Source organism: Papaver somniferum, chromosome 6, assembly GCF_003573695.1.
Source record: "Papaver somniferum cultivar HN1 chromosome 6, ASM357369v1, whole genome shotgun sequence".
Lineage (NCBI taxonomy): Eukaryota > Viridiplantae > Streptophyta > Magnoliopsida > Ranunculales > Papaveraceae > Papaver > Papaver somniferum.
This window is the reverse complement of record NC_039363.1, coordinates 123,332,909-123,477,087: the sequence shown is the minus strand read 5'-3', so window position 1 is coordinate 123,477,087 and position 144,179 is coordinate 123,332,909. Positions and strand designations below refer to the sequence as shown.

Sequence of the window (144,179 nt, the reverse complement as noted above, 5' to 3'; positions counted from 1 at the left end):
GAACACCAAGGAATTTCCAAAACCGAAAATATTCTCAAGATATACAATGAATAGAAAAAATTGGTTTTCATAATTCCAATAAATGTTGGTCCAGTATTTCCAAAATCTAATCAATAGAAAATTTCCAATTATAAATGCACGTTGCTAATTTTTATTCTCTAGAACTATGCATTAATTACTGGTAATTAAAGCATATAAAATCAAAAACCTTAATTAAAAGATTCTTAATTTATTTTGGCACAGAATCACCTTGAGTACCAAGGAATATATTTGAACAATAAATGATAAGAGTTACTACTCGTGTTCAAAGTATGTTGGTTAGCCAGTATTCCAAGACTACAATGTGATTGGTTATACCAAATCACAATGGTTAGTTGTGATCGGTCCTTCCAAGTCACATACATGGGTTTGGATCGGTTATACCAATCACTAGGATCAGTTATACCTAAATGTGGTATCTGCTCGTGATTGGTCACACCAGTCACTAGGATCGGTTACACCAATTACAAGGATCGGTCACACAACACTTATAATCGGTCTCACCAATTACAAGGATCGTTCATACCATCTCATGGTGATTACTTAGGATCGGTTACACCAATTACCAGGACCGGTCATACCAAATCATAAGTCTAGGCATTGTGATCGGTTATACCAAGATACATAATTTGAGTTAAGATTGGTTCTACCAACTCACACATATTGGTGATCCAAAGATATGCAATGAATAACAAGACCAATAATCCTATTGATTTCCCTTTCGATTCACAAAACAAGTTCATGAGTGTACTTCCTTTGAGAAAATGTAAAACATTGTTTCCTAGGATGAAATCTTCACAATAACCCATACACATAATCATAAAACTATATACAAGATTATGTCGATGTCATATCTACGAAGTTCAAAAGATAAGCGTTATACGTCGTAGTCTAATTCCTTAATACTATGATCATACTATTATGATCATGTCACATCACTAAAGTATAATATACAATATATACAGCTTCACAGTTATGTTTTCAATAACACGACTTGAAAGATATGTTAGGAATGAAACAAGTTCAAGTAAGTATTATTAACCTCAAGTGGAAGGATGATGTCGTCGTTGTAGCTCGTTACTTCTTCACATTCTTCAGGTCTTCAGAATAATACTTGTATGGCTCAACATTCCTATACTTTCTATTCTAACCTAAACGAAGAGCGACTCTAAATGATTTTGATACTAAAATATGACAGAAACTTGGCATACCAACGCTTGGTGAGTTCAACCAAGCTATGCTCTAACAATATCCCCTTTTGTAAATTTTAGTGACAAAACTCTTATTACATATGGAGCTAAACAATCCTTAACGCTTGATTCCAAGTTTCAACAACACGATAACATGCATGTATTCAATCAATAAATGTCGTTGTTGACATTTGAATAACAAAAGCTTTTACTCCACATAAAGGCAAGCTGGGTAAATATTCAATCCCAACATCTTTGTTATTCCCCTTTTGTAGTCTTAATACTGCACAACAATATGATATATTTCTCCACCTTAGTCAATGCTTCACTCTTTCGTTAGATATAACGCTTAAGCACAATTTTCCTTTTCTAATGATTAAAAAACACTTGTTTACTCCATATATTTCTCTCCCTTTTCGTCACAAAATGACAAAGGTTTGAGCAAATAAAGGACAAACAGAAAGGATCTTAAAAATCTAAAAGACTTGTATTCAACTTATAAGAGTCAAGCACGAAGGTTTCACATATTCAATCTAAAAGACTTGTTAAGCAAAATCAAAATTTATGCAATATAAACAGGCTTTTCTTAAACAGGAAAATGGTTAACGAACAAATTCGTTACCTCAATTTCCGCAGCCACTTCTCCCCAGAAAGATATATCATAAAGCGCAAGTTCAAATAAGAACTCTCCCCCAGTGTGTTGTCATCCTCTAGCAAGAACAAAAGAACAACAAAAAAATCAACCTTTACCAGAGAAAGGTTGAATCGGTTTTAACTAATGCGTGCCAATAGCAGAAGTTGAAAACCCGAAACACATATGTTATGCTAAACACAACTCATGTAAACACAAATTGATTTAACATATTGTGACTTTTCACATATGAGTTTCAATCGGAACACCTTATGATCCTTTGATATAACCTACCAACATGGCTAGAACTTAATACCTCTAAATCAAAAGGCCACACAAATCATAAGGGTTTCACCATATGAGATTGAATATTAAGGTTAATGAATACCGAAATCAGATATCTCATAAACCAAAAACATTAGCAAAAATATTGACATTCATTCACATGCTATGTAATCGGAAACTGTCACACAAAAATTATAAAATAATAATTTCATTCATAAAAAATAATTGATAGTTTTATTCAAAATAGACCTTATACAAAGATATCGAGATAAATCAATACATTGATGTCTGTTTTCGAAATAGAGACTGAATTGAAAACCAAATCTCTTCATGATGTTGAGATCTCATTTGCTTGATAGGAATTATTCTCCGAATTCCTTGAAAAAGATCCTTGATAAAAGAATAATTCCTCAACCTTGAGTAAGTTAGGTTCTCCTTCGTTTAATCTTTTCAGAAGTAATTCTTGTTGCTTGACAAGACGAGCTTGAACAAGTAGAGATTTCTCAAGAGAACGCTTCAACATCATAACCTCTAATTTTGTTTCTGCACAAGTTCCTGCCATTTTGTGAAACTCTTTCTCATAATCGGTCATGGAATATCAAAGATTGATATGATTTTAAGAGGTGGTTCTGTTTCCATTGGAGTTATAGAACCCGAAAGGATCACATGTCATTTTTTCAGCATACCTTTCTGTAACCCTTGCAGAGAGCTTTGCATAGTAATCTGTATTGAAAAAGCGGGGGTCTAACAACACCACCCAATATTTCGCTTAGCATTCTTTATGGACAAACTCGAATATACTTTTAAGAGAATCAACAAGACTCAATCAATTAAAAGTACATCAACGAGTTTATATCTCTCTCTCTCTTTATTTTATTTCCTCAAACAGAAACTGCGAGTACTAATCAAATACAAGGAATAACTTGGATGGTACCAAAGACCAATATCCAAGGACCAATTAATGATAATCAACAACCAAGGGTTGGATTACTCTAATTGATGATCTAACGCACAACCTGTATTATTTCAATTATAAAGATAAAACAATATAATGCGGAAACTGAAATAACACAGACACCAGAAATTTTGTTAACGAGGAAACCGCAAATGCAGAAAAACCCCGGGACCTAGTCCAGATTGAACACACACTGTATTAATCCGCTACAGACACTAGCCCACTCCAAGCTAACTTCATACTGGACTGTAGTTGAACCATAATCAGTCTCCCACTGATCCAAGGTACAGTTGTACTCCCTACGCCTATGATCCTAGCAGGATACTGCGCACTTGATTCCCTTAGATGATCTCACCCACAACTAAGAGTTGCTACAACCCAAAATCGCAGGCTTTGATAATAAACAAATCTGTCTCACACAAACAAGTCTATCAAAGGATCAATCTGTCTCCCACAGAAAAACCCTAAAGTTTTTGTTCCGTCTTTTGATAATAATCAAGGTGAACAGGAACCAATTGATAATCCGGTTTTATATTCCCGAAGAACAACCTAGATAAATCAATCACCTCACAACAATCTTAATCGTATGGTAGCGAAACAATATGTTTCGGAATCACAAACAATGAGAGGAAGATGTTTGTGACTACTATTTATATCTTTCCTATCGGAGATATTAATCTCAAGCCAATCAATCTTATTATACTCGCACGATAGAAGATGCAAGATCAGATCACACAACTACGATAAAAGTAGTATCGGTCTGGCTTCATAATCCCAATGAAGTCTTTAAGTCGTTAACCTGGTTTTAGAAGAAGAAAACCAAAGGTTAAAGGATAAATGACTCTAGCACGCAAACTAGTATCACACGTGAGGTGCTGGGATTAGTTTTGCAGAGTTGCTATATGTCCCCTTATATAGTCTTTCAAATCAGGGTTTCGCCTTGGTCACAAAGCAAATAATATCCACCATTAGATGAAAACATGATTTAGATTCAATCTAATATTTCTCAACCGTTAGATCTAAAACTTAGCTTGTTATACAAAAATGAAATGCACGCTTCTAGGTTAACCATACCCAAACGTGTACATTATTGGTTCAACAATAGTTAATCAAAAGGTTAGCCATATGAGCATTTTATACCAACCATATTCTTCTTCACCATAACTAGTTCAAATGACTCAAATGAACTAGTTAGAGAGTTGTTCAATTGCAAGAAAATATTATGTACTACACAAGACAAAATTGAAGCAAAGATGATTTGATTCACTCGAATCGGTTCATGAACTTTATAGCCACAGTTTGCAAATTGCATTCCTTAGTCTTTATAAGTTTAAGTTCAGAAATCATCTTCAGATATATAAACTTCTAGGTTCGCGGACTTAATCAACCGGGAAGAGTTTACAAACTCTAGCATAAAATCTCGGCAAAGACTTTCTGCCGGTTCGCGGACTGGTACTCACGCAACTAGTTTGTCAACTCCAGCAGAATTTCTCGGGATGAGAAGTTCGGCAGTTTGCGGACTTGGCAACAAGCCATTCTTCAGGTTTATCTTGATCAACAAAGTTCACAAACTTTGGTTCAAGGGATATGACTTATGCACATATGTGTCTCCACAACAATACTGATGTCCATCATTGGTTATGTAATTTAAACTGTCATTCCAACCATGGAAACATTCTTAGAGGACGTTATATAGTTGTTACACCATTTCTCGTCAAAGCAATTTTCAAAGTGATTGAAACATATCATGACTTTCATCACTAGATAAAGATAAACATGATCGAAGCGAAACGCTTAACAACACATATTTCGAGATATAGATAGGCGAAGTATACTCGGCTCGAAATACCAAATGTGTATAATCTAAGTTTATATACAACATACGACTTTTTGTTTCAAGAAGTAGGAGATAGAGTAGATAGACTTTTGAGTGACAGATAAGTTCAAGTCTTCACATACCTTTTGGTCGAGGAGTTCCACCGGTTCCTCGAATAGTTCTTTTTCTTGTATGATGAATCGCCATGAAGTCCTTGAGCTCAACTACACTTTCTATCCTAGTCCGAGACTTGGCTATAGTAGACTAGAAATCAATACTTATAGTTTTGATCACTAACATTGAGAAACATGCTTGAGATAGCAACGCATGCGAGTTCGACCGATCAATGCTCTAACATGTATTGTACATAATTCTTGTTATGAAAGGAAGAGACAAAGATTACCGAAACTTATATACCAATAGTTTCCAAAGACTTGGCCACCGACCATGGAAATAAAAAAAATATTCTCCTTTAATATAGAAGAAACGAAATTTTTAAATACTAAAGATTTAAGAAAGTGCCTTCCTGTGAAAATTTCCATAAATCCCGCAAGTTTTAGACTATTGTGCTATATACACTGAACTCATAAAACAACATTTTGAGCACTCCATGAGTCAGTTTATGTAATCAATATACTAAGTATCTATTCGAGACAGACTATTCACTTCAACAGTTGTAGAGAATCTTCCTTTATCCATTCTTTTAGAAATCTTATTCCTCTCATAAGACAGACCAAACTTATCATAGAAATGACTATCATCAAGATATGTAGGTATTACCTTATGTATTGATGAACTGGAGAATTTTCCATATTCCTTTTTGTTTGGTTCCACTGCCTTCTTTGGTACCCATTTCCATGAGTTGCTAGTCTTTAGTTCCTCTTTCCTCTTATGATGTACTACTCTTTAAGATCTCTTTTGAGCATTCTTGTGAGAACTCTTTGATCTGAGAAAATCAACTTTCGAAAAAGGTCTCATGTTACATCCTTGACTAGAAGTTGTATTCTCAGAGCTTGAACAAGGTGATTTTTGACAAATTCTTATAACATGACCTTTAATTCCACAATGAAAACATCTTCTGTAATGACGTTTATGATGTTGTGAAAAACTCTGATATGAGTAGTTCATCTTAGGATTACCAGAGAATACCGACGCTCTTTTAGAAGATGAAAATTTCTTTCGAGAGCCTTCGATGTCATCATTCTTTATTTTCGAGGGAAAGATAAAATCAAATTTTATGGATTTATCCGCGGAGGATATAACCAGTTGATTTTTTGACATCAAGGAATGCTTTTCATCTTTTAGCCTTTGACACGTTCAGAAACTGTATTTATCTCAAAATCATATGAGATTTTTAAGGCATTGTATTTGTCTGTTGTTGTGTTTCTTAAGATCCCAGTCCTCTTTTCTTGATCTATTATTTTACTTAGTTTCTCTTCCAAGGATTGGATCTAAATCAGCTTTCAGGGTAGTTAGATCAAGAACAAGTTGATCATTTTCAGCTTTTATGCGACACAAGTCTTCTAGAAGCTTTCCTTCTCTTCCTAATGCAAGAGTGAGTTCAGTTGCACATGAGAGAAATTGTTCACTTAGTTCATTTAGATGAGATGTTTTTATATTCACACAATTAAGATCTTCTTTATTATTATGAAGAGATTTTTCAGAATCTGAATCATTGATTGTGAATACAGGGCTTAACTTAACCTCTTCTTGAGAACATACAAACATATTTTCAGAAGAGCAAGTAGAACTTGTGGAAGAAGCCCCTTTTAAACATTTTCTAAAATTCAACCCATATAGAGACTTGCTCAAATCTTGTGATACGTTAACTGAGTCTTTTTTTGGTTTTATCTTACCTCTCCGTAGACTCATATCTTATAGGTTGGATCGCACCAAACACAGATTGTTAGATCTTTTCGTGTTTGTCTGCTCTGATACCAATTGAAAAGACGAGGGTACCCAAATACACCACAATATTTTTGTTTCAACTTATAAGTTCTATACCGAATGTGATCGTCTATGGACAAAGTCAAGACAATACGATAATTCGGTTCACACTTCGTGTGATCGTCTATGGATACGAGATCGAGACAATACGGCAACAAGATCGAGACAATATAACAACAAAGTGTGTTACTTGATAATATGTTCGGTAATAACCACTCTATAGGATCACTATCAAGTATTAAAGAGTTAACATACTTGTGTATTTTATTTAATTATAATAACAATTATAATTAAGGCTGCACATGGTACGGTACGGCCCAGTTTTCTTATGAAACTGGTCCCTGTACTTGGTGTTGACCGGTACCTCATTCTGAGGATCGGTAAAAAACCGGTACCGGGTTTTTACCTGAAATTTTGATATAGAAGTAATACAATTGCTCTCCAAAAAAAAAAATATCGCAGAAGTTCAAAACTAAAGTCCTAGGATTCCTTCACTCAAATACATCCCATTCTAACCTTAACCCTAATTTCTTCTTCATCTTTGTGCATCAATCATCCATCCCTTCTTTAAAACGCCACCATGTCATGTTCTTGTTCCTCACAGAACCCTCAAATTCTCTACCACCTCCTTGCTCAACTCAGCAGAAACCTCCATGTAATTCTTCAACAACAAATCCCGTCCTCAGCCCATTTGATCACCACCAGTTTCATTTCTCAGCAACGAGTCCATCGGCAATTTATCAAACCCTAATATCAAACCCGAAATTAATAAAAAAATCCTAAGTCAATTTATAGCTATACAAATTAATCTGATGAATAAATTAATCTGCATTTAAAATCAAATCCATCTCAAATAAAACCCTAGCTCAGATTCAATCATGCAATTAAAAAATAAACGAAACATGCAATTAATTATGAATAATCCATAGTTCATCAAACAAATTACCAAAATTCAGATGAGTGATTTACTGATTTACCTTGATTGAATTACACCTATATCGTTACTTTCATAACCATCTTGATGAATCTTCAATTGAAACAGTACTAGCAGAAGTAAAAGATGAAGAAGATGATGAATTAATGTCTGCTAATGGGTTTCTAGGATTGGGTTTCTTATTCTTCTTTGACGAAGATAGAGATTCAATCTTCATGGGTTGATTTTATATCCTCTCTTCATTTCAAGATTGTAAAATTGATGAAAGTGAAAGTAGACTTCAATTGAGAAAAGAACAAAAAGAGGCAGGAAAGGAAGAACGAGTGAATTGAAGAGTTCTGTTCGATGGATGAGATGCTATAAATACCTAGCATCGGTGGATAGAAATGACTTATATGGATGGTTATTATACACCGGGTTTTTGGGTCCGGTGCTATCGGGAATAGGGTTAGAACCGGTACATGTACTCGTACCCAACCGGTTCTGAAATCCATTCTCGGTCCCTGTACCGGCTATACCGGTTCCGTTTTTTTTCCCCGGTTCGGGTCCATTACACCGGGTTATTTGTGCATCCTTAATTATAATGCGAAAATAAAAGTAAAAGACAAAACATGACTTTGTTAACGAGGAAACCCAAATGCAGAAAAACCCCGGGACCTAGTCCAGTTTTGAATACTCTCAGAATTAAGCCGCTATACAAAATCTAATATCAACTTCGTATAGTTTGGACCAAGCAGACTACCCCTAGCTACTTAGTTCCCCCAGTATCCATGCGCCTTCGACTTCGAGAGTCACGCACGTGAATAACAAGTCCTTTGGATCGTATTCCAAACAGCAAAGGAAGAATCTGTTTGGTAATCACTCTAATCAGTCTTGCTACAAGATATAAATGAGTCGTTTACAAAGGCTCTTCTGATTAATCTAATAAACCCCTTTTCTGGTTATAATAATCTAACTTTAACTACCGAAATAGTCAAGTATATATTCGCACTCAATCAATATAGATCTCAAAGAGAAATATAGAGAATGTTGATCTCACGCAACTAATCAAATAGATCTATCAAAGATAAACTGATTCTAGTTGGATCCCAGACGATCAAGGTTTGTGCACTAAATACGCAAGATACGAAAACTAATAAGAATTCTTCTTCGTCTTCAAATCTTATTTTATCTTCAAAACCCGCACAACACCACTTGAATCTATTTTGATCAATCACGCACAGAACGGAGTCTGTTAACAATAGGTTATCACAAGATGTCTTTAGTGAAAATGCAGGGGTCTAACAACCACACCCAACAATTCGTTTGGCAATCTGAGAGGACTTACTCTAATATACTTTCTAGAGAATCAACTAGACAATCAGACTCAATCTTAAGAAAAGTACATCCAAGAGTTATATCTCAAATAGAAATCTGCGAGTCCGATTGAATATAAGAAGAGTAACTTGAACGGTACCAAAGACCAATATTCAAGGATCAATCAATTTCAATCAACAACCAAACGCTGGAGTTCCCAATTGATCGATTCAACGCACAACCTGTGATATTTCAATTATATAACAAAATATAATGCGGAAAAGAAATAACACAGACACCAGAAGTTTCGTTAACGAGGAAATCGCAAATGTAGAAACCCACCCACAACTAAAAGTTGCTACGACCCAAAGTCGAATACTTGATAAACAAATCTGTCTCACACTGAAAAGTCTATTGGAATAGATAAATTTGTCTCCCATAGAAATACCTATGAGTTTTTGTTCTGTCTTTTGATAAATCAAGGTGAACAGGAACCAATTGATAAACCGGACTTATATTCCCGAAGAACATCCAAGTATTATCAATCACCTCACAATAATAGAAATCGTATGATGGCGAAACTAGATATTGTGGAATCACAAACGATGAGACAAAGATGTTTGTGATTACTTTTTATCTTGCCTATCGGAGAAATTAATCTCGAGCAAATCTTAGAGAAGATAGTACTCAAACGATAGAATCGGGCAAGATCAGAAAACACAACTACAAGAGAAATAGTTGGGTCTGGCTTCACAATCCCAATGAAGTCTTTCAAGTCATTGACCTACAGGGTCTCGATAGAAACCTAAGGTTAAAGGAGAATCGACTCTAGCTTATGCAACTAGTAACACACATGAGGTGTGGGGATTAAGTTTCCCAGTTGATAGAGTCCTTCTTTATATAGTTTTCCAATCAGGGTTTACAATCCAAGTTACCTTGGTAACAAAGCATTCAACATTAGCCGTGAGATGGAAAACCTGATTCAACCAAGCTAATATCTTTCAACTGTTAGATCGAACTTATCTTGTTACACACAAATGAAATGTACCTCAGTTAGGTTTATGTAACCGTACCTAAACGTGTACACCATGTTGGCTCAACAATAGTTAACCGAAGTTATCCATATGATTAACTCTCATATCAACCTTATTCATCTTAACCATAACTAGTTCAAATGACTCAAATGAAACTAGTTAAAGATTCGTTCATTTTCTATATTCTCATAGAAATACACAAGAACACAATTGAAGCAAAATCAGTTTGATTCACTTGAATCTATTCATGAATATTATAGCCACGGGTTGCAAAGATTGCATTCCTTATTATATAAATGTTTAAGTTCATGTACACAACCGATTTTAGAAAGTAACTCACTCAAGTATGCAAACGGGTACGCATGCTTAAGTATCCGGACCGAGTTGGTTACGCCAATACGCGTACGGGTGCACATACCACTTCACACTTCCAAACTCCAACAGAAATTCACGGGCGTGAACTTTCCACCAGTATGCGTACGGGTACGCATACTTGCCCAGACATCAGCAACGCCAGTACGCGTACGGGTACGTATAATCCAGGCTCCCGGTTTTGGACTTACACACAAATGTGATTAACACACTATATTTATATCCAAACATGGTTACTTGATTCTAAGCTCTTTATTTCAATCATTGAAATTTTCTTAGAGGATGACAATAGTCGTTTTCACATACTATTAGCATCAAAGCGATTTTCAAGTTATTGAAATATCATAATGAAACATTCCAAGTCTTCACCAAATGATTGGATGTTACTCGGTAATTTTCATATGATCATATTCTGACTTTCGTCAAGAATGTAAGATGAACTTGGTCGAAGCGAAAGCTTGCCAACACATATTCCGAGAAATATGTAAACGAGTTAAACTCAGCTCGAAATCTCAAATGTGTATAATAGAAAACTATATCGTAACACGACTTATGTCTCAATATAGGAGATAGAGTAGAAATAGACTTTCCAAGTGATAGATGAGTTTCAGTCTCCACATACCTTTTGCTGATGAAGTTCCACAAGCTCCCCTTAGTAGTTCTTTGTCTTCAAATGATAAATGCCGTGAAGTCTAAGGCTCAACTACATAATTTATGTCCTAGTCCGAGACATCTATAAATAGGCTAGAAATTAGGACTTATAGTTTTGATCACTAACATTGACAAACACGCTTGAGATAGAAACGCATGCGAGTTCGACCGAGCAATGCTCCAACGATCTCCCCCTTTGTCAATTTTAGTGAGAAAACTATCAATACATATGGATTACAAAATAAATAAAACTTTGTAGCTTCTCATCCAAATGCTTGATCTCCTTGGCATCTTCAGCACGACTCGAAATCTTCGTCACTTCCAAGTACTCCGTGATTCTAAACGTGTTCAACTCAGCATCATAGTTGTTGAAGATCCGTAGCTATAACAATGAGAAAACAAGTGCTCTCGATCATTGTTACACAGTGTCATAGTATTATTACAAAGCATCAAAGTTCAATTGTATCACATCTTTGACAATAATACTATGGTGATATGTATCACTCCCCCTTAGTCAATACATCATCTCAATATGAAAACCACTTCCCATTACATAATGATCCGTAAACCATATGTATTTTTAGTATGAAACTACACATTAATTCTCCCCCTTTTTGTCAATATAAATTGGCAAAGGTACGAAAACTAGTGGGATCCTTATGAAATTTCCATAAAGATTCTTCATGACCAAAAGAGAACAACATACCAACAAATTTAGATGCAATCATAAAGCCGAAGATAAATGCATTCATCAAGGAGTTTATAAAGATACAAGATAACCTTTATAATATTCCACAACTGCACTCCCCACAAATATATGGCGATTAGTCACAAGTTCAAAAACGAACTCTCCCCCATAAAATGTCATTCCCGAAAGAACAACAAAGGCGACCATGCTTTTACAAGAAAAGAAGGATTTCTTTGGATATAACCAAATCACATGAAAACATGAATTTGTATCCAAGAATGTCAATTGAGTCAACCACAAAAATGATCAATTCAATTGGCCATGCTCGACATAAGAGAACTTACGGAGCAACACATTACATACACAAAGATGTGGATCAGGGAAGATCAATATTGTGGAATAAACAAGGATTCATTCTATTTTTCATCACTATTTTCACAATGACATATAATAGACTTAATCCTTGTAAACAAAAGTTCGTCCTTTCTTCCATCAATATTTGCATAATGACATAAAAGACTTAACTTTTGTTAGTCAAAAGTTCATTCTATCTTTTATCAACACTTTCATATTGACATATAATAGAGATAACTTTTGAACAAGTATGGGACAGTCAAGGTTCACGAACGCAAACAACATATCCCATAAAAAATTGTAATATACGAAACCATAAAGATTAAAATTGCAAAAATCATCTTCCAAAAGATTAGAATTTAAACAAATAAATCTAAAAACAATGAAGATGAAAACGTTGGAAATAGCTATGTGTACTCACAATAATGGCTATCCCAAACCCTAGTAATCCTTCTAAACAAAAACAAGAATAAAAATTCTCATAAGAAGTTTCCTAGATAATAAGACCTCTGAAAAATTCTTTATCGTCCCCGAACTCCTTGTCGTCAACAACCATGGGAACATATGGTTCGTGAAGATATGAGTTAATTCCAACAAACCTTCTTGGATGATGATGTCGAACCAGGGCTTTCTGAATTTCAAGAGTTCTCATAACAATAGCCTTTATTTGCTGAATCTCCTTTCTTATTTCCTTCAACTCTTCAAGAACACCAGAAAACTTCTGAGAATTTGAAGGAACAACTCTTGGCTTCCTCACATTCCTTCTTTTTCTTTTCAGTTGGAGGTAAAGGAGATCTTTTTATTTCCTTCATGATTGATGTCTTAACAATCATATTAACATCTTTTCCATCAGAAGACATGATGCTTGGAGTATCCATAAGTATACGGGTTTGTGAGAGGAAATAACAATTTAAACTCAACAAGCAGTCTTGAGATAAAAAGAGTTTTAGAGAAGGAAAAAGGAATGCAGGGTTACGCAACCTTTAAACAGGTTCACGCACGCACAATTCACGACCCTAAAGAGAGTAGAATTATCGATAATAACCCTCTTTTATTGATTAAATAGGGAAGTCCATTCCAATCAATTAGATATGAAATAATTCCAAATTTTGCAAAACACAACAAAGCTAAGATAGAAGATAAATTAAAACAAAATTTTCTTTTCCTAAAGCCTGAGGTGTGCACAATCTTGTCTCTTTTGATCAGGCACATGAGACAAGATGCAACAACAATCTGTCCACCATAACCATTTTGAATGGAATTTATAGAACCTTGTCTATCAAAATGTTTAGACCATAATTTCTTTTCAAATGGTCTTGTCTTATCTTTGGAAACTAACTTCTTCGAAGACGATAAAATCTTACATACCTCAGTAGTTTTTTGGACAAGTTTGAGATTGTTTGTTAATCGATTCGCTCTTCGTTGAAGTTTGTTGACATATCTCATCTTGTGTTTGTATTTGAAACACTTTTAAAGTTCATGACCCTTGAGTGAACAATAAGAGCATGTAAACACATGAGATGATTTAGACACCCGAGATGTGCAAGCTGCTAGACACATGGTGGAACCTGAAAAATCAGACAGAGAGTTTCCAACAGAAAGGTCAATTTTTTCTTCCAGATTGGTTGAGTCTTCTTATGAAAGAATATCAAGATTGATATGTGTATTGCTACAATTATCAAAATCAATATTTTCACAAAGAAGTGCAACACTTGATTTTTTGTCTTCATTGGAATCATAGTGAACAGACATTTCATCAAGAGTTGCAGTTAGACCTTTGTTCCTAGTGTATCTTCTGCGGTTAGGACACTCATTTGCAAAATGACCAAAACCTTTACACTTAAATCACTGAGGCATATCCTTGTCATCAGTCTCGTCAACATCCCTGTTTTTAGGAGGAACGCGATTGTGAGGTTTAACTGGTGATCTGGGTTTATCTCTGGAAAATCGTTTACTTCTCTTCAATAGAAGATCTCTAAACTGTCTTGTGATCAAAGAGACCGACTTATCAAGATCTTCATCTGATTAATCAGCCTCAGAAAGATCATCCTCAGAGACACAAACACCTTTACTTTTGTCAAGTAATTTAGTGTTATTTTGTGCTTTAAAGGCAACATCCTTTCCGGCTTTGGATGTATGCTCATGATCAAAGATCGTTAGCTTTACAACCATTGTATTTCTATAGAGAACATCAAGGTTATTTCCTTCAACGATGACATGCTTATTAGAATCGTATCTAGATGGCAGCGATCTGAGAATTTTCATCACAATATCCTTTTCAGGAATAGTATCACCCAATACAAACGATGCATTAACAATTTCAGACACTTTGTGATTAAACTCATCAAATGAATCTTCATCTGTCATACGAAGGTTTTCCCAATCAGAATTTAGGTTTTGAAGCCTGACGTCCTTCTCACTGGTATTACCTTTAAATACGGTTTCTAAGATATCCCAAGCATCTTTAGACCGAGTGCACGTAGTCACATGGTGCTGAAGATCTGGGGTAATGACATGTATGATAGCATTCAAACCGTCGGAATTTTGCTTTGCAGCAAGTATCTCAACATCGTCATATGCACCAATATCCTATGGAACGGTCACATCTCCTACTGAAACAACAGGAGCATCATAGCAATTAACAACATAAACCCATGATTGAAAATCACGCGCTTGAAGAAAGGCACCCATAACAATTTTCCACCAAAAGTAATTTGAGTCATCGAATACTGTTGGTACATTTATAGAGATAGCACTTCTGTCCATATCATATCGTTACAAACACAGACTTATAAGGTCTTTAACGTGTTTTCCTGCTCTGATACCAATTGAAAATACGGGGGTCTAGCAACCACACCCAACAATTCATTTGGCAATATGAGAGGACTTACTCTAATATACTTTCTAGAGAATCAACTAGACAGTCAGACTCAATCTAGAGAAAAGTATATAAAAGAGTTTTATATCTCTAACTCTTAATTCAATCCGCAATCAGCAAATAGAAATCTGCGAGCCCGATGGAATATAAGAGGAGTAACTTGAATGGTACCAAAGACCAATGTTCAAGGATCAATCAATTTCAATCAACAACCAATGGCTGGATTTCCCAATTGATCGATTCAATGCACAACCTGTGATATTTCAATTATATAACAAAATATAATGCAGAAAAAAAATAACACGGACACTAGAAATTTTGTTAACGAGGAAACCGCAAATGCAGAAAAATCCCGGGACCTAGTCCAGTTTGAACACCACACTGTATTAAGGCGCTACAGACACCATCAGGATACTATGCACTTGATTCCCTTTGATGATCTCACCCACAACTAAGAGTTGCTACGACCCAAAGTAGAAGACTTGATAAACAAATCTGTCTCACACAGAAAAGTCTATTGGAATAGATAAATCTGTCTCCCACAGAAATACCTATGAATTTTTGTTCTGTCTTTTGATAAATCAAGGTGAACAGGAACCAATTGATAAACCGAACTTATATTCCCGAAGAACAACCAAGTATTATCAATCACCTCACAATAATATATATCGTATGATGACGAAACTAGATATTGTGGAATCACAAAGTATGAGACGAAGATGCTTGTGATTACTTTTTATCTTGCCTATCAGAGAAATTAATCTCGAGCAAATCTTAGAGAAGATAGTACTCAAACGATAGAATCGGTCAATATCATAACACACAACTACAAGAGAAATAGTTGGGTCTGGCTTCACAATCCCAATGAAGTCTTTCAAGTTGTTAACCTACATGGTCTCGATAGAAACCTAAGATTAAAGGAGAATCGACTCTAGCTTATGCAACTAGTAATACACATGAGGTGTAGGGATTAGGTTTCCCAGTTGCTAGAGTTCTTCTTTATATAGTTTTCAAATCAGGGTTTGTAATCCAAGTTACCTTGGTAACAAAGCATTCAATATTCGTCGTTAGATGAAAAACCTGATTCAACCAAGCTAATATCTTTCAACTGTTAGATCGAACTTATCTTGTTACACACAAATGAAATGTACCCTCATTTAGGTTTATATAACCGTACCTAAACGTGTACACCATGTTGGCTCAACAATAGTTAACCGAAGTTAGCCATATGATTAACTCTCATATCAAACTTATTCATCTTAACCATAACTAGTTCAAATGACTCAAATGAAACTAGTTAAAGAGTCATTCAATTGCTATATTCTCATAGAAGTATACAAGAACACAATTGAAGCAAAATCGGTTTGATTCACTCGAATCAATTCATGAACATTATAGCCACGGTTTTCAAAGATTGCATTCCTTATTATATAAATGTTTAAGTTCATGTACACAACCGATTTTAGAAAGTAACTCACTCAAGTATGCAAACGGGTACGCATACTTAAGTAGCCGGACCGAGTTTGGTTACGCCAGTACGTGTACGGGTGCGCATACCACTTTACACTTCCAAACTCTAGCAAAAATTCACGGACGTGAATTTTCCACCAGTATGCGTACGGGTACGCATACTTGCCCAGACATCAGCAACCGCCAGTACTCGTATGAGTACGCATACTTCAATCTCCCGATTTTGGACTTACACACATATGTGATTAACGCACTATGTTTATATCCAAACATGGTTACTTGATTCTAAACTCTTTATTTCAATCACTGAAACTTTCTTAGAGGATGACAATAGTCGTTTTCACATACTACTAGCATCAAAGCGATTTTCAAGTTATTGAAATTATTATAATGAAACATTCCAAGTCTTCACCAAATGATTGGATGTTACTCGACAATTTTCATATGATCATATTCTGACTTTCGTCAAGAATGTAAAATGAACTTGGTCGAAGCGAAATCTTGCCAACACATATTCCGAGAAATAAGTAAGCGAGTTAAACTCAGCTCGAAATCTCAAATGTGTATAATAGAAAACTATATCGTAACACGATTTATGTCTCAATATAGGAGATAAAGTAGAAATAGACTTTCCAAGTGATAGATGAGTTTCAGTCTCCACATATCTTTTGTTGATGAAGTTCCACAAGATCCCCTTAGTAGTTATTCGTCTTCAAATGATGAACGTCGTGAAGTCTAAGGCTCAACTACACAATCTATGTCCTAGTCCGAGACATCTATAAATAGGCTAGAAATCAAGACTTATAGTTTTGATCACTAACACTGACAAACATGCTTGAGATAGCAACGCATGCGAGTTCGACCGAGCAATATTTTAACATTAGATCTAACAACAGTTTTAAAAATTCCCTCGATACTTTGATCTAGTCTGAGTGAATCTTATATCATAAGAGAAGATTCTAAAGAATAAACAAACTAGGTGCAATCAAAGTTTCAACAACCGTTAGTCAATCAAATCAAATTGTAAACTAATAACACTGCAATTATCTAGTTTCCCACCAACGGTACTCGTAGAGCTTCTTCATCCCATAGAAGTCTTTAAACGAGCGGTCGTAAGAGATTTCACTTAATTAAGATACTTTCCTCTCTGAATAAACGTCTCCACCATGAACAATAAGAAAATGAAGATTGTCTGGCTCTTAGGATAGTTTGCTAGAAATGCAAACTTAGGTATTTGTAGACCAAGGATGTTTGGACACCAAGGAATTTCCAACACCGAAAATATTCTCAATATATGCAATGAATGTCAAAATTCGGTTTTCATAATTCCAATAAATGTTGGTCCAATATTTCCGAGATCTCTCAATAGAAAATCTCCAATTAGTAAATGCACATTACTAGTTTTTATTCTCTATAGCTATGCATTGATTGCTGGTAATTAAAGCATATAAAATCAAAAACCTTAATTAAAAGATTTTTAATTTATTTCGGCACAGGATCACCTTGAGTACCAAGGAATATCTTTGAACAATAAATGATAAGAGTTACTGCCCGTGTTCAAAGTATGTTGACATGTTTTCACTGCAAATCCTTATTTCATATTTACATGGATTTGCTTCTTGGAATCGGTAATACCACACTTCCAAACAAGTTTAAAATTGATTTGCCAGTATTCCAAGACTACTATATGATTGGTTATACCAAATCACAATGGTTAGTTGTGATCGGTCCTTCCAATTCATATACATGGGTTCAGATCGGTTATACCAATCACTAGGATCGGTTATACCTAAATATGGTATCTGCTTGTGGTCGGTCACACCAGTCACTAGGATCGATTACACCAATTACAAGGATCGGTCACACAACATTTATAATCGGTCACACCAATTAGAAGGATAGATCATACCATCTCATGGTGATTACTTAGGATCAGTTACACCAATTACCAGGACCGGTCATACCAAATCATAAGTGTAGGCATTGTGATTGGTTATACCATACATAACCTAAGTTAAGATTGGTTCTACCAACTCACACATATTGGTCATCCAAAGACATGCAATGAATAATAAGACCAATAATCCTATTGATTTCCCTTTCAATTCACAAAACAAGTTCATGAATGTACTTCCTTTAAACAAATGTAAAACATCGTTTGCTAGGATGAAATCTTCACCATAACCTATACACATAATCATAGCACTATATACAAAATTATGTCGATGTCATATCTACGAAGTTCTCGTAATTTAATTCCTTAATAATATGATCATACTATTATGATCATGTCACATCACTAGAGTATAATATACAATATATACAACTTCGTAGTTATGTTTTCAATATAGCACGACTTAGAAGATTCCTTAAGAATGAACCAAGTTCAAGTCAGTATTGCTAATCTCGAGTGGAAGGATGATTTCGTTGTTGTAGTTTGTTACTTCTTCACATTCTTCAGGTCTTCAGAGTAATACTTGTATGTCTCAACATTCCTAGACTTTCAAGTCTAACCTAAACGATGTTGGCTCTAGTATATAATCAAGCGACTCTAAATGAGTTTTGATACTAAAATATGACAACCAAACTCGACATACCAATTCTTGGTGAGTTCAAACGAGCTATGCTCTAACAATCATACTCCAAATTTTATCCCAGCGAGAGTTTGTAATAGTCTCAAAATTTTTGATGCTATGATAGAGAGAGGTTGTAGTGAATTTTCCATTCGGTTTTAGTTTCTACTTGATGGTATCATTTCTATTAAGACGAACGGGAATTTGAAAGATAGTATAAACAGTACTTTATTCAAATATGGAGTGAAGAACGTTAATATTTCAAGACTGGTTTGCTACGTCTATAAGGTGACTAACCAGGAAAATGTTATTCGACAGCTGAGTATTTCTAAATTTGTAGAGTTCCAGGGTAACATTGGTCCTATGTTATGTGTAAAGATTTTCCATTGCCTATTTCCCAGATGCAGTGGGGTTTAATTATCTCAAGCCCCTGTTGAATTCAAAACCAAATCCAAGGTCCTGTGGTGCTGATGTTTTGGTCAAGAGGATGTCTACATTTATTATAGTGGATGGATTTCAGAGTTTGAGCCCAGACCGGGTTGTCTAGAATATTCCAAGCAAGCCTTCTTAGTTGCGCTAAATTTTTTGCTTCTAAGTCTCTAAATCCTAACCCTATTAGGGATGTCGAGATATTAACGTCTATTCAGGCTTTTAAAAACAACATTTTTTACCATTATTCTTTCCCCGCCAGAAATTTCATTGTAGGGAAACGAGTTGGTTGGTAATATTTTTCGGAATCTTCTAACAACCCATCTTGTAGACGGGTAAAGATTCAAGAATTGACTTAACTATCACAGTTCTGGTGAACCTAAATAGCTATCAGTAATGTTAACTTTCTGCACCTTCAGACTTTTTATTATCATTTTTCCAAATTTTCTTGGAAATTTATTACTAAAGAAAATTCGTGACTTATGAAAATTTATCATTTGACTCATAGCTAGAAAATTCGTGACTTATTACTAAAGGTATTGATGATATTTATAACATTTTGAGCATTAGCAAGAGATGCTTTCAACCAACTGGCATTTGCCCAGTTGGCCAAGGATTGGGCTCCCAACCTGTAGGTTGCGGGTTCAAATTCCCGCGCTGATCGTGTCAAAAAGAAAAAAAGAGAGATGCTTTCGAATAAATGGTGCAGTCATCGGCAAAAACTAAATGGGTGATATGAATGTTGTTTTGAGCTACTTTGATTCCTTGGATTCGTCACTCTGCCGCTCTATGCCTTAGAGCCTAGTTAATCCTTTTATACGTAGGCGAAAAAGGTAAGGAGATATTGGGTCTCCTTGTCTAATACCCCTAGTGGGATTAAAGAATTTCTATGGGGATCCATTACAAAGAACTGCAATAGAGGGGGTACTGATGCATTGATGAATTAGTGAGCACCAAGACTCACTGAATCCAAGCCTCTGCATAAGTTCCATCAGATACTCCTAACTAACCTTATAAAAATCTTTAATCATATCTAGTTTTATTCCCATTAGACCCCCTTACCTTTATATTTTTCATTTTATAAACAACTACCTAAGCTATTACTATGTTATCGGTGATTGTACGATTCTACATAAAAACAGATTGAAAAAAGGAGATAACTCTGGAAAGGGTTGGTTTGAGTTTATTTTCCAAGATGTTGGAGATTATTTTGTAGGTTTTATTGCACAGGCTGATAGGTCAAAAGTCAGTTGGAGAAGAGGGATTAGAAATTTTAATGATAAGGGCTAAGAAAGTGGAATTTATCTCCTTGAGGAGATAACCAGTATGAAAAAAGTGTTGCACCATAACAATAACATCCTCTTTCACAGTGGACCATTGGTAAACAAAAGAATTTAACGTTTAACCCATTCATGCCAGGAGATTTTTCAGTTGCTAGATGTGACAACCCGGATTTTCGGACTTCCAGCGGATACAGATTCGACCTTGTGGATCGGGTCCGATCCAGCTAGCAAGTCCAAATTTCCGGACCGCCACTCGTGTAGGACCATATTTTTCGTTTTAAAAGATTTTAATAAACTACAAAACTCAATTCAAATGAAATTTATTAAATGAAATATAATATTACTTTTAAAATTACAAAACTGTAAAATACTAATTATAAAATCGAAAGTACACAATCGAAGCAGACCAACACGTCGATTGAATTAAAAACGCAATGCCTAATCCCCGTGATACATAATAATTTCTTTTAGGACTGGTCTTTCTTCATTCTCTGTGGAAAGGGAGAAAAAAGGGGTGAGCAAACCACAGCCCAATAGGAAGTTTCAAAAAATAATAGAGTGCATCGAAAAACAAACAAATGCAGTAGGTACAATAATAAAATTCATGCACAAAAATCCACAACAACACTTACGCCAATCTCAACCATGAATACTTAACATTTCTTACTCAAAATTTTCAACCTCAAATTCTAGATCATTAATCTAGTTGTCATAGTTATTCCGGTAAACAAACCACAATTATTCACGAACAATCTTATTTTTCTTTCTTCAAATGATTCTTAATATAATTGTCAGAGTTATTCCGGTAAACAAACCAATATTGTTCCCCGAACAGTCTTCCCATGGTAGCCACCAGTGGTGGGATGCCATAAAGGCCTGACATTTCAGCAGCGGAGAGATTGTATATTCATTATTCATTTCTAAACATTAAACCCGCGTACAAGCACCAAAACATTTTCAATAACTAATAATCTAATTCGATAAATTCACTTTCACAAATCAAAACTCAATTAATATTCATTAATATAATTTCCTTAATAAATAGAAAAAAACATTACTACCTAGATCAATTGTTAAAATAAAAATCTGGAATAATCTAATAATAATAGTTAGTAATCAATATAGAAAATTTCATAAATAAATCAATTTATATGAAGAAAACAACTTAATAAATTCAAAACAACCATCATGGTTATTATCATAAAAATGAAAAGGAAATCAGTATAATTATAATGCTAAAATAGGTTTTGATTTTTGTATTAGGTAGAAACCCCTACCTCAAAATAGCAAATTCAAGACCTTGATGAGATCAACACGCTTCCCAAGAAATCAATGGAGTAATATATATATATATATATATATATATATATATATATATATATATATATATATATATATATATATATATATATATATATATATATTGTAGAAACTTATAGAAAATAAGAGAGGAAGAGAGATAAACAAGAAAATGATGACTAGAGAAAATAAGAGAGGAAGAGAGATAAAGAAGAAAAGGATGACTAGATTTCTAACTAGGCTTCCAAAAAAAGTTTTCTTTATATATGAAGCCAAACCAAAAAGGAATAACATGCTTCAAAAAAAAATATGGAGAGAGAATAAATCTTGGTCAAACCTTAAATTTTGTTTCACACGTTTTAATCCTCTAGGAAAATAGCTCATATCCTAATTACCATTCTAAAATCGATAAGGGACTATTAAAAGACAATTCTTATTCCCAACCAATCCACAAAGTTAAGAGCTAGCCTTTTTATTTATTAGTAAATTTTAATTTAGTTATAAATACTCAAAATTAGGAATATGCTCCCAACGCTACACGAGTTGGGTTTTACCGATTTTAAGTTTGAAAACCACGATCCGAAAAAACACGAGATCTCACACTAGAGCCTTGACTACTCCAGCAATTTCAGAGTGTGATGGGATGACTGTTAAAGTTTGGTTCTTAGCAGCCGAAACTTCAGACTCAAATAAATCAGTAACTGGATGGAAATTAAGGCTTGGGGTTCCCGTAACAATATTTTTAAAATGTTGGGTAAGAATTGCAGACATTTCCTTGTGGGTATTTTGGATGGAACCATCCAAATCAGAGAGAGTTGAGATTCTATTCTTCCTATTTCTATTGAGAGTACAAGAGCGAAAAATTTGGTGTCCCTATCTCCAAACTTGAGATTGTTTTCCTTATATTTTTCTTTCCAAAGTTGGTCCTCCTGGTTAAACAGAATTTCTAGGTCTTTCATTTTCCTTTGGATGAGATCATCTTTGGTCCTATTAAGATTGGAGTTGTGAATCAAATTTATTGTATCTTAATAATTTCTTATATTTGTTTGAATTTTTCTAAAAACTTCCCTTTTCCATTTCGAAAGGTCTTTCTTAACTAGTTTAAGCTTAGCGAAGATTTTAAAAGATGGAGATCCAACCATTGGCTGGTTCCAACAACTTTGAATGATTTCTAGAGCTTCAAAAATTTCCAACCAAAGGCTAAAGAATTTATAGGGGATAGGGTTGGAAGTTAAAATATGTTCGCAGTCAAGGAAAATAGGGGAATGGTCCGAGCCTACTGGAGGAATGTGGGTAAGAGTAGCATTGTGGTTTTCTGCCAAGAAACCAGAGTTAGCAAGTGCTCTATCTAGCCTAGCCTGAACCCTAGAAGGAGAATCCTATTTTTTAGACCAGGTAAAAATTGGTTCAGTAAAACCAAGATCCACCAGTCCACAACTTTCTATAATGGAAGTGACGTTCATAATAGAATCTTGATGGAAAGGATTCCCACTAGATTTCTGCGCAGCTGACAAGGTAACATTTAGGTCCTCAATGATGAGCCATGAAGCATCAATCTGATCAGCTAATTCTTCTATGCTAATCCAGTCGTTTACCCCCTCATGTTTTTGGGGATACCATACAAGAAACTGATGAAGGTCTCACTATGAGAAGCATCAATAGTATTAACAGAAATGTGTATCATCTTAGAAGTTTTGAGGAGAACATGGACAATTATATTTTCATTCCAAGCTAATCCTAACCACCCGAGAGACCATAGGTGGAACTAAGGTAAAGTTACTGAAACCACAAACTTCCAGAGTTTTAAATTTTTTATCATCCTTGCAACGAGTTTCAGAGAGGAAAAGGAAGTCCGGTTTTGTCGAACTGCATATTTTTTTTAGATGGGAGGAGGTCGTGGGATTGCCAATTCCTTGGGGATTTCAAGAAAGAATATTCATAGGAATAGAGCGAGAAAAGAAAAGAAAAAAGAATAAACTACCTTGTCAAAAAAAAAAAAAAAAACTAGTCTTACTAAGTCTTTAATATACACCGAAACCAAAGAAAAAATCTTCTAAATTCTAAGGCTAAACAGTAACTAGAGCAAACCTCTTAAAATCTAAGGAAGGACAGAGGTGAAACAAAACAAAAAAAAAGCAAAGGAAAGAGTTGAAGGAAAACTCCCAGAAGATAAATATAGAGATCAGACATACTATAGTGAAAAGCTAGAGGAAGGATTCAACCTAAGAGTACTACTAAAGATATACAACTAACTTCTATCCATCCAGTTGAAAGTGCGCAAACTATTAAAATGCAAAAGAAAGAACTGGAACAGTATCCTAAGTATTCTAAACAAAATTAGCATTCAAATTATTAAAGTTAAAACAGAAGAACTGCAAGCCTAAGTATTCTATATCATGTATCCTAAGCATCCAAAACTAGTTGTCTTAGAAGGCTAGGTTTACGTAACAAACAACAAAATCTACGGAAAGAGAAAAGTTAGAAATTTATCTTTATGTTTTGAAAATTTTAGAAATCCAATTGAAATTAGGAGTAGTCTGAGGAATTAGGTCATTGCAGTTTTATACCTTTATAATCCAATTTTACCCTAATTTCAAGGTTTTCCTAAATTTTATATTTGTTATCTAATATCTCTAAATTTCCCTAATCTAAGGCTTAACCTAGCTAAAGTTCTAGAATGTATAAATCCAAGTCTAATACCCAGTTGAAATATGCAAGAGATTGTTTGATCGTGAAGATGCAATTTAAATAGGTAGAACGATAGATTGATAAAAAACTAATTGTAAGAAGAGAGAAATTAAATTTCGTAAAGTTAACAGAGGCGCACCAAAGAATCCATCTCCTGTTTTGATTGGTTTTCTTCAGTGATGCAGAGGTCGGTTCCATCCCTGTCTTTTCTAAGAAAATATTCTTCACCCTCTTTTAGATTTGACCCATACTGATCAAGATAGGCAGAAGCAGAAGGAGGAGGCTTTGGGGATAGCGGCTCGGGTCGGAATACGGGCCAGATCCAACTTAGGGAAAGGGACTTTCCCAATAACAAGCCCACCAGACCGGATATTTGAGGATGAATTTTCACCAAGCTCACAACATTGTTTTTATAACGGTGAGAAAGAGGGGCTAGAAATATCACCCGAATCAAATACTCTTTTGCCTAGCACGGAGGGAAAAATGGAAGCATCAAAGAAGGAAGAAACACTAGAGAAGGACATAAAGATCTATCCATCTAGGACAAGATTTGAAGAGATCTCAGTGCTTGATATAATTACAGTATTGCGGTCAGAGACACTCTCGAAGAATTCCACTACCTGACTAGGTTCTACATGACCATCGTACCAACTACCTGAAGCTTCCTCAGACACAAGTGACTCAAGCCTACGATCATAAATATCATCAAGCTCACCGTTGTGCAGAATAGAAAAATGATCAATCTGGTGAGCAAAGCGGAAACACAAAATGCAAAAACGATAGCGAGGTTGTCAAACCCAAAGTTAATAGTAGTTTTAAGTGAACCTCCAACTGAGACGATAACCTGCTTAACAAGGGGTTTTTCTATATTGATTATTTCTTTTATTCTTACTGTACCATCCTCAAGGGTGATACGGTTTTCTGGTATCTTACATAAAATTGTCCCTACCTTAGAAGCTATTTGGGATGGTACTGTGTCATTTTGCATATCATACAAAAAACCATGAATAGAGAACCAAGTAGTAATATAACAGAGTACACAACAATGGATAGGAATAGAAGGGAACCAGGATGTGACACAGACTACATCACCATAAATGACCCAATAATTAATCATAGTTACCTACGATTTAGAATCATGTTTCTCAAAACTAATCTTGAAGTGATTAAGACAGATGCATGAGATGATGAACCTATTTTTATTCCCAAAAAAACTGTAGAGCATTACTAACATCTTGAAAAGAGTGGGATGAAGTTGTAAAAAGCCTATCTAAGATACAATATTTACCTTCCACAATAAAGAGTGGTTGTGACTTTGAAAGATTATATGGATGAGGTCCAAGAATAGATTTGGTGGAGTTAATGCTCTTTTTTGCAAATTCGGTAAGCATACTAAGAAACCAGAGTAAAGACAAGACATATGAGGAAGGAATGAGAATGAGGATATGCAGAGAATAAAGGAACAGAGGAAAGAACTTCTTACAAATTAAATGCAGTGAGAGTTAATCTAAAATAAGCTAGACAGGTCTCACAGAGAGGCCAAGAATATATAAGACAAATGAAGAGGAGATAGGGTTCAAAAAAATTCAATTGTCGGAGGTTTTAACGATGAATGCAATAAATATTGATTAAACAAGAGCAAAAGAACACAAAGTCTATTTATAGACTTAGTTGTGCTAATAGATATAGAGGCAGAGTCATTAAATGGGAGGTGACCCTAAAAGTTTAGTTAATTATGCTCCCTCACTAAAATCAAAATTAGCCAGTAGCAGAGAGAAATAAATAAAAAGAAAAGTTTTATGCATGTACTAATTCATTTAAGAAGGGAAGAAGTAGCTTCAAAAAACTAGCCCTGTGAGAGAAGATGAGACAGTAAATGTGATGCCATATCTAATTTGTGAGTAAAGAAAGATCCAAATATTACACAAACCAAGGGAAATCAAAGCATCCAGAACTTAAAAAGATTGGCAATTAAGGCCAAAGATACGAATTTGGAAAAGAAATCCAGAATACAGTCTCTCATTAGAGAAAAATCCATAGATAAAGTAGGAGAAAGACTGGGTTCGTGAGGACTTTAAATGGTGCAAAGGCAGTTTATATCTATATACACTCTCCTATTAGTAACGATGAAGATAAAAATTCAGGGAGTGGACAATCACAGAGAAAATTACCAACCAGAGCATTTTGACCTTAACCTAAAAAATGGCTTGTAACCACCAAATAGTTCCTAGAGATTCTCTAGTTACTTTAACTATAACAATGCGTTGTAGAGAAAGGCCAACTTCATCCCATTTTATCTCACAATTACGTAGGTTGCGCCATTCATTTGGTTATGCAACCAGCAGAGGTACAAAGGTTAGTGTATTGTAATGAAGGTCTCCTTCATCCATTCCGACCATCCGGAGTAGAAGATCCAGGAGTAGCTAATCATATTGGAGGGTATTAAATTCCTCCAGGGTTTGAAGAAAACTATGTGGAGCATGTCAAAGTGGAGTATCAGGAACTCCGCCAAACTTGAGCAGAAGAAAGTAAAATCTCTATGTTTTGTAAAGGTAGGATTAGTCATGTAATGTGGTGTTATGCTTGTATGAAAAGAATGTACGAACTATAAATAAATAAATGAAGCTGGTGAATTTTTAAAAGATAGTAAAAACTAATTTGGATTAAAGTTTTTTTTCCTAATGAAATTCATGCATAGCATAGACTTTCTCCCATCCAAGCAGATCCAAACACTTAAGGAGAAGAAAAAGGAGATCAATAAATATTCTAGTTCTAAAAATGGCAATTGAGTTTTAGTAACTAGATCCAATTTACTTCCACACACCTGAAAGGATAAGATATTATCCAAAAAGCTACTATATGTAAATCGAAAGTCTCCAAATACTCTAGTTTACTACAAATTGTCATTAAAAGTATTTTGGTTTTTAATCTAATTTCTATATACTCAAGAATTGAGATCCAAAAAAACTAAAACAAAGGAGATAAGGTTATCCAAGCAAATTGGAAAACTCGATGCAATCAATTAAAACCAGATCAGGGTAGTATAACCAAACCATTTATCACAAAAGCTAACACCGCTAAGAATTTGTGTTCTTTACTTACCATTAATTCAGCAACTCACTAACTATTGAAATATTAAATACCAAACATTCAGAGAAAATAAGCAGAACAAGAAAGCAAACATATTTACTAGAATCAGAGATATCCCATTCAAGAAATTGAAGATAAAAGAAGAGAAGGTCAGAATTTCAAGAGTACAATTTCTAGAGATTGATGTTTGGGTCTAAGAGAATCATTAGATCTTTGAACGTGATAGACCGAGCTATTGTAGAATACCAATCAGTAGCAGGATCGGGATTCCATAGATGGATATTACTCCATTTTTGAGTTTGTAACGACTAGTTTTTTAGGAGAGGGAGAAGCTGCTTTTTCCCAGTAAGAAACAGATTGGATGAGCAATTTTGTAAAATTATATCTTTAAGAATTTAATTTAACGATCTTTTTAATCGAAGTAAAACAGAATTTATTGTATTTAGCATAATGACAGTTATTAAAATAACAAATTTACACATTTGTTAATGTTATTTTTTATTTTTATCCAACAAATTTTTCGTTAATTAATTACGTAAGCCACTTTTATTAGAGGGAAAGGTGACTTTAGTCTAGATTATTTGACTTTGGATGAATCTAAAAATAAATTTCTTGGTATTGATGAAAATTTTTGGATTTGGACTCTCTCTCGAGTTCTTGATTTGAATAATCCAAAATGTTCTAAACTAGAATAACGCATGTTTTAAGATAAAGAAATGCTGATGACAAAAAAAGATGTGTCAATAAGGAACCAACTGCAGAAAGGTGTTCACGCCAGATTTTTCCACAATAGAAGAATGATTTATGGAGTTAACAAAATTGTGATGACTGATTAAGGCTTTTGAGGCACTAATTTATGATTCAATCGACCAACCAAGAGTTTATACAAGATAATCTAATAAAATTAAGTAAAATAAAGATGATTTTTCAATTTTGATCAACCTACATCTTGGTGAAAAATACCTAGGAGCACCAATCAATAAACTGTCATCTTTCTCTGCTCACTGTTGTCATTTGAAAAGAGTGAGTAGTTGGTTTGGTCATTTTTTGTCCCAGGCAGGAAGAAAAACCTTGGTTAAACATGCTGAGCAAGCTATGATAATATATCAGACGACTAATTTTCTAATTCTTAAGAATCTGTCAAAAAATAGGAAGACACATCTTCTAGCTTTATACAATATCTGCAAAACAAAGAAAGTAGGCGGGTTATATTTCTGAAATATGAAATAAATAATCTAGAAATGATGACAAAGAGTGTTTGGAGACTTATGGAGAATCCCAACTCTCTATGAGCAACTGCCATAATCAAAGTCTTATCCTAAAACTGATATCTTACATAGTAAATGCCATACTACAACCTCTTGGGCATGGGAATGTATTTACAAAATTATTGAGGAGATAAAGCCATTTGATTCATTTGTTTGGAATCCTTGGGCATGGAAATGTATCTACAAAACTTCACAGATCCTTGGTGTCACAACTAGATCCCAAAAAAAGGAGTTTCCACCCCAAGGACAATACAATTCCTGATACTAATCTCAAAGTGGCTGATCTAATTGACCACCAGACTAGAACTTGGGACTCATCTAAGCTAAACTCTGTCTTGGATTAATCTTTTGCTGAAAAGATTGAAGATATCCCCTTGACTCTTCTTCTTTCTAGAGATAGAAGGATATAAGAGAATGCTAAAGATGGTAAATTTTCTACTAATATTACATATCATTGTCTCTCCACAAGGGGAGACACTGTCAATTTTGATATATTGACTAAATTATGGGTAGAAAACTACCTGCAAGGTGATAGACGCATTTATGTGTCTATTTGATCTCAATTACATGTATTGTTAATGCTCGATTTTGTATTTATTATGGTGTTTTGTGTATTTGTAGGTATTTTTGGGAAATATACATTTTTGGAAAATTCGGCTCGAAAAGTTGCTAAAGGCATCTCCATAGGATATCTGCTAAAGGGACTCTCATTTTGGATAAGGGACAGCCAAATTATTAAGGGCCGCCCACCTTCTATTCGCACCCCAACAGAGGATAGGGGGCGGCCATCTTCTTCATCATTTGAATTCAGAGAAAGGCGGGAAAATTTACTACAGTGAAAAACAGATTAGGGTTCGATTTTTTGAAGCTGTTCTGGAGAGATTCAATTGCAGAATTAAGTTGGGATGAACGTGATTAAGATAAACAGGCCTGGTAAAGAGTTTATATTCATATAAATTGGGCTTGATGATTGGGAAATCGATGAAACAGGGATGAAGAATATCACGGGTTAAAATTAAAGAGTTTCAGTCGGATTCCGTTGTTGTTATGGATTGCAAACAGTCCGTTACGAATACATAGGGATTGTGATGTGTTTTGGGAGGTTAAAAAGGTATCAAATCCTTGTATTCTCGGTGATTTTCTAAAACAGGGAACGAGATATTTAACGACAGCTGATTTCAAAAATACGGAAAGATATCATGTAAATAAGGGAAGTTATCTACTCGCAAGATATTTATACTAAATGTAAGTTTCAGCTGAAGAGGAAAACGCGTACGAAAGAGATAAGAAAAGAAATTTCTCGCGACTTGAAGAGAAAAGTTCGAAACTTCCTGTCGAAGAAAAAGAGAAGATTTCTACGAGATTTTAGTGGCATGTTGTGTATATATAAGTTGGTTCGAGTCCCAGGAATGGTTATTGAGAGTTTTGGGAAGTTTAGAGAGCTGCAGAGGAAGAATCAGAGGTTGCAGGAAATTCTTTTGCTGCTACAACAACCAAGAACACGAAGAACTTTGTTATGTCAAAGACAATCGTAAACTAACTGTCGTTTTTCACTTTATTTGTAACAGTTTCCAGCGACAGTTAAACAGTGTTTGCCACACTTTCTTTGTATCGCAATTCTCTGTTTTATTATATTTCTTCAATAAAAAAACCTTTTGAGCAATGAATCATCTTTTTGAGCGTGGTTTCACCATGTGGAGTTAAACCCCATCACTGGGATGACGGAGGAAGCCAATTCTCATCACTGTGGTAAATTTATTTAATTCTTTTTATGACTTTTGCATTAGTATAAATTGAATAATGATTTTAAATTAATTAGTTGTCATTTAGTTTGATGGGTTATGCTTAGCTTTGGTGTTTTGATAACTCATGCTTACCATTTACAATTAATGTTTATAAAATCTACCCTGGCAAAGATTAAGAGTCAGTAAACATTGTTTTTGGAGCCATAATTGTCTAAGAATTAATATTGAAACCATAGAATAAGAGTTGGTGAAATCCTGATTCCCAGTAATCTCTCAATATTGTCATCATCCTTTGTTTTATTCACTAGATTAATTTTATAATTTAAGTCTAAAATCAACTTCACAAGTCCGAAAATCAAACCCTTTTCTTACCACTGTAAAAACTACATCAGTTTTTGGCGCCGCCGACGCGGACTTGCCTTTAGGTTAGGTTTTAGATTTTCTTTTTTTAGGTTTATTTTTTTATTATTATTTATTCTGTTAGATTTTACTTTGGGTATTTTTGTTTTTGGTGTGAAGGTTTGCTGGAAGCTAAAAGTGGAAAGTTGGACTTTCCTAGAAAAGTACAGAAAATCCAATAATTTAGGTAAGCTCGGGTTACCTACAACAAAATATACCTACAATCAAAGACTGGTCACAGGTACTGGGCTGAGGTTTGTGGTTTTTCGGATGATAACGCCCCGAGGGTTCACCGTACTAAACCACGTGTTTTCCTAAAATCAATGTCAGACGAAAATGCAATCAGTGTGTACAAAGTGTTTTTTATTTTATTTTTATAAATATAAAAAAATACTAAAAAATAAAAAAGAAAATAATATATACAAGTCCAAAAATAGAGAAAATAAAAACTAACAAAAATAAAAAAATATACCCCAGCATTTGCATGTGCACGATTTTCTTGCTTCACTAGTATTATTGCTTGTGTATGCGATGTTGGAAACGGGTAGGAGATAGACTTGAGGAAAACGATCTTTTTAATTTGAGGCCGACCCGTTACACCTATTTAGGCGGTAAATCTATTTTTTCCTGAAATAGTTAAAGAAAATGATGATGAGGTCCCAGTAAAAACCCTTAGGGATCGTTTGGACCCATCTAAAGTAGTGCGTGAGCCAGGTGTAGTTCTACCAGCTTCTACGGTTCAGTTTGATATTAGACCTGAGACTATTGGCATGCTTCGTACCTTTAGGGGGTTAGAAAATGAGAACTCGTATACCCACATAAGAGACTTTGAAATGATTTGTGACACAATGAACTATCCGAATGTCTCCAAAGATGTGCTTAGGTTACGTTTGTTTCACTTCTCTCTCGATGGGAAAGCCAAAGACTAGTATCATTTTATTGCTTCTAAAACAATTACCACCTGGGATGGTCTTGTAGTGGCATTTGTTAAGAAATTTTATCCACACCATAAGACTGTTGTTGTTCAGCAGTCTATCCAAACCTTTAAGCAGAAATTAGGTGAAAAACTTCATGATTATATAGAAAGGTTTAGTGAATTGTTATACCAGTGTCCACATCACGGCTTTGAAAAAGCCTACATGGCCCAAATTTTATATGAGGGACTTGATAGTGAAACCCGTATGCAGGTAGAAACAATTAGTGGTGGAGAATTTACCCATCAAGACCCAGATGAGTGTTTTAACGCGTTCATCAAGTTAGCTGAGAAAACTAGGCAATGGGCTTCAATGAGAGAACCAGAAATACCTAGAAATCCTATCCATGGGATTGACAGAGTTGATTATGGGTCAGATATTCTTAGGCGTCTAGAGGCCTTAGAAATGAATCAAGGGTCACACCATACCAGATACGAAGAGCAAGCCCCTGCTCTTTATAACAACTTTAGGTTTTAAAACCGTCATAGATTTGATCCATATTCTGATACTTATAACCCTAGATGGAGAGACCATTAACATTAACATCCCTTTATTAGAAGCAATTAGGCAAATGCCTGCTTATGCCAAGTTTCTTAAGGACTTTTGTACACGAAAGCGTAAACTTAATGTCCATAATAAAGCCTTTTTAGCTGGTCAGGTAAGTTCAATCCTCCTGAACCAAACAACCCCTAAGTATAAAGACCCTGGATTCCCCACCATATCTTGTACGATTGGTAATCACATGGTTGATAAGGCGTTACTTGACTTAGGAGCTAGTGTTAACTTACTGATAGACGCATTTTATGTGTCTAATATAGCTCATTTGTATATATTGTTAGTGCTAGATATCGTACTTATTTGGTTATTTTATTTATTTGTAGGTGTTTTTGGAAGAATAAGGCTTTGTGGCGAAATTGGCTAAAAATGCGGCATTTCGACCTCCGTTGATAACTACCAGAAGCACCCCAGAAGTATGTTGGAGACATCCAGAAATACCCCGGAGGAACCCCGAAAAAGTGCGGAAAACATCCCATAAGAATTTCTAAAGGCACCCCATTTCAGGGCATGTACTAAAGGGACTCTCGAACTGGATAAGGGGGAGGTCATCTTTATAATTCAAATACAAGTTTTGGCGGGAAAATGCATGCAGCGAAGAACAGTTTTGGATATCGAATTCTGACGAGATTTTAGGAGATCCAATGGTTGTATTTGGTACGTATGGACTCTAACTGACTGAACAGGCCTGGTACAATCGATTTTAACCCAACCAGTTGGGCTGGAATGACCGGGAGAAGCAATCAAAGTCCAAACAGGACACGTATGTTGTTGTTCACGTTCAAATATTTTGTGAGAAATTTTTGGGAGACTTTCACGCTGGATATACATGTATCTAGTTTTGTTCAAGTCAGGAGAGAGTTTTGTGGCAATGGGATAGCTAACAGACGCGTACAGAAGAGAGAAGAAGATAGAAACCCGTAACTGGCAGAGAAGAGAAATAGGAGATTTCATCGGGATTTGGTGACCCTGTTGAGTTATAAAAAGGTTGGGTCGAGTCATAAGAAGGTTTAGCAAGTTTAGGAGAGAGTTTAGAGTCCAGGAGAGCCGAGGAGAAGCGATTACAGAGAAGACAGTGCTGCTGCTGCTGCCATTGAAGAGCTTCAAGAACACGAAGAACAGACTTACATAGTCAGTCGTTCTTCAGCAGTCTTAAATAACAATACCAGTGTCGTTCTTTTACAGCAGTAAAGGCTTATCGTTTACAGCAGTCTTCAATAGCACTTACCCCTTTGTAACAGTGACGCTGTAACACTTCTACAGCGTTGCTAATTCCTGTTTCATCTTATATACATCAATAAAAACACCTATTTTAGCCACGAATTTATCTTGTGAGTTTGTTTTTGGGATGAGGATCTAAACCCAATCCCAGGGGTGATGGAGGAAGCCATTCTTCTAAAAGTTATGTGGTAAAATTCATTTAAATTTATTTATGCAATCCTTTTATGATTAATTGCACCGAATGAAAATTGAATAAATGATTTTTATTAATTAATTGTGTTTCTCTTGATGAAATGTGCTTGGTTTATTGCTTTTGATATTTCATGCTTGCGATTAACAATGGATGTTTTGAAAATCTGATTTAGGCAATGATTAGAATCACAATTACTTTTGATTGGAATTATAATGTCTAGAATTGCATGATAAGAATTATCATTGAATCACATGAATTTTGGTGTATGGTGAAATCCTGAACCCTGGTCTTTCCATAATATTTACTTCACCTTTGAATTTAATATGTTTTATCTTTATTTTTCTTAAGTTTAAAAATTATTTCCTTCACAAGTCTGAAAAGAACCCAGTTTTTACCACAACTACAACATCATTTGAAAAACCATCAAATTTTTGGCGCCGCCGACGCGGATTTTTGTTTAGGTAGCATTTTTTTTTAGATTTATTTATTTTATTATTATTTTTATTTGTTCCTTTTTACGTTTCTTTTTGTTTCTTTGATTTACAGGTTCGAAGTGGAACTAAGGACTTGGGAACAAAAAGCTTAAAGCTAAAAGCTAAAAGAGAAGAAAAAAAAGACATAATTTTTTTTTAGGATTTAATTTTTATTATTATTATTTTTTGTATATAGCTTTTATTTATTTTTTTTAGAATTTGTAAATAGGCTTTATTTTTCATAATTTTTGTAATTTTTGGACTTTTTATTTGGACTTTATTCTGGACTTTTGGACATTTTTTTATTTTTTAACCCTACAGAAGGGTCTTATTAATAAAAAAAAAATATAAACTGTTTGCAGGGAAGGACGACGATTACAATATCGTCTCGGCCCCTCGGGTTCGTACATGACATAGGAGTCGTGGCCCGAGTCGACTTCAACGGTTCATCCCCCGTCTGGTACGGGAGGTAAGCTTTCGAAACACCCGCGAATCCCCTGTTAGCGGGTTTACTGTATTCGTTAAGGTGATTCATTGATTGAGGATGAATTTGGACTGTTTTTAAATTCCTAGTAAAGGACAAGGACTGGCCAATACAAGATAAGGGTTCGGATTTCATCACCGCTCCCTTCTTGTCCGCCTTAGGAAAACGAAACCTAACGCGAACCCAAGCTTAAAACTTGACTAGAACGAGACCGATAGGGTATCGCGCTTATCAGGAAAAATTTTCGAAGGATATTGGTTACTTTCTTAAGCACACCTCGAAGTTCATGATGGTTTCTGTGAGTTGAATGCGTGACTGCGCCGCCTTGTGATAGCGGTAAGGCCTTGGGTATCAAAGCTCCACTGAGCTTCCCTCGCCTCAATTCAACTTACTTTGACTCGGAGTGATTCCAGAGGGGTTTTCTTAAATTGTAACGAATTCCCCTTCGAGAGATAGAAGCAAGTCTAGAAACAATCTAAGTGGAGCCATCATGCTTTTTGTTTGCTAGATAAAATAGGCTTGTCGTGGTCGAGTCAGCCTTCTTTGTGCTTGTTTAGAATTCCCTTGCAGTTAGAATGTCAAACTGGTATTATAATAGCCATCAGAATGAATATAATTATCCAACTGAACAATATGGACATTATTATGACCATAGTGTGAATAGTGGTTGGGAACGCCAACCTTTTGAAGGTTATGGGTCATACCATGGTGAGCCCAATTACTTTCCACACGTGCATCAGTCATACGAGCAAGAAGATTATAGTACTAGTTCTTCGTCTCTAGAGGATACAATCAAACTATTGAAAAGTAGTCCTTATTATGATCCTTCAGTTCCTATTCATTCTCTAGAAGAGACTCTCAGGAATTTAGCTGAGTCATCACGTCAGTTAGCTGAATCGACGTATAAATTAGATGAGGTGAATAACGTAGTTATAGACGAAAGAACTGCAAGAACAACTGAATCTGTAGAAGATATCCTCAATAGATTAACTCAAAACTTATATCCTACACTAAGGGAACTTTCTTTAGAAGAGACCCTTGAGAGGATAGCTGAGTCGACACGTAGACTTGAGTTAGAGACGAACGAAAGTATTGCTCAAAATAACTTGAATTTCCAATATAGTGCATCCAATAATACCCTTGAGAATGAAGATAGTTTTTCACACAATCAAGATAACGAGGTTATAATTGGTAACACTACTTATTTAGATAAGGTTAAATCATCTTCGTACTATTATGATGATGAGGATAGTAGTGATGAAGAATCTGAAATATGTAGGCATAGTGATCAGGAATCTAGTAATCCAATTGAGCTTTATAGTGATTATATTATTTCTACTTCAAATCCAAATAATTTTTATGATTATTCACCTATTCAAGAGGACGAGGATTTGATTAGAAATACCACCGTTTTAGACGATGTAGTATTTCCTTTTGATTACGAAGCCGATAGTGGTTTAGATGAACTCGTAGAGATTAATGAGGATGAACCTGACTTAGAAGAATCAATTGCCCATTTTCAGGAATCTGATGACCTAGGAATTAGGGAGATTGTGACTAGTCTAACTAGAGACACTGAAAACTCTAAGTTTGGGGGTGATTATCATTCTCCATATGCTTTAACTCTTAGAAAGGTCCCTCACTTGGGACTTGACATCAATGCCTCAGCCATCTTACAAGATTATCTTCATACTCGCTCTCCCGAACCTCATAATGTCCAAGAAGAAATTCAGTCGCTGGTAGATGTGGTTAGCCCAGGCAATAACACCAAGTCTGAATTTATTTTCCCACCAAATAGTTTTCTTCCAAATGTGGGAACGTTTGTATTTAAAATGAGTCGAATATTAAGTTCTGAGACTAAGCCTAAGTACTTTAGGTTAATAGAATCGACACATTTTCCTAAGAATGACCACTATTCTCACTGTGGTCAAATATGTAAGTCAAACCAGATTGACTTAGAGGATCCTCAGTTATTTAGGTTATTATTTTGTGATTCTAAGTTCTTATTTGAGTTTTTCCAGACTCTAGGACCTAATAATTTGGATCCAACCTATGAGGAAATGCATCCGAGGAAAATATTCTATTTAGATCCTTTCATTGAACCTGAACCGAAAATAGCGATAGTTATCAGGAAACTAGGTAAGGGCATGCTAGTATTGTTCATTTCGTTGGTTCATTGCAGTTTCCTTTTGTCAGCTCTTTTTGGTTTTAAAGACCCACAGTTATTCCGACTACTTTTATACTGTTCGAGTTGACTAATCCTTTCCTAAGTCTGGCTGAAGACTTTAAACTTAGCACTTCTTGGGAGGTAACCCAATCTCATGCAACACAGTAATATCTTTCCTTAACTCTTTTGCTTCAAATGGTAACAGTTTCTCCTTGTTCATGCTTTTAATTTTATCTTTAGAACATTGAGGACAATGTTAGATTTAAGTTTGGGGGTGTGGGAGAAACTTTTTAGTTGCAATAATTAAACTCCAGAACCTATAAATTTATGCCTATTAAGGATGGCACTAACCAATCTAAGTGGATGGAAGCATCTTGGTTGTAGGAGTTGAGGAACCAATCTGATTAGATGGAAACATATAAAGATTCTATTCATAAAAGCACAAAGCTCAGGTGTTAGAAATAACATGGTAGTTTCGCCATATCTCGCTAAGAAAGAAATTGAGACCAGACCATCAAAGCAAATGGAATAAATTGTTCAATAAAATCAACCACTGGATCCCTTGTATATGCCAGCTGAGTTGATCTAGAATTAGGGTTATCGACTACTGGTTCCCTTGTATATGCCAGTTGCGTTGATATTAGTCAGACCGGTATCTCAGTCCATTAAGATAGGTTCATTTTTCCAGTGGCCTTCAGACAGATATGGGAAACACTGTTCACCTTAGTCAACATCAAAACCATCTATGTTTTTCTATATCCATCTCTTAATCTATCCATGTGATTTGTTGACTCCGAATATTGATATCCATAGTGAGACTATCTGAGTAGAGCTCTGTCACTTATATATGAATTTTAGTATGCTTGAGTGCAAACTCGTGTACAACAATTGGAATTTTGCATCAGGGTACTTCCTCCTGTAGTCAATAAGTATGCCAACCAAGGTTCTGCGTAGATAGCTAGGGCCTGGAGTAAAGGTTTTGTGGGTATATCTCTTGTAATCCCTCCCAATATTATAACTCGGCCACTAGGGACACCTAGGGGTTTAAAGGCTTGTTGCATACGCTAAATGCAACCGACGATGCCTGCGACAGTGAGTTCGAATTTAATTTTCTAGATTTCATTTGCTCGAGGACTAGCAAATAATAAGTTTGGGAGTATTTGATAGACGCATTTATGTGTCTATTTGATCTCAATTACATGTATTGTTAGTGCTCGGTTTTGTATTTATTATGGTGTTTTGTGTATTTGTAGGTATTTTTGAGAAATAAACATTTTTGGAAAATTCGGCTCGAAAAGTTACTAAGGGCATCTCCAGAGGACATCTGCTAAAGGGACTCTCATTTTGGATAAGGGGCGGCCAAATTGTTAAGGGCCGCCCACCTTTTATTCGCACCCCAACAGAGGATAGGGGGCGGCCATCTTCTTCATCATTTGATATCAAAGAGAGGCGGGAAAATTTACTACAGTGAAAAACAAATTAGGATTCGATTTTTGAAGCTGTTCTGGAGAGATTCAATTGCAGAATTAAGTTGGATGAACGTGATTAAGATAAACATGCCTGGTAAAGAGTTTGTATTCATATAAATTGGGATTGATGATTGGGAAATCGATGAAGCGGGGATGAAGAATATCACGGGTTAAAATTGAAGAGTTTCAGTCGGATTCAGTTGTTGTTATGGATTGCAAACAGTCCTTACGAATACATAGGGATTGTGACGTGTTTTGGGAGGTTAAAAAGGTATCAAATCCTTGTATTCTCGGTGATTTTCTAAAACAGAGAACAATATATTTAACGGCAGCTGATTTAAAATTTACTAAAACAGGGAACTTTGTTATGTCAAAGACAGTCGTAAACTAACTGTCGTTTTTTACTTTATTTGTAACAGTTTCCAGCGACAGTTAAATAGTGTTTGCCACACTTTCTTTGTATCGCAATTATCTGTTTTATTATATTTCTTCAATAAAAATACCTTTTGAGCAATGAATCATCTTTTTGAGCATGTTTTCACCATGTGGAGCTAAACCCCATCACTGGGATGACGGAGGAAGCCAATTCTCATCAATGTGGTAAATTTATTTAATTCTTTTTATGACTTTTGCATTATTATAAGTTGAACTATGATTTTAAATTAATTAGTTGTCATTTAGTTTGATGGGTTATGCTTAGCTTTGGTGTTTTGATAACTCATGCTTACCATTTACAATTAATGTTTTATAAAATCTACCCTGGCAAAGATTAAGAGTCAGTAAACATTGTTTTTGGAGCCATAATTGTCTAAGAATTAATATTGAAACCATAGAATAAGAGTTGGTGAAATCCTGATTCCCAGTAATCTCTCAATATTGTCATCATCCTTTGTTTTATTCACTAGATTAATTCTATAATTTAAGTCTAAAATCAACTTCACAAGTCCGAGAATCAAATCCTTTTCTTACCACTGTAAAAACTACATCACAAGGGTTAAACTCTTTGGATGAAAGGTTTCGAATGAAGCTCTACCCATGAGATTAATCCTACACCAGAGAATGCATATATCAGAATTCGTCTTCCCTAGATGAAAATTGAAGGATGAAACTATTATGCATTCATTAGTTTCTTGCTCACATGCGAACATAATATGGTCTCAAATAAACATACGAAACCATCAATTTCAAGGTCTTACATTGGTTGAATGAGTTAGATTTTTGTCGCAATTGAATCCTTATGTGGATGACTCCAATAAAGCTGAATCGCTTTCGCTGATTTCCTAGAACCTAGAAATTTATGAATAAATAAACTCCAGAACCTAGAAATTTATGCCTATTGAGGATTGCACTAACTAATTTAAGTGGATGCAAGCCTTTTGGTTGTAGGAGTTGAGGAACCAATCTGATTAGATGGCAACATCTAAAGAGTCTATTCATAAAAGCACGGAGCTCAGTTGTTAGGAATAACATGATAGTTTCACCATATCTCGTTGAGTCCTTTTCATTTCTTTTTTGATGTTGTTTTCTTTTTAAATATGTTTCTAAGTGATTTGGTAGGGCTCACGATTCAAGTTGTTACCAATGCTAGGGTGAATTAGAGTGATTGAGATACCATGAAAAAAAAAATTGAAAAAAAAAAGAGAAAGAAAAAAAAAAGTTATGAAAAAAAAGAGAAAAGAAAGAGAAATTGAGACCAGACCATTAGACCAAACGGAATAAAACTTAATAAAGTCGACCACTGGAACCCTTGTATATGCCAGCTGTGTTGACCTAGAGTTAGGATTATCGACCACTGGTTCCCTTGTATATGCTAGTGAGTTTATATTAGTCAAACTAGTATCTCATTCATTTAGGTTAGGTTCATTTTGGCAGAGGCCTTCAGACAGATATGGGAAACACCGTTCACTTAGTAAACATCAAAACCATCTATGTTTTTCTATATCCATCTTCTTGATCTATCCATGTGATTAGTTTTGACTCCGGATATTGATGTCCATAGTGCGACTATCTTAGTAGAGCTCTGTCACTTTATATGAATTTTAGTATGCTTGAGTGCAAACTCGTGTACAGCAATTGGAATTTCGCATCAGGGTACTTCTTCCTGTAGTCAATAAGTATGCCAACCAAGGAGATTCTTTAGTGCCTTCCAAGGTTCTGCGTAGATAGCTAAGGTCTGGAGTACAGGTTTTGTGGGTATATCTCTTGTAAGCCCTCCCGAGACTATAACTCGGCCACTAGGGACACCTAGGGGTTTAAAGGCTTTTTGCATACGCTAAATGCAATCGACGATGCCTGCGACAGTGAGTTAGGATTTTATTTTGTAGTTTTGATTTGCTCGGGACTAGAAAATAATAAGTTTGGGGGTATTTGATAGATGCATTTTATGTGTCTAATATAGCTCATTTGTATATATTGTTAGTGCTCGATATCGTACTTATTTGGTTATTTTATTTATTTGTAGGTGTTTTTGGAAGAATAAGGCTTTGTGGCGAAATTGGCTAAAAATGCGGCATTTGGACCTCCGTTGATAACTACCAGAAGCACCCCAGAAGTATGTTGGAGACATCCAGAAATACCCCGGAGGAACCCCGAAAAAGTGCGGAAAACATCCCAGAAGAATTGCTAAAGGCACCCCATTTCAGGGCATGTACTAAAGGGACTCTCGAACTGGATAAGGGGGAGGTCATCTTCATAATTCAAATACAAGTTTTGGCGGGAAAATGCATGCAGAGAAGAACAGTTTTGGAGATCGAATTCTGACGAGATTTTAGGAGATCCAATGGTTGTATTTGGTACGTATGGACTCTAACTGACTGAACATGCCTGGTACAATCGATTTTAACCCAACCAGTTGGGCTGGAATGACCGGGAGAAGCAATCAAAGTCCAAACAGGACACGTATGTTGCTGTTCACGTTCAAATATTTTGTGAGAAATTTTTGGTAGACTTTCACGCTGGATATACATGTATCTAGTTTTGTTCAAGTTATGAGAGAGTTTTGTGGCAATGGGATAGCTAACAGACGCGTACAGAAGAGAGAAGAAGATAGAAACCCGTAACTGGCAGAGAAGAGAAATAGGAGATTTCATCGGGATTTGATGACCCTGTTGAGTTATAAAAAGGTTGGGTCGAGTCATAAGAAGGGTTAGCAAGTTTAGGAGAGAGTTTAGAGTCCAGGAGAGCCGAGGAGAAGCGATTACAGAGAAGACAGTGTTGCTGCTGCTGCTGCCATTGAAGAGCTTCAAGAACACGAAGAACAGACTTACATAGTCAGTCGTTCTTCAGCGGTCTTAAATAACAATACCACTGTCGTTCTTTTACAGCAGTAAAGGCTTATCGTTTACAGTAGTCTTCAATAGCACTTACCCCTTTGTAACAGTGACGCTGTAACACTTCTACATCGTTGCTAATTCCTGTTTCATCTTATATACATCAATAAAAACACCTATTTTAGCCATGAATTTATCTTGTGAGTGTGTTTTTGGGATAAGGAGCTAAACCCAATCCCAGGGGTGATGGAGGAAGCCATTCTTCCAAAAGTTATGTGGTAAAATTCATTTAAATTTATTTATGCATCCTTTTATGATTAATTGCACCGAATAAAAATTGAATAAATTATTTTTATTAATTAATTGTGTTTTCTCTTGATGAAATATGCTTGGTTTATTGCTTTTGATATTTCATGCTTGCGATTAACAATAGATGTTTTGAAAATCTGATTTAGGCAATGATTAGAATCACAATTACTTTTGATTGGAATTATAATGTCTAGAATTGCATGATAAGAATTATCATTGAATCACATGAATTTTGGTGTATGGTGAAATCCTGAACCCTGGTCTTTCCATAATATTTACTTCACCTTTGAATTTAATTTGTTTTATCTTTATTTTTATTAAGTTTAAAAATTATTTCCTTCACAAGTCTGAAAAGAACCCAGTTTTTACCACAACTACAACATCATTTGAAAAACCATCACTTACTCCCATATCATGTTTACAACCAGCTAGGTCTTGGTAAGTTGAAACCGACCAAAATGACCCGACAGTTAGCTGATAGGTCTGTCAAAGTACCTCGTGGTATCGTAGAGGATGTTCTGATCGAGGATGATAAATTTATTTATCCAGTGGATTTTGTTGTTCTAGATACTCAACCTGTTTAGGACCCCAATGCTCAAATACCGATGATTTTAGGTCACCCATTTTTAGCCACAGCTAACGCAGTCATCAACTGTAGGACCGGACTTATGGACATATCCTTTGGTAATATGACCACTGAACTAAATGTCTTTAATGTTAGTAGAAAACCTTCTGATGATTTAGAGGAAGTGAATTTGATTAGAACTTTAGTTCAAGATATTGATAGACGCATTTATGTGTCTAATTTGTCCTCAATGTTTCGTATTGTTAGTACTTGTTTTCGTCCTTATTATGGTGTTTTGTGTGTTTGTAGGTATTTTCGGAAAATAATTATTGTTGGAAAATTCGGCTCGAAAAGTTGCACGGAGCACCCCCGGAGGACATTTGTTATTCGGACTCTCATCATTGGTTAAGGGGCACTCAATTACTAAGGGGCAACCCAGGTCACCCCAAAAAGGCAGATGTTATTCGCACCCCAGGATCGGATAGGGGGACACCATCTTCAAAAATTTGAATTTTCATTTTGGCTGGAAATTTTCTTCTTCAACTGGCAGATGTTTCGATCGATTTTTGGACGTGATTTTGTGCGATTCAATCGCTGAAACTTTGTGGAAAGATGTGATATAACCATATTAAGCTTTTTCAGGTGTTATCTCGGACCAGAATTGGCTGAATCAAATTGTGGAGCAAAACAGGGAGCACGTCATTGTATGGAGACTGTCACGGGATTTGCATGAGTTGGAATGAGTTTGCGTATGCTAGGATGACTCTAACAACCATATGGAGTGTGAAGGAGATAAATATAGTAATTTGGCAGCTTCAGAACTCGTGGAGAAATCAAATATCTAAATTATTTCCTAAACAGACAGTGAAGAATAATGGAAGATTATATGAAATTATGGCGAGATATTTTGGCCCTGTGGAGTATATATAGGGTGTTGGGAACTTAGAGAGGGTCTGTCGAGACTTAGGGAGGTTTAGGGAAGCTCAGAAACAAAGAAAAAAATTTACAGAGAAACTGCCGAGTTGCAGTTGGGGAAGAAGGTGAATAGTGAACTCGATAGTTGAAAACAGTCGCAGAAACCGTGCCTAAACTTTCAAATCCAAACTTTTTGTAACAGTTTTGTAACAATTATTCCAACAATTAATAAAGTTTGCAATAGTTCACTTTCATTCTCCCAATACAGCGAGTTTTGTAACAATTATAACTGTTACAAACTCACAGTTTCATACCTTTTCACTCTTTTGATCATCTTTTGAGCCATAGACCAATCTTTTGAAACCATGATTGATATGAGGAGCTAAACCCATCCTCTGGGGCGACGGAGGAAGCTATTCTGACAATGAAAAAGTGGTAATTTCTATTTTAAATAATTTACGCAATTTAAATTATGATTTTTTTGCCTAGAACAAAAGAGTTTTTCCAATGATTTTTATTAAGCAATTGTTATTTTAATTGATGGTATATGCTTAACTTTGAGTTCTTGATATTCCATGCTTTCAACTTACAATTGCTCTTTTATAAAATCTATTTTTGCAATAATTAGAATCACTTAAATGGGAAATTGCATAATAATAATAATAATATCGCTTTGGAATTGATAGAATAGTGGAACCCTTAGCCCTAGTTTCTCCAAAATCTTGACATCACTTTTTGAATCAAATTTGCAATATTTATTTAAATCTAAAAATTCTTTCCTTCACAAGTCTGAAAAGAACCTATTATTTACCACTATTACAACAACTTTTGGAAAACCATCAATTTTTGGCGCCGCCGACGCGGACCTGTGTTTAGGTAGCATTTTTAGATTTTTTTATTATTTTTATTTGTTCCTCTTTACGGTTCTTTAGGTGTGTCTTTGATTTGCAGGTTTGAAGTTGGATACTAAAGACTTGGAGTAAAAGGCAAAGCGAAAGGAGCGAAAGAAGAAGATTTTTTTTATATATATATAAAAAGAGAGAAAAAAAGAAAGAGAGAGACATTTTCATTTATTTTTTTTATTTTTAGCTTTTATAATTTTTTTAGATTTTCCTTTTCTTTTGCATTTTATTTTGGACTTTGGACATTTGGACAATTTTTTTTTTAAACCCTACGGAAGGGTACCCTTAAATACAAACTGTTTGCAGGGAAGGACGACGATTACAATATCGTCTCGGCCCCTCGGGTTCGTACACGACACAGGAGTCGTGGCCCGAGTCGACTTCACCGGTTCTTCGCCCGTCTGGTACGGGAGGTAAGTCTTTCAAAACACCTGCTAATCTCCTGCAAGCGGGTTTACTGTATACCTTAAGGTGATTATATGTTGAGGACTGAACCAGTTGCTTTAAATTCCTAGTAAAGGGAAAGGACTGGCCATACAAGATAAGGGTTCGGATTTCATCACCGTTCTCTTCTTGCCCGCCTTAGGAAAACGAAACCAAACGCGAACCTAAGCCTAAAATTTTGAATAGAACGAGACCTATAGAGTAACGAGCTTAATAGGACAGTCATTCGAAAAATATTGGTTACTCTTTTGAGCATACTTCGAAGTTCAGGATGGTTTCTATGAGTTGAATGCGTGACTGCGCCGCCTTGAATACCGGTGAAGCCTTGGGTATCAAAGCTCCACTGAGCTTCCCTCGCCTCTATTCAACTCACTTTGACTCGTACTGATTCCAGAGAATTTGCTCAGATTGTAACGAATTCATTTTCGAAGGATTAAAAGCTGGTCTAGAAACAATCTAAGTGGATCCATCATGCTTTTTGTTTGCTAGAAATCAGTAGGTTTGTTGTGGTGAAGTCAGCCTTGTTTGTGTTTGCATAGAACCTTCATTCCGTTTAGGACTTTTTTTTAGTATATGCCCGAAAAGGCCTGGAAAAGAAATACTTTTGGCCGTTTGATTAGTGACGAGCCTAGAAGTTCTTCTTGTGAAAGTGGGGAGCTCGAAGACTCTTCTTTTGAGAACCTTATTTTTGGAAACTTCAGTTTTGAGAATCTGTCTCTTCGTGAGGAAATTACCCCTAGTTCTTCTGTTGTGCCAGCAATGACAAATTTGAAAGATTACATGTTCCCAACTAGGTCCACCCGAGCCTCTTGCATTAAATTTCCAGCCACTACGGCTAATTTCGAGATAAAACCGAGTATTCTCCAGATGATCCCTATATTCTTAGGAAAGGATGATGAGAACCCTTATTTTCATATTAGGGACTTTGAGGAAATTTGTGGAACAATTAGGATAAAGGACCTTACCGATGAAGTCTTGAAACTTAAGATGTTTCCCTTTTCTTTGAGAGACAAAGCCAAGACCTGGCTGAAAAACCTACCGTCTGAATCCATAGAAACATGGTAGAAACTTATCGTTGCCTTCTATATGAAGTTATACCCTAAGCATAAAACTGCAGCTGTTAGGAAGAACATTAGTACTAGTGTGCAACAAGAGGGAGAGTCTCTTTATAGATTTTTAGATAGATTCAATGATCTTCTATCCCAGTGTCCTCGCCATGGATTTGATAAGATGAAACTTGTAGAGATTATTTATAATGATTTGGACTATTCGACCAAAGCTATGGTCGAATCTATGTGCGCTGGTGAGTTCACTAGTAAAAATGCTGAAGATGCTTTTACCTTCTTAGGAGATATCGCTGAAAAATCCCAACAGTGGGAGTCTTGTGTTGAACCCCCTAAAAGACTCTTGGTCAATAGAAGTAGCACCAATGTGGTAGATACAAGTTTTGGTTAAGATGCTAAGTTTGCTGCTTTATCTAGAAGGTTAGAAGCTTTGGAATTGAATCAGCCTAAAAATAGGTCCCTTGTTGAACCTAATAGAGCCGCCCAAGTCTCTAGTTGTGGAATAGAGCCCGATAACTCATTTTGGGAAGGTCAGGTTAGTGAGGAGCAAGCTCATGCTGTTTATAACAATGCTATGTTTGAGAACCGTGAGAAGTTTGATCCTTATTCAGAGATCTACAACCCTGGTTGGAGAAACCATCCTAATTTTTCTTAGTCTAAAGGCCAGAATCAAGGCCAGTCTAGTAATTCTCAGCCTCCCCCAAGTTTTGGCTATACTAAGAATCCTTCAGCTCCAGCACAGTTTCAGAACCCTTCAGATCAGAAGATTATGAATTTAGAAGAGTCTCTTGCTTTGTTGACTCGTAACACTGTGCAGTTTCAGCAATCTGTTGCTCAAGGTTTAGAAGAGAATAAGAGAATAGGTCAGGCTAACTCTCAGGCTATTTCCGAGTTGAAAACCCAGGTTAGTCAGATAAATGAGTCTTTAAGAGAAAGAGGTAAGTTTCCTAGTCAGACTCAACCCAACCCTAGAGGAATTAATGAAATAGGTGAAAGACCATCTGATCATGTGAATGCTATTAAAACCCTTAGGAGTGGTAGAGTGATAGACAACAAGGTTTCCATGCCTGATAGTGAACATGTTGTAGTTCACCCTTGTGAACCAGAAAATGAGGAGACTGATAGAGTCTCCAAAGAGACCAATGTGGGTCCTGATGAGCCCGGCTTTGTTCCCAGAGCCCCGTTCCCCCAGCTGCTAGTTCCGACTAAGAGGGTCCAACTTTAATGATATATTGGAGGTTTTTAAGCAGGTAACTATCAACCTTCCACTACTAGATGCAATTAGGCAGATTCCCTCTTATGCCAAGTTCCTTAAGGACTTGTGTACGCGAAAGCGTAAGCTCAGTGTCCAGAAGAAAGCCTTCATAGCTAGTCATGTGAGTTCTATTATTCAGAATACCACTACTCCTAAGTATAAAGACCCAGGGTCCCCTACCATTGCTTGTACAATAGGTAAATACCGTGTTGAGAAAGCGTTGCTTGACTTAGGAGCCAGTGTGAACTTACTTCCGTACCATGTGTACCTTAAGCTAGGACTTGGTGAGATGAAACCTACCCAGATAACACTTCAGTTAGCTGATAGGTCCGTTAAAGTTCCTCGTGGTGTGATCGAGGATGTTCTCATAGAGGTTGACAAGTTTATTTATCCATGGATTTTATTATCCTAGATACCCAAACCTGTCTGACCCAGAGAACCAAATACCAGTGATTTTAGGTCGCCCGTTTTTAGCCACGTCTAATGCGATCATAAACTGTCGAAATGGTATTATGAATCTATCTTTTGGTAATATGACTATTGAGTTGAATATTTTTAATGTCAATAAGCTACATTCTGAGCTAGATGACACGTGCATTGAAGAGGTCAACATGATAGGAACCTTAATTCTGAAGTCTGTACCAAACACCGAATCGGAAGATCCATTAGAGAGTTGTCTAGCCCGTTTTAGCATGGATTTCGACGATGATAGCAACATTGAACAAGTAAATGCTCTGTTGGATTCTATTCCTATGTTAGATACCGATAGATGGAAATCTAGGTTTGAACCATTACTATCTACCGAATCTACCTTAAGCCCTTATTTCGAAGAGCCTAAAGATCCTCCTAAGTTGGACCCCAATTATGCATTTGTAGGCCCATCTGAGATTTTGCCTATAACTTCCGATTTAGATAGTGATCATGAGATTAGGCCAGTAACCGTGCTTCAACACAATAAGGAAACTCTAGGGATGACCATAGAGGATATGAAACATATAAGTCCTATAGCTAGTATACCTCAAAAGAATTTAGAGGATGAACCACCTGATTATAACTCAGAGAAAGCAATTGACCTTTTTCAGGAACCGGATGGTCTAGAAATTAGGAATATTGTGACTAGTTTATCTAGAGACACCCAAAACTCTAAGTTTGGGGGTAGTGAACTAGAAGAAGCTCTAGAGTATTTTAAATACTCTCCGGATCCGGAAATTCAAGCCATAGTTAAAGGTCTTACGGAGAATAGTGATTACCCTAAATTTGGGGGTAGAGATTGTCAATTATCCCCAGTAGAAGTCCCTAACTTGGGACTCAAGCCTAGTGCATCTGAGGTATCGCTTGAGTCTATTCAGACTCCACAACCTGATCCGCCTGATACTGTTCAGGAGGAAATCCATATATTAGAAACCCGTTTTTCGGATGAATCTATTTTTCAAAACACTCTTATGAAGCCCAACTGGAGACTCTGGATAGATCCGGTTGTCTTGCAAGAAACCTTAGATGAGGATGTGCTCCTTCTGTTCATTTTTATGAACCAGTGCAGTTGTCTCGTATTGGTGTTAGCTCTATTTGGTATTATGGACCCACAACTTTTTCGGCTATTGGTATATGACTCTGGAAGGTGAAGATCCTTTTTGAGGTATTTGATGTCTGGCTGAAGACTTTAAACTTAGCACTTCTTGGGAGGTAACCCAATCTCACGCAACACGGTAATATCTTTCCTCAACCCTTTTTGCTTCAAGTGGTAACAATTTCTCCTCGTTCATGCTGTTAATTTTATCATTGGAAACATTGAGGACAATGTTAGATTTAAGTTTGGGGGTATGGGAAAATCTTTTAGTTGTAATAAATAAATACGCTCCAGAGCCTAGAGATTTATGCGTATTCAGGATGACACTAACTAATCTAAGTGGATGGAAGCATCTTGGTTTTAGGAGTTGAGAAACCAATTGATTAGATGGAAACATCTATAGAGTCTATTCATAAAATCACAAAGCTCAGGTGTTACAAATAACATGATAGTTGCACCATATCTCGTTGAGTCCTTTTCATTTTTTTTTCTTCATTTTAAACTATGTTTCTCTAAGTGATTAGGTGGGGCACACGATTCAAGTTGTTACCACTGCTAGGGTGAATTAGAGTGACTGAGTTACTAAAAAAAAAAAAGAAAAAAAAAGACCAGACCAGTTAGACCAATCGGAATAAGTATTAACACTTGGATAGCAATATGCGTGTGTTCTCCCTGTTTCCGTCGCCTAAGAAAGCGTGGAATGCAGGACCCGTGGGAACTATCGTGTAATATGTTGACAAGAAGCATGCGCTTGGATCAAAAAGATCTATTCATGCCGTTAAGTTAAAAAAAAATGGTTATTGTTTTGTGTAGTCAACTGCTGGTTCCCTTGTATTTGCCAGTTTTTTGATCTAGATTTAAGTTATTGACCACTGGTTCCCTTGTATATGCCAGTTGTATTGATATTAGTCAGACCGGTATCTCAGTCCATTAGGATAGGTTCATTCTGGCAGTGGCCTTCAGACAGATATGTGAAATATCGATCATTTGGTTAACATCAAAACCATCTACATTTTTCTATTTCCATCTCCTTTTTCTATCCATATGATTAGTTTGACTCCGAATATGATGTCCATAGTGCAACTATCTGAGTAGAGCTCTGTCACTTTATATGAATTTTAGTATGCTTGAGTGTAAACTCGTGTACATCAATTGGAATTTCGCATCAGGGTACTTCCTCCTGTAATCAGTGATTGTAAGCCAACCAAGGAGATTCTTTAGTGCCTTCCAAGGTTCGACATAGATAGCTAGGGTCTGGAGTAATGGTTTTGTGGGTACACCTCTGGTAAACCCTCCCGAGATTAACTCGGTTTTATTTTTTATTTTTGCTCGAGGACTAGAAAATAATAAGTTTGGGTGTATTTGATAGACGCATTTATGTGTCTAATTTGTCCTCAATGTTTCGTATTGTTAGTATTTGTTTTCGTCCTTATTATGGTGTTTTGTGTGTTTGTAGGTATTTTTGGAAAATTCGGCTCGAAAAGTTGCACGGAGCACCCCCGGAGGACATTTGTTATTCGAACTCTCATCATTGGTTAAGGGGCACTCAATTACTAAGGGGCAACCCAGGTCACCCCAAAAAGGCAGATGTTATTCGCACCCCAGGATCGGATAGGGAGACACCATCTTCAAAAATTTGAATTTTCATTTTGGCGGGAAATTTTCTTCTTCAACTGGCAGATGTTTCGATCGATTTTTGGACGTGATTTTGTGCGATCCAATCGCTGAAACTTTGTGGAAAGATGTGATATAACCATATTAAGCTATTTCAAGTGTTATCTCGGGCCAAAATTGGCTGAATCAAATTGTGGAGCAAAACAGGGAGCAAGTCATTGTATGGAGACTGTCACGGGATTTGCATGAGTTGGAATGAGTTTGCGTATGCTAGGATGACTCTAACAACCATCTGGAGTGTGAAGGAGATAAATATAGTAATTTGGCAGCTTCAGAACTCGTGGAGAAATCAAATATCTAAATTATTTCCTAAATAGACAGTGAAGAATAATGGAAGATTATATGAAGTTATGGCGAGATATTTTGGCCCTGTGGAGTATATATAGGGTGTTGGGAACTCAGAGAGGGTCTGTCGAGACTAAGGGAGGTTTAGGGAAGCTCAGAAACAAAGAAATTTTTTTACAGAGAAACTGCCGAGTTGCAGTCGGGGAAGAAGGTGAATAGTGAACTCGATAGTTGAAAACAGTCGCAGAAACCGTGCCTAAACTTTCAAATCCAAACTCTTTGTAACAGTTTTGCAACAATTATTCCAACAATTAATAAAGTTTGCAATAGTTCACTTTCGTTCTCCCGTTACAGCGAGTTTTGTAACAATTTATAACTGTTACAAACTCACAGTTTCATACCTTTTCACTCTTTTGATCATCTTTTGAGCCATAGACCAATCTTTTGAGACCATGATTGATATGAGGAGATAAACCCATCCTATGGGGCGACGGAGGAAGCTATTCTGACAATGAAAAAGTGGTAATTTCTATTTTAAATAATTTATGCAATTTAAATTATGATTTTTTTGCCTAGAACAAAAGAGTTTTTCCAATGATTTTTATTAAGCAATTGTTATTTTAATTGATGGTATATGCTTAACTTTGAGTTCTTGATATTCCATGCTTTCAACTTACAATTGCTCTTTTATAAAATCTATTTTTGCAATAATTAGAATCACTTAAATGGGAAATTGCATAATAATAATAATAATAATATCACTTTGGAATTGATAGAATAGTGGAACACTTAGCCCCAGTTTCTCCAAAATCTTGACATCACTTTTTGAATCAAATTTGCAATATTTATTTAAATCTAAAAATTCTTTCCTTCACAAGTCTGAAAAGAACCTATTATTTACCACTATTACAACAACTTTTGGAAAACCATCAGATATAGTTCAGGATAATTGGTACGACACTTTATTGGATGATTCTTTGGATGAATTTGATGAGATTCTCTTAAGTCAGCTAGGTGACCAAACTTTTGAACTAGAAGAAGCTCTCGAGAATTTTAAAGACTCTACGGACCCTGAAACTCAAGCCATAGTGCTAGGTCTTACAGAGAGTAATAATGACTTTAAGTTTGGGGGTAATGATCTAGAAGATGCTCTTGAGTACTTTAAAGACTCCGAGGATTCGGAAATTCAAGCAATAGTTAGAGGTTTGTCTGAGAATACTAATTACCCTAAGTTTGTGGGTAGTAATGGTCAAGTATCCCCATTAAAAGTCCCTAACTTGGGACTCGAGCCTAGTGTACCCGAGGTATTACTTGAGTCACTTCCGACTCCACAACCTGATCCTCCAGATACTGTCCAGGAGGAAATCCAAGAACTAGAAACCCATAGTTCAGAAGAATCTGTTTGTGAAGACACTCATATGAAGCCGAAGTGGGCACCATAGAAAAACCCAGTTGTCTTGCAGGAAACCTTGGATGAGGATGTGCTTGTATATTCATTTTTCTGATTTGGTGCAGTTGTCTAATAATTGTGGCAATTTTATTTGATTTTGTTGACCCACAGTTGTTTCGACTATTGATATATGATTTGAAAGGTAATTAGCCATTTTGTGGTATTTGACGTCTGGCTGAAGACTTTAAATTTAGCAATTATTGGGAGATAACCCATGTTCATGCAACACGGTAATATCTTTCCTTAACTCTTTTGCTTCAAATGGTAACAGTTTCTCCTTGTTCATGTTTTTAATTTTATCTTTAGAACATTGAGGACAATGTTAGATTTAAGTTTGGGGGTATGGGAGAAACTTTTTAGTTGCAATAATTAAACTCCAGAACCTATAAATTTATTCCTATTAAGGATGACACTAACCAATCTAAGTGGATGGAAGCATCTTGGTTGTAGGAGTTGAGGAACCAATCTGATTAGATGGAAACATATAAAGAGTCTATTCATAAAAGCACAGAGCTCGGGTGTTAGAAATAACATGGTAGTTTCGCCATATCTCGCTAAGAAAGAAATTGAGACCAGACCATCAAAACAAATGGAATAAATTGTTCAATAAAATCAACCACTGGATCCCTTGTATATGCCAGCTGAGTTGATCTAGAATTAGGGTTATCGACTACTGGTTCCCTTGTATATGCCAGTTGTGTTGATATTAGTCAGACCGGTATCTCAGTCCATTAAGATAGGTTCATTTTTCCAGTGGCCTTCAGACAGATATGGGAAACACTGTTCACCTTAGTCAACATCAAAACCATCTATGTTTTTCTATATCCATCTCTTAATCTATCCATGTGATTTGTTGACTCCGAATATTGATATCCATAGTGAGACTATCTGAGTAGAGCTCTGTCACTTATATATGAATTTTAGTATGCTTGAGTGCAAACTCGTGTACAACAATTGGAATTTTGCATCAGGGTACTTCCTCCTGTAGTCAATAAGTATGCCAACCAAGGTTCTGCGTAGATAGCTAGGGTCTGGAGTAAAGGTTTTGTGGGTATATCTCTTGTAATCCCTCCCAATAGTATAACTCGGCCACTAGGGACACCTAGGGGTTTAAAGGCTTGTTGCATACGCTAAATGCAACCGACGATGCCTGCGACAGTGAGTTCGAATTTAATTTTCTAGATTTGATTTGCTCGAGGACTAGCAAATAATAAGTTTGGGAGTATTTGATAGACGCATTTATGTGTCTATTTGATCTCAATTACATGTATTGTTAGTGCTCGGTTTTGTATTTATTATGGTGTTTTGTGTATTTGTAGGTATTTTTGAGAAATAAACATTTTTGGAAAATTCGGCTCGAAAAGTTACTAAGGGCATCTCCAGAGGACATCTGCTAAAGGGACTCTCATTTTGGATAAGGGGCGGCCAAATTGTTAAGGGCCGCCCACCTTTTATTCGCACCCCAACAGAGGATAGGGGGCGACCATCTTCTTCATCATTTGATTTCAAAGAGAGGCGGGAAAATTTACTACAGTGAAAAACAAATTAGGATTCGATTTTTGAAGCTGTTCTGGAGAGATTCAATTGCAGAATTAAGTTGGATGAACGTGATTAAGATAAACATGCCTGGTAAAGAGTTTGTATTCATATAAATTGGGATTGATGATTGGGAAATCGATGAAGCGGGGATGAAGAATATCACGGGTTAAAATTGAAGAGTTTCAGTCGGATTCAGTTGTTGTTATGGATTGCAAACAGTCCTTACGAATACATAGGGATTGTGACGTGTTTTGGGAGGTTAAAAAGGTATCAAATCCTTGTATTCTCGGTGATTTTCTAAAACAGAGAACAATATATTTAACGGCAGCTGATTTAAAATTTACTAAAACAGGGAACTTTGTTATGTCAAAGACAATCGTAAACTAACTGTCGTTTTTCACTTCATTTGTAACAGTTTCCAGTGACAGTTAAATAGTGTTTGCCACACTTTCTTTGTATCGCAATTATCTGTTTTATTATATTTATTAAATAAAAATACCTTTTGAGCAATGAATCATCTTTTTGAGCGTGTTTTCACCATGTGGAGCTAAACCCCATCACTGGGATGACGGAGGAAGCCAATTCTCATCAATGTGGTAAATTTATTTATTTCTTTTTATGACTTTTGCATTAGTATAAATTGAATTATGATTTTAAATTAATTAGTTATCATTTAGTTTGATGGGTTATGCTTAGCTTTGGTGTTTTGATAACTCATGCTTACCATTTACAATTAATGTTTTATAAAATCTACCATGACAAAGATTAAGAGTCAGTAAACATTGTTTTTGGAGCCATAATTGTCTAAGAATTAATATTGAAACCATAGAATAAGAGTTGGTGAAATCCTGATTCCCAGTAATCTCTCAATATTGTCATCATCCTTTGTTTTATTCACTAGATTAATTCTATAATTTAAGTCTAAAATCAACTTCACAAGTCCGAGAATCAAATCCTTTTCTTACCACTGTAAAAACTACATCACAAGGGTTAAACTCTTTGGATGAAAGGTTTCGAATGAAGCTCTACCCGTGAGATTAATCCTACACCAGAGAATGCATATATCAGAATTCGTCTGCCCTAGATGCAAATTGAAGGATGAAACTATTATGCACTCATTAGTTTCTTGCTCACATGCGAACATAATATGGTCTCAAATAAACATACGAAACCATCAATTTCAAGGTCTTACATTGGTTGAATGAGTTAGATTTTTGTCGCAATTGAATCCTTATGTGGATGACTCCAATAAAGCTGAATCGCTTTCGCTGATTTCCTACATGATTTGGTCAGTCTAGACCAACGAAAATTCAATTGTTCATGATGGGAAGATTGAAGAACCAACGTCCATTTGGCTAGAGAAAAATCAATGTTGCTGATGCAAAAAGATCAACCATATCTCTTGAAAATCTCTACAATAACTTTTGCATCCGACCAATCTACTTGGAATCCTCCCACTAGTGATTGGACTAAAATTAATTGTGACGAGGCTTGGAACATCTCGTCAGCAAAATGTGGAGATTGGATTTCCTTTCAGAAATTTTAGGCACCATTTCCTTCTAGCAGAAGCATTTTACATCTCTTATTTTTCTGCAGATGAGGCAGAAACTCGAGCTATAAAAGAAGCTTTGGGAACGTTGTGGGCTAGAAAGAAACGACATATCGTGATTAAAAGTGATGCTGGAGGAATAATCAAGAAGATCATAACTCATCCGCTGTTTGTCGATATTGAAAACCCGATCTCTAAGCTTAAAATGGTTGTGTCGGTTTTTGTTACCCATACTGAAAATAAGGTTACCCATACTATAGCTCAATGAGCGAAAACAAGTCGATCTAGCATGGTCCGCCCCCGGACGGCGTCTCCCATCTTTGAGTGGTAACCATGGTAGTCTTTTTTATTTTCTAATTTGCTTATAAAAACTAAATAAATTCCTAGTTGCCCATTTATTGGCTAGGCAGATTGGCAACTTTGCCAATGCCTATAGGAATTGGCCCTAAGTGCCTACACGGTGGGCTAGCTCTAGTGTTAAACAAACACCGTGAGATCCAGACATGACAAAAAGAAAAGGCAGGGTTATCCAAAACCATACGAAGCCTAGGGAATCTCACCGATTAACAGGCGTACCTAGCGGGAAAAAGCGACGCCCTCATCTAGTGTCTCACGTGAGTGGGCACATATTAGCGTGATTCTCACGCACACACACCAATCGAATTGACTTTTTATCCAATTTTATTATATTATATATATTGCCCATAGGGATCCTTCCGTTATATGTTCTCTTGTTTTGCCTTGGTATTGTGAAGCACAGCCCCATTTTCAGTTTCTTCACAAGAGTTTTCTTTCCTTAGAGAAAAAGAAGAGAGTTTAGGGTTTATATATAGAGGAAGAAGATGTCTGGAGGTATAGCAAGAGGTCGATTAACAGAAGAACGAAAAGCTTGGCGGAAGAATCATCCTCATGTCCGTAGTCTCCTCCTCTCTCTCACATCGAATCAAATTGAACTTCAAATTATTGGTTTTGGTTTCCTGTTTGTTGATTTTTTTTTTTTGTTGTTGTTGTTTTTTAGGGTTTTGTTGCTAAACCAGAGACTGGTCCAGATGGTTCTGTTAATCTCATGACATGGCAGTGCACAATCCCTGGTAAACCTGGGGTGAGTCTTAATTTGTTATTTGATTTATGTTTTTTGGAATTATATTGTTTTAGGTTTCGAGATTCTTTTGTGGGGATTTTGTCTCATTTGTAAAGTTATGCCATCAGTTTAAAATGCAATATGCAATTGAATTGTTAAGATGGAGATTTTGAGGATATTAGATTATGTTTTTCTATTTTTATTTTAAAGGCTTGTTTCTTTGAGTAATTGATCGTGTGAGTAAGTCTGGATTAGCTAGATTTATGATGGGCTGTTATTATGGTATGTGTTATATTGTATTAATCTGGTTAACTAGGGAATTTACTTCTTTTGAATTCATTGTAATTGATATCTGTGTTTTTTAGTTTCTTCTTCTTCTTATTTATGCATGTTTACATTTAATCAAAACACGTGTTGAGTTAATTCTATCTTAGAAGAGTAAATTTGATCTCCCAACACCTTCAGAATATTAATGTACAAGTATTATTATTATTATGATCTTGTTAAAACATCTCACATCTTAGGGTTTGCAAGCACGTTAATAGATAAGCGTTCATGTCTTAATTTAGTTATTTGAGATGGGCTTAGACCTCACCTAGTTGTGGCGTGTGCCTTGAGTCCAGTTAAGCATTATCATTTCATCTAGTAGTAGTGAGCATTCTCTAAAGTACCATTATTTATTGAGTCATTCTTGTATGATTTCAACTTTGTCGCTTAGCATGGAGTTCATGTTGCCAGATGCCTTCCACTGACCTAATTTTGTGGTGGAGTATATTATATTTTCTGCTGCTGTGCGAGTATATTTGCATGGAACTATGTGTAGTAATATCACATAATTTGTAATTGGGGATTCGAACTATCACAACCCACCACTGGCAAAAGAAACAGAATAACTATTAATACCAGATGGGATTTATGTTTCTTTGTCGATTTTGTGGTTATAATTTTCTGCACAGCAGTTGAATTGCTGTCATACTTCCACAGATTTGTGTTGTTGAGCTATGCACGATAAGAGTTATAGGGTTTACTAGTTTATGCTTTTTTGCTGGATTACTTATCATCTAGGTACGGTTTATTGTGGTTATTGTTTTTAAGTCTATTTGCTTGCCGTGCCATATTAATTCTTATTGTGTTTTGTGATTCTATTTTAATGAATTGAATTATTTATGGTAAATGCTCGAAATATAAAGTATTGTACAGCACAACTTTGTTTCTCTTGTTGAGCTATGCACCATAAGAGTTATAGGGTTGACTAATTTATGCTTTTGCTGCATTACATATCATCTAGGTACTTTCTATTGTGGTTATCATATTTAAGTGTATTTGCTTGCCGTGCCATTTTAGTTCCCACTGTCGTGCTGTTATCATATTTTAATGAAGTGAATTATATATGGTAAATGCTCAAAATAAAAAGTATTTGCACAGCATAACTTTGTTTCTTGATAACTCAGCAGTATTATTTGTATGAATGTTGCAGACTGACTGGGAAGGTGGCTATTTCCCACTTGCTCTCCACTTCAGTGAAGACTACCCTAGCAAGCCACCAAAATGCAAGTTTCCTCCAAATTTTTTCCACCCAAACGTCTACCCTTCTGGAACAGTGTGCCTATCCATACTAAACGAGGACAGTGTGAGTACCTTTCTAGTCTAAATGTTTGAAATGCAGTCATTTGAAATATGGAGTTTTTTACTTAAAAAAGACTTATTGTTTGCACATCTGTAATCATCCTTATTTGTAGGGTTGGAGACCAGCCATTACTGTGAAGCAAATTCTTGTAGGTATACAAGATTTGCTGGACCAGCCTAATCCGGCTGATCCTGCTCAGACGGATGGATATCACCTCTTCATCCAGGTATTATGGCGCTTTAAAGTTCCTAGTTTCCTGGGTAATCACTGTTGGTTGAAATTTTGATACTAACGAGATTTCAATGTTTATAGGAACCTGCGGAGTACAAGAGAAGGGTTAAGCAGCAGGCCAAACAATACCCAGCACTGCTAATGTGACAATGCTATCCCGGTGGTACGCCTGTCCCTTACACCTCCTCTGTGTAGGTTGCATGGTTGTGCTGTCTCTGGTGGATATCACCTGTAGGGTAGATGTGGCAAAAATTATGATACTATTGAACTAAGAACTCAAAAACAACTCCGCTTGTCAAGTGTCCATTTTGTGGAGATGTTCACTACTATAATCTAATTCTGTTGGTGGTTTGACTACATAACAATATATAGTTATTGTCTCTTGGTTTTCTCAGATTTCACGAGCAGCCTAAGAATGGGTTGTTATTCCGTTTATTTGAATTTTACTTTATAAAGATTGGGTTTTGTGCTACTTGTGGTGTATGTTTATTCAAATTTAACATCCAGAATTTGTTCACATAAGTTTTTATCACTAGCAATGCAGGTTAGCTGATAGTGTTTCGGTTCTGTAATCTATCAGCACCCAGAATTGATTGCACACCATCCTGATGGAAAATTTAGTGTAATCGGTTCGGTTTATTGCTTGGTGCTGTTGTTGGTGGGTATGTTACCGTTTTGGCAAAACAGAGAAATAACGCATACTACTTTTGTTGCATCTGTTGTGTTCTTTACAACTTGTAGGTTTCAGAGTCCATTAGTTAGCCTAGTAGAATGTCACCATGAGCAAGTCTTATTGTTTGGAAGATCTCCCCTTCCAAAGATGATTTTGCTGTGAAATTTGGAAGATCAACTTCTATGGTAGAATCTAAATCTCTCTCTCTCTCTCTCTTCTTTCTAATGAAGCAGTTACTTCCTGGAATGTGAAGTCACTACTGATCCTATTGGACCTCGTAGCTGAATAGTGAATGATTACACACTTGTGTTGTTCCATTGTGTTCCAGAAACATGCCCAAACTTGACGAGTTTTGAGCAACAGTTGGTAGAATATATGCTGTCTGTAGGACTTGGTTCATTGTTTTTCATTAGTAGGTCTGTTGGTCTTTTGCATGGCCATGAAACAAAGGTGGATTCATTTTATAGGTCTGGTACAAAGGTCCACTAGGCTAGAAATTAGAATACCGTGCTCTGTTTAAGGCTTACGGACGAGAGAGATTCCAATTTTGTACTGAGCAGAGAACGGGAATTATCTAGGAGCCAGATGGTTGGAAATTTATTGAAGCTTCGAACTATAATTCATGCAACCAGCCTATGTTATTTTCTGTCCAAATGGAGGCCGAAGATCCCTACTTAAAAAGGATAAAGAACTTGTGATAGAGTGATTTGTTGCTATTGATACAATACAGTACATAATTATTAGACAAGTGGAAAACCTGTGACTATGGAACTCTGCGTCTTGTAGTTGATGCCTTAACCATCTCGAGCTCTTGAATCAAAGCAGATAAATTTTCATAAGATGACCCACCTTCTTCCACAGCTACCTTGGCCTTCTTACCGAGCTCTTTCGCTCTCATTCTCATGTTTTTTCCTTCTTCTTCATCACCCATCAGTCGACTGATCACATTCGCTATCTTCTCTTTCTTCACTTGTACATCTTCTGCATCTATCCAGTCATTCCACTTCTCAACCCCAACAGGAATTCCTATTTTCAACACCCGAGTAATGAAGTTTTCATTGTGAAACTGCTCTGCAAACATAGGCCAAGTGATCATGGGGACCCCAGCACTCACACCTTCAAGTATGGAGTTCCACCCACAATGAGTCATGAACCCTCCGACTGCTGGATGATCCAGTATGAGCACCTGCGGCGCCCATTCTCTAATTACCAGCCCCTTGCCCTCCTTTCTATCTTCAAAACCTTCAGGTAAGAAGCTCTCTTCCTCTTCTCTCTTAACTGTTCTTATAACCCACATGAAAGAAATTCTGGAATCCTCGAGACCAACTGCCATTTCAAGCAACTGCGCCTTACTGAATCTGGCCATACTCCCAAAACAGATGTAAAGAACAGAATTTGGTTTCTTGCTGTCAAGCCATTCCAAAACAACATGTTCATTGATGGCGGTTTTCTTCCCCCTTTGGACTTTATCCACGCTATCCCTGTTTCGCAGGGAAACAGGGCCAATTGCCCATGCTTTCTTGCCCAGAACTTTGTTGTAGTGCATTGCGTAAGCTGGTTCCAGCTCGTTGAAGCCATTCACCAAAATCCCATAGCTTTTTTGCTCTGCATCTCTAAATAGGTTCCGAACCTCAGTAAAAAACCCATTTTCGACTTTAAAATGCACATTCAACTGTAGCCTGGTCATCTCTATCTTATCCGGAAGACCTGGTACTAAGAATGGCTCTCTATCTGATGTAACGCCCACATAAGGTTTGTGACAGAATAAACTCTCCTCAACACACTGAGAGTAAAAGCTAGTTCCATGAAAGACAAATCGCGGAATACCATACTTGCTTGCAGCTTCTGTGGCGAAAGGTATAAACATATCAGCAACAATGACATCTGGCCGGTGCTCTTCAATTAGCTGTTCCAAGGGTTCTTGGAGCATCTTGACCGCTAAGAAGATTTTAGGAACCATCTCAGGTGAAGTCATGTCATCGCAACTTTCCACTCCTTCAGGTAACCCAGCTTCTACACCAGGGAATTTTATAACTTGAATATGAATATCTAGCCCAAGTGATCTTCCTCGATCTATAGAACTGGACAAGACGGATGCATTAAGGGGTGTTAAGATGATTGTGGTTTTAACACCACGAGCAGCAAACAGTTTAGCTATGTCTATTGTTGGTATCATATGACCGTAAGCAACAAACGGAAAAAAGAAAATGTGAAGCTGATTATCGGATTCAGAATCCATTTTTGAGTATGGATTTCGATTACAGGTTTGACTTCGATTCAGTGACAGTTTATTGATGAAATAGTGAAGACAGGAAAAAATGCACTACTATGACTGTGAACCACAAAAAGTATGTGGGGAGAAATAGAGAGAGATGAGGTAGTCACTTGCGTCATGTTCATTGCCCCATTGTGCATTTAAATTGAAATTTCGGACAGTAATTACTGCCTGGTTGAGAGTGACTTCTTAACCATCTTAAGCTCCTGAATCAAAGCAGTCAAATTTTCATAAGATGAGCCACCTTCTTTTACAGTTTTCCTAGCCATTTTACTGAGCTCTTTGGCTCTTGTTCTTATGTTTTGTCCTTCTTCTCCATCACTCATCAACTGACTGACCGCATTCGCTATCTCCTCTTTCCTGGCCCCTACATCTTCTGGTTCTATCCAGGAATTCCACTTCTCAACCCCAACTCGAATTCCTATCTTCAGCACCTGAGTGACAAAAATTTCGTTGTGAAACTGCTATGCAAAAATAGGCTAAGTGATCATTGGGATCCCTGCACTCAAACCTTCAAGTATCGAGTTCCACCCGCAATGAGTCATGAAACCTCCAACTGCTGGATGATCCAGTATAAGCATCTGTGGTGCCCATTCTCTAATTATGAGACCCTTGCCCTCCGTTCTCTCTTCGAAACCTGCAGGTAAACAACTCTCTTCCTCCTCTTCTTTCTTGATTGTTCTTACCACCCAAATGAAAGAGGTTCCGGAATCCTCGACACCCGCTGCTATTTCAAGCAACTGAGCGTTGCTGAATCTGGAGAGACTTCCAAAGCATATGTAAAGAACCGATTGTGGTTTCTTGCTGTCAAGCCAGTTCAAAATAAAATGTTCATCGATTTCAGTTTTCATCCCCCTTTGAATTTTATCTACATTATCCTTGTTTCGTAGGGAAACAGGGCCAATAGACCATACTCTTTTCCTCATAACCTTTTCGTAATGAATTCCGTAGGCTGGCTCCAACTCGTAGAAGCTGTTCACCAAAATCCCATAACATTTTTCCTCTGCCTCTCTTATTTGCTCCCTAGCCACAGTAGGAGACGCATCTTCATCCTTAAATTTGTCGTGCAACTGTAACCTGGTCATCTCTATCTTGTCTGGGAGACCAGGTACCACAAAGGCTTCTCTATCTGAAATTAAGCTCTGGTCAACGCACTGAGAGAAAAAACTTGTTCCATGAAAGACAAACCGTGGAACGCCGTACTTGCTTGCAGCTTCTGTGGCAAACGGTAGAAGCACATCCGCAAAAATGAAATCTGGCTTGTGCTCTTCAATTAAACGCTCCAAGGGTTCTTGCAGCATCTTGATTGCCTGGGAGAGATTAGGAACCATATCAAGCGAAGTCAAGTCATTGACACTTTCGAAACCTTCAGGTAACCCAGCTTCTGCAGCAGGAAATTTGATCTCTTGGATATGAATATCCAATCCAAGTGATCTCTCTCGTTCTATAGATTTGGAGAAGAAAGAAGCACTAAGAGGATTTTTTGTGGTGATCTTTCACCCTCAGTAGCCAGTAATACAATACATATAAGCATCTTTCCCCGCTTCAAAAAATAAAATAAAAATATCTTTCACTATTTTCTTATACAAAAATTGATGATAAGAATTCTTATCCTAGAAAAATTAGCTTATTACCTCGACAGTTTACGCTTCTATTTATCTTTTCCAAACTTTCTACTCGAATCTTCAGTGCTCGAATGGTAGCATGAAGTGCTTTCATTTCTTTCTTAAGTAAATCAATACTATGAGTTTCTAAACTCGATTTACTCGAGAAATCTGTAGTAGATTTACTGCTCAATGTATTGAGAGTACTGGACGTAGGAGCCTTCCTTTTGCCACGTTCGTACCAGGGCTTAGATGTTCCATCACTAAAATCAGGATTTTCAAAACTCAAGAATTTGAAGTTAGACGAGTGTTCTTGTTTTCTCTTAACGCACCTCTGGTCATTATTAACAGCAAAATTTTGTGTTGATTTATTTGATAGAATTTGACTATGTGTACGTTTCTTCTGATCACCAACTGTTTTACTTGTATGAAAAGACATTGAAATGAAAATGGATGAACAAAATAAAGAAAATTAATATGCAGAAATCAAAGTAAAATGTACCCTCTATAAATACTAAGTTTCAAGGCCAACATCAGTTTAAGAGTTACAAAATTTAGTAGTTTTAGTATGAATTTCAATTTCATAGTTTGGGTATGAATTTTTTAACTTCATAATTTTTTTATGAAACATATACAATTGTCCCAAAAATATCTCGAGGAGGTTTCTAGGCTCAACTGTCGCTCGATCAAATATAACCAACAAAAGGTGCTTCAAAATCCATTTTTGAACTTGCCAATTTTGGGAAACTAGCCATCTCTTAAGTCATGTTATATTTGTTTTTCAGTTCCTCGATTAAAGCTGTTAAATTTGTATAAGATGAGCCACCTTCTTTTACAGCAGTGAAAGCCATTTCACTGAGTGGCTTCACTCGATTTCTCATTTCTGTTGTTTCCTCTCCGTCACTGCTCATTAGCTGAGTTACTGCTTTAACAATCTTCTCCTTCTTGACCGACACATTCTTCCCGTCAATCCAAAAATTCCACTTCTCAACCCCAACTTGAATTCCTACCCTTGCAACTTCTGTAACGAACTTTTGGTTATGGAATTGCTCTCCAAACACAGGCCAAGTGATCAGTGGAACTCCTGCAGTAATGCCTTCAAGTACTGAGTTCCACCCACAGTGAGTCATGAACCCACCAACTGCTGGATGGTCGAGGATTAGAACTTGAGGTGACCAGCCAGTTATTATCAAGCCCTTCCCTTTTATTCTATCTTCGAATCCTTCATGTAAAGGCATTTGTTTCTCATCATTCTCCAGTTTTCTGATAACCCAAACAAACGGAACATCTGAATCTTCGAGACCCATTGCTATTTCCACCAACTGATTATTACTGATTCTAGAGACACTGCCAAAACAAATATAAAGAACTGAATTTATCTTCTTTGAGTCGAGCCAACTCAAAACGCAATGTTCATTAACGGAGGACGTCTTGCCTCTTTGAGCTTTATCGACTGGATCCACATTTCGTAGCGAAACTGGACCTATTTGCCATGCTTTTCTCCCCATGACTTTTGCATGATGATTGGCGTAAGCGGGTTCAAACTCGTAGAAGCTGTTAATGATAGCTCCGTAGCTCTGCATCTCTGACTCTCTAATTCTTTCCATCAGTTTAGCGAACTCAGATGTAGCTGATGATTTTTCTGGCAATTCTGACATGGTCATCTCAATCTTGTCAGGGAGACCCGGCACCAAAAAGTTCATCTTTTCACTAGTAATATCAGGTTGAAAAGATCTTAGGCTTTCAGAAACACACAGGGAAAACAAGCATGTTCCATGAAAGACAATTCTAGGAATTCCAAATTTACCTGCGGTCTCGGTCGCCCATGGGATGAACATATCGGCAACAATCACATTCGGGCGAAGTTCTTGTACAAGGTTCTCAAAAGGTAGTTGAAGCATCTGAACAGCCTTGTCGAAGTTAGAAATTAATTCAGGTGAAGTGATGTCATCAAGGTTTTCGGTTCCTTGGGTCAATAACTTTTGATGAAGTTGAGGCATTACGAGGTGTGGTAATGATAGTGGACTTTACACCACGAGCAGCAAAAAGTCTAGCTATGTCTATAGTTGGAATCATATGACCGTAAGCCATGAGAGGCAAAAAGAAGACATGAAGTTGATTATGTGTTTCAGAATTCATAATTAATACTCCAATAATGAAAACTAAAACTTGATTTAGAGAGGGATAAGAGACGAAGTTTGTTGCTACAAGTATTTGCGATGTTGTGCACCAAGAAGGTAAGACTCTATATGGTACATCATTATGGTCCATTTATTTTTTTCAAACTCAAATTCTCAGCAGCCGTCCCAGCTTGGCTCCATTAGTAACTGTCAACTAAAAAAATAATTATGGAAAGAGCTTTTTAGATTGTCTTTTACATCGTGTTCTTACTATTTGAAGTGTACTTATGTTAGGTCATGTCATTGGAATCATTATCATGTTTATTCCAATATTTGTTGTCTGTTGACTGTCACCATTTCTAATTGTAGCCAATGGTAATGTGCTGGAAACATTGACAATATATACACATACTACTGCTAGTATTGTTCTTTCACCGAAAAGTAGTTTAAAACGTTTCTAGATTGATTTAGGCTCAGAAATATTGCAAAATTAGCATCTAAAATGGCATGTTTTTTCTATGTTGATGCCTTTTTAGAGACTTTCAACTCCTCGATCAGAGAAGTAAATTCGGTGTGAGATGACCCACCATCTTCTACAGCTTTCCTAGCCATTTCACCTAGTTCTTTGGCTTTTCTTCTCATCTCTTTAGCTTCATTTCCATCACCCATCAACAGTTGAATTGCCTTCTCTATCTTTTCTTTATGCACTGATATTTCTTTTGTTTCCAACCATTGTTGCCATTTCCCAGCTCCAGCTGGAATTCCGGTCTTCAACACCTGAGTAACAAGTTTCTCGTTGTGGAATTGCTCTGCGAACAAAGGCCAGGTAATCATGGGAACTCCTGCGCTTAAACCTTCAAGCGTAGAGTTCCAACCACAATGTGTCATGAACCCTCCGACGGACGTATGATCTAGGATAAGCACTTGTGGTGCCCATCCTCTAATTATCATACCCTTCCCTTCCATTCTCTCTTCATAACCTTCGGGTAAAAATCTCTCGTCTTTGTTGTTCCCAGTTGTCCGTATAACCCAAACAAATGAAACACTTGAATTTTCAAGAGCCATCGCTATTTCAAGTAATTGAGCATTGTTCATTCTTGAAGTGCTCCCGAAACAGATGTAAAGAACTGAATTTGGTTCCTTGGGGTCCAGCCAGTTTAGGACATAATGCTCATCGACAGCCGATTGCTTTCCTCTTTGAGCTTTATCTACAGTGTTCCTATTCAGGAGAGAAACCGGGCCTATTTGCCATGCTGTTCTTCCCATAACATTCCTGTAATAATCTGCATATGCTGGCTCCAAATCATAGAAGCTGTTTACCAAAACTCCATAACTCTTTATCTCAGAATATCTTATTTTGACAAGCATTTCAGAAAAAGGTGAATCCAACTTTAAGTGATCAGGCATCTGTAGCTTAGTCATTTCTATCTTGTCAGGGAGGCCCGGAACCACAAAGGCCTCTGTATCAGAAGCAATACCTTGGTCAGGTTTGTAGAGATTCAAGCTATATTCAACGCACTGACAAAATATATTTGTTCCATGGAACACAAAGCGAGGGATGCCAAATTTGCCTGCACTCTCAGTTGCCCAATGTAAGAACATATCAGCCACGATGAAATCTGGGTGGTAATCCTCAAAGAGCTGCTCCAATGGTTCTTGGAGCATGTTGACAGCATTGAAGAAATTAGGAATCATTTCAGGTGCATCTATGTCGTTGACATTTTCGCATCCTTCAGGCAAACCGGTTTCTTCAGTAGGAAACCGAAGTATTTGAATATCGATATCTAGACCTGACAATCTATCCCGCTCTGCATTCTTCGTGAAGGTGGAGGCGTTTATAGGAGTCGTAATTATGGTGGCTTTAACTCCTCGTGCAGCAAACATTCTTGCAACATCAAACATTGGAATCATATGCCCATAAGCCATGAGCGGAAAAAAGAAACCATGAAGTTGATGAGAAGGAGGAGGTGGAGCTTCTGAACCCATTTTTAGCACTTTACAAAAACTGATTGAAGAGATTGGAGAGTCGGTTCTTGAACATTAAAGGATAAGAGATGGATATGAGAATATGCTTTATCAGTTGTCACAATACTGTTGTTATTTATAACGAACTGCTGAATTATGCAAAAAGAAATGAGATAACCGAAGTTATTTTGGCACCACAAAGGACTTAATTGTCAGTGAGCATGTGGATACTTGTGAGCTACATGTCTTGGATGTTTTGAGTCATCCGTATTTCAATTTCAGCCAGAAATGGTGAAGCCATCTCTTTCCAACTTATTGAGTTAGTGGTTAACATTTAAGGTATACCGTATACGTGCTCGTTACGAATTCTTCATTCATTTCCGAGTAAGTTCGTTATTAACTGGCTTCATACTTCTAGAAGCTTGACACCTTTTTGCTCGTTATACTTTCTTTGGTTGAGATCTAACGTACGGTACTGTTTTTTCTTATCTTTTCTTCTAGAATCATCATCCACAAGGATTAAGGACCATCACATTTCATTCAAAATTCCAAATCACAGTGAAATCTGATTCCTTGTAAATGTAAAAAGTGGTTTTACTTGTTATACATTTTCAATTCCTCAATCAAAGCAGTTAGCTGGACATAAGACGAGCCGTCTTCCTTTACAGCGCTTTTCGCCTTTTCACTAAGTTCGGCCACTCGCTTTCGCATCTCCTTGTTTTCGTCTCCACCATCACTCATCAGCTGCGTGAGTGCCTTGGATATTTTCTCCTTCTTCACAGATACATCTGTCGTTTGAACCCAGTCTTTCCATTCCTCAGCGCCAACTTTGCTTCCAATTTTCAGCACTTGAGTGACAAATATCTCATTATAGAACTGTTCTGCAAACATAGGCCAAGTTATCATAGGAACACCTGCAGATATACCTTCCAAAATAGAATTCCACCCACAATGAGTCATGAATCCGCCAACCGCTGGATGATCCAGGATTAGCACTTGCGGTGCCCATTCTCTAATTATCAACCCCTTCCCTTGCATTCGCTCTTCGAAGCCTTCTGGTAAGAAATTTTCCTCCCCGGTAGTCATTTTTCTCACAACCCAAATAAATGAGCATCTCGAATCCTCGAGACTAATTGCTATTTCAGTCAATTGAACGCTAGAGAGTTTAGACATACTGCCGAAGGACACATAAATAACTGAGTTTGGTTGGTTGGAATCGAGCCAATCCAAAATGCTATGTTCTTCAATAGATAATGTGTTTCTCCTTTGCGCATTGTCTAATGTATCATTGTTTCGAAGCGAAAGAGGACCAATTTGCCATGCTCTTATTCCGAGAATATTCTTGTAATGGTCAGCATATGCTGACTCCAGCTCGTAGAAGCTGTTCGCAAGAACTCCAAAGCTCTTCTGCTCCGATTCCCTGACTTTCTCCAGCACTTTACTATACAAGGAATCACTACCAATAATATATTCAGGCACTTGAGATATGGTCATCTCGATCTTGTCAGGCAAACCTGGGACCAAAAAAGATTCTTTATCGTTCATAATGCTCTCAAATGGTTTGTCACTCTTCAGGCTCGCGGCGACACAATGAGAAAATATGTTTGTTCCATGAAAGATCAACCGAGGAGTGCCAAATTTTGCCGCCGCCTCAGTCGTCCAAGGTAAGAACATATCACCAACAATGAAATCTGGGTGATATTTTTCTAAGAGCTTCTCGAATGGCTCTTGGAGCATGCTCATAGCTAAGAAGAATTTAGGCAACATGTCAGGTGAAGTGATTTGGTTAACACTTTCCATTCCTTCCGGCAACCCGACCTGAACTGCAGGGAATGGAATTGTCTGAATATTGATATCCAGACCAGATAATCTATCCTGATCGATAGTATTTGAAAGGGTTATTGCGTTAAGAGGTGTGGTAATAATAGTAGCTTTAACACCACGAGAAGCAAATAGTTTTGCAATGTTGATCATTGGGATCATATGACCTTGAGCTGTGACAGGGAAAATGAAGACATGAAGTGGATGCTGTTGGGAAATTTCAGATGCCATCTTAGGAAAGGGAAAAGGGTATTATTGGTTTAGAGAGAAAAAGAGATTGAATAAGATGAGAGATGCTGCTTTGATTTTAGTTTAATTTATAATTAATTAAGCTCAGATACATAAATGGGGTAGAGCTGAGCCTAGTTAGCAATTCGGGATTCGGCAAACGTACGGAACGGCAAACGTACGAGTATTATACGGTTTTGTAAAATCCAGATTCGGTCCAAAATTCGGTCAACGGGACGTGATTCGTCATTAATTCAGAACGGCATACGTACGTGTATAATTCGATTTATAAATGTGAGTTCGGCTCTGAAAATTCGGTATCTATATATAACAAATAATTTATATTTATAAGGTCATAGACCAATTTTTATGCATATGTGTGAGTTATTTAAGGAAAAAATAAACTCAATATGATGATATTAATAATATATACAACATTAGTTATCCAAAAGGACGTCGTATGGTGGTTTAGATGCTTGGTTAGTGAGTTTGAGATCTCTCTCACCTTCACCTTCAAATCTCTTCAGTCGTTTTTGTTTCATAAAAATTACAACACGTCTAATATTCGGTCGTGTATGTTTGGGAGTCAGTAAAGCCCAAAAAGTGGAGTCTTTGAAAAGTAAAAGCTAAAGAATTTATGGAGAATTAAGCGGACGTATCATTCGGGATACGTAAAATTCGTGAACGATTCGCGAATAATCCGGGAATGCCACATAATACGCGACTTGGGTTCGGAGTTGCAAACGTACGCGAATAAGACGGTAAAATTCGTGATACGGAAAAATTCGCGAATGATTCGCGAATCATTCGCGAACTTACTAACTAGGGAGCTGAGAAGGTTCATCTCACTGAGGCTGAGATCTTGTGCCGCTTTTGTTTAAGTTTAAGTCGCTGGCATTCCCATATTTTATTGTTCTTTGAGAAATGGGGTATGATGCAACCTCATGCGTCATGGATAATAGAATTTGTGTGCACCGAATGTAGATACAAGATATCACACAACTCATGTGGAACGTGTCGAGAGTATCTGGTAGCGCGATAAGGAAACACAGGGGCGAAGTTACAAAGTAAACACGATGACTTTCATATGACGGGGCGATGATATCGCATCCCGAAATAAAAGACGAAGTCGAGGGCATTATTAGTTGTAAACCAATATGTGTATTAGCTATCATCTACTATGTAAATCTCCTATACAAGGGATGAGGGACCATTATAAAAAAGTGAGATCTTTTAGTCTGTGTATATTATCTTTGAGAGAAAGAAAGTTATTTGTGCTCCAAGTTAGGGTTTATAGTTATTCATACTTGTAATATCTTAGCTCTTCATAATATGATTTCGAGTTTATTACTACCATGTCTTAGAGTTTCTGTAGCATCTCGGTTCTTTTTCTTAAGTACTAGGGTGCGAACCCAATCCATATGGATTGGAAGGCTAGATTTAATGCATTGTGGAGCGTTGAACCTAGTTGTTGTCGTGTTTCGGTTGCGACACACTTGATAATTTCTTGAGAAACCATGTTTCTCTTCGTGTGAGCCAGCCTTGGTGTGTACATATGCAATAGGATACATATTTCATGGATTTTAGAGAACACGACACTTGCAAGGGGTACGTGTCATGTTTTAATCGAATCAGGGGTATTTTAGTCTTTTTAGCTCTCTTGATAAACTTAAAAATACGATTTTCTTTCAAAATCAGATTATGTTCTCCCATGTTCGATTCATCTCTTTCACTAGCAGAAAAATCAGACACAAAAACTAGAAATTGAAGCATATCTTTCATAGTTTGATCCGTTGCTTGAATTCATTGCTTTGGAGCTCTTGTTTCACATCAAAGGTAGGGGGAATTCCTTCTCAAAACTGTTTTGAATCTTCAATTTATATATATGTTGATTCTCTGATTTACAACTCAAAGGAATTCATATCTTCACATTCTTACAATGGGATTTGTGTTAGAATTCTAAATTTCAAGTTAACATGTTTATCCTCTTTGATTTGAATGATTGGGTTCATGAGAAAGGTTAGGGTTTTCAAATAATTTCATGTTTAAGTCATGATTCCTGCAAAATATAGCTTGGGTTACTTGGATCTATTAGAATTGTTCTCTATTTCTTGATAGAACTCAAATTAGGGCATTTCAGGATTCAGAAAACAGATTACTGTCATGTTTTTGAGATGGTGTAAACACCAGGTTCATGTTACTCTTATTTTTGATCATATTTTTATTATGAAATAGTTTTTTTTATACTTTCTAACGAGCTAAGAACCGTCGAATTCGGAAATATAATGTAGCCTGTGTGAATTTTCAACTGAACAATATTAAAACTGAAAAATTCCTGTAACAGTTTTCTGTCAGTTTGTGTCAAAGGAGTTTTGAACAAGTTACTGACCTTATTTGATTTTATTATAATTTTTATGTGATATCCTATTGTCTTTAATTTAAAACTAGACGAAAAACACTCAATTTGATTGAGTAACGAAGCCTATGTGAATTTTTGAGTATAGGCTATCCAAACTGTGAATTTCAGGAACCAATTCTGCTGTCCAGTTTTCCTAAGGTCTGTTAACACAGGTACATCTAACTTTTGTTACCTCTTATTATTTTTCTGTTAAAGATGGTCTCATCTAGTTTCAAACAAGACTTAACTCACTGAATTCCGTCGCTCAATGAATTTTGCATGAATTTTTGAGTGGAGACTGAGCAAACTAAAAACTGCAGGAAAACAGTTTCTGTCCTGCTTTGTCAAGACGTTTTAAACACAGGTGTATAACTTTCTCTTATTTCCTATGAACCCTATGTTAAATATGGTTTTCTCTATTTTCTAACGATATCAAAACCACTGAATTCCATTGCATAATGAATTTTGTGTGAATTTTTGTTTGGAGTTAAGCAAAACTGAATTTCTGGAGTGTTTTAGAGTAAATCATGGAGTTAACTCATATGTATGGTTTTGTTTTGTGTATTTAGCCTTATGTATGAATACTCCTCATTGATTTTAGCTTTGTTTCATAAAGTGCAAGCTAAGGTAAGGGCATTTCATGGTTCATGAATTGAAACTTTGACAGTTTAAGCGATATTCATATTTAACGATACTTATGAACTATCTATCGATCGTTTGAGCACTCTTTTGGTTTCAAATGCTACTGATGAGTTTGTCGGGCCCATTAGGGGCAATCCATACTAATGGTTACCTGCGGAAGATCGTCTGGGACGATGGTTAGTTTTCAGATAAACTCCGACACTTGGTAGGACCCTCACAGTAGAAGATTGCGAACTCAATCGCTTTGGATGATTTCAGAATGGTTTACTGACTTTATAAAGTCTTTGAAACTTGGATATGGATGTGCTCAACAACTTAATGTTTTATTTACATATATTTGATGTTTTTGGCTATCCTTATTGGGCATTGAATTGTACGTTCGACTTCGTATCATCGTCTCCCTACTGGGCTGTGGCTCACCCTATTTGTTTTGTTTTCCACAGAGTTTGAGAGCGGCTTGAGGCAGTAAGCTTGTTAAAGCTTGGTGCGTAAAGCATTGGGGGTCAAAGTGAGTACACTCGCTTTTTTTTTGTTCATGTATATATCTACGTGTAATCTGGGATGGTTTGTGAAAACTAGTACTTTGTGTTTACTTTGTGAAGGTTTGAAAAGGAAATCTTTTGTTACTTTTGTAAATGAGGTTTATGTTGATAGTTGTGTTTTTGTTTGAAAATCGGCTAAAGCTATTTTGTTGTAATCTTTAAGCTACCACCTTTGAGTGAACTTCTTAAAGAAATTAAATCCTTTTTGGTATTGTTTATATAAGTGTAAAGTCTTGATTTTTGGTATTTTTGAATTAATCAGTTTTGTACTAGTCGATCCCTCTTTTATCTTTAAACTGTTTTCTTTAGTATATTTTCGTTTTGGCAACTCGGAAGATTGAAAACTTGTCGGTTGACTGGACACCACGGCCAATCGAAAGCGAAAAATTTTCTGGGTCGTCATAGTTTCCATTTATCATTACTTAGGTGTCGCTATAGGATTTCCTGTAGTTACATTTTGGCGCTAGAAATCAGTCTGGAGGAGTAAGAGGATTCATCCTCACATGTAAATACTCACCTGTGAACTTGTTTTCGAAAATGTCATGAGTTTATCATTCATGTGGTTCTTACATTTCAAAGATTTGTTTTCATAAAGTTTCGTTTTATTTTCTAGATTTGGTTGCAATGTAGGAGTCTTGTTATTTTAAAAGTTTTAGATCTGGAAGTGGGTTAAAATTTCCCTGTGTTTTTTCCAAACACTTGAGGATATTTATCATCCCCGAAGTTTTTCTTCAAGTTTTAAAGAGTTTACTATTTGCCGTTTTATTGAAATAACATTTGAGGTACTAAGATGATGAGAATAGCGTCAAGAGCGGAGCATGTAATAGCTACAAGAAGGAGTAGAAGAGTTGCAAACAGGAGAAGGTAAAGAGAAAAAATGGGCAAAAATCTTCCGCGGGCGAAAGACGTGCTCAAATTCAACAAGAAACTAATACCTATGAAGAAGGACTTGTCCAGAAGACTGACACAGACACAACGGAAGAAGAATAAGATGTCCAGACGATTCGCGATGAAGGAAGAAACCCAGGTACTGAAGATAGCATGACCATTGTGGAATTGAGAAGAAGGCTACTGAAAGAAAGACAAAGGGAAGGAGAAATAACTGAAGAAAGGGCAAAACTCATGCGACAAAATGCTGCACTTATGGAAGAGAATAACAAACTTAATGAGGAAAGATCGCATGCTACGACACGCACAACCCGTGGAGGATCTGAATCAAGGATAAGTAGGAGCACATCATGGAGAAGTCGATCACATCGAAGAGAAGAAGTGTTAGATCATAGCTCGGTTGAACCCACCAAGCGTTGATATGTCAAGTTTGGTTATCATATTTTAGTGAATCAAAACTCATCTAAGAGTCGCTTGATTATGTATTGGAAACAACTTCGTATAGGTTAGACTAGAAAGTCTAGGTATATGAGACATACAAGTATTACTCTAAGACCTAAAAAATGTGAAGAAGTAACGAGCTACAACGACGAAATCATCCTTCCTATTGAGGTTAGTCGTATTGAATTGAACTGTTTCATTCCTAACGTATATTTCAAGTCGTGCTGTATTGAAGACATAACTGCGAAGCTGTGAATGAATATTTTACTCTAGTAGCGAGGCATGATCATATGATCATAATATTAAGGAATTAGACTACGAAGTATAAAGCTTATCTTTTGAACTTCGTAGATATGACATAGACATAATCTTATGAATGTTATTGTGATTATGCGTATGGGTAAAGATGAATATTTCATCCTAGGAAACAATGTTTTACATCTCCACCTCTTTAACGCAAGCAAGCCAAAATGATAATCCTTAACCTTTTTTTGGTTAACCAAATGGATTTTGGTTCACCAAACGGAATAGGACCAAAATGCTTAACGGAATAAGGACCTTTCGTTTAATATATATCTAACTAAGGAAACAATGTGAAACCGCTTATTTACAGAAATACCATTTTTATAAAAAAGAAGACAAATATTTAAAAACTCTGTATCTTCCAAATGGTATGTCGGATTTTTGTGAATTTTATATATTTGGAAAGATTTTTGAATTACCTACGCAACGAGTATAAACGACAATATCAAACTTTTACTTTTTAATTTATTTACAATCCTCCAAAAAGACTAGCTATAATTTAAAGGTAAATTGAAAGATCCTACGTAACTTTTATATGTTGCCTATATGATGCTCAAATACTTCACTTGATACACTATAAAACTACTTAAAAGAGCCTATAGTTTCGAATACGAAAGATTGCCTCCATTTAATTAAAAGTGATATTTTCACTTTTTCATTCTTATCCAATAATAAGCCAAATTGGAAAATAAAATGAAAGTACCAACTTTTAAGAAATGGAAGGAAAAATTAAGAAAAGGTAATGTAGCCGACGTGCATCGCATGTGCCCACTACTTGTTTGTTTAAAGGAAGTACATTCATGAACTTGTTTTATGAATCGAAAGGGAAGTCGCTAGGCTTATTGGTATGGTTATTCATTGCATATCTTTGGATTACCAATACGTGTGAGTTGGTAGAACCGATTATAACCTTTTATGTATCTTAGTATAACTAATCACAATGCCCCCGATTTACGATTTGGTATGACTATTTTTGATTAATTAGTGTAATCGATCACCTGAGATGGTATGATCGATATTTGTAATTGGTGTGACCGATCCTAGTAATTAGTTTGACCAATCACAAAAGAGTTATGTAATCATTCCTTGTAATTGGTGTAACCGGTCCTAGTAATTGGTGTGACTGATCCTGGTTAATTGGTGTAACCAATCCTAGTGATTGGTGTGACCGATCACAAGCAATACCATGAGTATATGGTAACCGGTCATGATAATTGACGTAACCGATCCTGGTAACTGATGTAACCGGTCCTGGTAACTTGTGTGACCGATCACAAGTATTCCATATTAAGGTACAACCGATCTTAGCGATTGGTAGAACCGATTAAACCCATGATTGTGATTTGATATTTGATCAATCACATAATTGTCTTGGAATACGGATGAACCAATTATAAACTTGTTTGGAAGTGTAGTATAATCGATTCCAAGATTGTAAATATGAAAGATGATTTACAAAGAAAAGATGTCAACATACTTTGAACACGAACAATAATTCTTGTCTTTTATTGTTCAAAGCTATTCCTTAATTACTCAAGGAGATCCTTGTCTGAAATAAATTAAGAATCTTTTAATTAAGATTGTTAGTTTTATATGCTTTAATTACCAGCAATTAAATGTATATCTCTACAGAATAAAAATTAGTAATGTGTATTTAATATTTGGAGATTTTCTATTGAGAGATTTCGGAAAATATTGGACAAAGCATTTCCAGGAATTATGAAAATCGATTGGGCATTTATTGCATATCTTGAGAATACTTTCGGTTTTGGAAATTCCTTGGTTTCCAAACATCCTTGGTCTATAAATACCTAAGTTTGCATTCATAGCAAACTATCCTAAGAGCCAAGGAAACTTCATCTTTTTGTTGTTTCTGGTGGAACCGTCTATCCGGAGCAGTGTTTTAAGACCGGACCGGATGTCAAACCAGTGAAGCCACTGGTCAGGGTCAACTGTGTTAACCAGTGGTTCATGGGATTAGCCATGTATAAAGTATCTAACTTTGAGATCGTGAATGTGATTTGTATTGGCTAGTTTGGTATGAACAAATATTTCCTCGAGATCCCATTAGATATGATGGCCCAAGATTTTTAACCTCGTTCTTGCCCTTTTTTATATCAATTAATTACAACTCTGCCACCAAAGCCTTAAATCAAGCATCGTCTCTACTTCCTCTTTAAACTTCCAGTTCCACCCATCACACCTCTCTCCCTAACCTAACACTCCCACCAAGAAAAAGAAGAATGCCAGCAGACAACAAAGATTTTGATAAGCTCAATACTCTATTAGATTAAGAGGATTTGATTAAAGTATTTGTCCATTAGATAAGAAGATTTACTGATCTCAAGTGTAACAAAGATTAAAACTTTTGTCCTCTCTCCAAACTTTTCCTCTCAACGACTCTTTCAACTGCTTGATTCTTCCCTGCTCAGATCGGCTCCTTTGGAGCTGATCTGAGCAGATCAATCATCACCAATCCCTCTACTTTCTCTTGATCTTGTTATTGTGATTTTCTAATTAGGTTTTAGTTATCTTTTCGGTTTTCTTTTGGACCTGGTTGTATTGATTGTTTTTCATTTGTTCTGATTGGATTTGTATCTGCTGGAGCAACTATGGGTTGTGATCATTCACACCAAGGAATTCGGAACATGTCGTATTCTCTTTCATAGAAAATCAGCGAACAAATAGAAGCAGCAACAACATCAGTGCTTCGTTCGACATCTCCTCCAACTAAGGTTGCAGCTTGGGGGTTTTTCTTCTTTGGGTTGTTAATCATTGTACCACCGTTTTAAGTTTAAATGATTTTGGGTGTTTAGTTTGTTCAACTGAACTCGTAAATTACAGATCCAATCTGTTTTCGAAAGTTAGATTTAGGTTTTTGCTAATTTTTGTATTTCCTATTTTAGTCCCTGTAAGTTGTCAACTCGTAAAGTTTAGCCCCTGTAATATTCACACTTTAGGTTTACCTGTTTTAGACGTAGAAATGAAAACTAAGACAACATCTAATCGTTCAAGATCAGCATCAAGTTCGTTGATTACTTCAAATGTTACTGCATCTCCAATGCCGAGTCAGCCCGATTTGTTCCCATACAGACACTTAAAGACTGATTCACATTATCACCATTACTTGAGACACTTTGGTTACTATTTGAGACACTTTGGTTATTTGAGACACTTTGGTTACTATTTGAGACACTTTGGTTACTATTTGGTCTCTGCTACTACTAGTTGGGTCATTGTTACCTTGATTGCATTAGGTAATCTAAACTTAAAAAACTCCAGTTCATGTTATTTGCATGCTCCGATGAACATTGGGTTGGATATGATCCAGTCATTGCCTTGTGCTTTGACACATACTGGTTTTGTTTTCAAAATCAGTTTGGCCCTAGATATTTGGTCCTCTCCGTTGCGAGAGAGAAGAAGGTCCTCTGAAGCTGTCCTTAGGTCTGAAGGGATTTTGATAAGCAAGAATTGGTGGAGACATTACAAACTGAATGACTTTTGTACGATCTTGAAAAATTTCTGTATGGTTTTCGATTTCCTAAATCGACGTTATCGATATATATTATGAGGCTTGCCTCTTTTTCGAAAAAAAAAGTGTAACAAAGGTTAACAGTAAAGAAAAGGAAAAAAAATAAAAAGGGTTCGGTTTATTTTGATTAATTATTTAATTTTATTGGAAAATCGATTTCTCTCTTCTTGTAATCTAAAAAATCCTTATTATCTGAGTGATTTTGAAGAAAATTAATTAATTCTTATTTTAGTAACTTGGAAGGTATTTGATTGAATACTTAAATTATACCATCCAGTGTAATACTTGCACAGGTAACAGGTTGTTCTTCGTTTGATTTTTCTATTATTTTGACTTTTTTCCCGACAGTTATTGCTTCGTGGTGCACTGTATGTATCACTTGGAAAAACCAGTTCAAAACCGGACTGGGACGTAACATATTAGTAGATTTGTGTTGAACCAGACCGTTTTTCTTACTGGTTCACTGGTCCAACCGACCGGTTTGATTTTTAAAACACTGATTCGGAGAGGAAAGTATTCTAATTAGGCGAAATCTGTTACAACTGTTTGTTTAAAGACTTCTATAGGATCAAGAAGCTCTATGCGTACCATTTATGAGAAACTAGATAATTACAGTTTATTAGTTTTCGATTGTTTTGATTGACTAACGGTTGTTGAACTTTGATTGCACCTGGTTTGTTTATTCTCGAGAATCTTCTCTTCTGATATAAGATTCACTCAAACTAGATCGAAGTGTCGACGGGATCTTTAGAACTGTTTGTAGATCTAAAGACATCTTGTGATAATGCATTGTTAACAGACTCTGTTCTGTGCGTGATTGATCACAAAATATTCAAGTGGTGTTGTGCATGTTTGATTGAAGATTTCTTATTGGTTTTCTCATATCTTTGTGTAGTGCAAACGTTGATCGGCTGGGATCTAACTATAGTCGGATTTATTCGATTGATTAGTTGCGTGAGATTGGTAACACCTAATAGTTCTCTTGAGATCTCTTTTGATTGTAACAAGTTCGAATCTTATTGCTTAGGTAATAGAGATTAGATTGATCTAACCAGGCAAAGGATCTTATTAGTTTAAACGGAAGATCCTTTGTATATGACTTGAGATATCTTTATCTGGAAAGAATTAATAGAGTTGTTATCAAACAGATTTTTTGTTCCTTTACTATTTGGAATACGACCTAAAGGAATTGTTACAGTGCGTGCACTTATTGAATGTCGTAAGAGCAGGGATACTGAATAAACTAAGTGAACTAGGTTTAGTTCCTTGGTCTCAACTATACGAAGTTGGTTTAGATTTGTATAACGACTAAGTATTCAATTCTGGACTAAGTCCCGGGGTTTTTCTGCATTTGCGGTTTCCGCGTTATCAAAATCTCACTGTGTCTTTTACTTTTCTATTTCCGCAATTATAATTAGAAGTATAATACACAAACGATAACTCCGCTTTACTTTATAGTGATCCTATAGAGTTTTGTTAAGTCCGAACCTATTATCAAGTAATCACACTTTGATTGTTGTATTATCTCGATCTCGTATCCATAGACGATCATACAAAGTGAGAATACCGATTTGTTGTATTGTCTCGATTTTGTCCATAGACAATCACTTTCGGTAAGAGGACTTATAAGTGGATCATTTAAAGGTTGTGGTGTATTTGGGTACTCTCATCTTTTCAATTGGTATCAGAGCAGGTAAACACGAAAAAGATCTAACAATCTGTGTTTGATGAGATCCAACCTATAAGAATTGAATTTATGTCTGATTCAGTTAACGTTATGCAAGAGTATGAATGCTCAAATGTTGAAGATGCTCCCACTTCGATAACTCATGATCCAGGAGTTGTGAAAGCATCTGAGTCTATCTTTGATGGTAAAGAATATGCTGATAAAAGAGTTGGTAAAACTCCTAAAATCTATAAGATCTCTGTCTACAAGGATGCTAACATTAAAGATATAATCTAATCTTCTTAAGCAAGAGATCATAGAAAAAGATATTCAATTAAATATTCTAGCCAAAGAGAATGTGGATCTCACTGTCAAAGTAGAAGCTCCTGGTGAATCTCTTACTCAAGATCAAGAGATTCACCCTATGACTCTGACTAACGATTTTGTTATAATTTCTTCTGATGAGGAAAATAAAAGTCATTGCTCGACTTTTACATACTGTGATAACAAGGCTTGTTTGATCATATCTGAAACAAATCATGATGATGGAAGGTTGTCTAACTACATCGATTCAGAAGAGAATGAAGAACCATCTTCTACAACTACTAATGATTAAACGAAATCTTGTGCAAAGGAAACTTTGAACCGATTCCGTGAAAAATATCTTAAGGAATATAACTTTCAGTCACTTGACAGGAAACTTACACTTCTTCAAAATACTGTAGTAAGAATATTAAAGGAAGTTTCTTGTCTTAAAAAACTGAAAGATCATTCCTCAGTAGAAAGACAGAATATACCCCAAACTGATAAGGTCAACTCAAAAGAATCAGAAGTAAGAGTTGACAATCACTTCTGGAAAAAGGTTCCTCCTCACTCATGTCGGAAAAATATTTGTTTACATGAAGAACGATTCCAGAAGAAAGGGAAAGAGAGAATCTCTACCAAAGGAAACAATCAGGAATTTCTGATAATTGTTTCAGATAATCATACTGATGTGCATAATAAGGAAATCCTTAGAATCAGAAAATCTTATGAAAATCTCATTTACAGAATTAAGAGAGATTTATCTATCTATGAAAATTCTCAAATCAGTACAGTTTCTCCGCATGATCATACCTTTAAATCAAGGAAGGATCATCTTCTTGGGAGAAAATACTTTGGGAAGAAATTTTCAAAGAGAAACATGAACTATGTTTCTGATACTCGATGTAAGCAAGAAAAGGCTTGCTCCGATACAACCTAGTTGTATGGAGATTGTGCACTCTCATCCTAGTTCGTGCTCATAACTTTTGGATGAAGAAGCACATAAAAAGAGAGCACATTTTTAACTTGTGTTTTTTTCTTTGTCAGAAAAATCTGTAACAATTTCTGGATAGCTGCGAATCCATTTTTGTCAAGAAAATTGTTCATATTTATAATGATCTTCCAGAAATAGGTTTTATTTTAAATTTTCGAATTTTAATAAACCTTCCAGCATGAGAAGTTTAGACATAGGAAACAAAATATATTATGTATATATTTTCGGAATTTCCTAAGTATTTTCGGTCCGAAAGTTGTGTATTCTTAAGAGAAACTTTCTGTTGCTTGTGTTGAGAAACCCTGATTAATTCATATTTAAATCCCTGAGCATGCCTCCAATAAATCGCATTTTTACAAAGTTCAATAAGGAGGAAGCTCAAAAGGTTAAGGATTGTCAAGGAATCAATACAGAAAGGAAGAAGACAATCATATCGAAAATCATGTCTGATTATGATTCCAATAGTTCTGCTGGATCTCAAGATGAGTCATGTATGTTGGCTTACAACCTTCAAGATCCAACAAAAACCAAGTGGATACCTTCTGATAGTATGATTGACTATATCCATGGTTTTGAAGAACTAAGAACCAATCTCATAATGAAGGTTCGAAATCAAGATTTTCACAAGGATAGGATTGAGGAAACAAAAGCTGATCCTGCAGACATGAAGGTTCAAGTTGAAAAGCTTGAAAAATAGGAAGTAGTTGCAGACAAGTCTCTCGAGACATGCTTCAAGAGTTTAAACACTCAGTGAACAATAAGAGCACCACTAGGTATTAAGTTATATTTTGTAATGCTTAATCCAAGAAAATTATTATATAAGGTCTATTTTTTAATAAAACTATCAATTATTTATGAATAAAATTATTATTTTATAATTTTTCTTGTGATAGTTTCCGGTTAGATAGCATGTTCTTGAATATCTATATTTTTCTATGTGTTTTCGGTTTATAGGATGTATGATTTCGGTTTTCACAACCTTAATATTCGATCTCATATGATGTGAACCCTTTGGGTTTGTGTGGCTTTTTGATTTAGCAGGATTAAGTTCTATCCCATGTTGGTAGGCTTATCAAAGGATCATAAGGTGTTCCGTTTGAAACTCATATGTAAAAAGTCACAATTGTATTGAATCAATTTGTGTTTACATGAGTTGTGTTTAGCATAAACATATGTGTTTCGGTTTTTTAACTTTTTCTATTGGCACGCATTAGTTAAAATCGATTCAACCTTTCTCTGGTAAAGGATGCTCTTGTTGTTGTTCTTTTGTTCTTGCGAGAGGATGGAAACATACTGGGGGAGAGTTCTAACTTGAACTTGCGCTTAATGATATATCTTTCTGGTGAGAAGAGGATATGGAATCTGAGGTATTAATCGTTTTCTTTTTTAGGAAAATCCGGCTTATATTGCTTATATTTTTCTTTTTCTTAACAAAATTTCGGTCCAATTGATATATATTCCATTTTATGTGTATGGATGTGTGTGTGTGTTTTCCGGTTAAGAAAAATTGTGTCAATTTATTTGACTTATTATTTGGTATCTTCTTTATTGTTTGATATCAAGTGTTTTTGTTTAACGAAAATTTCGGTGCAATTGCGGTGCTATAATGTCTATGTTTGTTTCAATTACTTCCGGTTAAGAAAAATAATGGTGCACGTCAATTTATTTTGGCTTAAAGAAATACGAGATCATTTGTTTAGTTCAATTCGATTCCGGGTAAGAAAAACGAAGTTAATTCTGAACTTAGTTAGACTTATCAAATTGAAGGATTCGGTTATTCAAGTCTAATCGAATGTATTGACAAGAAATACTAGTTAACTAACCTAGTACTTGTCTTGTCTAAAGATAAAGGTCTAAGTTATTGCTTGAATAATTAGAACCTGATGAGAGAAATAAAGTTAATTCTGATCTTTATTTTGGTCTTATCGAAATAAGCGGTAGTTTAACAAGGGAACTAAGGTTCTTAGTCAATTTGTTAAACTATTAGGGAAAATTGCTTCGGGCAATAGTTTTCCTTGATAACATATTAAAACTAAATTACTTGTAGTTTCAGTTTTAATATTGGTTATCTGAAGTGGTATGCGAAACCTTCGTTCTTAACTCTTATAGGTTGTACAAGTCTTTTAGATTTGTAAGATCCTTTCGGTTTGACCTTTATTTGCTCGAACCTTTGTCATTTTGTGACAAAAAGGGGGAAAAATATATGGAGTAAACAAGTGATTTGTAATCACTAAGGAAATGACAATTGTGCTTAAACTTTATATCTAACAAAAGAGTAAAGCATTGATCAAGGGGGAGAAACATATCATGTAGTTGTATTCACTAAGAGGGAGGCTACACAGCGTACCTTATGTGATTTTTGTAGTTATCTTGACTACAAAAGAGTGTTCAGATTGAATATCTACCTATCTTACCTTTAGGGGGAGTATAAGCTTTGTTATTCAGATGTCAACAACGACATTTATTCATTGAATATGTGCAGGTTATTGTTCTACTGAAACTTGGAATCAAGCGTATGTATAATGAATTTTTGTAGTTTGTTTATCCAAGCAAAAAGATTTCAACTCGTATTTCGAGAAATAGATAAGAGAGATAAACTCGGATCGAAATATCAAATGTGTATAATGTAAATGTCTATATAGCTATACGACTTAGTCTCATTAGATAGAACAAAATAGACTTCTGAGTGGTAAATAAGTTTTAGTCTCCACATACTTTTTATTGATGAAGTTCCTCCAAGCTCCTTAGTAGATCTTCGTCTTCAATTGGTGAACGTCGTGAAGTATAAATCTTAACTAAACATTCTATCCTAATCTGAGACATAGTTGTAACTAGACTAGAAATCAAGTATATAGTTTTGATCAACTAAACTTGACAAACAAGCTTGAGATAGCAGCGCTTGCGAGTTCGACTGAGCAGTGCTTTAACAAAGAGTGTTAAACATTGATATGATACAAAGATGATTACATTTTTGTTAATTTATTTATAAATGGTGGATATCACCAGCGTAAGTTTCTTTATCTTTAAGTTTAGCATCTTCATTGTTTGATTTCTATTAGGGAATTCAGTTGAGATAAAGTATTTGGCATTTAAGTGAGATTTACAAGAAAAACCTATGCAATTGAACTTTAAACCTTATTTGGAGTATGATTGACCTTATTACTGATGTGGATGATACTCGGGTTGATGATATGTCAGCCTTCAGACACTTTAGGTATAATTTGGTTTTCTATGTTATGTTTATTGAAATACAGGTAGGTTTATTGGGGTTTTTATAGACCATTCAAGTTATATGTATGCACAAACTGGTGACCTTTTTTTTTTCTCATGAATGGCCTGTTTTGTGGGTATGTATGTTGGATTTTCTGGATTTTGTAGATGTGTACATAGTTGTACACCATTGTCGGTCTCCTAAATATATTGCACGTTTTGTAAGTATAAATGTTAGATTTGCTAGGTTTTGGTATATGTGTACTAGTTGTACACCATTGTCACGTCTCTTTGATATATGACATGTTTTATAGGGAATGAATGTTGGATTTTCTAGGTTTTTGTAAATTTGTACATATGGTACACCATTATCACGTCTCATTGATGTACAATATGTTTTATGGGTATGAATCTTTTATTATCTAGGTTTTTGTAGATGTATACATAGTTGTACACCATTGTCCTTTCTCGTTGATATATGGCTTGTTCTATGGGTATGGATGTTGGAATTTCTAGGTTTTGTAGATGTGTACGTAGTTGTACACCGTTGTCCTGTCTCACTAATATATGGCATGTTCTATGGGTATGGATGTTGGATTTTCTAGGTTTTTGTAAATATCTACATAGTTGTACACCATTGTCCCATCTCATATATTGTCTATTTTGTGTAAGTATTAGAATTGCAATTGTCTAATAAATCACTGTACTGGGATGTTACTAATTTTATGCAGTTATGCCCAAAGGGATTGTGTCTCTTTAAGTTAGTAACTGACTAACTTGTTTACATTAATCATTTTCTTGCTTTATTTCTTGTATGGTTGTTGGTGAAAGGTTAATCACTTCTTTTTCAAGTTGCGAATTCTTATGTTTTATCGTTTTGTCCTTGATGCATGTTAACTGCTAAACCAACCTCTGCAAATCCGGCTATTAATCAACTAGAGCTTGGCGTGGTTGATTTTTTTGCCAGTATGTGTAGACTAGAGTGGCTATTGGCTATCAAGATGTTGGATTTTCTGGATTTTTGCAGATGTGTATGTAGATATATATGGGTACTCTTTTTGTAGATCTCGGAAAAAGCTTTCCGAATATATAAAGTTCGTGAATTTTGGACAAGCGTTTCAAAAGATAAATAGTTTTTAATTAATTTTATATTATTTAAAGTTGCTGACATCATCATAAGTCACTTTGAACTAAACTTTAAATATTTGGACTAAATTGTAAATCAAGAAGGTTATTTTTGTATTTTCCATAGTTTAAGTAACTTTTGTACTAATATGTACCTAGTTAACTCGAGATGGAATAATCCGTACTTTTTGACGCGTTTTTGGGATAAACCGTGTTTTCCCCCAATAGATATGGGTTTGAAACCAGATCATCCCCTGCTTTGCAAAAATAAATAAATAATAATTTTTTTTTAACTTGTCTCCATGAACTATGAGGTGATTGTTTCGAAGAATCAATCCGTTATTTGTGTTATCAATCAATACATCTAGCAAGATGAGATGATTCTCAAGACTGCTGCTACTGGGTTTTCTCAATTCCACGAGAGATTAGTGGTCGTTTTTGCTTGGTACGACAGCACCTATGGTATCATCATCATCTATTTATGTTATGGTTATCAAAAATGTTGATTTAATATTTTATTTCGTATTAAACTTAGAGACATGGTTTTACAGTCAGAACGTACTAGACACTCATTACATGATAATAATCGTATAGTTTTTGATTTCTTAGGTTTTTGTAGAGAAAAGTGGTTTTTGACAATATTCGGATAGTTAGGACTATATCAAACCGAACTTCTATTTTAATAATTTTTTTACTAACTAATTAATTGGTCCCTTGTTTTTCTCCTTTTCTACTAGCTAATCAGAAACTGATTAATTAACTTAACTTTTTCATATGTACTTGTCAGTTGGTGTTTGTTTTTCTCCCGTTTCTTTTTTATCCAATTAAGCCTAGCTACCTAAATCTCCCATAATTTAAGAACTAATTCCGAGACTCGGAAAATTTCTATGCACATAAGTTTGGAGCATGTTATGATTTGGAATAAAACGTTGGTTTCATCTTCATGATTTTAACAGCTTGTAAAAAGACGAGAGTACCCAAATATACCTCAATCTAAAACTTTTCCTACCTATAAGTCCTTTCTCCGAAAGTGATTGTCCATGGACTGAGTCGAAACAATGCAACTAATCGGTTCACACTTCGTGTGATCGTCTATTGATATGAGATCGAGACAATACACCAACGAAGTATGTTTACTTGATAAAAAGGTTCGGACTTAACCAAACACAACGGGATCACTTAACAAGTAAATAGGAATTAACGTTTTGTGTAATTTACTTTAATTATAATAAAATAATTATAATTCGGAAATATAAAGTAAACGACATAACAAGATTTTTTTAACGAGGAAACCGCAACTGCAGAAAAACCCCGGGACCTTGTCCAGAATTGAATAATCTCATGATTAGGCCGCTATACAAAATAACCTAACTTCGTATAGTTGAGACCAAGCAACTAAACCTATAGTTCACCTAGTTCTGTCTGTATTCCCACGCCTCCAACTTATGAATAAGTCACATACTTGGAACAATTCCTTTGGTTCGTATTCCAAACAGTAAAGAAACAACAAATCTGTTTGGTATCAACTCTCTTCAACCAAGTGTTATGAGTCGGACAAAGGCTTTTCTGTTTATCTTAACATAAACTCATTTGTCAGGTCCTTAGATCTATCTTATGTTCAATTACCGAAGTAATCGTTAAGATTTTGCGATCAACACTCTTAATCCAAAGAATTGTGTTGATGCTGATCTACTCAACTAATCAATCCAATTCTATCACAAGGATAAAACCGATTATAGTTGGATCCTGTTTTTGCCGAAACAAGTATTGTGTAAACAAAAGATTATGATCCCACAAATCAGAAATCTTCAATATCTTCTTTGTCTTCGAATCTTCTTAGATCTTCAATAAATACCTGCACACAACAACTTGAATCTCTTGTGATCAATCACGCACAAAACAGAGTCTGTTAATAATGGATTATCACAAGATCGTCTTTAGATATACAAAAAGTATAAAGATCCCTGTCGAAACTCTGAACTAGTTTGAGTGAATCTTATATCAGAAGAGAAGATCCTCAAGCATAAAAAACTAGGTGCAATAAAAGTTCAACCACCGTTAGTCAATCAAATCAATGAAAACAAAATATGAACCGCAATTATCCATTTTCCCACCAACGGTACTAATAGAGATTCTCAATCCCAAAGAACACTTTAAAACGAGCGGCCGTAAGAGATTTTTCCTAATTAGGTTACTCTCCTCTCCGAATAGGCGGCTTCACCGGTAGCAGCACAACAAGAGGTAGTTTGCTGTTACGAAGGATTAGTTTGCTAGAATTTCAAACTTCAAGTATTTATAGACTAGGAAGTTTGGACACCAAGGAATTTCCAAAACCTAAAATATTCTCAAGATATTCATTAAAGAACAAATTCGGTTTCCATAATTCCTGGGAATGCTCTGTCCAAAAATAATGATCGAAATCTCTTGGAAAATCTCTAATTAGTAAATGCACATTACTAATTTTTATTTTCCTAAAAATGAAATTAATAACCTTAATTAAAAGATTCTTAACTTATTTATGTTTCGATCCTGAGATTCTCTTCCCTTAGCTATTAAGGAATAAATTTGAACAATTAAAGATTAATATTCTCAGCACGTGTTCAATGTATGTCGACATCCTTACTTTGTAAGTCCTCTTTCATACTTACAACCTTGAAACCTATTTTCCACACTTCTAAACAAGTTTAGAATTGGTTTATCTGACTTTCAAGAACTATGCGATTGATTAAGAACACTCAATCATAAATCATGGGTATAACGGTTCTACCAAAACAAGTTTCGGTTCTACCTCCATGTGAGTACTGTGATTAGTCACACTAGCTTTCCAAAATTCGATTGACTAGGTACTAGGATCGGTTCCCCACATATATATGGTATCTAAATTATATGTGTTGCACATGTCCATTGGATCGACTCCCCTTTGTATAAAAACGTGTTACACATGTCCATAGGATCGGTTCCCCTTTCTGCTATAAACTTGTTGCACCTCATACAAGGATCGATTCCCATTTATGATGTACTGCACCTCTTACTAGGATCGGTTCCCCTTTACCCAGATTTGGTCAGACATAAAATCACAAACTCGATCATACCATCTCAGGTGATTACTTAAGATCGGTTTCACTAATAAAAGTCATACCAATACATAAGTCAGGCCTTTGTGAATAGTTTTACCAAGAACACAAACAATTCATGAACGATTACACTAATCACACATATTGGTTGTTCACAAGATATGCAATGAATAACAATACCAATAACACCTGGTGATTTCTTTTTCGATTCACAAACCAAGTTCATGAATTTACTTCCTTAGAACATATGTAAAACATTGTTCCCTAGGAAGAAATCCCCACCTCATACCCATACATAATCACAATAGCATTTAAACGATTATGTCGATGTCTTATCTACAAAGTTTAATGGCTAAGCAATAAACCTCGTATTGTATTCCTTAATAATATGTTTATATAGAGTTCAATCATGCTTCGCAGTTTTGTCTTCAATATGCACGACTTGAAAGATACGTTAGGGAATAAAACAGTTCAAGTCAAATATCACTAACCTCAAGTGGAAGGATAATGTTGTCGTTGTAGCTCCTTTCTTCTTCACATCTTCAAGTCTTCGCAATACTTGTAAAATCTCATTTCCTAATACTTTCAAGCTAACCTATACGAAGTTGACTCTAGTACATAATCAAGCGACTCTTAACATGAGTTTTGATTCACTAAAATATGACAACCAAACTTGACATACCAATGCTTGGCGGGTTCAACCGAGCTATGCTCTAACAATCTCCCCATTTGTCAATTTTAGTGACAAAACTCTTACATCATATGGATAAAAAAATTACAATAATTCATTACACATACGCTTGATTCCCGAATTCAACAGCACAGTAATCTGCATACATTCAATCCTTAAAAATGTCGATGATGACATTATAATAACAAAGCTAATACTCCCCCTAAAGTAAGATAGGTAGATTTTCAATCCACACGTCTTTGTTATACCAAGTAATATGATATGTTACTCCCCCTTAGTCTATGCTTTCACTCTTTCGTCAGATAAACGTTTAAGCATCAATGTTCTTTTCCTTAGTGATACCAATCAATATAAAATCAATGCCAGTATCACTTGTTTACTCCATATATTTCTCCCCCTTTTTATCACAAAATGACAAAGAAACAAAAAAATAAAGGACAAACCGAAAAGAATCTTACAAATCTCAAAATAGACTGGCAACCTATAGAGTTAAACACGAGGGTTCCACACACCATTTTCTGATAACCAGTATCAAAACCGAAACTACAAGTAGTTTTATTTTGATATTTTACCAAGGAAACAATTTTCCGAAATAATGTTCCCACTTTAGTTTAGAAAACCAAAAAACAACTAAGCACCTTAGTTCCTTTGCTAAACCGATTGTACAAAAACAATCGCTTATTCGATACGACCAAAATAAAGATAACTCTATTTTTCTCATCAGGTTCTAATTATCCATAAACTTAGACCTTTCAATTTTAAACAAGACAAGTAATAGGTTAGTTAACTAGCATTTCTTGTTAAGACATTCGATTAAACTTGAATAACTGAAACCTCACTTCGATAAGCCTAACTAAGATCAGAATTAACTTAGTTTCTCTTATCCGAAATCGAAGTGGACTAAACAACTCATCCCGTAAACTTTTTCTTTCATTAAGCCATAAATAATTCATACAAACCAAATAAATCAACTTGCATAATTATTCACCTCAACCAGAAGCAATTGAAACAACATAGACATTAAAGCACCGAATTGCACAAAAATTTTGTAAGCCTAAACAATTGATACCACACAGTAAAGCAAGATAACAATAGTTTTTCTTAACCGGAAACAATTGAATCACGCACGCATCCATTCACACATAATGGAATAAACGTCAATTGTACCAAAATTTTGTTAAGCAAAAGCAATAAATATATATGAAATAAACTCAGGCTTTTCTTAAACAGGAAAACAATTAACTAACAACATTGTTACCTCAAATTTCGCATCCACTTCTCCAATATGTTTGCATCTTCGTCCAGGGGGAATTGATATCGAAATATCATCAAGTTGTCATCCTTATGCAAAACAAAAGAATAAAAACAACCAACCTTTACCAGAGAACGGTTGAAAATCGTTTTTAACAATTGCAAGCAAAAGCTGAAAACCGTCGAAACTGATGAGTGCTAAAAAGTGCATATTTCTATATATTTTTCTTGGCATTTAACTCATCTTTTGTGCATTAATTCTACATTTTATCCCATATTCTGTATTTTCATTGTTTTCAAGAATAAATCTTTTTATTAATTAATTTTGCATTTTTAGGTACCAAATAAAGTTTGGATGAATAGCGGAGCAAAAAGAGCAAAGACACGGGAAAAAGCCGGAGGAAACTCTAGCGGAAAAGAAGTGCAGAACGCGGTATGGAAGACTTAAGGATGAAAATGGGCTTAAAATGGAAGAAATTGTTCTTAAAGAAGAAGTGGGCTCAAGATTACCTAAACCCAAACCCATATCCTAAACCCAAAATTCAATACCCAAACCCGTTTTCCTTCTTAACCGCAAGATTGGATCCATTCCATCATCCAACGGTCGCTGCGTCATCGTGCATCAGATTTCGATGCATCTGACCAACACTACAACACCTAACTCCATCTGGAGCCGTCAGCTTCATTGTATCACTTAATCCAACGGTCGCTCAGAGCTTGTTTACATCGTGCCGTTCGATTCAATTAGTAAGTGATTATCCAACGGATCACCTCGCTGCGCATCAACTTCAGATGATTCCGCTCAACACCCTAGCCATCGAACCCTTATACCCCAAAACAAACAGCCCCTAACCCATTTTTCTCTCGAGCTCTTCTTCCCCTTCTTCCCAAAATTTGCAGAGCCTGCAAATCCCTTTCCCCGACCATGGCAGAGCTGCTCTCTTCCTCCACCTCGAGCTTCACCACTTCTACCTTCACCCGACACCCCAGAAACCAAAACCCATCACTCTAAACTCTATCTCTCTCACCTCTATCTCATTCACCCTATGAGATAAATCTAAGAGAGCTAGGGTTTGAGTATCAGTCGACAGGAGCATCAGAGAGTATGGGAAAAGAAGGAGAGGACGAAAAGGAAGCATGGGTCGAGCACAGGGGAGACAAATTCAGAGAATCAGTGAGTTTAATTTCGAATTTAAAAATTAGGGTTTGCAAATTTGAGGGTTGGGTGTAAAAACCCTAATTGGGTGTTCTGATTATAAATAGAAAGGGAAGGTGTAATGTTTTGGATATGCTGGGTTAGCCAGCTTCACTCTTGTAGAGAACTGGACTAGCCAGTTTCTCTTATGTTTCATGTTTACCCTGTTGTGTTTTACTTTCAATTGCATATGTTGTTTTAGTTCAATTCTAGTTTCATGATGTTCTAAATTCAGTTGCTAAGGCTCTGATGAAGCCTAGTGCACTGTTAGATGATGCATTGTTAGGATAGTTTTCTTGATGCCTGTTTTGCTTGAGCAATGGGAAGTAATCAGTGCTCTGGTATGCCTGTGATTGATTGTGCTGTCAAAAGACAGTCAATGCTAGGGGCATATCAGTGAGCAAGCTGATTTTCCTCCCATTCTAACATATGCTCAAGATCTTCAACTCAACCTAGATTGCATTGCTTGATTAGGGCACAAGGTGGATTCAATTGCCTTAGTAACTTCACACAGTTCTGCATCTTTTTCCTTTTCTGTCACTGTTGCTCAATGCCTTTGCCTTAGGCTGCTGCCTTTGTTTCACTACCACTGTTACCTCATTGCTATTCACTGCCTTTGTGCCACAATGCTCACTGTCACCTAGTTACTCTTTGTTTCTTTGCCACTGTTTTACTGTCACTGCTTAGCTTAGGAAACTTCAACTACACACACAAGTCTCTGTGGATCGACCCGTACTTGCACATTTGCCACTTTCGACACCGTGCACTTGCGGTTATCATTTGTAGGTCTTTTTAGAAGCCTACCAAGTTTTTGGCGCCGCTGCCGGGGACTTGGCATTGTGTGGTTGCTGTTTTTCCTTGCTTTCTTTTGCTGCTATTCACTTGCATATCTTGCATTTAGTATAATCATTTAGTGTAAGCATTTATCTCATCATAACTTGCATTCATTACTGCATATTCATCTTTGCATTGCATACTCATTGCATCTTGCTGTCCTGATTGCATATCATATTTGCATATTAGTCATCTTTACATTCTTGCAGTCAATCTTGCATTACAGTTCTTGTTCACTGCCTTTCTTTGCTGTCCTTGACATTTTTGTTGAGTGACCAGGTACTGTGACCTTGCTGTGAGGCTGAGAACAAACCTCTGGTGCTGTTGTGCTGCTGTGAAGCCCAAATAGAGCTGCTGCTGCCAAGCCTGCAACATTGCCCCTGTTCAGCTACTGCTTGTGGTGCTGCTGAACTTGTGGTGCTGCTGTTGCTGCTGAGCTGCTTCTCCTGCTGCTGCTCCTGGTCCTGCTGCTGTGCCTCAGCTGTTGCTGCTGTGCAAAGGCAAGCTGCTGCTACCTCCTGCTGGTCCTGCTGCTGCTGTGATCCAAAGCCCAACTGGGCTTTTGCAACCAAACTGAGCAGCTGGGCTGTGCTTAAGCAAGTAAGCCTAAACCCATTAAGAGAACCCAACCTGTGGGCTTCCATTTTTAATTTGTGGGCTTGTAATAATTTTTGTTTTTCTTTATTTTTTATTGGGCTTGTAATAATTTTCTTTTTCTTCTTTTTCTTTCTTTATGGGTTTGTAATTATTATTGTTGTTTTTATTTTCTTTTATGGGTTGTGCTAATTTATGCTAGGCTAAGTGTAAAAAAATAAAAAAAAAAAAAAAAAAAAAAAAAAAAAAAAAAAAAAAAAATTTGCTCCTTATTTCAAAAACCAAAATTTTCCCAAAAATCCAAACCCATTAAAACCAAATATTTTTCCCAAAAATCCAAACCCATTAAAACCAAATAGTGGGCTTTGTGTCTTTTCAATATGGGCCAACCTAGTGCTCTCCATGAATACATGTATCCCACAATAAAAATTCCATTATCATGTATTGTATTACCTCAAACCAATACCCCTTTTAAAATAAATGCAAGCATGATACAAATACTTCCTATATTTCGAGGGTTCGATTCTGAGAACCCCTATACTCATGTAAGAGAGTTTGAACAAATTTGTCGGACTATGCAACCTGATCATATGTCCGAAGACTCTCTGAAATTGCGTTTGTTTACATTTTCTCTAAAGGAAAGGGCCAAAACATGGTTTTACGGTTTGAGACCACAATCAATCACCACTTGGGAACAACTCACTAATCAATTTTTCCAAAGATTTTTTCCACATCATAGGACCATCGCTATTCGTCAAAATATCAATTGTTTTGTCCAGTTGGATGAGGAAACTGTTTTTGACTATTTTGAACGTTTTAATGATTTGTTGAGCGAATGTCCACACCATGGATTTGAGAAGTGGAGACTTGTCGCTATCCTCTATGAGGGACTAGACTTTAAATCTCGAGCCATGGTTGAGTGTATGTGTAATGGTGAATTTCTTGATAAAACTGTGGATGATGCATGGAAATTTTTAGCTGAGATTGCAGAGAAAACCCGTCACTGGGAGTCCATTAGGGAAACTGAGACACTGTCACATGATATTGGTGGTAATGAATTGAACTTTGGAAATAGCATGTCTAGTCCTTCTCATGTGTATGATATTGAATATGAACCTAATCTAGAGGAACATGAGTTGACTAATGACACCACAACTGCTAATAGGGACAAGTATGCATATTACTATGATGATGATGATGATGATGTTATGTTAGAAGAACATGTCTATGCTGAAAATGTTATGGAACCTTTGGGTTCAAATACATTAGGCTTCTCTGCCTCGACCTTCATGAATGATGTTTCTTCTAGTATTCCATATACATGTGATGTTGATACTGATTTTGAGCATGTGCATCTGTCCTATGAAGATGACTTAGGTAATATAGAATCTTCTGTTGACACTAATATGCATGAAAATATAATTGTTGTGTCTGATTCTCTACCTGGGTCACGTTGTGATGTTTCCACTGATTTGCCGATGCATGAGAATAATTCTTCTGATGATGTTGATGATTCTGATTTGTGTGAGCATGGTAAGCATGTTGTGACACGTGTAGAAGACTTAGGAGATGTTGATGTGATTAGTAATGATGTGCCTATCGTCCTACATAAGTCACAATCTGATGGCCTTCCACCCAACCTAGATTTGGTTTGTACCCATATTGTCAAACCGACTTTTCTGAGAGTCCCTAATCTAGGATTGGAACTGTGTGCTTCCCAAGTCCTCTTGGACTATTTTGCATCTAAGTATAATACTTTGAGGACCACAGTTGGAATTAGCATGTTTGCCGTCCCTAGCACAGTTCATTTCGAGCTAGACCTTGTGCATGATGAACCCCCAAAACTGCGATTTTGTTTCAAAATTATTCTTCTTAAAATCCAGGTTTGGGGGTAGCTCATTTTGTTTCACAGCTTCACTTGCATGCCTATCATATTATTATTGTGTGAAGCTGTTGAAACCTCTACACTTTGTCTTTTGGGTTGATCCTCAACTCTTTAGATTGTTAGTGTATGGTGAATTTTTGTATATAATCCAGTAGATAAAATTTCTTAAAAACCTTTTTGTTCCTTTTGTATATATTTTGCTAATCCAATATGATCTCGGCTGACATATGTTGGATTCTTGCCTTGAATAACGGAGTTCTAATATTGCTTTCGCCGAAATCGGGTATTCTCTTTCCTTTTTCTCTACTCAACATGATCCTCTTCATATGTTGTATTATAATTTTGTTCATATTTTGAAACATTGAGGACAATGTTTAGTTTAGGTTTGGGGGTGAAAAGTAGATACTTTGATAATATGCCATAATTGAAAACAAAACTCCTTTTTGAAAAAATTGAAAAAAAAAAAAAAATGAAAAAATCAAAAAAAAAAAAATTGAAAAAAAAAAAAAAAACATAAAAATGGAGCTCATTTACCTTGAAATGTTGACTCTTGTGCAAATATGTAATTATTAGGAGTCTTAGTCTAGATATTTAGGCACCCTGATTCTAGCACAATTCACATAGTGATAAGAAATTTGCACGCGCACGATCTACCAATACATGTATAGCCTCGATCTTCAAGGTGTTTGATAGGAAGTCACGATTGCCAATCACTTTAGAATACTGAACGAAACTTGACTAGCTTGTTCTTTGGTTGGTTGGGATAGAAGGTGGAGGTTACATTAAGAAAGACAACCATCGAATTTAACTGGGTGCATCAAAAAGGGCTACCTCTTGCAAAGTGTCATGTAATCTTTTGTTTCCTTTTGTTATGTATCAAAAGTGTTTCCTTTCAAAAAAAAAAAAAAAAAAAAAAAAAAAAAAAAAAAAAAAAAAAAAAAAAAAAAAAAAAAAAAATGAAAAAAAATGAAAAAATAAAAGAGAGTAGTCAATGTAAATAAGAGTCATGTAAAGTCATTTTGTTGTTTCATTGTAATAAGCAAGGAGGGTGTATGCCATTGATGTACAACGCGAGTAATTGTGAAATACCTCCAACTCATTCACAATTCTCGTAAAGTCCGGACAGCTAGCTAGATTTCGACCTTGGTTCTTAGCCTGAGAAACTATCTCTTGGTGATTAGTAGTCATAACTCAGATCTTTCTTTACACATGTGTAGATACACTTTACACTCTTATCACATGTCTTTATTTGTTATCAGTGCTAGGATTGTGCCTTGATAGCTAGATTGACATCTCCATTTTGCTGTGAGCTTAACTGACTTGCACATGTCACATTTGATGGAATCTGAGCTTATATTTTGACCTAGAACTTTGTAGGTACGTTCTAAGCAAACCTTCACGAGACTTCAACTCGTCCACTAGGGACACTTAGTGGTTTAAAAGGCTTAGTGCATACGCTAAATGCATTCGAGAGACCAGCGACAGTGGTATAGGTAGGATTTCATTAGTTTTGTTTTACTTGAGGACAAGTAAAATTCAGGTTTGGGGGTATTTGATGAGTGCTAAAAAGTGCATATTTCTATATATTTTTCTTGGCATTTAACTCATCTTTTGTGCATTAATTCTACATTTTATCCCATATTCTGTATTTTCATTGTTTTCAAGAATAAATATTTTTTAATTAATTTTGCATTTTAGGTACCAAATAAAGTTTGGATGAATAGCGGAGCAAAAAGAGCAAAGACACGGGAAAAAGCCGGAGGAAACTCTAGCGGAAAAGAAGTGCAGAACGCGGTATGGAAGACTTAAGGATGAAAATGGGCTTAAAATGGAAGAAATTGTTCTTAAAGAAGAAGTGGGCTCAAGATTACCTAAACCCAAACCCATATCCTAAACCCAAAATTCAATACCCAAACCAGTTTTCCTTCTTAACCGTAAGATTGGATCCATTCCATCATCCAACGGTCGCTGCGTCATCGTGCATCAGATTTCGATGCATCTGACCAACACTACAACACCTAACTCCATCTGGAGCCGTCAGCTTCGTTGTATCACTTAATCCAACGGTCGCTCAGAGCTTGTTTACATCGTGCCGTTCGATTCAATTAGTAAGTGATTATCCAACGGATCACCTCGCTGCGCATCAACTTCAGATGATTCCGCTCAACACCCTAGCCATCGAACCCTTATACCCCAAAACAAACAGCCCCTAACCCATTTTTCTCTCGAGCTCTTCTTCCCCTTCTTCCCAAAATTTGCAGAGCCTGCAAATCCCTTTCCCCGACCATGGCAGAGCTGCTCTCTTCCTCCACCTCGAGCTTCACCACTTCCACCTTCACCCGACACCCTAGAAACCAAAACCCATCACTCTAAACTCTATCTCTCTCACCTCTATATCATTCACCCTATGAGATAAATCTAAGAGAGCTAGGGTTTGAGTATCAGTCGACAGGAGCATCAGAGAGTATGGGAAAAGAAGGAGAGGACGAAAAGGAAGCATGGGTCGAGCACAGGGGAGACAAATTCAGAGAATCAGTGAGTTTAATTTCGAATTTAAAAATTAGGGTTTGCAAATTTGAGGGTTGGGTGTAAAAACCCTAATTGGGTGTTCTGATTATAAATAGAATAGGAAGGTGTAATGTTTTGGATATGCTGGGTTAGCCAGCTTCACTCTTGTAGAGAACTGGACTAGCCAGTTTCTCTTATGTTTCATGTTTACCCTGTTGTGTTTTACTTTCAATTGCATATGTTGTTTTAGTTCAATTCTAGTTTCATGATGTTCTAAATTCAGTTGCTAAGGCTCTGATGAAGCCTAGTGCACTGTTAGATGATGCATTGTTAGGATAGTTTTCTTGATGCCTGTTTTGCTTGAGCAATGGGAAGTAATCAGTGCTCTGGTATGCCTGTGATTGATTGTGCTGTCAAAAGACAGTCAATGCTAGGGGCATATCAGTGAGCAAGCTGATTTTCCTCCCATTCTAACATATGCTCAAGATCTTCAACTCAACCTAGATTGCATTGCTTGATTAGGGCACAAGGTGGATTCAATTGCCTTAGTAACTTCACACAGTTCTGCATCTTTTTCCTTTTCTGTCACTGTTGCTCAATGCCTTTGCCTTAGGCTGCTGCCTTTGTTTCACTACCACTGTTACCTCATTGCTATTCACTGCCTTTGTGCCACAATGCTCACTGTCACCTAGTTACTCTTTGTTTCTTTGCCACTGTTTTACTGTCACTGCTTAGCTTAGGAAACTTCAACTACACACACAAGTCTCTGTGGATCGACCCGTACTTGCACATTTGCCACTTTCGACACCGTGCACTTGCGGTTATCATTTGTAGGTCTTTTTAGAAGCCTACCAGAAACACATATGCTTTTATGCTAAACCAAAACCGATTTAACATATTGTGACTTTTTCACATATTATTTCTACGAGAACCCCTCATGATTCTTTTATAAATCCTACCAACATGGTCGAGAACTTAATCTTTCTAAATCAAAAAGTCACCCAAACCACAAGGGTTCACAACATTATGAGATCGAATATCAAGGTTAGAAAACCGAAATCAAACATCCCATAAACACAAATGCAATACACCATAAATATTCAATAAATAATAAAGTATTGCAATTACCTCTATCTTGTAGGGAATTTAACTGCGAAAACAACTCAAAAAGAATGAGGTCATTCCGAGATCGGACGAAGAAGCTATGGGCAAAACAGTTTTACACTTCTTCGTATGAGGACCTCTCACTAGGATCGGTTCCCCATATTGCACCTATCACTAGGATTGGTACCCCAAGTGTTACTTGTGACGGATCACAACACTAAACTGTTTTTGACATAACATTTGCATACGATGTCCGAATTCAGTGATTTTTAGCTCGTTTTAACCGTAAAAACAAGAGATACACATATATGATCATTAGATATCAACATCATAAACTCACAATTACCATTTCTATTAAAACATCAAATATAGATAGAGAAAGTATGAGTACAGAAGAAAAAAAATCTTCTAAAGATGTTAATTAGTCATATAATAACCGAGAGATCATGTGCTTCCTCACCTTTCAAAAAATTGAGCACCAAGGTGAGTATGCACATTCTAACACAATTAGGTTGTGCTGAGTTGATCCTTGTCTTGTTTGTCACGAGTGACTAAGACAGAATCATCATTCTTGACCTCTTGCTTGGTTTGTTTTCTCTTGTTCCATCTCTTGTTTTTATTCTTTGACTTGTGATGAAGAGTGTCATTATCACAACCTTTACTAGTACAAGAGATTTCAGACATAATATATTTCTTTAACCTTTCAAGAAGACTCCTGTAATTATTGTCACCAACAATTAACAGCTGAGAGTCATTCTTGTGACTAACTTTTGTCCCCTTCTTGGATATAGAGGACTTCGGGACCCATTTAGAGTTGGGTTTTGCAGGAGCAGCCTTCTCCTTCATACCATTAGGATCATTGTCCTTTTGAATATTTTGTGAAACACCCTTTCTCTAATTTGGAACATCAGATCTTGTCTTTACGTTTACAAAGTTATATCTCTTTCTATATTCGGGTCTTTTATGAGATGACCTTGTCGAGTGATATGCAAAATTTGAACTATCATTATAATAATTATTTTTCCTAAACTTAGGACAATACCGATCTGAGTTCCTTTGGGGAGCAATCTTAGCCAATTAGTTTGATACAAAAGAAAGTGTATCTTTTATCTTACGAATCTTGCGCCCCCATTTCACATGCCCTTTATTACCACAATAACAACAATGCTTAGTAACATACGAATTCCGAGTTTTAATGTTACCTTTTTGTGGATCCTCTTGCATTGGAGCTCGACGATTCTTCTTCTTATTCTTCTTCTTATCTTTGTTCAACATTGTTGGTTTCTTGGCATTAGCAGAAGTGCTCTCTTTGGTTGCTGCTGGTTGAACACAATTCTTAGGCTTGACTGGTTTTACTTTTTTTACAAGAAATACGAGCATCTTTTACATCTGTGGAAACCTCTGGTTTAGAAGAATTTGTAGCTTTAACGAATTTTACCTCTTTGATAATATTTGAAGCATTTATTCCCTTATAGCCCAATCATCGTATATCACGATGATTTCTACTTGCTTCTTGCATTGAGGTTTAATTTGTTGAGCTAGCATTGAACTTTTTAAGGTCCAAATTTTGTTCTTCCAACATCTTGATTTTATCAAGAGCACTAGCTAGATCAATCTCAAGGTTTTTTTCTAGGGAGAGATATTCACCTTCTTTCTCTTCAAAACTCTTTTGTTGAGAGTTAATCCTTGCATCATAATCAACAAGTTTCTCTTCCAGAAAATGTACTTTTTCAAGAGTAGCATCACGATCTTTCTCTAAAAGTTACGCTCGATAAAGGCTAGCACTTGCTTTTTCCTCAAGATTCTGTATATATTTAGAATCAGTTCTCTTTGCTTCCTCAAGGCAATTTTTAAGCCTTTCTTTCAGAGAATGAATCTCTAATGAAGCTTCTCTTTTTAGAGAAACAAATTCAGACATTGAGGAGTCAAGACCAATGACAAGTTGATCAATCATAGCTTGCAGAAAATTTATACCGTCTAGATGCTTTCTTTTTCTTTCTAATACAAGAATTAGTTCAGTTGAACATTTGAGAAATTTTTCGCTTAATTCGTTTTGATGAAATGTTTTTATTTTCTATGAATCAATGTTTTTCTCGTCATCAAGAAGATTTCTTTCAGAGTATGAGTCATTGATTACGAATACAGGATTTAACTTAATCTCGTCTTGAGAACATTCAAACTTATTCTCACAAGAGCAAGTAGAACTTGACGAAGAAGCCCCTTTTAAACATTTCTTAAAATCAAAACTTTCAACGTCTTGCGATACATTAACTGAGTCTTTCTTAAGTTTTGTCTCTCGCTTAACTCTAATTTGACTCATGTATTATAGGTTGGATCGCATCAAACACATATTGTTAGATCTTTTCGTGTTTGCCTGCTCTGATACCAATTAAAAAGAAGAGGGTACCCAAATATACCTCAATCTAAAACTTTTCCTACCTATAAGTCCTTTCTCCGAAAGTGATTGTCTATGGACTGAGTCGAGACAACGCAACTAATCGGTTCACACTTCGTGTGATCGTCTATGGATACGAGATCGATACAATACAACAACGAAGTATGTTTACTTGATAAAAAGGTTCACACTTAACCAAACACAATGGGATCACTTATCAAGTAAATAGGAATTAACCATTTGTGTAATTTACTTTAATTATAATAAAACAATTATAATGCGGAAATACAAAGTAAATGACACAGCAAGATTTTGTTAACAAGGAAACCACAAATGCAGAAAAACCCCGGGACCTTGTCCAAAATTGAATACTCATAGGATTAAGCCGCTATACAAAATAACCTAACTTGATATAGTTGAGACAAGCAACTAAACCTATAATTCACCTAGTTTCGTCTGTATTCCCACGCCTCCAACATATGAATAAGTCATGTACTTGGAACAATTCCTTTGGTTCGTTTTCCAAACAGTAATGGAACAACAAATCTGTTTGGTATCAACTCTCTTCAACCAAGTGATATGAGTCGGACAAAGGCTCTTCTGTTAATCTTAACATAAACTCATTTGTCAGGTCCTTAGATCTATCTTATGTTCAATTACCGAAGTAATCATTAATATTTTGCAATCAACACTCTTAATCCAAAGAATTGTGTTGATGCTGATGTACCAACTAATCAATCCAATTCTATCACAAGGATAAAACCGATTATAATTGGATCCTCTTTTTACCGAAACAAGTATTGTGCACACCAAATATTATGAACCCACAAATCATAAATCTTCAATATCTTCTTTGTCTTCAAATCTTCTTAGATCTTCAATAAATACCTGCACACAACAACCTGAATCTCTTGTGATCAATCACGCACAGAACGGAGTCTGTTAACAATGAATTATCACAAGATCGTCTTTAGATCTACAAAAAGTCTAAAGATCCCTGTCGAAACTCTGAACTAGTTTGAGTGAATCTTATATCAGAAGAGAAGATCCTCAAGCATAAAAAACTAGGTGCAATAAAATTTCAACCACCATTAGTCAATCAAATCAACAAAAAACAAAAGATAAACCGCAATTATCTAGTTTCCCACCCACGGTACTAATAGAGATTCTCAATCCCAAAGAAAACTTTAAAACGAGCGGTCGTAAGAGATTTTTCCTAATTAGGTTACTCTCCTCTCCGAATAGGCAGATTCACCAGTAACAGCACAACAAGAGGTAGTTTGCTGTTACGAAGGATTAGTTTGCTAGAAATGCAAACTTCAAGTATTTATAGACTAGGAAGTTTGGACACCAAGGAATTTCCAAAACCAAAAATATTCTCAATATATTCATTAAAGAAAAAATTCGGTTTCCATAATTCCTGGAAATGCTCTATTCAAAAATAATGATCGAAATCTCTTGGAAAATCTCTAATTAGTAATTGCACATTACTAATTCTTATTTTCCTAAAAATGAAATTAATAACCTTAATTAAAAGATTCTTAACTTATCTATGTTTCTATCCTGGGATTCTCTTCCCTTAGATATTAAGGAATAACTTTGAACAATTAAAGATTAACATTCACAACACGTGTTCAAAGTATGTCGACATCTTACTTTGTAAGTCCTCTTTCATACTTACAACCTTGAAACCGATTTGCCACACTTCTAAACAATTTTAGAATTGGTTCATCTGACTTTCAAGAACTATGCCATTGATTAAGAACACTCAATCACAAATCATGAGTGTAACGGTTCTACCAAAACAAGTTTCGGTTCTACCTCCATGTGAGTATTGTGCTTAGTCACACTAGCTTTCCAAAATTCGGTTGACTTGGTACTAGGATCGGTTCCCAACATATATATGGTATCTAACTTATATGTGTTGTACATGTCCATAGGATCGGTTCTCCTTTGCCTATAAACGTGTTACACATGTCCACAGGATCGGTTCCCCTTGCTGCACCTCATACAAGGATAAATTCTCCTTTGTGATGTACTGCACCTCTTACTAGGATCGGTTGCCATTTACCCAGATTTGGTCAGACATGAAATCACAAACTCGATCATACCATCCAAGGTGATTACTTAAGATCGGTTCCACTAATAAAAGTCATACCAATACATAAGTCAGGCCTTTGTAAATAGTTTTACCAAGAACAAAAACAAGTCATGAACGGTTATACTAATCACACATATTGGTTTTTCACAAGATATGCAATGAATAACAATACCAATAACCCCTGGTGATTTCCTTTTCGATTCACAAACCAAGTTCATGAATTTACTTCCTTAGATCACATGTAAAACATTGTTTCCTAGAATGAAATCCTAACCTCATACCCATACATAATCACAATAGCATTTAAAATGATTATGTCGATGTCTTATATACAAAGTTTAATTATTAAGCAATAAACCTCATATTGTATTCCTTAATAATATGTCTATCTAAAGTTCAATCACGCTTCGCAGTTTTGTTTTCGATATGCACTACTTGAAAGATACGTTAGGGAATGAAACAGTTCAAGTCAAATATCACTGACCTCAAGTGGAAGGATGATATTGTCATTGTAGCTCCTTGCTTCTTCACATCTTCAAGTCTTCGCAATACTTGTAAAGTCTCATATCCTGATACTTTCAAGCCAACCTATACGAAGTTGGCTCCAGTATATAATCAAGTGACTCTTAACATGAGTTTTAATTCACTAAAATATGACAACCAAACTGTCAGAGCATTGCTCGGTCGAACTCGCATGCGTTGCTATCTCAAGCATGTTTGTCAATGTTAGTGATCAAAACTATAAGTCTTGATTTCTAGTCTATTATAACTAAGTCTCGAACTAGGATAGAAAGTGTAGTTGAGCTCAAGGACTTTATGGCGATTCATCATACAAGTAGAATAACTACTCAAGGAACCGATGGAACTTCTCGGCAAAAAGGTATGTGAAGACTTGAACTTATCTATCACTCAAAATTCTATCTACTCTATCTCCTACTCTTTGATACAAGAAGTCGTATGCTATATATATAGACTTTGATTATACACATTTGGTATTTCTAGCCGAACATACCTCGCCTATCTATATCTCGAAATATGAGTTGGTAAGCTTTTCGCTTTAATCAAGTTTATCTTTACCATGTGACGAAAGTCATGATATGTTTCAATCATCTTGAAAATTGCTTTGACGAGAAATGGTGTAACAACTGTATAACGTCGTCTAAGAATGTTACAATGATTGAAATGAGAGTTTAGATTACATAACCAATGGTGGACATAAGCATTGTTGTGGAAACACATTTATGTATAAGTCGTATTCCTTGAACCAAAGTTTGCGAACTTTGTTGATCAAGAGAACCGGAAGAATGGCGTGAGCCAAGTCCGCAAACTGCCGAAGTTCTCAAACCAGAGAATATCTGCTGGAGTTAACAAACTACTTGCATGAAGCTAAGTACGCGAACCCAGTCCGCGAACCGGCGAAGTTCTCATACCCGATAATTTCTGTTGGAGTTTGTAAACTCTTCCCGGTAACTTAAGTCCGCGAACCTAGTCTACGAACTTGAGAAGGTTATATATCTAAATACGATTTCTGAACTTAAACATAAAAAGACTAAGGAATGTGATAGACGCATTTATATGTCTATTTTGTTCTCAATGTTCTGTATTGTTAGACTCGATTTAGTACTTATTGTGTTATTTTGTGTTCTTGTAGGAAATTTTAGAGAAATAAGCCCTTGCGGCGAAATGGGCTCAAAAAGCAGCGTTTTACACCCCGGAGAAATGTACCGTAGGCACCTCAGAAATGCACCGGAAGCGTCCCAGAAATGTCCCGGAGGAACCCAAAAAAATTACTATTTCCACCCCAATTGATATTTGCACCCCCCAACACTCTGGATAAGGGGCACCTTCTTCAACAATTTGAATTTGTGTTTTTGGCGGGAAATGAAGTTTTCAATTGGCAGAATTTTGATTGTCAAAATGAATGGGTTAGAGTGCAATTCAATCGCTGAAAATTGGCAGAAAGATGTGATTTGGCATAAGGAACAAAGTTTGGGTGGTGGTTTCGATCAAATTTGGCTGGAATACGTGTTTTGATTATCGAGTTCAAAACAGGGCAAGCATGCACTGGAGGATGATAATCACGCGTCATGGAGAGTTATGGACGTGTTCTGATGATGTGGAATGGCTCGAGCATCACTTTGGGTCGTGAAGAATCGATTTGGAGCGTGGAGGGAGGAATTTTACGCAAGAAATTCCAAGTTTGGTAAGAAAATATTGTTATTCACTGCCCGCATAATGAAGAATTATATTGGAGTTATTGGCGAGATTTGGAGCTGTTGTTGGGTATAAATAGGCTCTTTGGGTCTACTAGAGAGGGTGTCGAGATTTTTGGGAGCTAGGGAGAGCTAGAGAAGACGAAATCAGAGTTTAACAAAACTATGTTTCTGCTGCTGCATGAAGATGAACACGAAGAACAATAGACTGTAAAAGACTGTCGTTCTTCAACAGTGACAGCGACAGTGGAGTGTGGGTCGTAGTTTCCCAAAGACTACAACATTTCATATGTATCGTTCTTGTGTGACGCTTCCTGTGGGTCGCACATTAGCTGTTTACACCATTTTCTCTTTTTCTCATCATTTGTAAACCATTTTTGAGACATAATAAATTAATTTGAGAGCATTTATACTACGATGAGCTAATTCCCTCGTAACCAAGGCAATGGAGGAAGCTATTCATGCAACATAAATGGGTAACTATTTCATTTAATTATACAATTCACCTAATCGCTGCTTTTGCAGAGTTTTAAATTGTTTGAATGATTGTCTTAATTATTTGTTATTCAGTTTGATAGGTTATGCTTGGTTTAATCTCTTGATAATCTATGCTTAAGGTTTACAAATAATGTTTGAGAATCTGTATGATTGATAGTGAATTAAAGATAAATGAGGACTTAAGAATGGAATAGAGTTTTGAATAGTTATCATTCAATTTTGCATAATAGTGGAATCTAGTGTCTTGGTTACCTCTCGCACCCATTGTTAATAATTTTGTATATAATTTTATTAAACCTTTAAATTTAATCTTCACAAGTCCGAGAGTTTGAACCTCGTTACTACAACCGGCGAAAAATCATTAATCATTTTGGCGCCGCCGACGCGGATTTGTGCTTAGGTAGAATTTTTAGGTTTTTATTATTTTTTTTACTATTATTTTTTCCTTTTTACGTTTCTTTTTGTGTCTTTGATTTACAGGTTCGAAGTGGAATACTAAGGACTTGGGAACAAAAAGCTTAAAGCTAAAAGCTAAAAGAGAAGAAAAAAAAAGACATAATTTTTTTTTAGGATTTGTAAATAGGCTTTATTTTTCATAATTTTGTAATTTTTGGACTTTTTATTTGGACTTTATTCTGGACAATTGGACTTTATTTTATTTTTTTAACCCTACGGAAGGGTATTATTATTAATTTTTTTTTTTATATAAACTGTGTGCAGGGAAGGACGACGATTACTATATTGTCTCGGCCCCTCGGGTTCGTACATGACATAGGAGTCGTGGCCCGAGTCGACTTCAACGGTTCATCCCCCGTCTGGTACGGGAGGTAAGTCCATCGAAACACTCGCGAATCTCCTGTCAGCGGGTTTACTGTACTCCTTAAGGTGATTCATTGATTGAGGACGAATTTGGACTGTTTTTAAATTCCTAGTAAAGGGCAAGGCCTGGCCAATACAAGATAAGGGTTCGGATTTCATCACCGCTCCCTTCTTGCCCGCCTTAGGAAAACGAAATCTAACGCGATCCCAAGCTTTAAAATTTGGAATAGAACGAGACCGATAGGGTAACGAGCTTAATAGGAAACTCGTTCGAAAAATATTGGTTGCTCTTTAAGCACACTTCAAAGTTCATGATGGTTTATGTGAGTTGAATGCGTGACTGCGCCTCCTTCTAATGCCGTGAGGCCTTGAGTATCAAAGCTCTACTAAGCTTCCCTCGCCTCGATTCAACTTACATTAGCTCGGATTGATTCCAGAGGGGTGTGCTCAAATTGTAACGAATTCCTTTTCGAAGGAATAGAAGCTGGTCTAGAAAACAATCTAAGTGAAGCCATCATGCTTTTTGTTTGTTAGAAATCTTTAGGTTTGTTTTGGTAGAGTCGAGTCGGCCTTGTTTGTGGTTGTGTAGAATTCCCTTGCAATTAAGAATGTCGAACTGGTATGATAGAATCCAATACAATGAGTATCGACCTGAATCTGAATATGGACATCATCAGTTTTATGACCATGGTGGGAATAATAGTTGGGAACGCCAACCTTTTCAAGGTTATGGTTCATACCATGGTGAGCCCAATTACTATCCACACGCGAATTGGTCTTACGACCAAGAAAATCACACTGTAGTACTAGTTACTCGTTTTTGGAAACTAGTCCTGATTATGATATTTCTGAACCTGTTCCATCTCTAGAAGAGACCCAACAACGGATTGAAAGGACGTATAAACGTTTAGTTGCAACGAATAGTTCAAAAGAAGAGTGTACACAATATTCTGAGATGATAAACGAGAGTGGTGAACGTATAAGTGTTATGCTCAGTGAAATTCAGACACGTCTAGAGGCATAAAATGAACAGTTGGCTAATGCTGCTCGAAATAATCTAAATTTCCAAATAGGGTTTCTAATTCTACCCTTGATATCAATAGTGAATATTTGCCTAATTTAGAGGACGAGGCTAGAATAAAAGACACTACTTATTTTGATAAGGTTCGATCATTTTCATGTTATTATAGTGATGATTATGATGAGGATAGTATTGATGAAGAACATGAAATATATAGGCATAGTGATCAGGAATTTGTTACTCCGATTGAGTTTTGTAATGATAGTGTTGTTTCTAATACAAATCCAAATAATTTTAATAATTATGCACCTATTCAAAAGAATGTGGATTTGACTAGAGATACCACCGTTTTAGACGATGTAGTTCATGATCCTTTAGCCTGCAGTATGTTGGATAATCCACTATTTGATGTGCCTATCAGTGAATCGGAGGAGGTAACTATGATTAAAAACTTAGTTTATGAGCCTTTCTCTGATAATCCTTTATATGATTGTGATGATGGTTTAGAGGAAAGAGTTTACCCTGAGAATACTGTTTTAGAATCTAGCGATTTAGAAACACTAGTCTTAGAAGATGATAAACTCGTAGAAATGAGTGAGGATGAACCCAACTTAGAAGAATCTATTGACCATTTCCAGGAATTTGATGACCTAGAAATTAGGGAAGTTGTGACTAGTCTTTCTAGAGACACAGAAAACTCTAAGTTTGGGGGTGATTATCATTCTCCGTGTGCTTTAACTCTTAGAAAGTACCCTCCTGTAGGACTTGACATTTGCGCCTCAACCATCTTACAAGATTATCTTCATACAACTTTTCCCGAACCTAATGATGTCCAGAAAGAAGCTCAGTTGTTAGAAACCCATCCTCTGGTTGATGTGATTAACCCAGGCTATGATACCAAGATTGAATTTGTTTTCCCACCAAAAACTTTTCAACCAATTGTGGGAACTTTTGATTTTAAGATGTGTCGGTTATTAAGTTTTGAGACTAAACCTAATCACTTTAGGATATTAGGGTCGACACATTTTCTTAAGGAAGACCACCTCTTTCATTGTGGTCAGCTGTGTGAGTCAAATCTGACCGACTTAGAGGATCCCCAGTTATTCAGGTTGTTGTTATGTGCTTATAAGTTCTTAGTTGAGTTTTTCCAGACTCTAATACCTGAACCGGATCTTAGCTTTGAAGAAATCCAACCGATGAAAACCTGTTATCTAGACCCAGTTATAGAACCTGAACCTGAGCCACAACTAGATGTAGTTGTCTTAAACAAGGGTATGTTCGGCATATTTTTGGTCTGTTGCAGTTTCCTCTTCTTGTGGGTAATACTTTTTGATCCAGATGACCCACAATTATTCCGACTACTTCTATATGATTCTACGTGGTGACTAATCCCTGCTTAGTCTGGCTGAAGACTTTAAACTTAGCACTTCTTGGGAGGTAACCCAATCTCATGCAACACGGTAATATCCTTCCTTAACTCTTTTGCTTGAAATAGTAACCGTTTCTCCTTGTTCATGATTTTAATTTCATCTTTAGAACATTGAGGACAATGTTAGATTTAAGTTTGGGGGTATGGGAGAAACTTTTTAGTTGCAATTAGTAAACTCCAGAGCCTATAAATTTATGCCTATTAAGGTTTGCACTAACCAATCTAAGTGGATGGGAACATCTTGGTTATAGGAGTTGAGGAACCAATCTGATTAGATGGAAACATCGAAAGAGTCTATTCATAAAAGCACAGATCTCAGGTGTTAGAAATAACATGATAGTTGCACCATATCTCGTTGAGTCCTTTTCATTTCTTTTTTTTCTTTTTTCATTTTAAACTATGTTTCTCTAAGTGATTAGGTGGGGCACACGATTCAAGTTGTTACCACTGCTAGGGTGAACTAGAGTGGCTGAGTTACTAAAAAAAAAAAAAAAAAAGACCGGACCAGTTAGACCAATCGGAATAAGTATTAACACTTGGATAGCAATATGCGTGTGTTCTCCCTGTTTCCGTCGCCTAAGAAAGCGTGGAATGCAGGACCGTGGGAACTATCGTGTAATCTGCTGACAAGAAGCATGCACTTGGATCAAAAAGATCTATTCATGCCGTTAAGTTAAAAAAAAAATGGTTATTGTTCTGTGTAGTCAACTGCTGGTTCCCTTGTATTTTCCAGTTTGTTGATCTAGATTTAATTTATTGACCACTGGTTCCCTTGTATATGCCAGTTGTGTTGATATTAGTCAGACCGGTATCTCAGTCCATTAGGATAGGTTCATTCTGGCAGTGGCCTTCAGACAGATATGTGAAACATCGATTATTTGGTTAACATCAAAACCATCTACATTTTTCTATTTCCACCTCCTTTTTCTATCCATATGATTAGTTTGACTCCGAATATGATGTCCATAGTGCAACTATCTGAGTAGAGCTCTGTCACTTTATATGAATTTTAGTATGCTTGAGTGCAAACTCGTGTACAACAATTGGAATTTCGCATCAGGGTTCTTCCTCCCATAAGCAATAAGTATGACAACCAATGAGGTTCTTTAGTGCCTTCCAAGGTTCTGCGTAGATAGCTAGGGTCTGGAGTAAAGGTTTTGTGGGTACACCTCTGGTAAACCCTCCGGAGACAACACTCCGCCACTAGGGCCACCTAGGGGTTCAAATGATTTTCCTTTCTAGAATAAATTTGCTCGAGGACTAGCAAATAATAAGTTTGGGGGTATTTGATAGACGCATTTATGTGTCTATTTTGTTCTCAATATTTTGTATTGTTACACTCGATTAAGTACTTATTGTGTTATTTTGTGTTCTTGTAGGAAATTTTAGAGAAATAAGCCCTTGCGGCGAAATGGGCTCAAAAAGCAGTGTTGTACACCCCAGAGAAATGTACCGTAGGCACCCCAGAAATGCACCGGAAGCGTCCCATAAATGTCCCGGAGGAACCCATAAAAATTACTATTTCCACCCAAATTGATATTCGCACCCCAGCACTCTGGATAAGGGGCACCTTCTTCAACAATTTGAATTTGTGTTTTTGGCGGGAAATGAAGTTTTCAACTGGAAGAATTTTGATTGTCAAAATGAATGGGTTAGAGTGCGATTCAATCGCTGAAAATTGGCAGAAAGATGTAATTTGGCATAAGGAACAAATTTTGGGTGGTGGTTTTGATCAAATTTGGCTGGAATACGTGTTTTGATTCTCGAGTTCAAAACAGGGCAAACATGCACTGGAGGATGATAATCACGCGTCATGGAGAGTTATGGACGTGTTCTGATGATGTGGAATGGCTCGAGCATCACTTTGGGTTGTGAAGAATCGATTTGGAGCGTGGAGGGAGGAAGTTTACGCAAGAAATTCCAAGTTTGGTAAGAAAATATTGTTATTCACTACCCGCATAATGAAGAATTATATTGGAGTTATTGGCGAGATTTGGAGCTGTTGTTGGGTATAAATAGGCTCTTTGGGTCTACTAGAGAGGGTGTCGAGAGTTTTGGGAGATAGGGAGAGCTAGAAAAGACGAAATCAGAGTTTAACAAAACTCTGTTTCTGCTGCTGCATGAAGATGAACACGAAGAACAATAGACTGTAAAAGACTGTCGTTCTTCAACAGTGACAGCGACAGTGGAGTGTGGGTCGTAGTTTCCCAAAGCCTACAACATTTCATATGTATCGTTCTTGTGTGACGCTTCATGTGGGTCGCACATTAGCTGTTTACACCATTTTCTCTTCTTCTCATCATTTGTAAACCATTTTTGAGCCATAATAAATTATTTTGAGAGCATTTATACTATGATGAGCTAATTCCCACGTAACCAAGGCAATGGAGGAAGTATTCACGCAACATAAATGGGTAACTATTTCATTTAATTATATAATTCACCTAATTGCTGCTTTTGCAGAGTTTTAAATTGTTTGAATGATTGTCTTAATTATTTGTTATTCAGTTTGATAGGTTATGCTTGGTTTAATCTCTTGATAATCTATGCTTAAGGTTTACAAATAATGTTTGGGAATCTGTATGATTGATAGTGAATTAAAGATAAAACAGGACTTAAGAATTGAATAGAGTTTTGAAATATTTATCATTCAATTTTGCATAATAGTGGAATCTAGTGTCTTGGTTACCTCTCGCACCCATTGTTAATAATTTTGTATATAATTTTATTAAACCTTTAAATTCAATCTTCACAAGTCCGAGAGTTTGAACCTCATTAGTACAACCCACGAAAAATCATTAATCATAATGCAGTTTGCAAACCGTGGCTATAAAAGTTCATGAACTGATTCAAGTGAATCAAATCATCTTTGCTTCAATTGTGTCTTGTGTAGTACATGAGATTTCCTTGCAATTTAATAACTCTTTAACTAGTTCATTTGAAATCATTTGAACTAGTTATGGTGAAGAAGAACGTGGTTGATATGAAATGCTCATATGGCTAACCATTTGGTTAACTATTTTTGAACCAACAAGTGCATACGTTTGGGTGCGGTTAACAAACCTAGAAGCGTGCATTATCAAATGTGTGTAACAAGCTAAGTTTTCGATCTAACGGTTGAGAGTATTAGCTTGAATCTAAATCAAGTTTTCATCTAACAGTGGATATTGATTGATTTATTACCAAGGTAACTTAATTACAAACCCTGATTTGAAAGACTATATACGGGGAACTTTAGTATCTATGCAAAATTAATCCCCACACCTCACGTGTGATACTATTTTGCATACTAGAGTCGGTTCTCCTTTAACCTTTGGTTTTCTTCTTCTAAAACCAGGTTAACGACTTAAAGACTTCATTGGGATTATGAATCCATACCGATACTACTTTTATCGTAGTTGTGTGATCTGATCTTGCATCTTCTATCGTACGAGTACAATCATATTGATTGGATTGAGATTGATATCTCCGATAGGCAAGATATAAAAAGTAATCACAAATATCTTCGTCTCATTGTTTGTGATTCCGCAACATCTTGTTTCGCTACCATACAATTAAGATTGTTGTGAGGTGATTGATAACTCTAGGCCGTTCTTCGGGAATATAAGACCGGATTATCAACTGGTTCTTGTTAACCTTGATTATTATCTAAAGGCGGAACAAAACCTTTAGGGTTTATCTGTGGGAGACAGATTGATCCTTTGATAGACTTGTTTGTGTGAGACGGATTTGTTTATTGTTAAATCTTTGACTTTGGGTCGTAGAAACTCTTAGTTGTGGGTGAGATCAGCTAACGGAATCAAGTGAGCAGTATCCTGCTGAGATCAGAGGCGTAGGGAGTACAACTGTACCTTGGATCAGTGGGAGACTGATTGGGGTTCAACTACAGTCCAGTCCGAAGTTAGCTTGGAGTAGGCTAGTGTATGTAGCGACTTCATACAGTGTGTGTTCAATATGGACTAGGTCTCGAGGTTTTTCTGCTTTTGCAGTTTCCTCATTTACAAAATTTCTGGTGTCTGTGTTATTTATTTTCCGCATTATATTTGTTTATATAATTGAAATAATACAGGTTGTGCGTTGTTCAATCAATTAGAATATCCAACCTTTTGGTTGTTGATTTAAATTGATTGATACTTGGATATTGGTCTTTGGTACCATCCAAGTTCATCTCTCTTGTATTTAAATTGAGACTCGCAGTTTGATTGAGTAAGATTTAAATCGAGAGATAGAGATAAAAACTCTTTGATATACTTTTTATCTAGATTGAGTCTGACTGTCTAGTTGATTCTATATAAAGTATATTGGAGTTTGTCCATACAGATTTCTAAGAAAATTTTTGGGTGTGGTTGTTAGACCCCCGCTTTTTCAATTGGTATCAGAGCAGGCAAACACGTTCAAGACCTTACAAGTATGTGTTTGTAGCGATCTGACTCTATGGACAATAGTGTTATCTCAATAAATGCACCACCAGATCCAAAGATTTCAGAATTCTCTTCCATGAATGATTTGATAAAATCTATAAAAGAAATTCTATCTAAACCTCCACCAGGTTTAAAATCCCTTGAAGTATTTTCAGGGCTTGAAAAGAAGCTTGAGAGATTATCTCTTGATGTTGAGTTATACCTCTAGAAAGAGCAAGAATCTCTTGACAGGCTAAATCAAGTTATGATGAATAATATTCATGTTGAGGTTGATATTGATTTACTAATCAGTGAGATCAATGCTCCTCCTCTGCCTAATCCAATTAGTTGTGATAAACTAAACGAATTACAAGAGGAGTTTAAATCTCAGTCATCTGAGTGTATCACCTCAAAGCATGAATTGATTCGTTGCTCAATTCCTGATACTTCCTATATAGATAGTAATATTGTCTTCTTTTATGAAGAATCTAGGACGTCTTTTTTTATCAAAAGAGTTTACCTTCGCAGTACTAAAAACTATCTGCATAAACTGTTTTTTATAAGTTGGAAAACAAGAAATCAGAAACACAAATCTTTTTGGGTTCTCTTGAAGTTCTTTGATAGACTTATAAAAACAGTTCCTTGGGTGTTTCTCAACACTAAAAGATTTAAGAGTTGTTGGAAAGAAACTCTTTCTTGGTTCCATGGTGAGCAAGAAATTGTTCACCTCAACACAATTTTGTGTTGAAAGTGCATCCTCACCAAGAAATGCCCTGCTATGTATACGGTAAGGGAAGCACACCAACTGGGGCGCACAGATTATATTCGGTAAAGTTGTAGAATTCAATTGGAATTTTCTAAAAAGGTATGTCTATAAACTTGAGCAAGTTTTATGTTTTTATTACTTGTTTGAGTACTTATAATGATCCATTTACCTTGATTATCGTTCATTTCTACCTAACTTGATCCGTGTTTAAGGTTATTAAATGTTTAGGTTTGAAAACATTAGTTCGGGATGTTTGGACTTCATGGTACACCTACCAGGTATGCATAACATCCTTTAAAATCAAAATCCATGGGTTTAAGTTCGCGGACTTGAAAATTCGTTTGCAAACCCGTATGCATACTTGACGTCGATATTCGGTAAACTTGTTTTGGCCGTAACTTCTTCATCCGAACTCGGAACGACCTCATTGCTTTTGAATTATCTTCCTCTTTGAATTCTCTTCAAAATGGAGGTGATAATTATTGAATTTGGATGAGTTAAGATTGGTATTTGTCCTACCTCTTTTTTTTTGAGTGTTTTGCTCCGTTTCGTTGGACTTGTTCCACTTATCTTGGACTTAGGCACTTGGATTCATGGAGTAGTACTCTTCTAAGCTCATTTGTATCTTTTACAAGAATGTTTTTGGTGAATCATAAAGAAGGAAGTTCAAGAATGGGCAGTAGTACACATTACTGTGGGGTTCTTGAATGTTCACAATCATTTTATGTGAACTATGGTGCATGGTCGTTAATGACTTTGTATGTTCTTCTTTGAAAATCATTTTTTACGCCTTTGGTAGTTATTCTTGGTATAAATCCGGGCGAGAAAGATTGATTCTACTCTCTAAGGACAAATCATCTTATATGTGCATTACGAGTTTGTCCTGATGCCTAGGAAACAACTTATGAGAATTTATTCTTCTTTTGAGAAGGATTACTAGAGTTTGGAATAGCCATTATTGTGATTACACATAGATATGTCCAACGTTTTCATCTTCATGTTTTTAGATTTATTGGTTTAAATTCTAAAAACTATTTGGGAGATGATTTTTGCAGTATTAATCCTTATGATTTTAGATATTGCAATTTGTTATGGGATATGTGTGTTTACGTCCGTGAACTTGATTGTCCCATACTTTGTCAAAAGTAAAGTCGTTTGTTGTCAATATTCATTAAAGAATGAATGGACTTTTGAGAAATACAAAATTTAAGCCTATACTGTCAATTCTTGACGGAAGATAGGTTAAAATATTTTGTGGCAAGGATTATGTCTATTGTATGTCATTGTGCGAATAATGATGGAAAATAGAATGAATCCTTGTGTATTCCGCAGTGTTAATCATCCATGATCCATATTTTATGTATTATTATGAGGCTCCGTAATATATCTTATGTTGATCACTATACAACCAAGTTGATTTTTTAGCTTAGTTGTTGTTCCGTGAGATATGTTATGTAGAGCATATTGAACTAAATTAATCATCTTGTTTGGTTATTTACTCAAGATAAGTCTCGGACTAGGATAGCTTAGTGGATTACTCTAATTGATGATCTAACGCACAACCTGTATTATTTCAATTATAAAGACAAAACAATATAATGCGGAAACTGAAATAACACAGACACCAGAAATTTTGTTAACGAGGAAACCGCAAATGCAGAAAAATCCCGGGACCTAGTCCAGATTGAACACACACTGTATTAAGCCGCTACAGACACTAGCGAACTCCAAGCTAACTTCGGTCCGGACTGTAGTTGAACCCCAATCAGTCTCCCATCCAAGGTATAGTTGTACTCCCTACGCCTCTGATCCCAGCAGGATACTACGCACTTGATTCCCTTAGATGATCTCACCCACAACTAAGAGTTGCTACGACCCAAAATCGCAGGCTTTGACAATAAACCAATATGTCTCACACAGACAAGTCTATCAAAGGATCAATCTGTCTCCCTCAGAAAAACCATAAAGGTTTTGTTCCGTCTTTTGATAATAATCAAGGTGAACAGGAACCAATTGATAATACGGTCTTGTATTCCCTAATAACATCCTAGATAAATCAATCACCTCACAACAATCTTAATCGTATGGTAGCGAACCAAGATGTTGCGGAATCACAAACAATGAGACGAAGATGTTTGTGACTACTTTTTATATCTTGCTGATGGGATTTTTACAGTGGTTGTAGTAGTAGAGTTCGTTAATACTTGTGAAGATTGTGCTTTCAGATTTAAATTTTAAGACTAAATAAAATAAAGAAAATTAAAGCTGACTATATTAGAGAGACCGGGGTTCAGGATTTCACCATTCACCAAAATTCATGTGATTTAATGTTAATCTTTATCATGCAATTCTAGACAATATAACTCCAATCAAAAGAAATTGTGATTCTAATCATTACCTAAATTAGATTTTCAAAACATCAATTGTTAATCGCAAGCATGAAGTATCAAAAGCCCTAAACTAAGCATACTTCATCAAGATAAAACACAACTAATTAATACAAATCATTTACTCAATTTTCATTCGACGCAAATAATCATAAAAGAATTGTATAAATAAATTTAAACAAATTTTACCACATAACTTTTGGAAGAATGGCTTCCTCCATCGCCCAGAGGATGGGTTTAGCTCTTCATCATGGAAACACGCTTAAAAGTTGATTTCATTGCTCAAAAGTGTTTACAAATGATAAAAATGATATAAATTGAATAAACTAGGAAACTGCAACACTTCTCCGGTGTTGCAAGCCCACAGTTACAGAGATCGATACAAAGAAAGTGTCGCTGTCACTGTAGCAAATAAGACTGTCTTTCCACTGTAGCATGAACGACAGTTATTGTGCGTCTTATGTTCTCCGTGTTCTTCACAACAGCAGCAGGAAGGTATTCTCTGCAACTCGATTTTTATGATTCTGTGATGTTGGAAACTGCTCCTAATCTTCTCTATCTCCTTTATGATACCCGAAGACCCCTTTTATACTCCACAGCGACAAGAATCTTCCCTCATAATTCCCAAATATCTCCGTAGTAATAACAAATACTTTTCACGGGATAATTTCCTTTTGTTGATTCTTCACGCGTTTGCAGCTGTCGAGTCTTCCTTACTTAACCTCTCCACGCTTCTGCAAAGACAAATATTTATCCAAACACGAGTAGCACTCGTTTATCTCGCTGTAATCCCGTGATTACCATCCGCACATGTACTCCCTGTTGTGTAGAAAACCCATGTATTCAACCCACGTTTTTCGAATCTGAAGGACTTACTAGTCCTGTGTGAGTGTAACAAGCTGACATGAGTCGATTGGAGTGATTGAATCTCGCCACAGCTCCTCCAAATTCAAAATAGCAAACTCCGCAAGTTTTCAAATATTATTTTCCCTCCAAAATATGTTCTTCACGAGTAAGAAGAAGGTGTGCCATTATCCAACATCTTGGGTGCCGAATAACCAGTGGGTGATAATGACAAATATGGGCTACACATAGCCGTGGGTGCCCCTTAGCAAAATTTGGGGTCCGTATAACAAATGTCCTCCGGGGGCGCCCCGAGCAATTTTTCGAGCCGAATTTTCCAAAAATGTTTATTTTCCCAGAATACCTACAAACACATAAACCACCATAATAAGTACGAAATCGAGTGCCAACAATACAGAAAATGGAGGACAACTTAGATACAAAAATATGTCTATCAAATACCCCCAAACTTATTATTTGCTAGTCCTCGAGCAAAACTAATCTAGAAAATACAATCCGAACTCACTAGGTGGCCCTAGTGACCGAGTTAATCTCGGGAGGGTTTACCAGAGGTGTACCCATAAACCATGACTTCTAATTAGTCACAAGTATCCAAAGATCTACGAGGAAATACATATTCTCAACCTATCTCCAAGTAACTATAATGCCAGAGAAATTAAAGGTGCCAGCTCTATAGCTGAACAAATAATTAGGGAGACAATCCGCAACACTGCTAGATAAAGAGATATCCGCTACACAACTAGATAAATATTGTAAGATGCATCCGCTTTACAACTGGATAAGATTAGGAGATAGATAAAAATGAGAGGGACATCTGCTACATAACTGGACTAATTACGTGTGATGAGTTGAACCAGTGTTAGAAAGATCTTGTGCCAGATGGAAAGCGGACTAACAAAGCAACCAATAGGCATCTCTCTTCGACTCTCTCATAGTGCTCAGTAGAAACAACGTCTTCTTCGGCTTCAACTGTTGATAATAAACTCTCGAACCTCGTAGAACCTTGACAATTCAACTTTTCTCTTTAATTTCTTGTTTGAAACTTCCTTATAGATTTCTACTTCCCTATGGCCTTATTGAACAAAACGTAACGATGATTTATTTTTTTTTCAATAAAAAAAGATAAAAATTTACATATCCATGAGAGAAGGACTTTATAACTTCTATCTTTACAATTTGCTCTTATAACTTCTTGTAAATAACTTTGATTTTTTGAATTATTCTTTTCTATTGTTGCTGCTAAACCTTAAACGTCTTCAACTTTCTTCATAGATTTTGATATCGCTCCGTTTGTTGATGATGATAAGTTTCTACTGAGAGAGAGTCGTAATCCAGTAACTAAGACTACATTGTGAGGTTGTTTTGTCTTTCTGGCATTTCCTTCTGGCCTAATTGTCTCTCCATCATGGATGGTTATATCCATCACGATTACCCTCTAAAAGGAACATGTTCTCTCCTGAATGTCAAAAATATCGATGTCTTTTTCTCTAATGTCTCAGTAGATTGTTATCCCTAGCATTCCAATTTCCATCTTTTCGGTGAGAAACAATATGTAAACTTAGCTAATCGGATACTATGTGACGCTAGAATTTTCTCCCTTACCCCCAAACTTAAATCTAACATTGTCCTCAATGTTCTAAAGATGAAATTAAAAACATGAACAAGGAGAAATTGTTACCACTTGAGGGAAAAGAAATAAGGAAGGATATTACCGTAAGCATGAGCGTAGGTGCCTCCCAGAAAATGTTAAATTTAAATTCTTTAGCTAGACATCAAATACCTAAAAAAAAATTGTCACCTTCCAAAGTCGTATACCAATAGTCGAAACAATTGTGGGTCCATAAGACCAAATAGGGCTAACAAAAAAATGAGACAACTGCGCTGGTTCAGAAAAATGAATAGAAGGAGCACATCCTCATCTAAGATTTCTGTCAAGACAACTGGGTTTATCTGGGGAACATAACAAAGCTTCATATGTGTGTCTTGATAAAGAGATTCATCCGAAATACTGGTCTCTAATAACTGGGTCACCTCCTGGACAGTATCAGGAGGATCGGGTTGCAGAGTCTGAATAGACTCAAGTAATATCTCAGACACACAAAGATCGAGTCCCAAGTTAGGGACTCCAATTAGCGAAACTTGACGATCACAAGAACCATCACTACCCCCAAACTTATGGTTTTTACTACTCACATACAAACCTCTAACTATTGCTTGAATTTCTGGGTATGTAGAGTCTTTAAAATACTCAAGGGCTTCTTCTAAATATTGATCACACATCTGGTCTAAGAATGGTTTCCTCAAATTCATCTAAAGAATCTCCCAATAGAGTATCATGCAAATTATCCTGAACTAAATCATAAACTAAAGTGCTAATCATATTCACTTCTTCTAATTCATCATTCTCAGAAGGTTGTCTAGTAACATTTAAGACATTTAGTTCAGTGGTTATATTACCAAAGGATATGTTCATAAGCCCGGTCCTACAATTGATGACAGTGTTGGCTGTGGCTAAAAATGTGCAACCTAAAATCACTGGGATTTGAGCACTTGGGTACTGAACTGGCTGGGTGTCTAGAACAACAAAATCCACTGGATAAATAAACTTATCAACCTCAATTAGAACATCCTCTATGACACCACGAGGGACTTTGACAGACCTATCAGCTAATTGTAGTATCATTTTAGTCGGTTTCAACTTACCAAGACCTAGATGGGTGTATAAATTATACGGGAGTAAGTTAACACTAGCTCCTAAGTCAAGTAATGCCTTATCGGCCATGTGATTACCAATTGAACAAGATATGGTGGGGTATCCAGGGTCCTTATACTTAGAGGGTGTTTGGTTCAGAAGAATTGAACTTACTTGACCGACTAAAAAGGCTTTCTTATGAATATTAAGCTTACGCTCACGTGTACAAAGATCCTTAAGGAACTTGGCATAAGCAGGCATCTGCCTAATTGCTTCTAATAATGGAATGTTGATGTTCACCTTCTTAAAATGTTTCCATTATATCGTTAAAACTTGACTCCTTCTTTGTTAGGGCTAACAACTGTGGATATGGGGCTCTAGGCACAAAGGTAGACCTATCAGGAGAGACTGTTTCAGTTTCCTCAACTACGGGCACCTCTTGGGAAGTAGAAGGTGGAACTACAGTATGTCCACTAGGCATGGACACCTTATTGTCTACTGTTTTATTGCTCATAAGGGTTGTAACAGAATTCACATGATTGTACGATTTCTCTCCTTTGGGGTTAGGATCAGTACGACTAGGGAACTTTTCGTATTCTCTCTCACGTATATACTTAGCTATTTGGCCGACTTGAAGTTCTAATTTAGCAAAAGTTTGGGAATTATCCTTCAAATTATTCCTGGTTTCTTGTTGAAAGCTAAGGTGGTTAGCTGATAACATATCATGGTTCTTTGCTAACATAGTAAGAGTTTCTTCTAAGGTTGAGATCTTTTTCTCAGAAGTGTTCTGAAACTGGGATTGACCTGAAGAGTTCTTAGCATAACCAAAACCTGGGGGAGGCTGAGAATTACTAGTCTGACCTTGATTCTGGCCTTTATACCAAGAAAAATTAGGATGGTTTCTCCAACAAGGGTTGTAGTTCTTTGAGTATGAGTCAAACGTCTGACGGTTTTCAAACCTAGCGTTGTAATAAACAACATGGGCTTGCTCTTCACTAACCCAACCTTCCCAAAACGATATATTAGATTCTACACCACAACTAGAGACTTGAGAGGCTCTAATCCTATCATCAGGTTCAACAAGAGACCTATGTTTATACTGATTCAATTCCAAAGCTTCTAAACTTCTAGACAAAGCAGCAAACTTAGCATCTGACCCAAAGCTTGTATCTACCATATTGGTGCTACTTCTATTGACCAAGAGACTCTTAGGGGGTTGAACACAAGGTTCCTACTGTTGGGATTTTTCAGCAACAACTCCTAAGAAGGTAAAAACATCATCGGCATTTTTACTAGTGAACTCACCAGCGCACATAACCATTATAAAGAATCTCTACTAGTTTCATTTTTCAAACCCATGGTGAGGACATTCGAATAAGAGATCATTAAGAGATTCTCCCTCTTGTTGCATACTGGGACTAATTTTCTGCCTAACAACTGCAGTTTTATGCTTAGGGTAGAATTTCAAATAGAAAGCATCAATAAGTTCCTACCATTTTTCTATGGATTCATATGGTAGGTTTTTCAGCCAGGTCTTGGCTTTATCTCTCAAGGAAAAGGGGAACATCCTAAGTTTCAAGACTTCATCAGTAAGGTCCTTAATCTTAATTGTTCCACAGATTTCTTCAAAGTCCCTAATATGAAAGTAAGGTTTTTATCATCTTTTCCTAAGAATATAGGGATCATCTGAAGAATACTAGGATTCAACTCATAAGTAGCTGTAGAATCTGGCAATTTAATGCACGATGCCCGGTTGGTCCTAGTTGGGTACATGTACTCCTTTAAAGTTGTCATTTTTGGCACAGTAAAAATCCTAGGGGTGAATTCCTCACTAAGCTTAAATTCTCAAAACTGAAGTTTCCAAAAACAGGGATCTCCAAAGAAAAGTCTTCGAGCTCCTCGTTTACAAAAGAAAAAGTTCTAGGCTCGTCACTAATCAAACGACCAAAAGTATCTCTTTTCCAAGCACGCTCATTAATGGAATCGAGCACTTTTGGCATACACTAACAAAAATTAAAAATAAAAATCCTAAGGAAGGGAAGTTCTAAGCAAACACACAGCAGGCTGACTCCACCAAAACAAACCTAAAGATTTCCAGCAAACAAAAAGCATGATGGCTCCACTTAGATTGTTTTTAGACCAGCTTCTATTCTTTCGAAAAGGAACTCGTTACAGTTTGAGCAAACCTCTCTGGAATCAATCCGAGTTAAAATAAGTTGAATAGAGACGAGGGAAGTTGCGTTGAGCTTTGATACCCAAGGCCTCACCGGCATAACAAGGAGGCGCATTCAACTTATAGAAACCATCATGAACTTCAAAGTATGCTCAAGAGAGCAACTAATATTTTTCGAACGACTTTCCTATTAAGATCGTTACCCTATCAGTCTCGTTCTAGTCAAAATTTTAGGCTTAGGTTCGCGTTTGATATCATTTTCCTAAGGCGCGCAAGAAGAGAACGGTGATGAAATCCGAACCCTTATCTTGTATGGCCAGGCCTTTCCCTTTACTAGGAAATTAAAGCAGCCGTATTCAGTTCCTCGACATATATGCAAACGAAGGAATACAGTAACCCGCTGACAGGGGATTCGCGGGTGTTTCGAAAAACTTACCTCCCGTACCAGACGGGAGATGAACCGTTGTAGTCGACTCGGGCCACGACTCCTATGTCATGTACGAACCCGAGGGGACGAGGTGATATCGTAATCGCCGTCCTTCTCTGCAAACAATTTAATAATTAATATACTACCCTTCCGTAGGGTTTAAAAATAAAAGAAAGTCCAAGTGTTCAAAGTCCATAAGAAAATCCAAAAATAAAGTGCAAAAGAAAAAGAAAATTACAAAAATAAAAGATTCTTAATACAATCTAATAAAATAAAATTTTCTCTTTTTTTTAAAAAAAATTTCTTTGTTGTTTTCGCTTTTTCTTTTGACTCCAAATCTTTTAAATAATCACCAACAACTTTGGCAACTTCTTTTTCTTTCGCTCCAAGTTCCAAAAACCTGTACTGAAAAGACAAATACCCAAGAGCGTAAATAGAACAAAATAAAAAAAAAAACTAAAATAAATAAATAAAATAAATAAATCTAAACACTCTAAACCTAAATACAAGTCCGCGTCGGCGGCGCCAAAAATTGATGGGATTTTTATAGTGGTTGTAGTAGTAGAGTTCGTTAAGACTTGTGAAGATTGTGCTTTCAGATTTAAATTTTAAGACTAAATAAAATAAAGCAAATTAAAGCTGACTATATTAGAGAGACCGGGGTTCATGATTTCACCATTCACCAAAATTCATGTGATTTAATGTTAATTTTTATCATGCAATTCTAGACAATATAACTCAAATCAAAAGAAATTGTGATTCTAATCATCGCCTAAATTAGATTTTCAAAACATCAATTGTTAATCGCAAGCATGAAGTATCAAAAGCCCTAAACTAAGCATACTTCATCAAGAGAAACACAACTAATTAATAAAAATGATTTACTCAATTTTCATTCGATACAAATAATCATAAAAGAATTGCATAAATAAATTTAAATAAATTTTACCACATAACTTTTGGAAGAATGGCTTCCTCCACCGCCCCGGAGGATGGTTTAGCTCTTCATCATGGAAACACGCTCAAAAGTTGATTTCATTGCTCAAAAGTGTTTACAAATGATAAAAAGGATAGAAATTGAATAAACCAGGAAACTGCAACACTTCTCCGGTGTTGCAAGCCCACAGTTACAGAGATCGATAAAAGAAAGTGCCGCTGTCACTGTAGCAAATAAGACTGTCTTTCCACTGTAGCATGAACGACAATTCTTGTGCGTCTTATGTTCTTCGTGTTCTTCACAGCAGCAGCAGGAAGGTATTCCCTGCAACTCGATTTTTATGATTCTGTGATGTTCGAAACTGCTCCCAATCCTCTCTATCTCCTCTATGATACCCGAAGACCCCTTTAATACTCCACAGCGACAAGAATCTTCCCTCATAATTCCCAAATATCTCCGTAGTAATAACAAATATTTTTCACGGGATAATTTCCTTTTGTTGATTCTTCACTCGTCTGCAGCTGTCGAGTCTTCCTTACTTAACCTCTCCACGCTTTTGCAGAGATAAATATCTATCCAACCACGAGTAGCACTCATTTATCTCACTGTAATACCGTGATTGCCATCCGCACACGTACTCCCTGTTGTGTAGAAAACCCATGTATTCAACCCACGCTTTTCGAATCTGAAGGACTTACCAGTCCTATGTGAGTGTAACAGGCTGGCATGAGTCGGTTGGAGTGATTGAATCTCGCCACAGCTCCTCCAAATTCAAAACAACAAACTCCGCAAGTTTTCAAATATTATTTTCCCGCCAAAAGATGTTCTTCACGAGTAAGAAGAAGGTGTGCCCTTATCCAACATCTTGGGTGCAGAATAACCAGTGAGTGCTAATGACAAATATGGGATACACATAGCTGTGGGTGCCCCTTAGAAAAAGCGGGGGTCCGTATAGCAAATGTCCTCTGGGGGTGCTCCGAGCAATTTTTCGAGCCGAATTTTCCAAAAATGTTTATTTCCCCAGAATACCTACAAACACATAAAACACCATAATAAGTACGAAATCGTGTACCAAAAATGTGTCTATCACTTGCTTATCGGAGATACTAATCTCAAGCCAATCAATCTGATTGTACTCGTACGATAGAAGATGGAAGATCAGATCACACAACTACGATAAAAGTAGTATCGGTCTGGCTTCACAATCCCAATGAAGTCTTTAAGTCGTTAACCTGGTTTTAGAAGAAGAAAACCAAATGTTAAAGGAGAAACGACTCTAGCACGCAAATCAGGGTTTCGCCTTGATTAGTTTTGCACAATACTAGATGTCTCCTTTATATAGTCTTTCAAATCAGGGTTTCGCCTTGGTCACAAAGCAAACAATATCCACCGTTAGATGAAAATGTGATTTAGATTCAAGCTAATATTTCTCAACCGTTAGATCGAAAACTTAGCTTGTTATACACAAATGAAATAGACGCTTCTAGGTTTGTTAACTGTACCCAAACATGTACATTGTTGGTTCAACAATAGTTAACCAAAAGGTTAGCCATATGAGCATTTCATGCCAACCATATTCTTCTTCACCATAACTAGTTCAAATGACTCAAATGAACTAGTTAGAGAGTTGTTAAATTGCAAGGAAATCTTATGTACTACACAAGACACAATTGAAGCAAAGATGATTTGATTCACTCGAATCGGTTCATGAACTTTATAGCCACGGTTTGCAAATTGCATTCCTTAGTCTTTATAAGTTTAAGTTCAGAAATCATCTTCAGATATATAACCTTTTTAAGTTCGCACACTAGGTTCGCGGACTTAAGAAACCGGGCAGAGTTTACAAACTCCAGCAGAAAATCTCGGCAAAGACTTTCCGCCGATTCGGGGACTGGGTTCGCGGACTGGTACTCACGCAACAAGTTTGTCAACTCCAGCAGAATTTCTCGGGATGAGAAGTTCGGCAGTTCGCGGACTTGGCAACAAGCCATTCTTTCGGTTTCTCTTGATCAACAAAGTTCGCAAACTTTGGTTCAAGGTATAGGACTTATGCATATATGTGTTTCCACAACAATACTTATGTCCATCATTGGTTATGTAATCTAAACTCTCATTCCAACCATTGAAACATTCTTAGAGGATATTATTTAGTTGTTACACCATTTCTCGTCAAAGCAATTTTCAAAGTGATTGAAACATATCATGACTTTCGTCACTAGGTAAAGAAAAACATGGTCGAAGCGAAACACTTACCAACACATATTTCGAGATATAGATAGGCGAGGTATACTCGTCTCGAAATACCGAATGTGTATAATCTAAGTCTATATATAGCATACGACTTTTTGTCTCAAGAAGTAGGAGATAAATTAGATAGACTTTTGAGTGACAGATAAGTTCAAGTCTTCACATACCTTTTTGTCGAGAAGTTCCACCGGTTCCTTGAATAGTTCTTCTTCTTGTATAATGAATCGTCATGAAGTCCTTGAGCTCAACTACACTTTCTATCCTAGTCCGAGACTTAGCTATAGTAGACTAGAAATCAAGACTTATAATTTTGATCACTAACATTGACAAACATGCTTGAGATATCAACGCATGCGAGTTCGACCGAACAATGCTCTAACAATCTCCCTCTTTGTCAATTTTAGTGACAAAACTATATATGGAATTTAAAAAAGATCAAGAAAATTTAGTAGGTCCTATTCCACATGTCTAATCTTCAACATTCCTAGAAATCTTTGTCACTTCCAAGTACTCCAATGATCCCAAAGGTTGTAATTTTAGCATCACCGTTGTTGAAGATCCATAGCTATAACAATGAGAAAGCATCGGTCTCGATCATTGTTATACAGTGTCATAGTATTATTACACAGTGTCAAAGTCTAATTGTATCACAACTTCAACAATAATATTATGGTGATATGTATCACTCCCTCTTAGTCAATAATCCATCTCACATGGAAACCACTCCCCCTTACACGATGATCCGAAAACCATATGTATTTGTAGTGTGAACTACATATTAATTCTCCCCCTTTTTGTCAATAAAATTGGCAAAGGTACAAGAACGGGATCATAATGAAATTTCTTTAAGAGACATTTCATGAATAAAAAGAAAAGACATACCATCTAATTTAGATGCAATCATATAGCCGAAGCTAATAGCATTCATCAAGGAGTTTAAAGATACAAGATAACCCCTTTAAAATTCCACAGCCGCACGCCCCTCAAAATATGACCATTAAGCACAAGTTCAAAAGAATTCTCCCCCATTTGATGTCATTCCCAAGGGAACAACAAGAGAAACCTTAATTTCAAAAGAAAAGAAGGATTTTGATTGGACACCAAAAACCATGAGAATGACTTTTTATATCCATAAACTCAATCAAATTAATCACAAGTAAACCCATGATTAATTTAATCGGAATACGCAATCAAATTAAACACAAAAGTGATCAACTTAATTGATTATGCTCGACATAAGAGAACTTACAAAGCATACGACTAACATAACCATTAGAAAATCAATAGGATAGTCGTTCATATACTCCACATAAGAGGAATCTTACGGAGTATGAAAATACTCAACTAGATTAATTACAAGAGAACCCATAATTCAACTAATTGGAATACACAACCAAACTAATTACAAAAGTAATCAATTTAATCGTCATTTGTTTTCTCGACATAAAAAGACTTATGGAGCAATAACTAAATAACCAGACAAGATGATTAATTTAGTTCAAGAATGCTCAACATAAAGTACCTTACGGAACAACCAAAAAATCTAGTAAAAAATTAATCAACTTGGTTGTATCATGCTCAACATAAGAATCATTACGGAGCCTCACAGTATTACATAAAATATGGATCAGTGAAGATCAATACTGTGGAATACACGAGGATTCATTCTATCTTCCATCACTATTTGCATAACGATATTTAATAGATATAATCCTTGAACACAAAAGATTTTAACCTATCTTCCATCAAAGAATTGACAATATAGGCTTAACTTTTGTATATGTCAAAAGTCTATTCATCCTTAAATCAATACATGAATACCGATCATGAACGACTTTACTTTTGACAAAATATGGGACAACATAGTTCACGGACGTAAACACCAGTATCCCATAACAAATTGCAATATAACAAATCATAAAGATTAAATACTGCAAACCATCATCCTCCAAATATTTTTAGAATTTAAACCAAATAAACCTAAAAAGAACAAGAAGATGAAAAATAATAGCTATGTGTAGTCACAATCATTGCTATTCAAACACTAGTTATTCTTCCAACTAAACTAAAAAGAAGACATACTAGGAAACTAAAACAAGAAACATGATTACACTCTAAACTATGTCAGCAACTAGAGATTGAACATGGACGAGCTCATCAGTTGCCTTCTTCAGTTTGTTTTTCATAAAATCAAGATTCCTTGTTGCAATTCCGAGTTGTTCACGTACTACTTCAAAGTCTCGAAGAAGGTTTCCTACCAGTTTTGATGACATCTGAACTGGTAATTTTTTTTCATGATTAACAACATGAAAGCATGTTATAGAAACATGATTCAACTCAAGAATATTGTCCTTCTCAACTTCATCAACCTTGTTGCTTCCATCCATTGTGTACAAAAAGAGTCAAGTAGAATCTTTTGACCTTATGGAATACAGTATTTATAAGGTGTTCCAAGAAACCCTAGGAACAATGACGTTCGTGTGGGTTCGGTATGTGTACTTGGTCAATCACACATGTGAGACCCGGGGAAAGGAGAAGCACAATTATTCAAAGAATTGCCGAGAGACAGACACTCGGAGAAGGGATGAAAGAAAAAGAGGATCAATTTTTTTTTTTTTTTTTTTAAAAGAACTTAACAACGAAATTAATACAACCCCGACAACTTTCCCAAGATGAGTCATATTGAGAACAAGGAGCATCCACCTTTTATATAAAAGAGGGATGCAGATTCAAGCAATCATGGTGTATTAAGATGAGCATCTTTCTCATCAATATTAACTTCTTCTTTTCCTTTATCAAGGGTATTTATAGAGACATTACTCGTCATAGCTGAAGAAGTTTTATCAAGAAAAGGGTTAGGAGTACCTGAGTCAACTGTTTTCCATGTTTTCTTGATTCTCCATTTGAGTCTGTTTACACTGATTTTTAGATCTGAGACTCGATTGTTGATATGGAAGAAATCTGGATCAGAAGTCTTGGATTTGCGGCTTTTTTCAGGGAGAGATGAGGAACTCAACTTTTCTTTCTTTCTCCTATGCCTTTTTTTCTTTACAGGTTCAGTCTCCCTTTCGTCATTATTCCTTCTTCTATTGTAGGCATTTTTTTGTTTTGAACATACAACTAAGAAAGGACTCATCACAGTATATTCCTTGAGTGTTTAAAGTTCCTTTTCCAACAATGTGTAAAACCGGTTTGATGACTTCTTTAGACATCCAAGTAAGAATTTTATGAAGCTTTTTATTCCTCAACCGATAACGACATCTTTGCTCAGAATGTCCTTTATTCCCGCAGTAATAGAAGTTAAAGGAATTATTTTTAACTGTTCTCTTGTCAGCAGAATTAGAAGAAGCGGAATCCTTGTTTTTGGGACCATTGCAAGCTGCTAAAGGTTTTTCACATGGAGAATTATCATTAGCTTTAACAAAGTTGATTTTACTAGTTTTTGAAGCGTCTATTCCTTTATAGCCCAGACCACGTGTATTACGGTGTTCTTTACATGCTCCAAGCATATAAGATAATTTTGTAGAGCTGAAATTGAATCTACTCAAATTCTCTTCCAGTGATTTTACTTTATTAAGAGCAGCTGCAAGCTCAGTCTCCAAGGATTTTTATTTGGCGAGAAGACTGCGCTCTTTGTCGCAAAAACGTTTTTGTTGAGAGTCATTGCTTGCTTCAGTTTCTGCAAGTCTTTCTTTCAACACGAAGATATTTCGAAAAAGGTTATCACATTCAGATTTTTTTGTGCGTACATCTTCTTCACGATCTTGAGCGATAGATTGTAAGAGTTTATATCCACCATCGTATCCTTTAAAGAGTTTTCTGAACTTTCTGTTTTCTTGACAAAGAGGACCCATGTATTTACTCAAGCAGGTTGTTGACTTCTTTTCTTTCAAGGCACGATCAAACAACTTGATATATTGAGAGACTTCCTCATCAATACTTTGTTCTTCTTCTGAATCACTATCATCTGAAAGATCATCCAACTGTTCCTCAAGAGATTTTTTCCAGTCGAAAGTAGTTTCAGTCAATGGACAAGTTCTTGAGTTTTTCTCAGAAGTTTCAACCCTTTGAGACTCACGTGAGTGGCTCTGAACTGATGTTGTGTTATCAGAGATGAACTTTTCGTCCATAGATTCAGATCGCTACAAACACAGACTTTTGAGGTCTTGAACGTGTTTGCCTGCTCTGATACCAATTGAAAAAGCGGGGGTCTAACAACACCACCCAATATTTCGCTTAGCAATATGTATGGACAAACTCGAATATACTTTTAAGAGAATTAACAACTCAATCAATTAAAATTACATCAACGAGTTTATATCTCTCTCTCTTGATTTGATTTCCTCAAACAAAAACTGCAAGTACCAATCAAATACAAGGAATAACTTGGATGGTACCAAAGACCAATATCCAAGGATCAATAAATCACAATCAACAACCAAAGGTTGGATTACTCTAATTGATGATATAAAGCACAACCTATATTATTTCAATTATAAAGATAAAACAATATAATGCGAAAACTGAAATAACACAGACATCAGAAATTTTGTTAACGAGGAAACCGCAAATGCGGAAAAACCCCGGGACCTAGTCCAGATTGAACACACACTGTATTAAGCCGTTACAGACACTAGCCTACTCCAAGCTCACTTCAGACTGGACTGTAGTTGAACCCCAATCAGTCTCCCACTGATCCAAGGTACAGTTGTACTCCCAACGCCTCTGATCCCAGCAGGATACTGCGCACTTGATTTCCTTAGATGATCTCACCCACAACTAAGAGTTGCTACGACCCACAATCGCAGGCTTTGACAATAAAAAAATAACAGACAAGTCTATTAAAGGATTAATCTGTCTCCCACAGAAAAACCCTAAAGTTTTTGTTCCGTCTTTTTATAATAATCAAGGTGAACAGGAACCAATTGATAATACGGTCTTATATTCCCGAAGAACAGCCTAGATAAATCAATCACCTCACAACAATCTTAATCGTATGGTAGCGAAACAAGATGTTGTGGAATCAAAAACAATGAGACGAAGATGTTTGTGACTACTTTTTAAATCTTGCCTATCGGGAATATAAGACCAATTGATAATCCAGTCTTATATTCCCGAAGAACAGCCTAGATAAATCAATCACCTCACAACAATCTTAATCGTATGGTAGCGAAACAAGATGTTGTGGAATCACAAACAATGAGACGAAGATGTTTGTGACTACTTTTAATCTCAAGCCAATCAATCTGATTGTACTCATACGATAGAAGATGCAAGATCATATCACACAACTACGATAAAAGTATTATCGGTCTGGCTTCACAATCCCAATGAAGTATTTAAGTCGTTAACCTGGTTTTAGAAGAAGAAAACCAAAGGTTAAAGGAGAAATGACTCTAGCACACAAACTAGTATCACACGTGAAGTGTGGGGATTAGTTTTGCACAATACTAGATGTCTCCTTTATATAGTCTTTCAAATCAGGGTTTCGCCTTGGTCACAAAGCAAACAATATCCACTGTTAGATGAAAACCTGATTTAGATTCAAGCTAATATTTCTCAACCGTTATATCGAAAACTTAGCTTGTTATACACAAATGAAATGCAATCTTCTAGGTTTGTTAACTATACCCAAACATGTACATTGTTGGTTCAATAATTGTTAACCAAAAGGTTAGCCATATGAGCATTTCATACCAACCATATTCTTCTTCACCGTAACTAGTTCAAATGACTCAAATCAACTAGTTAGAGAGTTGTTCAATTGTAAGGAAATCTTATGTACTACACAAGACACAATTTAAGCAAAGATGATTTGATTCACTCGAATCGGTTCATGAACTTTATAGCCACGATTTGAAAATTTTATTCCTTAGTCTTTATAAGTTTAAGTTCAGAAATCATCTTCAGATATATAACCTTCTTAAGTTCGTACACTAGGTTCGCGGACTTAAGCAACCGGGCAGAGTTTACAAACTTCAGCATAAAATCTTTCGCGGACTGGTACTCACGCAACAAGTTTGTCAACTCCAGCAGAATTTCTCAGGATGATAAGTTCGGCAGTTCGCGGACTAGGCAACAAGCCATTCTTCTGGTTTCTCTTGATCAACAAAGTTCGCAAACTTTGGTTCAAGGGATAGGACTTATGCACATATGTGTTTCCACAACAATACTTATGTCCATCATTGGTTATGTAATCTAAACTCTCATTCCAACCATTGAAACATTCTTAGAGGACGTTATACAATTGTTACACCATTTCTCGTCAAAGCAATTTTCAAAGTGATTGAAACATATCATGAATTTCGTCACTAGGTAAAGATAAACATGGTCGAAGCGAAACGCTTACCGACACATATTTCGAGATATAGATAGGCGAGGTATACTCGGCTCGAAATACCAAATCTGTATAATCTAAGTCTATATATAACATACGACTTTTTGTCTCAAGAAGTAGGAGATAGAGTAGATATACTTTTGAGTGACAGATAAATTCAAGTCTTCACATACCTTTTTGTCGAGAAGTTCCACCGTTTCCTTGAGTAGTTCTTCTTCTTGTATGATGAATCTCCATGAAGTCCTTGAGCTCAACTACACTTTCTATCCTAGTCTGAGACTTAGCTATAGTAGACTAGAAATCAAGACTTATATTTTTGATCACTAACATTGACAAACATGCTTGAGATAGCAATGCATGCGAGTTTGACCGAGCAATGCTCTAACATTTATGGATATAGGAAATCATTCTCATGTTTTTTTGTGTGCAATAAAAATCCTTCTTTTCTTTCGAAATTAAGGTCGCTCTTGTTGTTCTTTCTGGAATGACATCAAATGAGGGAGATTTCTTTTGAACTTGTGCTTAATGGTCATATCTTGAGGGGTGTGCGGCTGTGGAATTTTAGAGGGGTTTATCTTGTATGTTTAAACTCCTTGATGAATGAATTTAGCTTCGGCCTTATGATTGCATCTAAATTAGTTGGTATGTATTTTTTCCTTTTGTCATGAAATGTCTCTCTCGGAAATTTCATTGTGATCCCGTTCTTGTACCTTTGCCAATTTTATTGACAAAAAGGGGGAGAATTAATATGTAGTTCACACTACAAATACATATGGTTTTCGGATATTGTGTAAGGGGGAGCGGTTTCCATGTGAGATGGAGTATTGACTAAGGGGGGGGGGGGGGAGGGAGTGATACATATCACCATAGTATTATTGTTGAAGTTATGATACAATTGAACTTTGACGCTGTGTAATAATACTATGACACTGTATAACAATGATCGAGAACTATGTTTTCTCATTGTTATAGCTACGGATCTTCAACAGCGGTGATGCTAAACTTACAACCTTTGGGATCATTTGAGTACTTGGAAGTGACAAATATTTTGAGAAATGTTGAAGATTAGACATGTGGAATAGGAGCTACTAAAGTTTCTTTATCTTTTTTTTATTCCATATGTATTGATAGTTTTGTCACTGAAATTGACAAAGGGGGAGATTGTTAGAGCATTGCTCGGTCGAACTCGCATGCGTTGCTATCTCAAGCATGTTTGTCAATGTTAGTGATCAAAACTGTAAGTCTTGATTTCTAGTCTATTATAGCTAAGTCTCGGAATAGGATAGAAAGTGTAGTTGATCTCAAGAACTTCATGGAAATTCATCATACAAGTAGAAGAACTACTCAAGGAACAGGTGAAACTTCTCGACAAAAAGGTATGTGAAGAATTAAACTTATCTATCACTCAAAAGTCTATCTACTCTATCTCCTACTATTTGAAACAAGAAGTCGTATGCTATATATATAGACTTTGATTATACACATTTGGTATTTCGAGCCGAGTATACCTCGCCTATCTATATCTCAAAATATGAGTTGGTAAGCTTTTCACTTTAACCAAGTTTATCTTTACCATGTGACGAAAGTCATGATATGTTTCAATCATCTTGAAAATTGCTTTGACGGGAAATGGTGTAACAACTATATAACGTCCTCTAAGAATGTTTCAATGATTGAAATGAGAGTTTAGATTACATAACCAATGGTGGACATAAGCATTGTTGTGGAAACACATTTATGTATAAGTCATATTCCTTGAACCAAAGTTTGCGAACTTTGTTGATCAAGAGAACTGGAAGAATGGCGTGAGCGATACTACTTTTATCATAGTTGTGTGATCTGATTTGCATCTTCTATCATACGAGTGCAATCAGATTGATTTGCTTGAGATTGATATCTCCGATAGGCACGATATAAAAAGTAATCAAAAACATCTTTGTCTCATTGGTTGTGATTCCGCAACATCTTGTTTCGCTACCATACGATTAAGATTGTTGTGAGGTGATTGATAACTCTAGGCTGTTCTTCGGGAATATAAGACCGGATTATCAATTGGTTCCTGTTCACCTTGATTATTACCAAAAGAAGGAACAAAACCTTTAGGGTTTATCTGTGGGAGACAGATTGATCCTTTGATAGACATGTCTGTGTGAGACAGATTTGTTTATTGTTAAGTCTTCGACTTTGGGTCGTAGAAACTCTTAGTTGTGGGTGAGATCAGCTAAGGGAATCAAGTGCGCAGTATCCTGCTGGGATCAGAGGCGTAGGAAGTACAACTGTACCTTGGATCAGTGGGAGACTGATTGGGGTTCAACTACAGTCCAGTCCGAAGTTAGCTTGGAGTAGGCTAGTGTCTGTAGCGACTTAATACAGTGTGTGTTCAATTTGGACTAGGTCCCGGAGTTTTTCTGCATTTGCGGTTTCCTCGTTAACAAAATTTCTGGTGTCTGTGTTATTTCTTTTCCGCATTATATTTGTTTATATAATTGAAATAATACAGGTTGTGCATTATTCAATCAATTAGAATATCTGACCTTTTGGTTGTTGATTTAAATTGATTGAAACTTGGATATTGGCCTTTGGTACCATCCAAGTTTATCTCTCTTGTATTTAAATTGAGACTCGCAGTTTGCTTGAGTAAGATTTAAATCGAGAGATAGAGATAAAAACTCTTTGATATACTTTTTATCTAGATTGAGTCTGACTGTCTAGTTGATTCTCTAGAAAGTATATCGGAGTTTGTCCATACAAATTGCTAAGCAAAATATTGGGTGTGGTTGTTAGACCTCCACTTTTTCACAAACTTGACATACCAATTCTTGGTGGGTTTAACCGAGCCATGCTCTAACAGCTTGTTTTCAAGCCCCATGCGAATAACCTTTTACGTTATCTTGTTACTTTTAGTAGCCAACTACGAGTAATTTTTATTTTCCATATGCAACTTGGAGGTGAAATAATTAATGCTGCATAGTAAATCTTCAGAGAATGATGCTTAAACTAGATGTTCTGTAAATTCATGGGAAACGTCATCATCTGCTAGTCTGTATAATACAAATGGGTAGCAATTTGGAGGTGAAATAATTAATGCTGCCAATAGTAAATCTTCAGAGAGTAATGCTTAAACTAGAAGTTTCGTAAATTCATCGGAAACTTCATCATCTGCTAGAAGACGACGTATTTACAAAAATAGGAAAACAAGGACTACAATACATATTTACTAATTTCTCAGGCAATATCAAAATGTAAAATTAATTTTCCTATAATAAGAAGGAAAAAATAAACACAGTTGTAGATCCTTCTTTTATAAGTATCAATAATGGAGAGCATGGCCTAGTTAGTAAGTTCGCGAATCATTCGCGAATCATTCACGAATTTTTCCGTATCACGAATTTTACCGTCTTATTCGCGTACGTTTACAACTCCGAATCCAAGTCGCGTATTATGTGGCATTCCCGGATTATTCGCGAATCGTTCACGAATTTTACGTATCCCGAATGATACGTCCGTTTAATTCTCCATAAATTCTTTAGATTTTACTTTTCAAAGACCCCACTTTTTGGGCTTTACTGCCTCCCGAGCATACACGACCGAATATTAGACGTGTTGTAATTTTTATGAAACAAAAACGACTGAAGAGATTTGAAGGTGAAGGTGAGAGAGATCTCAAACTCACTAACCAAGCATCTAAACCACCATACGACGTCCTCTTGGATAACTAATGTTGTATATATTATTAATATCATCATATTAAGTTTACTTTTTCTTTAAATAACTCACACATATGCATAAAAATTGGTCTATGACCTTATAAATACAAATTATTTGTTATATATAGATACCGAATTTTCAGAGCCGAACTCACATTTATAAATCGAATTATACACGTACGTATGCCGTTCCGAATTACTAACGAATCACGTCCCGTTGACCGAATTTTAGACCGAATCTGGATTTTACAAAACCGTATAATACTCGTACGTTTGTCGTTCCGTACGTTTGCCGAATCCCGAATTGCTAACTAGGGAGCATGGTGGGTGATGGACAAGGACCCACATTTCAACAAGAAAAAAAGATTGCAACGGCGCTCGTATGCGTCGCTACGTGCGTGAACACGGACATGCATTATTATTTTTTTGTCATGCATGTGTGCATGCATGAAGATATCCTCCACAATCAAGAACGGAATCTTGGACTTGTAGCATCTTGATCGATGTAATCCAACACTTAGAAATGCGTCTTAATTTGTCCCATACACTAAATTCCTACTAGTATCATCTTGATTATATCCTAGTATATACCGACCGTAAAGGGTTTACTGAATCTTTGCTTCATTTAAGTGTGTAGCTTTTTGGATCTTTTGCATTTGCCTTGGGTCTTTATTTGATGGCTCTACTAGACAACTTCTTTTGGCCTTCTCTTTTGAGTTTATTTTTAATAAGCTCTTCCTTCCAAAAAATTATATTGGGCAATGGAAAAGAATATATCGATCAAGAATAAGAGTTCATGCAACTCAGATAATTAAATTCCGGCACCTAACCAGTGTACATTCTAAATAATTAGTCTAGTAGCATTTAAAGGAATATATAATTGCTTTACACTTCATTTTCTCTACAAATGCAATATGGTTGTCGTACTATTATATTTAATAAAACTGCCAATTTTACAAGCCACGGTTAAAGTAATTAGGACAGTTTCCACGCATCTGCCAGCTTATATATTTCCATTTTTGATTAAAGTGAAAGATGCTAATAGTGGTTTGGATAGTTTCATATTTTATAGATTAGGCATTGCTATTCAAAAGGGTGTTGGAACTCAGCTTGTTGCTAAGTTACCAACAAAAAGCTTTGTGTAATCTTTTACTATTTTACCGAATATTTTAATTACATATTATCCTTCAAGAAGAACTCACGTTCCTTCTTCGGTCAGAAATGGAGATAATGCTAAACCTGATGTGAATCATTTATCAAGTGAAAATTGCAGATATGAACAGACAGATGACAATAACAGCTTGTTTTCAAGCCCCATGCATATAACCTCTTATGTTATCTTCTTGGTTTTAGTAGCAAACTACGAATAATTGTTATTTTCGGTATGCAACTTGGAGGTGAAATAATTAATGTTGCATAGTAAATCTTCAAAGTACGATGCTTAAACTAGATATTCTGTAAATTCATGGGAAGCGTCATCATCTGTTAGTCTGTAAAATACAAATTGAAAAAGCGGGGGTCTAACAACCACACCCAATATTTCGTTTAGCAATCTGTATGGACAAACTCCAATATAATTCAAGAGAATCAACTAGACATTCAGACTCAATCAATGGAACTATATCCAAGAGTTGTATCTCAATTTCTCAATTCAATCTGCAATCAAACAAATAGGAGTTTGCGAGACCGATTGAATATAAGAAATAACTTTGACGGTATCAAAACCAATATTCAAGTGTCAATCAATTTAATCAACAAAAAAGGTTGGATTCACAGTTGATTGAACTTACGCACAACCTGTGATATTTCAATTATATAAACAAATATAATGCGGAAAAGAAATAACACAGACACCAGAAATTTTGTTAACGAGGAAACCGAAAAATGCAGAAAAACCCCGGGACCTAGTCCAGATTTGAATACCACACTGTATTAATCTGCTATAGACACTAGCCTACTCCAAGTTAACTTTGGATTGGAATGTAGTTGAGCCCTAACCAATCTTACATTGATCAAGATACAATCGCGTTCCTTATGCCTATGAATCCCAGAAGGACTCTACGTACTTGATTCCATAGCTGATATCACCCACAACTAAGAGTTTCTACGACCCAAAGTCCAAGACTTGATAAACCAATCTGTCTCACACAGAAAAGTCTATTGAATCTGTCTCCCTCAGAAATACCTAAGACTTTGTTTGTCTTTTGATAAATCAAGGTGAACAGGAACCAATTGATACACCAGACTTATATTCCCGAAGAACATGTTAGTAATATGAATCATCTCACAATAATCTTAATCGTATGGTAGCGAAAAAATATATTGTGGAATCACAAACGATGAGACGAAGATGTTTGTGACTACTTTTTATCTTGAAAATCTCCGAGCAAATCTTAGAAAAGATAATACTCAATACGATAGAAAACAGCAAGATCATAACACGCAATTACAGAGAAATAGTTGGGTCTGGCTTCACAATCCCAATGAAGTCTTCAATTCGTTAACCTACACAGTTTTAGAAAAACCTAAGGTTAAAGGAGAATCGACTCTAGTCGCAACTGGTATCACACATGAGGTGTGAATATTATGTTTCCCAGTTGCTAGAGTTCTCCCTAATATAGTCTTCAAATCATGGTTTGCAATCAATGTTACCTTGGTAATAAAGCATTCAATATGCACCATTAGATGAAAACCTGATTAGACTCAAGCTAATATCTTTCAACCGTTAGATCGAACTTAGCTTGTTACATACAAATGAAAAGTGACTTCATTTATATATAAGTAACCGTACCTAAACGTGTACACCTTGTTAGCTCAACAATACTTGACTGAAGCTAGTCATATGAATACTTTCATATCGACCTTATTCATCTTAACCATAACTAGTTCAAATGACTCTAATGAAACTAGTTCTAGAGTTGTTCAATTGTTTGTGATATCATTGAAGTATACAAGACACAATTGAAGCAAAATTTATTTTGATTCACTCGAATCAATTCATGAACATTATACTCACGGTTTGCAAAAGATTGCATTCCTTAATATATAAATATATTAGCTCATGAACAAACCGATTTTAGAACATAACCTACTCAAGTATGCAACCGGGTACGCATATTTAAGTGGTCGGACTAAGTTTGGGTTCGCCAGTATACGAATGGGTACGCATACCATCCAAACTTAGTTAAATCCCGGAAAAAGAAATTCATGCCAGTACGCATACCAGTATGCATACTAAGTTCCCGGACTTCCATTAAACCAACCAGTACGCATACGGGTATGCATACTATGGTTCCTGGACTTGGAATAACTTGCAACAGTTAGCATAAAAGTACACATACTGTGTTATATCCAATCACGGTTATTTGTTCTAAACTCCCATTTCAATCATTGAAACATTCTTAGTAGATGACAATTGCTGTCTCAAATAAACTATTAGCTTCGAAGCAATTTTCAAGTGATCGAATGATCAATACGAAATATTCTGAGTCTACATCAAATGCTTATCTCACACAAATCATGTAATATGCTACCAAATGATTTTCACATGATCATCTTTTGACTTTTGTCAAGAATATAAGATGAACTTGGTTAAAGCGAAAGCTTACCAACACATATTTCGAGAAATATGATCAGCTCGAAATATCAAATGTGTATAATTGAAGTCTATTTATCTATATGACTTTTGTCTCAAATAGGAGATAGAGTAGATAGACTTTTGTGTGATAGATGAGTTCAAGTCTCCACATACCTTTTGTTGATGAAGTTCCACAATCTCTCCTTAGTAGTTTTTCGTCTTCAATCGATGAACGTCGTGAATACACTTTCTATAATAATCCGAGACTTTGCTATAAGTAAAATAGGAATCAAGACTTATAGTTTTGGAAACTAAACTTGACAACAAGCTTGAGATAGCAACGCTTGCGATTTCGACCGAGCAGTGCTCTAACAATCTCCCCTTTCAATTTTAGTGATAAAACTATCAATACATATGGATTACAAAATAAATAAACTTTTCCGCTTCTCATACAAATGCTTGATTTCCTTGGTTCTTCAACATTACTCGAAATCTTCTTCACTTCCAAGTACTCCAGTGACTCTGAACGTGTTTAACTCAGCATCATAGTTGTTGAATATCCGTAGTTATAACAATGAAAAACAATAGCTCTCAATCATTGTTATACAGTGTCATAGTATCATTACACGGCATCAAAGTCCAATTGTATCACAACTTTGACAACAATACTATGGTGATATATATCACTCCCCCTTAGTCAATAATTCATCTCACATGAAAACCACTCCCCCTTACATAATGATCCGTAAACCATATGTATTTGTAGTGTGAACTACACATTTATTCTCCCTCTTTTTGTCAATATAAATTGGCAAATGTACGAAAACTAGTGGGATCATAATGAAACTTAGCATATTCATCAAGGAGCTTATAAAGATACAAGAAAACTCCTACAATATTCCACACCCGTACTCCCAACAAAGGTTTGGAAATTAAGCACACGTTCAATTAAGAACTCTCCCCCATAAAATGTCATTTCCCAAAGAACAACAAGAGCGACCTTACTTTTACAAGAAAAGAAGGATTTTTTTGGACATTAATAAATTACATGAAACATGAATTTGTATCCAGAAAACTCAATTAAATTAACCACAAGAGAACCTATGATGAATTAAATCGGAAATACTCAACATAAGAAAACTTACGGAGCCGCACGATACTTTCACATAGGGAAAGATCAATACTGCAGAATATTCAATGATTCATTCTATTTTTCCGCAATATTTGCATAAAGACATATAATAGACTTAATCTTTGCAATCAAAAGTTCATCCTATTTTCCATCAATATTTGCATATGACATAATAGGCTTAAATTTTTACATATATGGGACAATCATAGTCCACAGACGCAAACACACATATCCCGTAACAATTTTTGCAATATATAAAACCAATAAAGATTAATACTGCAAAAACATCTTCCAAATAAACTTTAGAATTTAAATAAATAATTTAAAATATTGCAAGATGAAAATCGTTGGCAATAGCTATGTACTCACAATAATTGCTATTCCAAACCCTAGTTATCCTTCTTAAAAACACAAGAATAAATTCTCATAAGAAGTTTCCTAGATATTAAAACCTTTGAAAAATTCTTTATCGTCCCCGAACTCATTGTCGTCAACAACCATTGGAACATAAGGTTCATGAAGATAGGAGTCAATTCCAACAAACCTTCTTGACTGATGCCGAATTAGGGCCTTTTGAATTTCAAGAGTCCTAAAAACAATAGCCTTTATTTGCTGTATTTACGTTCTTGTTTCCTTCAACTCTTCAAGAACACCAGAAAACTTCTAAAGATTTGATGGTACAACCCTTGGTTTCCTCACATTCCTCCTTTTTCTTTTCAAGAAAGAGGGTACCGGAGATTTATCTTTTTCCTTCATGATTGATGGCTTGACAATCATATTAACCTCGTTTCCATCAGAAAACATAATGCTTGGAGTCTCCATACAAATATGGGTTTGTGAAAGAAATTCACAAAATAACCTCTACAAGCAAACTAGTGATAAAAAGAGTTTTTCAGGGAAGGAAAAAGGAATGTAGGGTTACAGAACCTTTATACAAGGTAAGAATATTCACGTACGCACAACTCACAACCCTGAAGAAGGTAGAATTGTCGACTTTACCCCCTTTTTTTTAATGAAACAACATGGAAACCTCTTTTCAATACCAATCTAGGATATGAAAAGATCAACCAAAATAAAAAGAAACAACAATAAACCTTTTTTTTCTTAAGACCTGTAAGTTCTTAGCTCTTATCTCTTTGGGATCAGGCACTTGAGACAAGATGCACAGCCGACACAATTAAGTTGTGTTGGGGTGAACAATAATCTGTCCACCAAAAACCTTTGGGAAAGAGTTCCTAAAATCCTCTTCCACAGAGTGTTTAGACCGTGTTCTTTTCTAAAGTGGTCTAATTTTTTCTTTAGAAATTAACTTCTTTGGAGGAGAGTTGAGTTTACATACCTCAGACGACTTCTGAACAAGTTTAATCTTGTTTTCTAATCGATTTTCTCTCTGATGAAGTTTGTTGACATATCTTACTCTGTGATTGTACTTGAAACAAGTAGAGATTCCGTGACCCTTAATAGTACAATAATAACATGTCAAAGTGGAGGATGATTCAGACACCATAGTGGAGAAAGCTACTAGACAAATTGTGGTACCTGATAGACACATTTTTGTGTCTGAATTGTCCTCAGTGTCTCTATTGTTAGTGCTTGATTTTGTACTTATTATGGTGTTTGTATGTTTGTGTAGGTGTTTTTGGAGAAATACACTTGTGTGGAAAAAGTTGCTCGAATAGTGATGCTTGCACCTCTCTGAGAAAATTAATAAAGGCACATGCACTTTGGATAGGGGCACCACCTTCTTCTTCATTTTCAAACAGAATATTGGCGAGAAATTTGGGTTTCAACAGTAAAGGATTTACAATTTTTAAGACAAGAATATCTTCTTCCTTATAAACAGGAAATCTATGAGTATTAATTACCGGAGTTTTGAAAAAAAGTTATCTTCTATTAAACATGAAAGATTTTTTAGAGGATTTTCTATTGAATTTGATTCTGCGAATTAAAGAAGATTTGGGTATAATAAAGAAATTTAGAGAATATAAAGAAGAAGAAAAATTCTTGAAGATATTTTTAATTAAAAAGAAGAAGATTTTGGAGTTATGGAAGAATATATTTGATTAATGGGTTTGTGTGTATAAATAGAGAGCAAGAGAGCACAATCAAGGGAGAGTCGGTGAGCCGGTAGCCAGTTTCACAAAGGTTCATCTCCCGTCTGGTACGTGAGGTAAGTTTGTCGAAACACTCGCGAATCCCCTGTCAGCGAGTTACTGTCTTCCTTCATATGCATATATGTTGACGACTTGAAAACGGCTGCTTTAATTTCCTAGTAAAAGGAAAGGACTGGCCATACAAGATAAGGGTTTGGATTTCATCACCGTTCTCTTCTTGCCCGCCTTAGGAAAACGACACCAAACGCGAACCTGAGCCTAAAATTTTGACTAGAACAAGACCGATAGGTTAACGAGCTTAACAGGAAAGTCATTCGAAAAATATTGGTTACTCTTTTAAGCATACTTCGAAGTTCTTGACGGTTTCTGTAAGTTGAATGCGTGACTGCGCCGCCTTGTAATAGCGGTGAGTCCTTGGGTATCAAAGCTCCACCGAGCTTCCCTCGCCTCTATTCAACTTACTTTAACTCGGATTGATTCCAGGGGGGTTTGCTTAAATTGTAACGAATTCCCGTTCGAAGGATTAGAAGCTGGTCTAGAAATAATCTAAGTGGAGCCATTATGCTTTTTGTTTGCTAGAAACAGTAAGTTTGCCGTGGTGGAGTCAACCTTGTTTGTGTTTGCATAGAACATCCCTTCCTTTTTAGGGCTTTTCTTTTTGATTTTGTTTTTCTAGTGTATGCCCGAAGTTTTTAAACGGGCTTGGAAAAGAAACACTCTAGGTCGTTTGATTAGTGAAAAACCTAGTAGTTCTTCTTGTGAAGACGGGGAGCTCGAAGACTCTTCTTTTGAGAGCCCCGTTTTTGGAAACTTCAGTTTTGAGAATCTTTATATTTATGAGGAAAGTACCCCTAGTACTCCTAGTCCTTTGGTAGTGCCAGAAATAACAACTTTGAAAGCTTTGCTAAATCCAACTAGGACCTCTCGTCAGTCTTGTATCAAGTTAGCTGAAACCGAGGCAAATTATGAACTGAAACCTGGGACTTTACAGATGCTCCCAATGTTTTTAGGGAAGGAGAATGAGAACCCTTATTTTCATGTTAGGGAATTTGAGGAAGTTTGTAGTACTCTGAAAATTAAAAACCTAAGCGATGATGCGTTGAAACTTAGGTTATTCCCCTTTTCCTTAGAAGATAAAGCCAAATCTTGGTTGTATAGTTTGGACTCTGAGTTAATTGAAACCTATGACCAACTTACTTCTGACTTTATACATAAGTTTTTCCCAAGGCATAAAACATCGTCTATTAGGACGCAAATATGTACTTTTTCCCAACAAGAGGGAGAATCTTTATATAGGTACTTAGAAAGGTTCAATGACTTGATATATGAATGTCCTCATCATGGTTTGGAGAAGGTTAGGTTAGTTTAGATCCTCTACGAGGGTTTAGATTATTCAACAACAACCATGGTTGAGTCCTTATGCACAGGTGGGTTTGAGAATAAAACTGTTGATGAAGCGATGACATTTTTGAATGAAATCGCCGATAAGACCCAACAATGG

At 36.1% G+C, this 144,179-nt stretch overlaps 6 protein-coding genes and 1 non-coding gene across 7 annotated transcripts; 1 reads left to right on the top strand and 6 right to left on the bottom strand.

The window, feature by feature from the left end:
* The first annotated feature begins 56,346 nt into the window (after positions 1 to 56,346).
* On the top strand, positions 56,347 to 59,082 carry LOC113289133 (SUMO-conjugating enzyme SCE1-like). The gene is made up of 5 exons (XM_026538314.1): positions 56,347 to 56,548; positions 56,656 to 56,739; positions 58,196 to 58,348; positions 58,458 to 58,571; positions 58,658 to 59,082. The coding sequence occupies exons 1-5, from the start codon at positions 56,480 to 56,482 to the stop codon at positions 58,721 to 58,723; spliced, it is 486 nt and encodes a 161-aa protein (XP_026394099.1). The 5' UTR covers positions 56,347 to 56,479; the 3' UTR covers positions 58,724 to 59,082.
* Positions 59,083 to 59,868: 786 nt separating this feature from the next.
* On the bottom strand, positions 59,869 to 61,621 carry LOC113289130 (scopoletin glucosyltransferase-like). The gene has a single exon (XM_026538311.1). The coding sequence runs from the start codon at positions 61,486 to 61,488 to the stop codon at positions 60,013 to 60,015; it is 1,476 nt and encodes a 491-aa protein (XP_026394096.1). The 5' UTR covers positions 61,489 to 61,621; the 3' UTR covers positions 59,869 to 60,012.
* Positions 61,622 to 61,688: 67 nt separating this feature from the next.
* Positions 61,689 to 63,567, bottom strand: LOC113291425 (scopoletin glucosyltransferase-like). Its single transcript, XM_026540962.1, has 3 exons — positions 63,159 to 63,567; positions 62,036 to 62,968; positions 61,689 to 61,945 (listed from the first exon to the last, which is right to left on the bottom strand). Exons 1-3 carry the CDS (start codon positions 63,565 to 63,567, stop codon positions 61,689 to 61,691), a joined length of 1,599 nt encoding a protein of 532 aa, XP_026396747.1.
* A 293-nt stretch (positions 63,568 to 63,860) lies between these two features.
* Positions 63,861 to 64,998, bottom strand: LOC113289132 (UDP-glucose flavonoid 3-O-glucosyltransferase 7-like). Its single transcript, XM_026538313.1, has 2 exons — positions 64,936 to 64,998; positions 63,861 to 64,838 (listed from the first exon to the last, which is right to left on the bottom strand). The coding sequence occupies exons 1-2, from the start codon at positions 64,953 to 64,955 to the stop codon at positions 63,887 to 63,889; spliced, it is 972 nt and encodes a 323-aa protein (XP_026394098.1). The 5' UTR covers positions 64,956 to 64,998; the 3' UTR covers positions 63,861 to 63,886.
* A 550-nt stretch (positions 64,999 to 65,548) lies between these two features.
* On the bottom strand, positions 65,549 to 67,466 carry LOC113289131 (scopoletin glucosyltransferase-like). Its single transcript, XM_026538312.1, has one exon. It carries the CDS (start codon positions 67,232 to 67,234, stop codon positions 65,765 to 65,767), a length of 1,470 nt encoding a protein of 489 aa, XP_026394097.1. The 5' UTR covers positions 67,235 to 67,466; the 3' UTR covers positions 65,549 to 65,764.
* A 327-nt stretch (positions 67,467 to 67,793) lies between these two features.
* LOC113291424 (scopoletin glucosyltransferase-like) lies at positions 67,794 to 69,265 on the bottom strand. The gene has a single exon (XM_026540961.1). It carries the CDS (start codon positions 69,263 to 69,265, stop codon positions 67,808 to 67,810), a length of 1,458 nt encoding a protein of 485 aa, XP_026396746.1. The 3' UTR covers positions 67,794 to 67,807.
* A 24,429-nt stretch (positions 69,266 to 93,694) lies between these two features.
* Positions 93,695 to 93,798, bottom strand: LOC113292217. Its single transcript, XR_003331720.1, has one exon. It is a non-coding gene; the product is annotated as a small nucleolar RNA R71 (small nucleolar RNA).
* Between the last annotated feature and the right edge of the window lie 50,381 nt (positions 93,799 to 144,179).

Bases quoted from the DNA above. Each gene is read 5' to 3' on its own strand.
- LOC113289133 (XM_026538314.1), top strand. From the start codon at position 56,480: ATGTCTGGAGGTATAGCAAGAGGTCGATTAACAGAAGAACGAAAAGCT. The intron at 56,549-56,655 runs GTCCGTAGTCTC...GTTGTTTTTTAG, and splicing joins GGCGGAAGAATCATCCTCAT to GGTTTTGTTGCTAAACCAGA. The intron at 58,572-58,657 runs GTATTATGGCGC...CAATGTTTATAG, and splicing joins GATATCACCTCTTCATCCAG to GAACCTGCGGAGTACAAGAG.
- LOC113289130 (XM_026538311.1), bottom strand. From the start codon at position 61,488: ATGGATTCTGAATCCGATAATCAGCTTCACATTTTCTTTTTTCCGTTT.
- LOC113291425 (XM_026540962.1), bottom strand. From the start codon at position 63,567: ATGTCTTTTCATACAAGTAAAACAGTTGGTGATCAGAAGAAACGTACA. The intron at 62,969-63,158 runs GTAATAAGCTAA...CCAAATCTATAG, and splicing joins TAGAAGCGTAAACTGTCGAG to AACGAGAGAGATCACTTGGA. The intron at 61,946-62,035 runs GTTTGAGTGCAG...TGCTGAAGATAG, and splicing joins GTGGAACTCGATACTTGAAG to GAATTCGAGTTGGGGTTGAG.
- LOC113289132 (XM_026538313.1), bottom strand. From the start codon at position 64,955: ATGGGCGACCGAGACCGCAG. The intron at 64,839-64,935 runs GTAAATTTGGAA...TGATATTACTAG, and splicing joins ATGGGCGACCGAGACCGCAG to TGAAAAGATGAACTTTTTGG.
- LOC113289131 (XM_026538312.1), bottom strand. From the start codon at position 67,234: ATGGGTTCAGAAGCTCCACCTCCTCCTTCTCATCAACTTCATGGTTTC.
- LOC113291424 (XM_026540961.1), bottom strand. From the start codon at position 69,265: ATGGCATCTGAAATTTCCCAACAGCATCCACTTCATGTCTTCATTTTC.